General features: G+C 48.7%; 1 protein-coding gene, 3 long non-coding RNA genes and 1 pseudogene across 8 annotated transcripts; 3 read left to right on the top strand and 2 right to left on the bottom strand.

The window, feature by feature from the left end:
* Positions 1-276: 276 nt before the first annotated feature.
* On the top strand, positions 277-861 carry LOC113916769 (annotated as a pseudogene).
* Positions 862-2,683: 1,822 nt separating this feature from the next.
* LOC113916770 lies at positions 2,684-29,206 on the bottom strand. Of its 2 annotated transcripts, none has more exons than XR_003518024.1 (4): positions 29,069-29,206; positions 24,950-25,179; positions 24,746-24,852; positions 2,684-3,221 (listed from the first exon to the last, which is right to left on the bottom strand). It is a non-coding gene; the product is annotated as an uncharacterized LOC113916770 (long non-coding RNA). The 2 variants fall into 2 exon arrangements; XR_003518025.1 differs by having other exon boundaries at positions 25,060-25,179.
* A 6,366-nt stretch (positions 29,207-35,572) lies between these two features.
* On the bottom strand, positions 35,573-39,147 carry LOC113918039. The gene is made up of 3 exons (XR_003518431.2): positions 38,953-39,147; positions 38,033-38,184; positions 35,573-37,645 (listed from the first exon to the last, which is right to left on the bottom strand). It is a non-coding gene; the product is annotated as an uncharacterized LOC113918039 (long non-coding RNA).
* A 139-nt stretch (positions 39,148-39,286) lies between these two features.
* On the top strand, positions 39,287-50,393 carry LOC113918040. The gene is made up of 3 exons (XR_003518432.1): positions 39,287-39,377; positions 47,993-48,179; positions 50,007-50,393. It is a non-coding gene; the product is annotated as an uncharacterized LOC113918040 (long non-coding RNA).
* Positions 50,394-63,983: 13,590 nt separating this feature from the next.
* Positions 63,984-81,976, top strand: AMOTL2 (angiomotin like 2). Of its 4 annotated transcripts, none has more exons than XM_027585649.2 (10): positions 63,984-64,176; positions 66,610-67,383; positions 70,183-70,489; positions 71,495-71,639; positions 72,032-72,124; positions 76,195-76,490; positions 77,321-77,628; positions 78,361-78,578; positions 79,148-79,327; positions 80,138-81,976. In XM_027585649.2, the coding sequence occupies exons 2-10, from the start codon at positions 66,656-66,658 to the stop codon at positions 80,194-80,196; spliced, it is 2,334 nt and encodes a 777-aa protein (XP_027441450.1). In that variant the 5' UTR covers positions 63,984-64,176; positions 66,610-66,655; the 3' UTR covers positions 80,197-81,976. The 4 variants fall into 4 exon arrangements, with proteins under 4 accessions (XP_027441450.1, XP_027441448.1, XP_027441451.1 ...); XM_027585647.1 differs by lacking the exon at positions 63,984-64,176 and adding an exon at positions 65,579-65,685; XM_027585648.1 differs by lacking the exon at positions 63,984-64,176 and adding an exon at positions 65,580-65,685 and having other exon boundaries at positions 79,151-79,327.
* The last annotated feature ends 19,523 nt before the right edge of the window (positions 81,977-101,499 follow it).

Below are 101,499 nucleotides of genomic sequence, written 5' to 3'. Positions count from 1 at the left end.
CCTCACACTCTTTGTCAAATGACCCTGTTACATCAGGCTGCTGCGGCAAAGAGCCATCCTCTATAAATGTTTAAAAGTGCCTCCTGAGGGCGCCTGGGTGGCTCAGTTGGTTAAGCGACTGCCTTCAGCTCAGGTCATGATCCCTGAGTCCCGGCATCGAGTCCCACATCGGGCTCCCTGCTCAGCAGGGAGTCTGCTTCTCCCTCTGACCCTCTTCCCTCTCATGCTCTCTCTCTCTCATTCTCTCTCTCTCTCAAATAAATAAATAAAATCTTTAAAAAAAAAAAAGTGCCTCCTGAGATTAACCAGGTCACCCAGACCTTGGGCCGCCAAACAGCTACTCAGCTGCTTAAGCTGACCCACAAACACAGACCAGAGTCAAAGCAAGAGAAGAAGCAGAGATTGTTGTTCCCAGCTGCGAAGAAAGCTGCCAGCAAAGGGGATGTGCCCACTAAGAGACCACCTGTCCTTCGAGCAGGAGTTAATACTGTCACCACCTTGGTGGAAAACAAGAAAGCTCAGATGGTACTGATTGCCCATGACGTGGATCCCACTGAGCTGGGTGTCCTCCTGCCTGCCCTGTGTTGTAAGATGCGGGTTCCCTACCGCATTATCGGGGGGAAGGCCAGGCTGGGGCATCTGTCCACAGGAAGACCTGCACCACTGTCCCCCTCACACAAGGTAACTCGGAAGACGGGAGCTCTGGCTAAGCAGGTGGAAGCTGTCAGGACCAATGACAATGACAAATACGATGAGATCCACCATCACTGGGGAAGCAACATCCTGAGTCCAAAGTCGGTGGCTCACATTGCCAAGTTGGAAAAGGCAAAGGCTAAAAAACTGGCCACCAAATTGGGCTAAGTGTACACTGTTTAGTTTTCTGTACATAAAAGTAATTAAAAGCTCTCTTTCAAAAAAAAAAAAAAGAAGTGAGTGTGTATAGAGCATAGTGATGGGAGAAGCCAATGCACCTCCAAATTGTCATTCCTTTAGCTCTTGAAAACATTACTCTTTAATGGGAAACCAAGGGTTGCTGTTTGTTCTTTCAGTAATTACACTATTTTTTTTAATTTCAGTGATTTCTAAAAACCATTTTAAACCTTTTTAAAAATCACTTTAATGCTTTTATTTAAACAAACCCTCTTATCCTTTTATAAAATCTTTATTTAAAAACCTTTATTAAAAATGAAATCTTGGGGTGCCTGCGTGGCTCAGCCGTTAAGCATCTGCCTTCGGCTCAGGTCATGATCCCAGGGTCCTGGGATGGAGCCCCACATAGGGCTCCCTGCTCAGCGGGAAGCATGCTTCTCCCTCCCCCACTCCCCCTGCTTGTGTTCCCTCTCTCGCTGTGTCTCTCTCTGTCAAATAAATAAAATCTTTTAAAAAAAATGAAATCTTGCCATTTGCAATGACGTGGATGGAACTAGAGGGTATTATGCTAAGCGAAATAAGTCAATCAGAGAAAGACAATTATCATATGATCTCACTGATATGTGGCATTTGAGAAACAAGACAGAGGATCAGAGGGGAAGGGAGGGAAAAATGAAACAAGATGAAACTGGAGAGGGAGACAAACCATAAAAGACTCTTAATCTCAGGAAACAAACTGAGGGTTGCTGGAGTGGAGGGGGGTGGGAGGGATGGGGTGGCTGGGTGATGGACATTGGGGAGGGTATGTGCTATGGTGAGTGCTGTGAGTTGTGTAAGACTGATGAATCACAGACCTGTACCCCTGAAACAAATAATACATTATATGTTAATTTTAAAAATAAATAAATTAATTAAAAATAAATAAAAACCTTTATTATTCAGGTGCTCATTACTTCAGGGATTATTACACTGAGAGAAAGGACCCCTTGCTGTTGGCATGGGGGTCTCCACACCATTACATCATGCAGTGCTAGCCTGAGTTGAAAAGGCCTTCGAGGAGATCATCTCAGCCCAGGTGCCCAAAGGTTTGTCATGAGAAAGTGCTCTCCAAGGCAAGGTGTCCCTTTCTGACCAACTGCAGATCGTGCCCACTGGATGAGCAGAAACCTACATACTGGATGTGCTCTGAGTGAGGAGCACCCTAAAGACCCCTTCCTGCCCCATCCCTGGCCTGTCCCCTTGGCTTGCTTCTTGCCTTCATGGGAAGAAGAAACCAGAAACATTGGAGCTATTACTCAAATATTCTATATTGTGTGAAATTGATGAGGATCACTGCTGTTTTTGCCAAAATGCCTAGGTGAAGCTGGATTTTTCAACAATAATTCCAATGAGAACTATGAGCCAGAAAATGTTGAAGTCCAGTTTGTATTGTGCTGTCAAATAGTGAAGCCCAACAAGCAAACCTGTATCCAGGTAATATCCTGTATCCAACAAAGAAATCTGCAATTTCGTTGTATCATTTAGGATGCTTTGGGTTACAGGTAAAATGGAACGGAACTAGCAGAAGCTTAAGCAACAAGGGAATTTATTATTTCATATAACCAACCAAGATCCAGGGCTGATTAATTCCACAACTAAATGATATCATCCAGAACCCAGGTTCTTATCCATCTTTAAGGCTCATGTGTCCTCCTCAGCTGTCAGCTTGCTCCCTTCATAGTCACAAGATGGTGGCCACAACTCTGGGCAACACATCCTCACATCAGAAGCAGAAAGTGATTATCTTTTCCCACTGGTTCCAGGATGGGCAGATGGTAGAATCAGAGCCTCTGAGAGCTTAGTTGTGAACGTGGAGCAGAGGTGAGTATCACAGACACAGACACACACGCACTCTGGATAGATACAGCCGTGTGGGAAGCCATCTGGTAACTAACTGTGTAGTGAGTGCATATCGGAGAATCACCTGAATATTCAGAGGAGAAAAGAACCAAGCCAAGAGACAGGTGAAACTGGATACAAATGTCATTTTGAAGCCACATATGCCCTTGGCCTTTTTAGTTCATGAGCCAATTTCCTGTTTGACAGGACAATTCCGGGTGAGTTTTCTCTCACTCACAACACACAGACCTCATTCATACACCTTACTTGTGTAATTTTTCCAATCCTAATCTTCCTATTTTGTTTTGCTTTTTTAAAAATATTACTACTGGAGACATTCTATAGTATATGTGGCCAGTATTGTTTAAAAGTGACAAGGTCATGATCAACAAAGACTGAGGAAATGGTCACAGATTGGAGGAGTCTAAGGAAACATGAAAATTAAATGCAGTGTCTTATCCTGGATTGGATACCTGAAACAGAAAAAGGATATTAGTGGAAAAATGAAGGAAATACAAAGAAAGTCTGTAGCTTAGTGCATAGTATTATACCAATTTCCATTTCTTAGTTTGGACACATGTGCTGTGGTTATGTAAGGGGTTAACATCAGAGCTGGGTAAAAGGTATATGGCAACTCTCTGTACTATCTTTGCAACTTCTTAGTGGATCTAAAATTATTCCAAAATAAAAACTTTAAATAAATATGTAAGTGATCACTAATATTCCAAGGTCTAGTGAACACTGAACTAGACTGACTTTTTCAAGTCACAGATGAGAAGGTTAAGTTACAAAGAGATTGGGAATTGCCTGTAGCACCTGGAGATTCATGTCAGGGCTGAGCCTGGAACTCAGGTTGCATCATCCAGGCGTACAACCACCCTGCAGCCTGGGGACCCGGGACTTCTCAAAGGAATTAGTTTCCATGGAAACAGCTCTTCCCTAAGCACACTAAATTCCCTTGCAGCTCTCCATATTAGCTCTGGACTATTACATTTCAAAGTCCATTTTTCACATTAATAAATTGCACAGTTATAGCCGTCCAGGAATGAGCTATAACACCATGCAAAAGGAATTTGTACCAGAAATTTAAACTACCATATGGTCAATGGATTAACATTAACCATAAATAGAAACCATCACATCCTGTGGTGCCTGCCAATCGCATTTGTTTGAATTGAGTATTTTCTGAAAGGCAATACACAAAAAATGTTAACCCAAGCCACAACATTTCCAAAGACAGATCCTGAAGGGGCTGTCTCTCAAATAACTTAGGTGAGAGTGAACATGGCATTCTGGAAGAATCCATATTACATGACTCAAAAAGTGATTCTTGCGATGGCAGACACTGATGTCAAAGATGCATTTGTAAAGATTGGATAGAATGTGTCTCATAAAATGTAAAGGAAAAAGCAGAATAAGCCCCAGCCCTCCAAGAATGATCTCCTCCACCATGGTGAATTCCTCCCTGCAGAGTTTAGTGACACAACCTCAGGATGAGACACTTTGAGAAAAAGGGAAATACCCCTAATCCACCTGCTTTCCTCCAAAACCATAGCAATCTCATCCTCCAGGCTCGCCCTCCCATAATGTTTCTGTCATCCACACCCCAGTACTCAGAGCTGGGTCCAGAGTTGGTCACCAATGTTAGTTCCCTTCTCTCCTTGTTTTCCCCACCCAATAATTATCCCTCTTCCATCCTGTGAGCACTGGCCCTTGGGCAGAGCCCAGGCATCCGCTGGAATGCTGATCCCAGGATGTCAGAACCCAAGGGATCCCTGAGAAACATGGACCAAAGTATTCTAATTAACACCCTTCCCTATAATTGCTGGTGACTATTGGAATTATCTGATAAAAGTTATGACAGTATTTCCCCCTTCATGGGCACAGAGATGACTTAGGAGGCACATCATGATAGAGGAAAGCCACAATTTCTGATGTTGGCTACAGTGTCCCCCATTAGCTAATGGTTATATGACAGAAGATAAAAAATGATCTCGACAGGCAGGAATAATGGGCCCCAAATTACAAAATGTAATTTAGAAAGAATGTAGGCAGTGCCCTACAGTTAGGTTCCAAAAAGTGCCTTGCAGAGGCCCAGGAGGCAGCGTGTGACGCCAGCAAGAGCGGAGGCCAGGGTCTGGGAGGGCCCGGTCCCAACCGAGCCTCTGACCAGCTGGCCACGCTTGGACAAATTGCTGGCTTCAAGGAATGCAGCTTTCTCAGCTGGAAAATAAGAAACTCAAATGAAATGATCTTTCGTATACTTCCCAGACTTGAAGCAATTCTTTGCCAACCATAGGAAGATGACTCAGTGAATTGTGGTGCATCCCCATGATAGAGTATCATGCAGCTGTTATAGGGCCCGTGTTTCCCGAGAATATTTGATAACATGAGAAAGTGCTTGTGACATGAGGAAAAATAAATAAATATGGGTTGTGGTTCTTATTTTGCAAAAAGAAATAGAGATGCCTCAGAGGAAGAAAAAAAAGACTAGAAGAGAGTAGAAAAAGTATTAAAAGTGCTTGCCATGGGTGGTTTAGTTTTTATTATTCAGAGCTCTTAAAACTGTATTTATCATCACAAAGGTAGTAAATGCTTGATAAAAAAAAAATACTCCAACAATACACAAATATATACAGGAAAAATTAAAGTTTCCCCTCTTTTTTCCTCCCGCTGACATTCCCTAGGTGTAACCTATATTAACATTGTGAAATAAATCAGACTTCATGTGTTTAAAGTAAAATTTGTTAGAAGCATCCTTTGTTCCAAGCAGTCTACAAAGAGAAAGCTAGGAACATTGGTGGTTTTTATTTTCTTCACTAGAAACCTTAGGAAGAGAGCTTCCAAGAAATATTAGAATAAAAGTAAGAATGAGGATAAGAATAGAAATAATAAATAAATCCAGGTACTAGTACTTTTATAAATGGTTTTAATAAAAGTCTAATAATCAGTTTTATAATGACTGCAATATTTGGAGTGCTTTTATTTCTTAAAGTATTTGAAGCATTTAAGAAAGTCTGATATAATGGATTTGTTTTAGAATACAATTTAGAATATGATAAATGTTCAGAAAATTAAGTCATCAGTGGGAAAATGACTGGAGAAATTTAATTTGTGAGTCAATGAGTTTTGACTTATAATTGTGTAAGTGTTGTGTGGATATGTAGAGAAATATAGAACATTTAAAGTTGATGGAATGTTAGTCATTTGAGAAATTTGGAACATTGATAAATGAACCATTAAACGAAGTATAGGAGTACTAATTCTTTTCCATCTTCGAAAGCCCTCAAACATTAAAAATTGTGTATGTACATGCTTGGAACCCAGACCATACTTTGTTGAGGACCCTGTTGGCTGAGCCTATGGCCCAGGGCATGGGAAGGGAGTGACGTAGGAAGTCAGCCTCCTTCCCAACCTGAGGACCCTGCCTCTGCCCGAGCGGCACCTGAATAGGAGACTCAGTCCCAGTGGCCCCAGATTTCCACCTGTGACCAGTACGGTGACACTCTCTGTAGTAAGGGCCATAGCGGCAGCAGAACAGAAGTCTCTAGGGACCTCAGAGGCTTCAGCTGTGATGCCTGATTTCCACGCCTGGAATAGGTCCGAGTTCCACTCCCACCCTGAGGCAGGATGACACACAAGTAAACACAAATTAAAAACTGGGACACTTCTCTGTTTATCCTGGAAGGGTAGGCCCCAGGAGGAGAGAAAAGATGAGTTGAGATTGGAGGCTTGAGGTCTTTAACTAGAATACTGCAAAACCAGATATGACCTTAATTGTACCTGAAGCGGATAAAGTGGGACATATTGGTTACTTTTAAATCTGTGGTTCAGTTGGAGTCCTATTGTTCTGCCCCCAAGCATCTATTCATTTTTTTCTCTAGGTAGCTGTACTGCACTTCCTTTCTGGGGGAACACCTCTCCTCATTCTCAAGTACATTTGTTCTAGTGCCACGGACCCATATATCCCCTGCGTTTCCAGTGGGAATGTGATCAGGACCAGCCAACCAGGGCATCACTTGTAAACTGCTGTGAACCTGGAGTTCCAAGGGCTACTCCTTGGAGCACTAGAATGACCCCAACACAAAGGAAAGCTGAGCCTGTGGTCTAGACAGGCAGAAAACAGACGCTGGACCAAGACAGTCCTAGAGCTTTTCTTGGATTTTTCAGTTACATGAGCCAACAAATTATCTTCTCAGCTTAAATCAATTTGATGTGAATTTGCAGTCATTTGTTACCAAAGAGTCCTAACTGATACAAGTAGATATGAGAACTTAGAACAATCTAGAAACTTCATCGGGGAAAGAGGTGAGGAATTGATTATGTAATTCTGAGACGAGAAGACTCTAAGACTACAGGATAACTCTCTTCCAATATCCCCTACATAAATGTTACCAGAAGATAAATTTCCACTCAATAGGTAGATGAAATTTCGAGTAACTAATGTTGCCCAACAAAGTGACCAACTCTGACCAACTTTTCAGACGGAGGTGAACTCTCCATTAGAGGAACAATCCAGTCAAGGGTGGATGAATGCCCGAAAAGGATGGCGCTGAGATTCCTTCACTGGGTGGGAAGTGTGAATCTCAAATGACTCTTCTGACTCTAATAGCCAACAGAAATTAGGAGTCGGAACAATCACTAGGGAAAGTGAGTGGAGGTGCTGTTAAACTCTGCAGAGCCCTGGCTTGATCAGTGAGAAGCTCTGGTGCTAATACTTTGGATTTGATCTGTAGCCCAATGTTGCATAGCAAAAGAATTAATGCGGAAGTCAGAGAAAGTACCAGAAAGCACTGAGAACTGAACACTTCCCTCTCATAAAACATGAATTGTTTAAATAAGAATTCTGTAGTTGGTTTGGAATGCTGAGTGTGCAAAGCCACCTCTGTTGATTTGGCTAAGATAAGAGTTAAACAGGAAGAGGCCATCCAGAAGTTTGGTGGGAATGAGGGATTCTGGATATGCCTGGGTATATGTGTGACTGTGGAAGTGACTGAAGTCAGCTCAGGTCCCACATTCTATGACCAATCCATGATCCCTGCACCAACACACACTTAGTGTCAGGTGCCCAGAGATTGAAATGGGCACAGACTGCTCAAGTTTTCGTTAGTGTGGCAGACTGGTTATTTTCACCACATAGCCTACTTCTCTGACCTCTACCTCTTCCTTCAGTATATTACACTTCAGCCACTTGAACTTTCTTTTTGATTCCTCAAACACACCTAGCTCATCCCATCTTAGGACCTTGGCTCTTGTTCTTCTATCTACCCAGAAAGCTCTACCTCTAGGCTCATTTCTTGGGGTTATTCACGTATTAGCTCAAACTCCTTGGTGAGTTCTTTCCTGACCACTAATCCAAATTAGCAACCCTATCCCTAACACACATCCCTACCCAAAGAGAACCCATCCTCTGTATCACATCATCTCTTTCATTGTCTTCCTGGAACTTATTACTATTGGAAATTGTCTTTCTTATTGATTTGCAGCTTGTTTATAGTCTTTCCTCTCCATTAAAGCAAAAACTGTGAGAGCAGGGATCTTGTCTGTTTTGTTCATCGACACATGCTCAACTCTTAGAATTATTCCAAGCACATGGTTCATACGTCATGAAAGTTTGCTGAAGGAATAAATGGTTGAGTAAACCTACTCTTTGCCACCTTGATCTTGGAAATATTTCCTTCTATATAATATATTTTCTGGAAGATAGAACAAGTGAGTGACTGGGGTAGAAAGAGACTCTTTTGTTGAAAGGACTTGTCCCTGGTATGGCAACTTGCCTTTTAATTGGCTTAGTGTCCTGAGGTGACCAAGGAGGAAAGGAACACAGGACTTTATCCAGAGCCCAACCTCCTTCATGAGCACATCTAATATACTCTGTAAGAGTGAGCTGACCTTATTTTTTAAAGGAGCCACTGCACAGCAACAACCAGCCATTGGGACTTACTGCCTTTTCAATCCATTGTCTCTCCTTTGGTCCTTGGTAAGAGTCCTCCCTCCTCCACTCTGTGAAAGCCAGTGAATCTTCAGTCAAACTCAACTCTTGAGTGTGGCTATTGTTTTTCCCCTTGGTATAGACAAATAATTATTTGCTAGTGTGTCCAGCGCCTGAGATGATTGATAGAGGATGGCTCTAAAAGTCTGAGCGCACATCAGCGAAGCCAGGCTTGGATCACCTTCCGAAGGACTTTGCCCTACGGAGAACTTCTTTCAGGAGGAAGAGACTTGTAATTATTTAAATGAAAGAAGATGGGAGGAGTACTCTTTGGAATGTCATCTCACAAGCTTTCCTGAGTTGGGAGCAATTGCAGGACACCCTAAACATATTGGCCAACACAGGCTTTAACATACTGGGAAACTCTGGATACAGGGGTGGGGAAATAGACCTCCTAAAAGGAATTTTTTTACAAAGCATCTGGAATATAGAAATGGCATCTCCAGCACTGGGGCCACTATTTGGGAGAGAGGGATTGCTCAGTGATGGAGTGAGGGAATGAGTAGATACACCCCAGGGACCATATCTATTAGAAAGGTAGCCATTGGAGGTCTAATTTTTGGCTAGAATACTAAATGTTGAGACGCCTTTTATTTCTTGCTTTGCTTTTTTAGCTGCTGGAAGCACAAGAATATGATCCACCCTCTATTCATTCACTCATGTATTCATTAACCAATATTACTGAGTAGCTGTTATGTTTCAGACACTGTTTTTGGTTTTAGGAAATCAATACTGAAAATGGGATAGACAGGGTCCCTTTGCTCACAGGACTTACATTCTAGAGAGGAAGACAGGCACTTAAGAGATATTTGCACAAGTAATTAACAACAGATATAAATTTATATGTAGGAAAATTGGCCAAATGAAAAGAGGGCCTCAATGCCAGTTTCTTCCCTGTTGCATCCTACCTGTTGAAAGCCCTTGCAGGGTGGGGAGGATGGCAAAGGAAGGAGGTGAGCATCAGACCTGGATCCCAAACTTCCTATACTCTGTACAGAAAAGAGGCTAGATCCAGGAAAGCACAGAAACCAAAGGGTCAATAACTTTGCTCCATTTCACTTTGTGCTCAAGCCATGCTCTTTTAGGCAAGTGGCTATGGGAAGGCCACTGTTGGCTCACCCTACCGCAAACAATTTTTCACCCTCCCTGCCAACAGCTGAAAAGCCACATAGAGTTTTTCTTAACACAGACTTTCTCACAAGTTATGTCAGTTCAGGTCCTCCAGGAAGCAGATGGCAAGATGGAGTTAACAGTGCAAGAGATTACTTGGGGAGATGATTATGAAGGAGGACAGGGGGAATGAGTGGGAGTTGGCAGGGAGAGCCTTCAGACCACAGTGCACTTCTGAAAGAGGTAGAAGGAGAATTAAATAGGAAGAGCCTCAGAGCTGTTCAGCCCCAAGAGAATCTTGGCCAACCCAACTGAGAGCTCTAGAACAAAGATTGGCTATTAAAGGAGTCCTGCACTGGGCAGAAATTGTCAGGCCCTAATGCCCCTGTTGGACACAGTCATTGGTTGTTGCTGCCTGGGAGAGTGTGGCCATGGCTCAAACACAGACACAGATCCTAAGGGCACTGCAGCTGGAGGCTCCTATCGACTGGTTCCCTCCTGAAGGGAAGGTGAGCTCACACCCCCATAGCTGCCACCCAAGTCCAGCTTGTGGTAGTGCTCTCACTCACAGGGACATTCTCTACTACTTTGATTGACAGCCATGGGAGAGTTTCCACAAGCAGAGCCTTGGCCTCTAGGAAAGACAGTAGGGATGAGATTGGGAAGGAGAGCACGCAAGGCACAGGCAGGCCGCTAGGGCAGTTTGAGGAGACACCAGAAACCTTGTCAAGGCTTGAATAGTGCCAGCTACAGTGGCTGAATGGACAGCTGGGGGCAAGAAATACAGGGATTGGAAGGCCTGAGAGTGCTGGCCAGAGAGACAAGAAGAGGCTGACTGCCAGGCTAGCCACAATGGATAAGCCAGTGATGGAGATGCAGGATGAGCTGCACCACAGGCTCCTTACACATAGGCAGCCCAACCCACAAGTCTGGCATCTTTTCCTTAGTTCCCTATATTCTCCCCATGGGGACCTAGATACCTACCTCTATAAACACTTATCTACATCCAACGGTATTGATCCTTCTGATCCTCAATCACTTATTATTTGATATTAAAGAAAAAACCTGAAACTTGTTTTGATAAAAAAAATATGAGTTAAACTGAATCTCTCTTAAACTAATTTTAAGTTGGATTTCTCTAAATAGATGCATACCATCATATAGCTTAATTTGATAGTTCTCTGAAAAACTAACCCTGAATTTCACATTCAGTGTTAAGAGGCCCTTGGATACACAAAAAGTTATGTTGTATCATGAAATGAGGAGTTTGATGAACTAAAATCTCTGTATCTAAGGTCCAAAATAAAATAATGCTCACCCAACAAGGGGACTCCATGCTTTCAGGTGCCCCACACATTACAAACACAAAACCTAAATATCCACCACCTTGATGAGCATCACTGAGAGCCCAATAAAACCAGTTACAAACCTTTTGCTCTGTAGCCTCAAAACAAAGGTGATTGCTGATGGCTATGAAGGTGAGGCACAGGAGGTAGGCAGTGTGCTTAGATCAAGAAAGACTATGGACTTACCCAATCCTTCCTCTCACAGAGCATAAATACAATAGATTCTTGCATAACAGAATATAATTTCCCAGTCGTGCTGAGCATCCACTTTCTTGCTTCTCTTTGTGTTCCAGTGTGTGCTTCCAGGTGCTGCCATTAATTAGTGCTGCATTCACAGTAGTTGAATATGTATGGTGGCCAAGGAGCATTTTGCAATATTAAATAATTCACATGGCTATGACATTTGGTTGTTAGCTGAATTTATAATGTTTAAGTAGGTAGGCCTCCTTTTGCACTCTTGGCCTGGGCCCCACAAACATAAAGGACAGGCCTGGACAATGGTACCCTAGTTACCAAGCAGAGGTCAACAGAAGGATCCATGTAAATTGGGCCACAGTTCTTGAAAACATTCCCATGATGGATCACTAGCAATGATTGTAATCACAGCAGCAGTTCTGTAAATATACAAGAGGCACTAGTCCTGTACATTTTGCTCTCATAATCAGCTCTTTGCCATGTTCTGTGAAGTATCTCTGTGTGCTACAGAGCAAGCGCTATGAGGAGCAGTCCTCATGTCTCCAGTCTTACAGCCCTCTAGTTGTAAAGGAAGGACCACTTCTTGTTCTACCCCAGCCCTTGTCCTCTCAATGCAGGAAATCTGTTCTCTCTGAAGGGCTGCTCCCTATGAACATCAGAGTGCTATCTTTTGTGGGCTCTGGAGCCAGGCCTGAGACAAGCTTCTAGAAAGCCTCCTCACTCATCCTCGGTCACAGCAGTGCTGCCCCTTCTGCCCAATGTCCTTGTGAGGGCATCTCTCTGCTGGTAGCTGGGATGAGCCCTGACAGAGCCCTGCTTCAGGGCCCCTCACCTGAAGACCTGGCTCTCCCATTGGCCCTTTATTCCATGAACAGGATCTCTCCTCCACTCCTGTTCCATGCATCTCCTCGGAGAGCTCCCAGGCTCTGCCCTTCTGTAGAGTCCCTAGTAATGCTGATTTCTCCTGATTCCCAGATATTCTCCAAGGATAGTGTCCTCTTGTGGCATTCTCCATCTGGCTGTCCTCAATCACCTGACCCAATTCCCAGAATTCTCCATAGCACACAACACCCTCACTCCAGAGAGAGCAGGTCATTCTCTTCCCACACCACCAGTGGGAGCACTGAGTGGTCTCTTTCAAAATAGACATTTAGTCTGCCCCTAACATAACTCTTTCAAAATAGCCATTTCTCCCAGTTTTAAAGGAAAAGAAAGAAAAGGCCATGCTAATGTCTATTTCCACTGCATACTTTGTTACACATCTAACAAGTCACCTGACATCTTTTCAGCACCAAAGTTCTCCATTTCCAACCTGTCCCTCACAGTTGGGTATACTCACAGTAGGGGAGGTCAGAGGCAAGACCCACCAGACATCACACATCTCTGAGGGGAAGTCTTAGAGCCTAGTTCTGAAGTCTTCTCAAAGGAATGCAAGGCTGCCTTCACTTGTCCAGACTGTCAGAAATAGAGGACCATGCAGCTTGGTTCCGTAATTTTACAGGTGGGAAAATTGGGTGCATACAAGAGAAGCAACTGACCCAGGTCACTCTGAGAGTTGGTGGCAGGAAAGAGCTCTGACCCATGGCACTTTTCATCACAGAAAGTCTGTGGATTCTATTCCCAGGAGACAAGCCCATGCTTCCTCCATAAATAGGAAGGGACTCTCAGGGTCTTTTCATCACCCAGAAGGAGGATGGTGGACAGGAATTATCAGCAGAAGACCTTGAACAGTCGCCAGCTGAGATTCTGAGCAGAACAAGGATAAGGTGAGAAGATGCTCAGGAAAATAAAAGAAGGTGTTGATAAGTAGGTGAGATACACATCTGATACAGTGGCACAGTGAGAGCACTTAATACAGCTCCCCAAGAAGAAAGATCTACAGCCCCCAGTCTGGCTGTGCAGCACATCAGAGCAGTGGTTTTCAACAGTGGCAACACACTGGAATTACCTAAGGAGCTTTAAAAAATACAGATGCCTGGGCCCACTCTGGAGACTGACTTTTTCAGTACAGCCCAAGCATCAGGATTTGTAAAAGCTCTCTTGATATTCTAACATGTAACCAAGATTGAGATCCAGTTCTTAGAAGAAAAGGCCCTGGTCCACCTCATATTGGGTTCCCTGCTTCAGAAAGAAGCAAATAATGTTTAAATAGAAAATACTCAGATTCTTTCCCCATCCTATTCTCAGATTATACAGCAGAAATCATAATTGTTCTAGCCTGAACTGTCAGATTTTCTGCTAAGATCTCTTTCCTGGCATCTGGCTTTCACTTCCATAACCACTGTCAAATCACCACACTTCAGACTCTACAAAGTCCTTTCCAATTCCCAAAGTCCCTTGGTATGTGGCTCTCTGAAAAATATTTAAAGTCACTACTGCTGAGAATGTAATCTTTAAAAAAAGAAAAATCTTTCTCTTCTAGTCATGATAGAGTAACCAGTACCAGACTTGTCTTCCCACTATTAAAAAAAAATGAGAAAATTGGACAAAATATATGAAACAGCTGTTTCTAAATAGTGGACAACAAGCAAGGCAGGACTATGATTAAGCCTTACAGTTGCCCTGGCTTTCTGCCAGGAGCCACTTTTCCAGACAGTGGTGTAGAAGAAAAAACACAAGCATAGCATTAAAATTTTGCCAAGTTAAGCCAAGATCAGAGTTCAGGGAGGCAGAAGCAGCTGGAATCTATGGGACAGAGTACTGGATAGGAAAGAACTATGCAGAGAAAGAATTCCAGAAATCCACATACGGGTCTCCTTGAGTCTATTGTTGTCAAATTCTGTGGATGCTCAGGGTAAAACTCCAAGAGGCTATGCAAAGAAGCACTGGGAATCTGTGCAGAACAACCTCCGAAGCCTACACATGGCTGCAAGATAGCCGAGATCCAGCCAGAGAGGAGGGGTTTCATTGAACAGCTGGGGCACTTAGTAAACTAGAAGGGTTATATCTTAGTAGTAGGGCTAAAATATATAGCAGGGCTGCCTTAACAAGGTCTGCCTTAACAAAATTTAAAAGCAAACTCTTCAAAAAACTGAGCTGATCCCAAGTTCCTTAGTATCCTAAGTTGCAGAACAAAGTACAATATTCTTTAAAGAGAAAACAAAATCATTCACTCAAAAAGGTAACTGTGACCATGCCTAGAACCCAATAAAAAATTACTAGACATACAAAGATGCAGGAAAACATGACCCATAACTAGGAAAAAAAAATCAGTCAAATAGAAACATAGCCAGAAATGACAGAGATTTTGAAATAAGCAAATAGGTGCCTTAAAGCAGTATTATAAATATGTTAATATAAATAGAAATACAGAGAAAAGAAATATAAGATATAAAAGAAAACGGAAGCTCTAGGGATAAAAAATACAATATCTGAAATGAAAAGTTTAGTGGATGGAATTACCAGCAGAAAAAACACAGCAGAAGAAAAGGCAAATGAATTTGAAGATATAACAACAGAAATTCTCTAAATTGACACGTAGAGAAAAAAAACTGAAAAAAATAATAGAACCTGGAATCATGAAACCATGAGTGAACCATGGAAACATGTTAAGTAGCTGAGCGTATACATACGGGCATGGGGAGCAGAAAAATACTTGGAGAAATAATGTCTGAAATGTTTCCAAATTTGATAAAATTTTCAAGCCATATATCTAATAAACTCAACCTAATCCCAAGAAGGGTATACACAAATAAAACTACATGAGGGCACATTGCTGAAAACCAAGGACAAGGAGAAAAACTTAAAGGCAAACAGAAAAAAAGAGACACAACACAAAGGAAACAAAATGAGAATTACCATAGATTTATCATCAGGAAAAATGTAAGTAAGAGCACAATGCAGTGGCATCTTTAAAATGCTGAAAGGAGGGGCACCTGGGTGGCTCAGTTAAGCCTCTGACTCTTGATTTTGGCTCAGGTCATGATCTCAGGGTTGTGAGACTGAGCCATGAGTAGGGTTCCACACTCAGCGGGGAGTCTGCTTCTCTCTCCCTCCCCTGTCCCCTCCCCCCACTCTCTCTCTCTTTCAAACAAATAAATAAATCTTTAATAATAATATAAAATTCTGAAAGAAAAAACAAATTAATCTAGACTTCCATAAGAAATGAAAATATGCTTCAAAACTGAAAATGAAGTAAAGATGTTTTCAGACAACAAAAGCTGAAAGGATTCATTATAAACAGACCTGTTCTACAAAATAATGTTTCTTACAAATACAAATGGAAAAATTTTATAAATATAAATAGAACTTTTTCAGGCTGAAAAAAAAATACTCTGATGGAATCTTGTACTTACATAAGGGAATGAAATGTGCTAGAAACAGTAAATAAGTGAATAAATACGTAAGATTTTTTCCTTAAAAAATTTATTTAAAAGATAACTGTTGGGCGCCTGGGTGGCTCAGTTGGCTAAGCGACTGCCTTCGGCTCAGGTCATGATCCTGGAGTCCCGGGATCGAGTCCCGCATCAGGATCCCTGCTCAGCGAGGAGCCTGCTTCTCCCTCTAACCCTCCCCCCTCTCATGTACTCTCTCTCTCATTCTCACTATCTCAAAATAAATAAATAAATCTTTTAAAAAAAAGATAACTGTTGAAAGAAGAAATAACAACATATTAGGGGATTTATAACAGAAGTAAAATGTATGATAACAATAGAACAAAGGATTACTTGTTGTTGTAAAGTTCTATCTTATATCTGAAGTGATATAATATTATTCAAATGTATACATACATTTTAAACCTATTGTTCCTTTACTAAAAAATAAAACAAAGACATACAGCTAAAAACTAAAAGTGGATATAAATCAAAGTATAGCTCAATGAAAATAACAAACAGACCCAACTATATGCTGTTTTTAAGGATCCCACTTTCCTCATAAAGACACAGGAAAGATAAAAGTAAAAAGATCTTTTATAGAAAATTATATACCATGTGAACACTAATTATAAGAAGGTTAACACAGTTATACTAATATTAGATGAAGTAGACTTTCATTAAAAGAATATTACCAAAGATAAAGATGAATATTTCATAATGATAAAAGAGTCAATTCACCAAGAGGACATAACAATCCCAGACATTTATATACCTAACAATAAAACTTCAAAATGCATGAAACATTAAACAACTGAAATGGAAAGAGAAATAGATTTTATCCACAATTATAGTTGGATATTTCAATACTCCTCTATTTATAGTAGACAGAAAACCAGCTAGTATATATATTTGAACAATAATCAACTAACATGATCTTATGAACATTTATAGAACACTCCACAAAGAACAGCAGAACACATATTCTTTTCAAATGCAGATGGAACATTGACCAAGATAGACCATATTCTGAGCCATAAAACAAGTATCAATATACAAAAATATTGAATTATATGGTCTCTGCCCACTCAAAATTAAATTAGAAGATATCTAGAAAAAACTCCCCAAATATTTGAAAATTAAAGAAAAAATTTAATAATCTATGGGACAAGGAAGAAATCATGACAATATTTTTTTTAATTTTTTTTAAAGATTTATTTATTTGAGAGAGTGAGAATGAGAGAGAGAGAGAGTACATAAGAGGGGAGAGGGTCAGAGGGAGAAGCAGGCTCCTCCCGAGCAGGGAGCCCGATGTGGGACTCGATCCTGGGACTCCAGGATCATGACCTGAGCCGAAGGCAGTCACTTAACCAACTGAGCCACCCAGGCGCCCTCATGACAATATTTTGAAGTGGATGAAAATGAATACACAACATATCAAAATTTGTGCAATGCAGCTAGAGCAGTACTTAGAGAGAAATTAATAGCTTTATATGCTTATATTAGAAAATAAGAAAGGTCTAGGGGCAGCTGGGTGGCTCAGTCAGTTAAGCATCTGACTCTCTTGATCTCAGGGTTGTGAGTTCAAGCCCCACATTGGGCTCCATGGCATGGAGCCTACTTTAAAAAAAAAAAAAGAAGAAAAGAAGAAACACCTAAAATCAATTATCCAAGCTTCTCCTTTTAAAAACTAACAAAATGAAGATCAAATTAAACCCAAAGTAAAAAGAGTGAAAATCAGTCAAAATGGACAACAATAACATCAATTTTTTTAAAAACCTCTAGGTTTTTAAAAGATCAATAAAAGTGATGAACTGTTAGCTAGACTGATCAGCTAGACTGATAAAGAAGAAAAGAGAGAAGACACAAATTGCCAATATCAGGAGTACAAGAGAGCACATCATTACAGACACTATAGATAGTAAAAGGGCAAAAGGGAATATCATGAAAAACTCTACGCCAATAAATTTGAGAACTTAAATGAAATGGACAAATTATTTGAAAAATACAATTGACCAAAACTGAAACAGAAGAAATAAAACATCTGAATAGCCATATGCTTACTAAAAAGATTGAATTTGTAAATAAACTTCTTCCATAAAGGAAACTCCAGTCCTCAATGGCATCACTGATGAATTCTTTTGAACATCTTAGGAAGAGATGATACTAGTACTACATAAATTCTTTCATAAAAGAGACAAAAGAACATTTCCCAACTTGTTTTATGAGAGCAGTGTTACCTTGTTACCAAAACCTGGCAAAGATACAAGATTATAAGAAAATTACAGACCAATATCTGTCATAAATAGAGACACAAAAATCTCTAAGAAAATGGTAGCAAAAAGTTCAGCAATATTTAAAAGGGATAATGAACTATGAATAAGTAGAGTTTCTCCCAGGAATGGAAAGTTGACGTTTGAAAATCAACCAGGGACGCCTGGGTGGCTCCATCAGTTAGACATCTGCTTTCAGCTCGGGTCATGATCCCAGGGTCCTGGGATGGAGCCCTGCATTGGAGAGGAGCCCGCTTCTCCCTCTCCCTCTGCCTGACACTCCCCCTGCTTGTGCTCTCTCTCTGTCAAGTAAATAAAATCTTTAAAAAATTTTTTAATAAAAATAAAAAAGAAAAGAAAATCAACCAATACAGGGGTGCCTGGGTGGCACAGTTGGTTGACCATCCGACTCTTGGTTTCAGCTCAGGTCATGGTCTTAGGGTCCTGAGATTGAGCCCCTTGTTGGGCTCCACACTCAGCGGGGAGTCTGCTCGAGATTCTTTCCCCCTATCCCCACTCCCTCTTCCTCTGCCCCTCCCCCCCAAAATCAACCAATACAATTCACCACTTTAAAAGCATAAAAGAGAAAAATTATATGATCATCTCAGGAAATGAAAAAATGGACCAAAAAAGCAAACAAAAACATTTGACAAAACTCCACATGTATTTGTGGTAGAAGCACTCAACGAACTAGGAACAGAGAGGAGTTCCTCAACTTATAAATGGCATCGATGAAAAACCTACAGCTAACTCCATATGTAGTGGTAAAAGAGGGACTGCTTCCTACCTAAGATCAGGGACAAGGCAAAAATGTCAGCTCTCACCATTTCTTCCAGCATTGTACAGGAGGTCCTAGCCAGTGACAAAACAAATAAAAGGCAGACAGATTGGAAAGTAAGAAGGAAAACTATATTCTTTGATGCACATAGAGTTTCAGTTGAGCAAGACAGAAAAGTTCTGGAGATGGTTGCACAACAATGTGAATGTACTTAATGCCATAGAAATGCACACTTAATAATGACTAAAATGGTAAATTTTATGTTATATATATTTTATCACAACACAAAATTCATAAAAATTTTTTAAAAGTAAAACTGCATTTATTCTCTGATGACATGATTGTGAGTCTACAAATTGCTCCTAGAAGAAGTTCTACATCATACAATTCAAAGTCTATATACAAAAATCAAATGTATTTCTATATAGTTGTAATAAACAATTAGACAAAAATTTTATAATACCATTTACAGTACCATCAAAAAAGCATTATCTACTTAAGGGGATAAATTTAGCCCCCAAAATGTACAAGATTTGTGCACTGAGAACTACAAAACATTACTGACAAAAATTAAAGAAGATAAATAAATGGAGAGGGAGCACATGAATTGGAAGACCTGTGTCTTATTAAGAAATCAATTCTCCCCAGATTGATCTATAGAGTCAGTGTGATTCTATAATTTATATGGGACTGCAAAGGACCTGAAATAATTAAGACAATTTTTATAAACAACAAATGTGGAGTACTTATGTTACCTGGTTTCCAAGACTTACTAAATACTATAATTTATCAAGACAAGGTGGTATTAGCATAAGGATAGAACATATAAACAGTGGGACAAAAGAGAGAATCCAGAAATGGATGCACACATATGAGGCCACTGTTTTTTGACAGAAGTGAAAAGGTAGTTCAATGGTGGAAAAGTTTTTTGGAAAAATGGTGATGGAAAAACTGGATATGATAGGGAAAGAGAGAGAGAGGAAGGAAGGAAGGAAGGAAGGAAGGAAGGAAGGAAGGAAGGAAGGAAGGAAGGAAGGAAGGAAGGAAGAAGGAAGGAAGGAAGGAGGGGGGGGAAGGAGAGGAAGAAGGAGGGAGGGAGGGAGGAAGGAGGGGAGGGAAGAGGGAGGGTGGGCAAAAGAACCTTTACCCTTATCTCATATGATACACAAAAACTGACTCAAAATGTATCATGGGCCTAAAGATAAAGAATAACTACAAAACTTCTAAAAGAAAACTTAAGAGTAAATTGTTGTAAACTTGGGGTAGGCAAAATTTCTTAGACAGGATACCAAAAGCACAAACCATAAAAAATAAAGATATTAAATTAGACTTCATCAAAGTTAAAAATACTTCTATTTTTTAGAGACACTATTAAGCAAAGGACAAGGCAATCCACAGAATGCGAGAAAATATATCTGATTAATACACACACATATCTGACAAAGGACTTACATCCAGAATATATTTTAACACTCAATAATAAGGAAACAAACAAATATGGGCAAACATTTGGATAGAAACCACAAAAGAAGATATACAAATGGTTAAAAGCCATGAAATGAGGCTCAACCTCATTATACCCAGGAAATGCAGAGTAAAACCATAATAAGACCTACAGCCTACCCTTTCGAATGGTTCACATTAAGAAGATGGACAATACAAGACACTAACAAAAATGTGGAGCATCTGGGACTCACACATCGCTGGTAGGAATGTTCAATGGTACGAGCACTCTAGAAAACAATTTGAGAGTTTCTGAAAGTTAGCCATACACTTATCCGATAACCCAGCCATCCCATCCCCAGGTATCTGCCCAAGAGAAAAGAAAATCTGTGTCCACACAAAGACTTGTACAGACAAGTTTATAACACCTTTGTTCACAACAAATACTGTAAACAACCTGTCCATCAACTGATGAATGGAAAACTTATGTGGTATGTCCACACAATAAAATACTACTTGATAATAAAAAAGGGACAAACTACTGCTAACCACACACACACACACACACACACACACACACACACACACACACACACACACGCACTGAATCTCAAGAGCATTATTCTAAAATAAATCACACTTGAAGGAGTACATACTTTACAAGTCCATTTTATATGAAACTCTAAAAAAGACAAATTTAACCTACAGCAACAAAGCAGATCAGTGGTTGCCTAGGGTTGGGATGGTCAAAAGGAGAACCAGCAGAACAGGCTACATAATTTGCAGGGCCCAGTGCAAAATGCAAACAGGGAGCCCCTTGTTCAAACAGTAAGAATTACAAGGCAGTGGCAACAAAAGGGTCAAGCAAGTGTGGGGCCCCTGTGAGCACGAGCCCCCGTGTGAGTGCACTGCTTGCACACCCATGAAACCAACCCCGACTTTTTGTGGTGATGAAAATGTTCTGTATCGTGATTTTGGTGGTGGTTACACATTTGTGTACATTTGTCAAAACGCATCAAACTGGGGTTAAAATGGCAGGAATTGGGGCGCCTGGGTGGCTCAGTTGGTTAAGCGACTGCCTTCGGCTCAGGTCATGATCCCGGGGTCCTGGGATCGAGCCCCGCATCGGGCTCCCTGCTCCACGGGAAACCTGCTTCTCCCTCTCCCACTCCCCCTGCTTGTGTTCCTGCTTTCACTGTCTCTCTCTCCGTCAAATAAATAAATAAAATCTTTAAAAAAAATAAAAATAAAAATAAAAATAAAACGGCAGGAATTCCCAAGGCCACTGAGGAGAACAAAACTGCAGACTAACCAGCCAATAATTCCCTGTGATTTTCTGTCTCCATTAAGCTACTAAAAAGAGCCCTTTAGTGTTCAGATTTCAGCCGTGCCCTCTCTAGAAACTTCCCAGAACTTCCTCACCTTCGGCCATTGCTTATTCATCGAATCTCTGCTTATGGGCATTACACAAGGAGCTGGAGATAGAAAGATTTTTAAAAATACAGTTATCACTCTCAAAGAATAGTCTAGTGCTGTGCTGGATAATATAGTGGACTTTAGCTACACGTGGCTAAATTACATCAGTAAAGATTAAATATAATAAAGAATTCAGTTCCTTATTCACACTAGCCACATGGCAAGTGCTTAATAGCCACCTGTGTGTGACTCATGGCTATCATATTGGACAACACAGAACATTTCCATCATTGCAGAAAATTCTGTTGGATTGTGCTGGGCATGGCGACAGGCAGGGAGAGATTAAGACATAAATGACATAGTTCCACATTCCTCCTGGTTTTAAATACTGGCTGACAGCACAATCTTTTGTATTCTATCACCTACAAATCAGAAGTAGCCCTGTAATCAGATGAGGTGGTTTCATGAGGTTTGGGGGTCCTGCTTGCAAGGAGAAGAACAGCCACCTTGGAAGGTCCCCTTTTTGCAAATGTGAGCTCAGCTTGCGTTTCTGGGCTGAAACCCTCCTAGAGCTCTGGGTCAATATTTCTCTAGGCCATTACAGTTACCCAGGGATTTGTTGTTGCTCCCAGTACCCCAGGTGGGAGCATCAGTCCAGAGGTCCTTAACCTGTCCTCCCCAAGAGTGGGAGGCACATGCTTACCCAGTGGCTTCAGCTACACTGGGTCTGAGATTTGGGGGAGGGACAGAGCAGTGGCTCCAGAAGACAAGAGGAATTTTCTGCCCCCTCCACCCTCAGATTTGGAATCCCCCTCCTCCTCCTTTCCTGATGAGAATAACTTGTCTGTTTTGATCCCCCATCTGCTGCATTAGCCCCCTCTGCAGCATGCCTGTCAAGGAGTGCCACCCTCTGTTGAAGCCCCTCCAGGGGGGAGGAGCGCATTATTCCCCCCCAACCACCATAGCCCATTCTATCATTAGGTGGCATTCTTTCTTCAATGAAGTCAGACGGAAGGTGACTATGGGGACTCCGCCTATTGCTCCCAGTTCCCTGATTCCTTCTCCTTTTAGAAGTTCTTCATATCTGTGGAGAGGACTCCAGGTCTCTCACCCAGTCTTAGCCTCTCCTCCCTAACAGGTGCTGCCCTACGTGGGAGACTGGGCATGGCCGGCTTCTGCATTCTCTGTTATAGGAAGTGCTTGTAAATGAATGCTCAAGGTGGCCCCCACAGAATCCCCTGATCAGGAGCCTCACTGAAGGTCTTCTATTGTTGGTGACATCAACAAAAAATCACTAAAATCCACCTCTGTTTTCGGGGCAAAACCATTATTAAAGATGCAAGTCACTTAAGGTTCTCTGCATAAACTCCACATGAGCTATCTTCTTTTTTTTTTTTTTTTTACGATTTTATTTATTTATTTGACAGAAAGAGTGAGAGAGTACAAGTAGGGGGAGCAGTAGAGGGAGAGGGAGAAGCAGACTCCCCACCGAGCAGGGGAGCCTGACTCCGGGCTTGATCCCAGGACACTGGGATCATGACCTGAGCCGAAGGCAGATGCTTAACCACCTGAGCCACCCAGGTGCCCCAAGCCATCTCTTTTAAAATGAAAACAGCTTGTTTTTAAAAATTGCCCCAGAAATGTGTGCTCCTTTATTATGAGAACTCTGTGGGCATGTGTCTGTGTATTGGCTTACTTAGCCTAGCCCACCAGGCTGCTCTGAGGCTCTGAGCCAACAGGGCCCTTGACTTTGCCCCTCCTCTGCAGAGGCCCCTTCTCTTACTGATGCCCGGTCCTGAGCGACACCAACACTTCCGTGTGCGGCTGCTTGTCTAGGGAAGCTCCCAGTGCCTCAGGGACAATGGGGACCGAGGAACCTCCTTCCGTCCATCCTCCCAGCTCCGGCTATGTTTCCTCCCACCTCAGCCCTCCTCTTCCTTGCTCTCCCACAACGGAGCCTGCAGGGGCTATGGGACCGGGACTGCCTGATGGAGACAAGAAAAGTGAGTCAACTGACAGCAAAGTCACACCCCAGGTTTCTGAAATGTGTTTTGAAAAGAGGGGGAGTGGCTATGCAGGTGGCCCTAATTGAATGGGTCCTTTACAAAGATAGCCATCAAAAATGTTTTCCTTATTGGCTCTATTACAAAGTATCATTTCATCCAGGAGAATGGCTTTTCTAAGAGCTTCTCTCCCTCTTAGTTCATTTCACATCCTAAGTCCAGTGGAACCAGCCTAGACATGTACTCCCCCCTCTCCCTCCCCAGGCGTACCCCAGCTACCCCTCCCCAGGCATACCCCAGGCCCCCTTCCCAGGCATATCCCAGCCTCCCCCTACCCAGGCATACCCCAGCCCCCCCTCCCCAGGCATACCCTAGCCTCCCCTTGCCCAGGCAAACCCCAGCCTCCCCCTGCCCAGGCAAACCCCAGCCTCCCCTGTCCAGGCATATCCCAGCTCCCCCATCCCCAGGCCTACCCTAGCCCCCCTCCCCAGGCATACCCCAGCACCCCTTCCCAGGCCTACCCCAGTCCCCCCTCCCCAGACATACTCCAGCCTCCCCCTGCCCAGGCATACCCCAGCGCCCCCCACCCCAGGTGTACCCATACAAAGAGCTGCAGCTTTCCCTTGGAGCCTCTCTGGCTCTCTTACTTGCACTTAGGCAGCACAGGCAGACTCACCACCTGGCAGCCTTCCGAACATTCATTCTCAGTTGTCTCTGGAGGTGGGCAGGACCCATCCATAAACCCCGGGGGCCCAATGTGTTTCAGAATCCAAAACTCTTTGGATTTTAGGTAGGTAATCAAGTGCACATTACCCACGTTGTATAAAGCCCAGTGGAGTCTGGAGGCAGTACTCAATAGTCAAATGCATCAGTATTTCTGCACCAAAACATTTCCACTACGTGGGACAAAGATGACAAAGAGCTTCAGGTCAACAAGGTCAGGTTTTGCTGCCACATGAGTTTTTTAAAAACTTAAAGCTTTCAGGGGTGGCTGGTTGGATCAATTGGTAAAGCGTGCAACTATTGATTTCAGGGTTTTAAGTTCAAGCCCCACACTGGGTACAGAGATTACTTAAAAATAAGTTCATAAAAAAAAAAAAAACTTAAAAGTTTTCAGCGCTTTTTTACCTTTTGGAATTGCAGGTAAGGGATGATAGATCTGCAGAGCCTCTCCTTTCTCTTCTTTCTATTGCTTGAGATATTTTCCAAACTAATCCGCCATAAAGAGATTCCAACTGTGTTTGTGGGCAAAGTTTGAAAGGCAGTTAATAAATAGTGATGAAATCCTTCTGCTCAGCTCAAATTTAAAGAGAAAAAAAAAATCTGTTTCACCTGGACAAACCCCTTTCACAACGACCCAACATCTGCCTATCTGTCATCACGTGGGTTCCCTAATCTGTCTTCAGAGGACCAAACCATCTGCCACCTTGCAGCCCAGCTACCTTGCACCTGCACCATCCAGATGGCCACCTTTTCTTCAAAAGCAATCGATCTCCTCCTTAAATTCCCCTGTGGTTCAGAGTCCTTGTGTGTCAATCACAGTGTTAAGAGGTAGCTTCCTCCTTGAAAGAAAGATGATAAGGACTAATCATCCGAGAGCCACTCACAGACTCCTCTTAAATATAATCAGTGTGTGGTCACAGGAAATCTCTTGATGAACTGCAGAGAAAGTTCCTAGAGGACTTCCCTCACGATATACCCCACACTGCCTTCAATGTGACCACAACACAGCTTTTGCTCTGCCCCACACCCACTTTTCACTGAGCCTTCCCTTACTAAACCCACACAATTCCCACATCCCTCCCTCCAGCCTCCCTCAGCAGGTGGGGATATTGTTTTAAAGAGAGCTAGACATAAGTGCTCATATTTCCGCTGCTTATTATCCAGAAGTTGGCCACCTGGAGGGTCCTGTACCCCCAGCCATTGTAATGGCTCCAACACCCATTTTATGATGGTATCTTCCAGTGGCCTCGGATCGCTTCCCTCTCTCTCTCCTGGTCTGCTGGCTCTAATTCCTGCTCTCACTGAATTCCACCTCTGTTTTCTCTTGCCTCTGAGTGTGGCCAGTGGTGCCTTAACTCAGCTGTGGGACACAACCCCCTTTCTTTGATCATCTCCAAATACCTGTCATGTCTGGTGCTGCTAGCAAAACACCTTCCACTGAAGAGTCAGAGGTGGGTGCGGTCTACACTGCAGGTCCAGCCATAAGACAGCTTAAAAGACACTATCTGCCCTCTTTAGAAGAGGCTTTGACCTCTCAGGTCCAGTTTCCTCCCTCTCCGCACACCCTCCCTCCATGCTCCATCTCAAAACCCTGCTCGTTTGAATGTACAGAGCAATTTCATTCCCTTGGCTGCAGTGAGGCTGAAATTGATCAGGCCTAACTCAGCCAAGGCCAAACCATGTGAGCCCTACTACACTGGCCACCAGTGGGCTTCCCTAAGATGGGCACCTGCACGTTCTGTCTGTGGGCAGAAGTGAGGTACGTGTGCACCTGAGATCTGATCCTGCTAGGTCTGGGCATATTTGTGTCCCCATATCTGTCTGTCTGTGTCCTGGGAGGATTTCCAGCTGTAATAAATCATAGCTAGCAAAAACTGAGTGCTCACTCTGGGTCAGGCAGTGTTCCACATACCTTATGTATAATCGTGACAATCTGACATTACCCTTTTATTATCATCCTTGTTCACAGATAAGAGACCGAATGGAAAAATTAAACAACATTACAGGGGTGCCTGGGTGGCTCAGTTGGTTAAACTGCTGCCTTCAGCTCAGGTCATGATCCCAGGGTCCTGGGATTGAGCCCCACATCAGGCTCCCTGCTCATGCCTGCTTCTCCCTCTGCCTGCCGCTCCCCCTGCTTGTGCTCTCTCCCTCTCTCTCTCTCTCGCTATCTCTCTCTGTGTGTCAAATAAATAAATAAAATCTAAAAAAAATAAATAAAAAATAAACAACATTATATGCGCTCAAGTATCTGGGTATCTCTGGGCTTGGGGTCACCTTATGCATCTGTGTATGTGTGTTACATAATTATGTGTTATATCCGTGTGTGTGTGTGTGTGTGTGCATGCACACGCACGCATGTGTGTGTGTGTGTGTGTGTGTGTGTGTGTGTGTAGCCCAAGAAACCAGGTTGGTCTCTCCTGCCCTGGTCCTGGGAAGGGTTCATGCCTGCTGTGATAGGCCTTGGTGTGTGGCCCAGGAACAGGGATGGAGAAAGGGACAACTGTGCCTGTGTGTGACAATTTAGCTCAGGCAGCTGACCTGTTGTTTCAGCAAGACCAGTGTTGCATGTCCCCTGTGATCTCTTTCATGGGAACTAGGGGTGAGGTCAAATAAGTGGCTAGGGGTCTGGGTACTTCTCTCTCTGCCCTGATACTGCCAGTCTCAGCTTCAGGCAGAACAAAGGAGATGGGGTCCAGTTGCCATGCAGAGAGACAAAAGGTAGGATGTCTTCGCAGTGACAGCTTGACTCACAAAGGACTGTTATTGAGCAGTGATGGCAAATGAGGCTTCTCCTTTTTCAAAATACAAGTGAAAAGCCACCTCTCTAGGAAGGTTTAAACATTTCCTACCTCAGCCAAATACTGAAAGGCGACTTCCGCTGTGCTGAACATCTTACACCATCAGTAATCCTTATACAACAGGATGAGGGTAGCTTGTTGCAGTAGTCCCCTAGTTACAGATGAGCACATGAGGCTCAGAGAGGCTAAGTGATTTGTCCAAGGGCACATGACTAGTGGCAGATCCAGAATGCACGTCCAAGTCTTCCTGCTTCCAAAGCTTGGACTCCTTCCACTATATCAAAGTATCTGTGAACTTCTTGATTCTCCCTTGGGATTTTCCCATTCCTAGCATAAGGTGCCACCTCACAACAAACAGGCTGCTATGTTACTGTGACCCCAGGGTTTTCTGGCTTGGAAGGGGACAGTCAGCAGCCTCCCTCTGGGCCTGGACTATCCATTTATAAAAGCAAAAGGCTCCCCAGCAGCCACTACTATTGTTCCTCCTTAGAAACAGTGAGGGGAACAGAAAGCACTTGCCCACAGTCACCCATGGTGGGTCTGGGCAGGATGACACCTAGAAGCCAACCTCCTAGAGCAGGACGTGTGGTCCTGAGCCTCTCCGTGGCCTTATGTGGTGTGACTGATAGTGGGAGGATCAGAACACTCCATGAGCAGAATCTCACAACTCCCCTGCAGGACCCATGGGGACCAGTCCTCCACCCATCTCTGCCTAAGAAGGGCTCTGAGGATAGTGCTCCGGATCCTCAACACAGCCTCCCAGGTCCTGGCTGACCTGAATCCTGCCTCAGCCCTTCACTCCCTACCCCCTCCCCCGCTCAGGCCACACTTACTACCCTGTTTCTCAAAGTCCTCGAGCTCTCCACTTCCTCCATCCCCTCCGATTGGAATGTTCTTCCCTGGTGAACTTCCCATCCTACTGTCTCATCCTAACTGCACTGTCCTCAGGGAAGCCCTCCCTGGCCCTCCACGTCCTGCCAAGACCTCTGTTAGGTGCATTCAGAGGCCCTGGACTAGGTTCAAATTGCAGGGAATCACTTGTGATTGTTTGGTATCCTTCTGCCACCCTAGACCACAGAATGTACGACAGCGGAGACATCTATGTCTCATTCACCACTGTGTCCCCAGTCCACACTGCTTGGCACATAGCAGTTGTCCAGTGAATATTTGTGAAATGAATATAGACATGCTGGGAGGAAGGCAGGAGGGAAGGAAAGAAGGACGGACAGAAAGAAGGATGGACAGAAAGAAGAAAGGAGGGAGGGAGGAAAGAAGGAAAGAAGGAAGGAAGGAAGGAAGGAAGGAAGGAAGGAAGGAAGGAAGGAAGGAAGGAAGGAAGGAGAGACAGAAAGGGAAGGAGGGAAAAAGAGAAGGGCCATCAGCCTCTTCAGAGTTTCCACCCTCTGGAGCTCTGAGACACACTAGCTCATTTTGCCATAGAGACGTCAATTGCAAAGCTATCATTCCTTTGAGGTCACTCGGGGGAGAAAACCCATCAGAACCAGGCAGTAAGAGGAAGCCTTCCCCGGGAATGCAGAGACCTCTATTCTGTGGCTCCCTGATTCACCTTCCAGACACGGCAGTGACGTTGTCTTTCGTCAAGGTGCTCATCACTCACAGGCGTGACTACCCTGGACTCAGCCGTGCTGAGATGACTCAGTCTACACTCCAGCCAGACTTCCCGCCGTCTCCTGCTGGCCGTGCCAGCTGGGCTCCCAGGCCCTGACAGCACACATGCTCAGGCTGAGGTCACTGTCCCTCCCTGACTGACCTTCACCACCACTGTCTCAGTCACGGGGAGCTTGGTGCGCTGTCCTTTCTCTCCTTCACCAAGGAGGGTTCATTTGTCATCTCTTTCTGGAAGGAGGAAACCGTAGACTAGAGGGGAACCGGAAGGAGAAGGAAGGGAACCAAAGACTCACGCTACCTGCTCCCATAGTCCTGCCCCTCTTCCAGTTCTGGAAGCCGGAAGATGTCTTTGCCAGTGACCCTGACAGGGCCCCGCCCCGGGCGAGGCCGACCCGCCCCTCCGTAGTATAGTCTGAGCTTCAGCCCTGAGTCCCGCTTGCCCCGGGGGATTCTGGGGAAACTGGGAGAGGGAGTGAGAAAGGCCCGGATGAGGCAGCGTGTGTGAGGTCCCGGGCAGTGGAACGCCTGCTTGCTCACGGCTGCGGCCGGACCGGCAGTGGCTGTGCACCCAGACGCGTCTGCCCACTTAACCACCGGCCCGCAGAGAAGTCAGCTGGAGCCGCTCCGTGGGGGCGGGAGGCGACCACAGGCCACAAGGTCCGCAGGGGTGCTAAGACCCTCACATCCCCAGGATGGTGTTCTCATAGCCCAGGCCTCTCTGATGGGAAAGACCTTTAGAAGCCCACAGCTGGCTCTTCCCAGAAAGCTTCCTGACAGAACCCAGCAGTGAGGGGCCCTGGGTCCCAGCCAGGGCAGGTGGCCTGGGCCGGGGGCAACACAGCGCCGCTCACCTTCTCGCGCATCCCACCCCCCTGCAGGCCTTCTCCCATTGCTCCTAGAGTCATCAGCAGTTGGCAAACTTACTGGGCTTACCATTGTCCCCAGAGCTGTACGCGCATAACGTTTGGGGGAATGCTGATCTGTGCCAGCCCCCTCAGTTTACAAACGGAGAAACCGAGGTCTGGGTCATCCTGGTGGGAAAAGGCTGAAGTGGACCTGACAGTAGAGCTTCTGGTTGCAAGGTCTCCCTGCGAACTGCCTGTCTCTCATCCCTACATGACCTCCAGAGCCAGCTCCCAGCCTTGCTCAGAGATAGAACGTAGGTGCCTGCCCCAGAGAGGGGCGTGATATTTGAGTTCTAGGAGGGAAAAAAAAAAAGGCAAAAAGGAGGCTTTGCCATAGAAGGGAGGTTGGTTTAGACTCTCCTCCTCCACCAAAAGTAAGCTGTCCCTCTGAAACCCCAAGCAGAACTCATCAAGGACATTCCCCACCTTGAACTCTAAACAGACTAGACAAGCAACTCACACCTGGAGCTATTCATAATTAAGTGACAGAGTACAATGAAACAGAGTACATAATTACAAGTGAAAAAAATATAATTTTCTTTCCCTGCTATTTTTTTTAAGATTTTATTTATTTATTTGACAGAGAGCGAGAATACAAGCAGGGGGAGCGGCAGTTTTTTGGTGCTGTATAATTCACCAAGTGCTTTCCTTCAGTCTCCCTCCCCCCCTCTCATTTTTTATAGCCCTATCGCTTCTGAATATTAGCTTATATGTGTACCTATTGATTTGCTTATTAACTGTCTCCCCCAGGAGAACATAAGTCCCATGATGACAGATTCTAGATTTCTTATTTATTCATTGCTGTTTTCCTAGCATCTAGAACAGAGCTTGGCAAATAGTAGTTCATAATTTAATAAATGTTTGTTCAGTGAATCAATGAATAAAATTATCAGGGTTACAACTGTTTCTGACAGGGATTATAATCCCCATTTTTACGGATCAGTATGCTGAGGTTATGGAGGCTAAAATGGCTTTGCTCAAGGTCGGACAACCACCGGTGGTGTGAGTGCCCCAGACAGGGTCCCGTGCTAGCAGCCTGGCCAGCCCAGATGGGGCTGGGAGAAGCGCTGCAATGTTAGGCGAGCACACACTGCTGGAACGTGAAGATCTGGGGGAGACCCTGAGCCTCAACCTTCTTGTCTGTAAAATGAAGGCTTCAAGGGGTGCCTGGGTGGCTAAGTTGGTTAAGCGTCCAACTCTTGGTTTCAGCTCAGGTCATGATCTCAGGGTCATGAGACCAAGCCCCGCGTTGGGCTCCGTGCTCAGCGAGGAGTCTGCTTGAGATGCTCTCTCTCTCCCTCTCCCTCTGCCCCTCCCCCTGCTCACTCTGTAAATAAATAAATAAATAAATAAATAAATAAATAAATAAAATCTTAAAAAAAAAGGGAAGGTTTCAAGTAGATGATGGCTCGGATCTCTTCTAGTTCTGTGGTGCTAAAACAGTGTCTCCTTCACAACAGCTGGACTTTATCCGGAGGACGTGGGCACCAAATTCTATCTTCCCCCATTGTCCGCATGTAGTGGCAGGAATGTTCTGGTCCAAAGTCCAGCTCATCAGGCCCTTTGTCACATGGGGCCCTGTGGGCTTGGATAGGCTAAGTTAGGGGCTGAGAGTCATAATAGCTAAGCAATGGAAACAACCTAAATATCCACTGACTGATGAGTGGATAAAGAAAATGTGGCGTATACATACAATGGAATATTATTTGGCCTTAAAAGAAAAAAAAGAAGGAAATCCTGCCATTTGCAACAACATGTATGGATGTGATGGTTACTTTTATGCATCCACTTGACTGGGTTAAGGGATGCCCAGATGGCTGGGCAAACATTATTTCTGGATATGCCTGTGAGAGTGTTTCCAGAAGGGATTAGCATTTGATTCAGTAGACTCGGTAAAGAGGTCAACCCTCACCCACATGGGGTGGGCATCATTCAATCCATCGAATCGAGGGCCCAGTTGGAACAAAAAGGTGAAGGAAGGGCCAGTAGGCTCTCTCTTCTTGAGCTGAGACACGCATCTTCTCCTGCCCTCAGACCTGGGAGCCCCTTGGTTCTCTGGACCTACACCAGTGGTCCCCTGGTTCTCAGCCCTTTAGACTTGAACTGAATTATGCCACCAGCTTTCCCGGTTTCTGCTTTGCAGATGGCAGATTGTGGGACTTCTCAGCCTCCCTAACAGTGGGAGTCAGTTCCTATAATAAATGTCCTCTTATCTCTCTCTCCATATATATATCATGTTGGTATATATAGATAGATATTTATATATCATGTTGGTTCTGTTTCTCCGAAGAACCCTGACTAATACAATGAACTTTGAGGTTATTATAACTGAAATAAACCAAACACAGGAAGACAAATACTGCATGATCTCACTTCTACGTAGAATCTAAAATAGTCAAACTCATAGAAGCAGAAAATAAAATGGTGGTTGCCAGGGATTGAGGGGGCAGAAGTAATGGGGAGGAGATGGTCAAAGGCTACAAAGTGTCAGGTGTGCAAGATAAGTAAGTTTTGGAGATGTGCTGTACAGCATAGGGCCTATAGCTAACAATACTGTATTGCGGGGGCGCCTGGGGGCTCAGTCGTTTAGTGTCTGCCTTCAGCTCAGGTCATGGTGCCAGGGTCCTGGGATCGAGCCCTGCATCGGGCTCCCTGCTCAGCCTAGAGTCTGCTTCTCCCTCTCCCACTCCCCCTGCTTGCATTCCCCCTCTCGCTGTGTCACTCTCTGTCAAATAAATGAATAAAATCTTTAAAAATATACTGTATTGCTTAAAATTAAGCGGCAGATCTAATGTTAAGTGTTCTGACCTCACACATAACAGTAACAACAACAACAATAATAGTGATAATAAAGGGGCAAGAGGAAACTTTGGAAGGTGATTGACATGTCTATGGCTTTGGTGGTGATGGTTTCATAGGTGTAAACTTAGCCCCAGACTCACTGAGTTGTAAATGTTAAATATGTATAGCCTTTACATGTCGATTACACCTCACTGAAGTGTTCCAAAGAAAATCACGGACTGAGGGGTGGGACCACAGCGGGGGCAAGGCTGAATGCCGAGGTAAGAGCACTTAGGGGTATGGCAGGAAGGAAGGGGCTGCAGACAGGAGAGCAGAGCCATGGCCAGAGGCGTTTTGGGTGGCCCAGGAGTGGCCTGCTGTCCTCTCTCAGGCTCTCTCCATGTCCCTGCAGGGAGCTCTCCCCCATGGTGCAATGCCTTCTTACTTAGGTACCTTCCGGGAGGTGAATGAGGGATGAGCGGTGATACACGAGGCTGGCGCCCTGCTGAGTACCGTCAGGAACGGTCCAGCAAGGGTCAAGAGTGGCTTTTTCATACTGTGGGTCACCATTCCCTCGGTGTTCATCAAATCAACTGAAAGCAGAATTTTCAAGCATTTTTAAAAAGGAAATAGAGAACAAAATAGTCTAGAATAGAAAACAGCGAAGTGCTTTGCACATAACGAATATGTTTTATGTCATTAAATTTTTGTATCTGGTGTGCGAGGGTGTGTGTCTAATTATACTACACTGGGTTGCGATATAGAATGCTTTTTTTTAGTATAGATTGCAGTCAACGAGTTTGAAGAAACCGAACCGACGGTCTAGAAATCTTTCTTCATTCATTGTCTTTGCTTTTCAGAAATGTGGGAAAGTCCCCTCTGAACTTAGCACATTTTATTCTATTAGTCGTGAGCACGCACCGAGCAGCTGTTCCTGCCGGAGACTCAGAAGAAGGGGTGCCTGCCCCTCAGGAGGTTATGCTGGGGCTGGGCCAAAAACCAACGTAGAAGGCACTGTGACAAAAGGGGCACCACGTTGGGGGACAAGCGTGGGGCTAGATGAGAAGCTGGATGTTTTAATGTGGCCACTCTGACGCCACCTTCTTGACACTTTTCAAAATCATCAGTTTGCAGAACAGAATCTTACCACGCCTACTCCATTCCCGATCCTCACCCCAGCCAAGGAGGCTCAGGACTGGGATAGGAAGGTCTGTGTGCTTGGTCTTCTTTTTTTTTTTTTTTTTTTAGCCTAAAGTTTAATAGCTGGGTTTCAGACTGAGTCAAAATGTCCCCGCATCAAGACAACTGTGTGCAACAGCTGCTGTTGTTACAGTCAAGATGCTGCAGGAAAGTTCCATGGACCTTCCCTGTGGGCCCCCCTCACACAAACTCTCGTTTCTCCACTTTGCCAATTTGAGGTCAGTATGCCTTAAAAAGGGTGGCATTTGTGTCAGCCAGTCCTGGCCTCCTGGGTGAGGGCTAAGTAAACAGGAGTCCTGGGGAAAGACCATTTCTTCATGAGGGCCCACGGTGGATTTTTCCAGGGGAATGAAAGGTTGCCTTTGTACAGAGGAGAGGGGAAACAGAATCTGCTGTTTCATGGCTGCCCATTCTCCATGACCTCATCAGTGTTGACTTTCTCGCCATTTCATCTCTCTTGGAGCCACAGAGAAGGCAGGGAGGAGCCTGGCGAACAGTGCCACCTTCACTAGAGAGAGCGGTCAGGGGAAGGGGAGAAGTCACTGACAGCTGCCCCTCACGCCGGGTGGCACGGGCTGAAGGAAGGAGGGGGGAAGCCGGGAGTCCCTGAAACAAAGCTGCCTTGCCTTGGACAAGGTGTGTGCAGGTTTCAGACGCCTACCAGCCAGACGTCGATTTTTTGGCTTGCCTTATTTTTCTCAGGAGGAAGCAACATGGAAATGACACCTGCCCTGTAATTTAGGCCCTTCCTGGAAAACCATAATTACCCATCCTATTATAATTACCCGCCACTGCTCTCTTCCATTTGGAACCCTTGTTTCCGTGAGTTCTATTCTTAAATTCCTTCCCCGCCCTGGGAAACAAGACAAAGCATTTGAAATGGTTTCTTGGTGAATATTTTTCTCCTCCTAGGACCTTTATATATTCCCAGCTACCCCTTGAACATCTATTTTAATTTTCATATAAATGAGATTATTTTTCTAAGTGACTGAAAGGAAAAGAACAAGGGGTTATTTTCCACGACCAGCAAAGAATAGAACTGAACGTCATCTCCTGATTTTGTTTCTTCTTTAAAACGTCTAAAGAGAATCCTGCTTCTTCAGGCAGAGCCAGCCCGGTGCCTCAGTAGGGACACACTACCACCCAGCTGTTTGACCTTGCACGAGGCACCCATCTTTCCAGGGGTTGGCTTTCCAATGAGAGAAAGGAGGTTTAGATTAAATCTGCATTTTTCAAGGGCTGGAGTTCCAACACCAGGGATTTTAGGTGACAAAAGAGCAGCGCATCAAAGGACATGGAAGCCGGCACTGAAAGAGCGCTCTCCTTTGCAGTGACCTTTTGTTTCTTTAATCCTGTAGAAGAGAAGGTCTCCGTTTGGTGCCAGCGGGCCTTTAACACTTCTCTAATGACTTTGATCTTCCTTTACAACAGATGAGCAGGTCTTAGGTCCAAGCCACCTGCTGGCAATAGCAGCTGGAATGTAGTAACTTCATTTTGATTTTATGATTTTTATTTTTTTCTGCCATTTTATTTTATTTTAACTTATTTTAACTATATCTAATTTTCTATTTATGGTGAAAATACAGCGTCTTTTTAGTTTTTATTTTCTGGTTGAAAAGGGGCTTCCCATTTTAACATGGGCGGGAAAAGCAGGGCTTGAGGCAGGGAAGCACTTTAAGTAAACCTGTCAGGGTTAACCTCTCCAAATATTAGACAAGACCAAGGAAAAATATACAAAGAGGTTTTTTTTTAAAGATTTTATTTATTTATTTGAGAGAGAGACAGAGAGCATGAATGTGGGGAAGGGTAGAGGAGAGAATCTCAAGCAGACTCTCCAATGAGCGCAGAGCCCATGCAGGGCTCAATCCCACGACCCATGAGATCAGAACCTGAGCTGAAACCCAGAGTCAGGCGCTCAAGCAACTAAGCCACCCAGGCACCCCACAAAGAGTTTTTATATAGCCCTTGTCTCCCTACACACACAGCCTCCCCTACTACCAACATCCGGCACGAGAGTGCCATGTTGATTACAAGTGATGTACTTACACTGACACATCATTGTCACCCAAAGTCCATAGTTTACATTGGGGTTCACTCTGGGTGTTGTACGTTCTATGGGTTTGGACAAATGTATAATAACATGTATCCACCATTACAGTATCATACAGAGTTGTTTCACAGCCCTAAAAATGCTCTGTGCTCCACCTACTCATTCCTCCCTCTCAACCCCTAGAAACTACTGATCTTTTACTATTTCCCATAGTTTGCCTTTTCCAGAGTGTCATCTAATTGGAATCATACAGTGTGTAGCCTTTTCGGATTGGCTTCTTTCACTTAGTAATATGCTTTAAGGTTCCTCCATATCTTTTCATGGCTTGACAATTCATTTCTTTTTAGCACTGAGTATTTATTGTCTTCATGTACTTCAGTTTATTTTATCCATTCATCCACTAAAGGACATTGTGGTTGCTTCCAAGTTTTGGTAATTACAAGTAAACATCCATGTGCAGCTTTTATGTGGACATAAATTTTCAGCTTGTTTGGGTAAATACTAAGGCGTTCAATTAAGATCATACAGTAAGAGTATGCTTAGTTTGTAAGAAACTCCCTGTCTTCCAAAGTGGGTGTACATCTGGTATGCCCTATACATATTGCATTTTGTGATATTGGTTTTAGGGTTACAAAGAAAGTTTAGCAAGTAGGTGCATTTGCAAACATGGAATCCTAGAATAATGAAAATAGACTAATTATTTTCTTCCCTCTTTTGCCTTTTCTTATTTTTGCTGGTTTCCATTTTTCCCTTTGTTAATTTGAAAGTTCTATCTACTTTTCCGTTCCATTCTCTCCTGGGTAATTTATGTGTGGAGAGCATCTTTTCTAGAATATTTTCAGCAAATGGGGTTAGCCTTAGATATATTTCTTTTTCCTTAACAGATGAATCACTTCAAAAGGCACAGTCCTATGGAGTCTATTTCATTAGCTTGTAGCTTCTAGTACTAGATGGGATGTGTAATGCCAACCTGATTCTTTTCTCTTTTCAGATAAGTTGAGGTAATTGCCTGGACCCTATAACATTTTCCTCTTTTATCCTTTACGGTTCAGAAATAGGCAGGTACTTTCTTGTCCTTTCAGCCTGAAATTCAGAAAATCCTCTCAGTCTTGCAGATTCAAGTCTTCCTTCTGCTCAGGGCAATATTTTTCTATGACATTTATTATTTCTTTCATCTATTCCCTTTTCTCCTTCTGGAAGTCCTGTTATTCTTATGTTAGGTCGTTAGATCTGCCCTCCAAGACCAATTTTCCCCCTGATTTCCATCTCTATAATTTTGTTCTGTACTTGAAGCTATTTGCTGACCTTGATTTTCCAGGCTGCTTATCTGAATCTCAGTGGTGGTCATTTTCTCCTTCAACTCTTCACTTGAACTGTTTAGTTGGAAAATCACATTTTCAGCTCCACAGTCTCTTTTTACTGTCTTTAAATATCGGCAGGGCTTATTATTTTCTTAAATTCGTGTTACCATCTGCCTCTTGCAGCAGTTCTAGTTCATTGGGTGTACCTTCTGTTTGTCCTCCCTCTCCCTGCCAGCTCACTGAGGCTCAGGTCCAAGTGCTGGAACACCCTGAGGGATGGGCATTCTGTCGGTGGAAAAAGGGGAAAGGATGCTATCCTCATCAAGGCAGCTTAGATGTGGGCACACCGCCCATCTCCTGCGGAAGCATCTAGAAAATGCTTCCCTAGTCTGGGTTCCATGGAGTCTCCAACCTCAGGAACAAGGAAACTTAACCCTTACTGGTTTAACAACTTCTTAGCTGCTGAGATGAGGCACAGGGGACAAGATGTCTCTGCCTGGCCCAGTGTCAGCCTTCCCCTGAGGGGCCACAGATCAGGGTCCAAGTTCCTCAGGCTCCACCTCTTCTCAAACCTTATTTCATGTACAAACCGATGGGGTAGAACAACGATCTCTCATTCTTGCCACTGGTCCCTACAACTGTTTAGTAAAGGAGAGAGAGAGAAATTAATTATGAAGTGGATGGAAAGGGAACCACAATCAGGTAACCGTGTCCCCAGAATCACCTCTAAAATATCCCTTAAAAAGTTTTAAAAGATTTATTTATTTATTTTAGAGGTGGGGAGTGGAGGGGGGGGAGAGAGAGAGAGAGAGAGAGAGAATCCTCCAGCAGACTCCTTGTTGAACGCAGAGGCCTACACTGGCTCCATCTCAAGACCCTGAGATCATGACCTAAGCTGAAACCAAGAGTCTGCGGCCCAACCGACTGCACCATCCAGTCGCCCCTCCCTTAAAAATGAATTTAAGGTAAAAAAGCAAGAGGATTTACAGAAACATATCAAGTAAATAGTATAGTACATGTAGTACCTGATATGACAACAGTCACAAAGGTGGTGTGTGAATGACAAAGCCTGAGAAATACTGCACCAGAAAAATGTTGACTTTCCCTTCCAACTCTGGTGTGTTATCACTCTATATAGCAGAATCACCCAATATTCTTCCAACAGTGTTGTGTACCCCTTTAAAGGAAAAAAAAAAGGAGAGATCACAATCAAGATAACTAGTGAAATGACTTCTCCATGGTCAGGTGAGCCATATATACATATACACACACACAACACACACACATATATACACATACATATGCATATATATTTTTATAAGTATACCATGTATGCATGATGCATATGTATCATATGCATATACAGATCTCAGAATGGAGGCAGGTAATTAAAGAAAGCAAGGAGGCAGGGATTATAATGTTTTATATATAATCCAGTTGAGTGACAGCAGCAAGGACACAGAACACTGGCCCTATTAGAGTAGAGCAGGACCGGAGTTGTGGCCATCCTAAAGGACTTCCTCTCACAGAGCATCCTCTCCATTTACCGCAGCGGAAGAATCTCGTTCAAACTCAGAGCCTCCGTGTCTCCTTTGTTGTATGGTGTTCCTTGTTACTCTTCCAGGCAGTGTGGGTAAGAGGGGGAGGGAAGGTCAATGCGGCACCTCTTAGAAGCCCTGAGGGCACACATACGCCCCTCAAAGCCACAGACACACACGCAAGCCTTAAACATTCCAACATCCACAACCCCAGGTCACCCGGCTGCCTTTAGCTCCTCAACAACAAAAGGGGCCTGGCTCCATTTGCAACGGACTCGCCCAATTTGTTCAACTTCCCTGAGGACTGAACACTCCACCAAGCTCACCAAAGTGCCTCCCTGACTTCAGGAAAACTTCAGGCCCGAGGGGATGGACAGAAAGGGCTGCGGTCGAGTCGCCTGCCTTACCCGCTTCCGGTTGACTTTGTTTAAGGAGCGCGAAGCACGGGGAGGGGACCCAGCCTGTAACGGCGGTGCGCAGGCCTGCGGGCTAGTGGCGCGAAATGAGCGCTTTTGAAGGGGTCCTCGGCGGCGGGCGCACCCACTTGCCACCAACAAGTGGCAGAGCCAGGGCCAGGCTGCAGCCCTCCCAACTCCGTCCGATCCAGGGCTTGTTGTGTCACTGCCCTGGCTGAGACCCGCCCCCGCCCCCGCCCCCCCCAGCCCCCTTGGCTTATGATAGGGAGTTTGTCGCTCCAAAGCAAACTCCCCTTCGTTCCGAAGTCGGCCTCTGTGCCAGCAAAGAAAGCCACTGCGCCCTCGGCGCGGGGCTCGCCACACCTGTGACCTATTCAAGGCTTCCCTGGCCCCGAGCCCCGCGTGAGCGGAAGCACGTAAGTGTGCGTGTGTGCGTGCGTGCCCGAGCGCACACGCGGCTCTGGCTCGGCGCACTGGCCCAGCCCCGGGGCTCCGGCGCACGGGGACCGGCAAGCCTGGCCTGCGCCGCACACAGGTCGGCTGGCCCGGCTGGCGCGTGGCCCAGCCCCGCGGGGGGTGCGGGGGGTTAGGAGAAGTCGGTCATTGTTCGCGGGGCCGGGCGGCCTCCGCTGCAGCCGGCGGGCCGCAAGCCATTCAGCCGACAGACAGCGTCTCGCGCTGCGGCGGCGCGTCTCCCGCGCGCACCTGCCCGCGCCCCTCCCCTCCCCGCCCGCCATCTGTCGTCTGCGAGCCATTGTCAGCAGCCGTGGCCGGCGTCCAGGACGACACCCAAGGGGACCCGGAGCTTAGGCCGGGCGAGAGGCAAACAAGGAGAGTTTATTCCCAGGCGCATTTGGAGGTGACCTTAAGCAAAATAGCCAAGCCCGGGTGTGTGTGTGGGGGGGGGGCATCCGCCCACTCTCCCACCCTCCAGCTTTCGGCGCAGGGTTTCTTTTGGGGTCCCTCCTGGACCCGGACGCCCATGGGCTGTGATCAGAGCGGGAGCCTCCTGCTTGAGTTTTCTGAGATGTTCTCTGGGACTGGAGGAACCCGTCAGCTGGCAGATCCCGCCGCTAGCTTCCCTGAAGAGCCCCTGGGAGCCCGTTTCAAATGCAGATGCTGGTTTTGTCTGCAAGTCTGATCCTCCAAGTCTACCCCAATTGTCCAGGCCTCTTGGGATACTGGATTGAAAGAAGAGTTTTTCTTTTCTGCAACTGCAAATGCAGCCTTTTCAAGCCAGCCTGCTGTCCTGGCAGTCTTTTCTTCACCCACATTTGTTTAATATCTCACATCTATCTTTCTTTAATGTCACTGGAAGTTTCAAATGCTTTGATGTATCCCGACCAAAAAGAAAACAAACATACCAAAACAAAACAGCTATGCTCATTGTGGTCATTGTGAGCTTGCCTTTTCAGAGTAGGACTTTTGTCCCCCAAAGATTCTAATCCTCCCTCCCTCCTAGGTACTGCCCCAGCCCCAGCCTGAGGAGCTCACCCTCTGCTCACCCAACCCCACCCCACCATCCTCGTCCCCCCTCCCCTCCCATCACCTCTTTCCACAGATGGGAAACCAAAGGCAGAGAGACAGGAGATGCTGTGGATAGATGTGGACTTTCACTCTCTGGATTTACAACAAAAAGTACCCGCACTCAATCGGGACTACTCTTTCTAGCAGGCGCTTCCATGCAAAGAGGGGTGTCAGAGCTTAAGGGGGTTAGATGTAGGGCTTCTCCATGTCAGTAGATGTCTGTCTCTCGACGCTGCTGCCAGGAAAAGGGAGCACCCAGAGGTTTCTGACCCCCTGGAAGCATGCTCACCACACCAGGCAGAGCAGGATCCCATACGGAGGCTCTCCTCCGCTAGAACTTTGAGTGCCTCCAATTCGTAATTCCCCATCCAAATGAGGGCCTGGTAGGGAGAAATCAGAATTAGGAATGGAGAAGCCTTGCTGGGATAATGCACCTCAGGCCTCCTCCCTTGGACAGAACTAGAAACAGAAAAAAATGTACTTCTGTGAATCCCCTTTCCCATACCCTTCAACTCACAGGTGGATTCTTTAAGTGTGTTAATATTACTCATGATTCCTGGGCTGTGTGTGTGTGTGTGTGTGTGTGTGTGTAGGTAATACATGCACGTGGTACAAAATTCAAAAGGAACAAATGGTTATTCGGTGAAAAACAATTTTCCCTTCCACCCTGTACCCAGAATGCCAGTGTTTGGTTTTCTGTTTCTGTTTGGCCCCAAGAAGACTAGACTTCCCTCTGGGCCTCTCGGCTCCCAACTTTCCTCCAGCTGTGGGATCTGGTACAAGACTCTCCTTCTCCCTGACCCTCTGCTGCCTCCCGAGTACAAGGGTAAGAACACTCACCACATGAGGTCCTTAGGACCAATGAGAACGTGTGAAATGTGTTCTAGGCCTGCTGAAGCCTTGTCAGTTATCACTGTTAGAAACAAAGCACAGTTCTCACACCCCTCCCCTGGTCTAGCAAAATCCAAGAGAATAGGATTTGAAGGTGTTGGATAAGAAGAGGAAAGCTTTGGGGAAGGCTGGGTGACTCAGTCAGTTAAGCATCTGCCTTCGGCTCAGGTCACAGTCCCAGGGTCATGGGATCAAGTCTCGTGTCGGGTCCTTACTCAGCAGGGAGCCTGCTTCTCCCTCTGCCTGCTGCTCCCCCTGCTTGTGCTCTCTCTCTCTCTCTCTAACAAATAAATAAATGAAATCTTAAAAAAAAAAGAAGAAGAAGAGGAAAGCTTTGGCAGCTGGGAGACTCTAGGCTGTTACAATGTGAAGGACAGCTGGAGTTATGAAAAAATGGGAAAAGAGGCTGAAGAGAGGTGTGTCAGGTTATGCCGCATAACAACCAACCACAAACTATATATGATAAGAATTTGATTCTTGCTTAGCATCTGTGGGCCACCTGTAGCTCTGCTTGAGGTCGTGGACTTGTGTGGTAGCTGGAGTGGTTCCATTCCATGTGTCTTATTCAGGGGCTAGATTGAGGGGTCTGGCTCCCTAGGGGATATTCTTCCAGCAATGACAGAAGCATGAGGCACAAAGCCAGACCACACAAGCATAATATCTGCTGACATCTTATTGGCCAAACTAAGTCACATGGCTAATCCAAAGTCAAGGGACTAAGGTTCACTCTACCCAGCGTGAAACAGTGGCAAAGGTATGTATTGCCATGGAGCCAAGAATTGGGAGCAATCTTTCAATTCCTTCTCTCTACATTCCTGGCCTAGATAACAGCTATCCCCGGTAGCCTTAATACCACGCATTCGCTAAGGATTCCCTAACTTACATTCCAGTCCCACAGCTGTCCTCTAAGTTGTAAACAACCCCCCATCTCCACTTGCAGATATCACACACTTCTCCAAGTGAAACTCTCGGTTCTCTGTCCCTACCCCAAACTGACTCCAGCAGTGGTCCCTCCTTCTACCCTCCTGCTCAAAGAAGACGCAAAGGATCACTTTTCACCCGCTCTCTCCCTTAGCCCCACCACCAAACTCAGCTCATCAGCATGATGCTGCCTCCACAGCATGCCTCGCCCTGGTCCAAAGCCCCAGCAGCTCTCATCTGGATGACTGTCGTAGCTTCATAACTGCTCTCCCTGCTCTTCTTTTGCCCCTTAACACATGACCAGAGAGATACGCAGAAGCTCTAGATCTTCTGCTCCTTACCCCGGTGGTTCCCATCTCAGAGAAAAGCAAAGTCCTTATAGTGCTACACAAAGCACTATATAACCTGCCCTCACTCCTCCACCTCTCTAGTACTCTGGCCTTCACACTTCCTGCTCCAGCCACACCACCCTCCTTACTGCTCTGCAGACACCATCAGGCATGCACTGGCCTCAGAGCTTTTGCATTTGCTGTTCCTTCTACCTGGAAAACTCTTCCTCCCAACTTCAACACTGCTAGTCCCTTGCTTCACCTCCCCCGGAAAACTTCCCCAGGCCACCCTATCCAAAACTTCACCCTTTACCCAAACTTTCAGGTCCCTTTCCTTACCACTATTGAACCAATTATATAATTTACTTATTAGTTTTGTTTATTTTCTATCTCTAGTGGGGGATAATGTATGCTCCATGGATGATGACCATCCCAGTTTGGCCAGGTCTGTCCTCATTCTAGCACTGAAATTACTGTGTCCCAGGAAATCCTTGGAAAACTGGGGTGTAGGTCACCTACAGGGCAGTGGTTTTTCTCTATTTTGTTCACTACTCCTTTATCTGGTGCCTGGCACATTGCCTGGCACTCAATAAATAGTGGTTGAATGAATGAATAAACAGCCACATTGATCATCTGAAAACTTTAATCAGATCACATCTCTGCAAGGCTGAAAATTTTTCAATGGTTCCACACTGCACTTAAAATCTAAACGGCTTACCATGGCTATAAACCCGGCCTATGCTCGCACTCACCTGCAGCATCTTGTACCTTCTCTTCCAACACTCTCCCTGAGCTCGGGGCAGTCTAACCCCCTTCCCACCTCCTCAGGTACACCAACCCTTCCATACCTCTAGATCTTCGCCTGTTTTCTTGGACTGGAATGCACTTCCCTTGGAGGCTCCTGCTCATTCTTCAGTTTAGATGGGGTCCTCAGAGAAGTTTTCCTAGGCTGTGCTATCTAAGAGCATCCTCCCAGGCCTCCAGCTCTCCACCCTGTTTATTTCCTGCACACCACTCATCACTAACTGTAATCACTCCTGTTTATTTGTCTGTTTATGACCTGCTGCCCATGAGGGCAAGAGCTGTATCTGTCTCATTCTCTGCAACAGCACCACTGTCTAGAACACACTGAATGCTCTTAAATGTCTGCTGCAGCCATGCTCTGTGGTCAGGAAAGGAGTCGGCAAGACTTCATGCCCAGAGAAAGGAGTTAATTTCACTGGAGACCAAATGGGCTTTTTGGGCAATGAAGGAATTCTTTGGACCTTGCCAAGGAAGATACTAAATGTAATAAAAACAATATATACCATTGATTCAGCACTTAACATGGGCCAGGCACAGTGGTAAGCACCTTATATGCATCACCTCATTTAACCCCACAATGACCTCATTATTATCTCCACTCTCAGGTAAGAGAACTAAGTGTAAAAGACACTGTCCGTTGTCTGCCTAATACCAATTCTCCACATCTTCTTTGCTCATAGAACCTTTGTGTGGGGTGAGAATGTGTCCAGGCCTGGGTGACAGATCACAAAGAGTCTATTCCCTGCATTCCTAGGCTCCGTTGCAGCTAGGGCTGGCCATGCGAGCCTATTCTGGACAGCATGAAATAAGCAGGAGTCTACTGGGGGAAGAAGTATTCTGAGAAAACTTCTATTCCAATCCTTCTTTCTGCCTTAAAGTGATATGTTGTCTGGAGCCCTGGCAGCTATCTTGTGGCCATGAGAAAATGAGCCCAAGAATGAAAGCTATAAGGCTAAGCATGGCAGATCAGAAAAGGAAGACTCTGGTACTCTGGTAAATCATCTGAACCAACACAAACAACTGCCTACCTCCCGTCTTTGTTTTATGTGAGTGAAATAAACCCCTATTTGTTTAAGCCACCATTAGCCAAATTCACTGTGACTTGCAAAAATGCATTTTTAACCAATAGACTGGAAGTCAGATAACTGTGGAGAGAATCAAACCTAGAGAGCAAGAGTCCAGTTGGGAGGTTGACTGTGGAAGTCTAGCAGTGTAATGACTGGAACTTGAGCCCAGATTTTGTTGTGGTGATTGAAAGTAAACAGATCCTGAAGACATTGATTTTGAGGCCACTTAAACAGAAGGCCAGGGCACTCGAGTGGCGCAGTCAGTGGGGCGTCCAACTCTTGGTTTTGGCTCAGGTCGTGATCTCAGGGTCATGAGCTGGAGCCCTGCAATGGGCTCCTCGGTCAGTGCTGAGTCTGCTTAAGACTCTTCCTCTCCCTCTGCCCCTCCTCCCCATGCTCTCTCTCTCTCTCAAATAAATAAATAAACCTTAAAAAAAAAAAAAAGGTGGCCAAAAAAAGGAGGTATGGGGTGTCACGTATATTGCTGACCAGGATGTCATGGTGAAATTTCCAAAAATGACAGAGGGACATCTACAGGGAAGGTTAGGGATCAAAGATGAAAGGACAGGGTGTAAAAGGACTACCAACTTTTAGTTTCTATTATGCTCCAGGCACTGTGTCAGAAGTTTTACAGTACCGGTTAGTACTTGGATGGGAGAAGTTTTACAGTACCAGACCATATGGACCTCCCAATTGCCTTGCAATGCAGGAATCATCTCCACGTTAAAGAAGAAGAAATTGAAGCTCAGGGAGGAAGTAAAGTACCTAAGAGCTATAAATTCAAAGTAATCCCAATCAAAATCTTGACAGGCCTTGTTAAAATATAATTGACAAGCTGATCCTAAAATTCATATGGAAATACAAATGATCTAAAATACCCAAAACAACTCTGTGGAAAAGGTTAAAAGTGGAGGATCAACATCTGATTTCAGAAGTTATTATAAAGCTGTAGTAATAAAAACAACATAGTATTAAATAAAAAGCTTCTGCACAGTGAAGGGAACAATCAACAAAACCAAAAATCAATGTACTGAAAGGGCAAACATATTTGCAAATGACATAACTGATAAAGGGTTAGTATCCAAACTATATAAAGAACTTACACAATCAACACCCAAAAAACAATCCAATTAAAATATGGGCAAAAGACATGAACAGACATTTCTCCAAAGAAGAAATCCAGATGCCCAACTGACACATGAAAAGATGCTCAACATCACTCATCATCAGGGAAATGCAAGTCAAAACTACGGTGAGATGTCACCTCATACCTGTCAGAATGACTAAAATCAACAACACGGGAAACAAGTGTTGACAAGGATGTGGAGAAAAAGGAACCCTTTGCACTGTTGGTGGGAATGTAAAGTGATATGGCCATTGTGGAGACCAGTATCGAGTTTCCTCAAAAAGTTAAAAATAGAACTACCCTACAATCCAGTAATTGTACCACTGGATATTTACCCAAAAAATACAAAAACACAAATTCAAAGGGATACATGCACCTCTAGCAGGATTATTTACAATAACCAAATTATGGAAGCAGCCCAAGTGTCCATTGATTGATGAATGGATAAAGAATATATATATATATATATATATATATATATATATATATATATATATAGTGGAATATTACTCAGCCATCAAAAAGAATGAAATCTTGCCATTTGCAACAATATGGATGGAGCTAGAGAGTATAATGCCAAGTGAAATAAGTCAGTCAGAGAAAGACAGATATCATATGATTTCCCTCATATGTGGAATTTTTAAAAAAGATTTTACTAATTTATTTATTTTAAAGAGCGATAGAAAGAAAAAGAGGGTTCGAGCAGGGGGAGGGGCAGAGAAAGAAGAAAAGGGAATCTCACGCAGGCTCCATGCACCAAGCCTGACTCGGGTCTTGATCCTATGACCCTGAGATTATGACCCGAGCTGAAATCGAGAGTTGGATGCTCAACTGACTGAGCCATCCAGGTACCCCTCATATGTGAAATTTAAGAAATATATCAGCAAAGGGAAAAAAGAGAGAGAGACAAATGAAGAAACAGATTCTTAATTATAGAGTACAAGCTGATGGTTACCAGAGGGGAGGTGAGTGGGGGGATGGGTGAAATAAGGGATAGGGAGTAAGGAGTGCACTTGTCGTGATGAGCACCGGGTGATGTATGGGAGTGTTGAATCACTGTATGGTACACCTGAAACTAATATTACACTGTATGTTAACTAACTGGAATTTAAATAAAAACTTTGAAAAAAATAAGGTCCATCTTGTCATAAGGTAGAAAGAAAAGAAAGAAAGAAAGAAAGAAAGAAAGAAAGAAAAAAAAAAGAAAGAAAGAAAAAGAAGAAGGAAGGAAGGAAGGGAGGGAGGGAGGGAGGGAGGAAGGAACGAAGGAAGGAAGGAAGGAAGGAAGGAAGGAAGGAAAGAAAGAAAGAAAGAAAGAAAGAAAGAAAGAAAGAAAGAAAGAAAGAAAGAAAGAAAGAAAGAAAGAAAGAAAGAAAGAAAGAAAGAAAGAGAAAGAAAGAAAGAAAGAAAGAAAGAAAGAAAGAAAGAAAGAAAGAAAGAAAGAAAGAAAGAAAGAAAGAAGGAAAGAAAGAAAGAAAGAAAGAAAGAAAGAGTAAAGATAAATAAATCAATAGAATAGAATAGAGAATCCAGAAAACATCTTAGAAAACATAGGAGTAAATCTTCATGATGTCGTGTTAGTCATTATTCTTAGCAGCTTTGTTTATAATAGCCAAAACCTGGGCAAAAAGAGCAAAGGTCCTTCAAAAGATGAATAGATTAACAAACTACAGTAGAACCATACAATGCAATACTACCTAGAATCAAAGAAAGTGAACTACTGAGACAGACAACAGCATGGATGAATCTCAAGGAAACTATGCTGAGTGAGAGAAGCCAGATAAAAAGAGTACCTATTGGATGATTCCATTTCTGTAAAAGTTTAGAAAAGGCAAATTCATATATAGGAACAGAAAGCAGATCAGTGGTTACCTGGGGAGGGGAGGGGTGAAGGGAGGGGCTATAAAGGGGCACAGGAAACTTTGGGGGTGATGGAGATCTTCATTACCTTGATTATGGTGACAATTTCATGGGTGTGTATATTAAGCCCAAACTTAGCCCATTGTTCAGTGTAGTTTATTGTATGTCAATGATACCTCAATAGGACTGTTTTTAAAAAATATCCAAAAGCATGTAGGGGCTCAGCAAAGAAGCCCTTGCCAGATCGCTAGAGCTCAAGAGTAGAGCTCACCCCACCGCCACAGGCTGCCCCCAGATGGCCAAAGTCTGTTGGCAGGAGCTGTGTGTGTGAAAACTATGGCTGGAATGGCTGGAATTCTTCATATAAATTCCAGGAAATCCAGGGACTTCTGGACACCATATGAAAACATTAGAGGGAAAAAATGGCTCATTTTCTGAGAAAAATGAAGCATATTTTATGGGTTCATGGAGCCTCTGAAATACCACCAACAAACCCTTCTTCTTAGTGCTTGTTGGGCTGAGAATGGGTGAGGAGAAGAGAAGACCCCAGTTCCGCCTGCCCTTTCCAGCCAGGCTCTCACGCAGACACCGGCCGAACGCAGAGATGAAACTCCCACAGGCATCTGGGGAGGTAGAGGCAGAGGCTGCTGCAGAAGCCCCGAACTCAGAGACAGGAGAAGTTGAGCCGTTCAGGTGAGTCAAAGCAGGGGCATCTGTGGGACCCCGAGGGAGGCTGCGTCCCCTGCGGTTTCCCTTTTGTCCAGACGGAGGTGGAGGCTCTTCCCAGCAAGGGCAAGCTCTTCTCTGCAGGTAGAGGTGCGCACATACACGGGTGCAGTGGCCCTGGCCATGGGCAAGGCAGCAAATCGAGGACCCCGTCTTCCTAACCAGATCAGACTCCTTATTAGCACCATTTATCACCTTGTAACAGGCAGGGCCTCTTCCGTTCCACAGATACTGAGTGTTTTCCTATGCGAGGCACTCATCCGGAAATCCCGGCCCTCGTGGAGCTTATATTGCAGTGGGAAAAACAGACCACATGCAAAACAGATAAGTAAACACACACAAGTGTCAGGTAGTGGTAAATACAGTGCCGGAAAGTAAAGCAGAGACAGGAGGTGAGGAGCAAGGGAGGGGGTGTGGGTACAGCTAGGAGAGGAAAGGGGGGGTCACTAGAAGTTCTAGTGGGACCCTGTCTTTTGTCTCTGTGGGGGGGTTTTCTCTTAGAGCAGACCACGAAGAATCCAGGTGAACTTTGTTGTTCCCCTGAGAGCTATTACAAAGACCCACTTGTATTCCTCAGCAGCTTCTGACAGGAAGAAGACAGTGTGGCGCCCCCACCCACTGCCCCACCACAGATTGTTCCTGGGGGCTATTCAGCCCTGGGCCCAGAGATGAGCTAACTACCCTCCAAAATTTAGTATTCTCCTCATTTCCCTTCCAAGACTAGTCTCACTAATCCCACCGTCTAAACTCAGGAAGGTCCTGCCCCTCAGAGTCTCCTTACTTTGAGTTGTGACCACGTACATACCTTCCGTTTATTCAGGCCTATTTGTCTGCCCATGGTCATACTGCACCAATCCCCATTTCTGGGCCATTCTCCTATGCTGCTCCTTGCATAGAATGCCCTCCAATTCAAACACTGTTCATACTCAAAAGGGAAGCTCCAACCCACCTATTTCCAGAACCTCTCCCTGCTATGTCAGCGCTATGAATCCTCTCTTCTTGATCTCCAGTGGCACACCACATTGAGGCAGTGTTGTCCCCATGCCTCCCTGTTATCCCCCTAATGCTAGCCTGGTCCCTGCAGCCAACTTGGGCGTCCCTCCTGCATCTTCATTTCTTCTATATCCCTGAGATGCAAGCTCGTGCTTGAGCACACAAAAGGTACGCCACAGATATAATTCATTTCTCCCTCAAAAACAAGACTTTGCTTTGTCCAAATTTCCTTCTCTCCATCTGAGAAATGGAAATGGTTTGGAAAATTCCAGCAGGGGAGTGTTCAGCCTTATTTGAGTTGTGCAAGTGGGAAAAAATGTGCTTTTTCCCGAATTAACAAATTCCCCAGCCTTTCCTCTGAAAGCAACTCACAAACCTCTGAGCCCAGTATGTAAGCTTGCCAGGGTCTTCACCTCTCTGAAGAATGAACTGTCCTCCTGTCTGTATGTCTTATGTGGGTGAAGGAGGAGCTGGAATCAGAGTAGAAGTTAACTGATCTTGAAAATGAAGCATGTGACAAGTGGAAAGAGGCAAGCCCTTTGATGCCCATGTCCCCTGGCTTTCCAGTGTACTAAGGAAACAATTTCTTAGCGGCAGCATGCCCCTACCTATCTCTATTCTCCCTCCGTATGTGTCCAAATTCACTCATCCATCCATTCAACAAACACTAATTGAAAGTCAAATGTGGTTGGCAGTTTCTAAAATGGCTCCCGGTGATCCCGTTTCCTGGTCCTTGTGTTCTTGTGTAATCCCCTCCCCTTGAGTGTGCCCTGGGCCTAATTACTTGCCTCTAATGACTAGAATACAGTCAAAGTGATGGGAAATCAAATTCAACATTAGTTTACAAAAGACAGCAGCTTCCATCTTGCTCACGCTCTCTCCGAGGTTCTTCTTATTTACTCACCCTGATGAGGTCAGCCGCCACGTTGTGAGACGCTCTGAGGAGAAGCCCAAGTGCCGGGAAATGGAGGGCAGATTCTGGCCAACAGCCTGGTGAGGATCTGAGGTCCTCAGTCAGCAGATTGCAAGACAGCGAATGTTGCCAACAGCCCTGTGAGCTGGAAGCCGGTCCTCCCCACTTGAGTCTTCAGAGGATAGCACAACCACGGCAGCCCTTGTGAGAGAGGCTGAGTGGGGGACCCAGCCCCCCGCATCCATGTTCCTGACCCACAGATAATAAATGCTGTTGTCTCAAGCCTCTACATTTTGGAGTACTTTGTTATGAGGCAATATAGAATTCATACACCAACCATGTGCCAAGCACTCTTTTTGGCCCTGACACACAGCAGAGGACAAAACATATGTCTTTGCCCTCATGTAGCTGACAGTCTAGTAAGAGGAGGTAGATGATAAATAAAGACAGAAAAGAATCAAGCAGGGAAGGGGAATGGGAAATTGCCAGGGTTTCGGTGGCTCGTGAGGTGGGGAGTAGGGGGCACAAGGACAGTGGTTGTAGCTTTTTAAATGGGGAGTTTGGAGAGGACTGAGAAGGTGCCATTTGAGCAGAACCCTGCAGGGAGAGCATGCGCCATGGGCATCCGGGAGGAAAAGTGTTCCAGACAGAGGAACAATCTAGAATGAGTTTTCATTTTGCTCAGCAAAATAAAACTTCACAAAGGAAAGACTTTTAGCTTCCCTTTTTAGCCTGTAGAAAAATAACTAAACATAAGCAGCCCACCAGAAATGCATTCCAACTTTCTTCCGGCTCCAGAGAGAGCTCAGAGTCCAGATAGAGGTAAGCTGTGTTTCTATTTTGTTTGTTTCCTGTGTCCTTGATAGAGGCAGTTACTCAGCTCCGCAGGTGGGGCTTTGTGATTTTGAGGGGAGGAAGGAGCCTGTCGGATGCCTCCCTGCCTGGCCAGCTTTCCTGCTTGTTGTGGGTATAGGATGTGGGGGCTGGGCTGCTGAGATCCCAGCCCAGAGGGATACCACCTGGAGAAGAATTGAACCACCTGATTCACTCTGGGATCCTCGGGGCCACCAGTTCGCTTTGGGTCGGGGTCTAAGAATTCCAGCCAGAACCACCCTGGCTGCCCAGCGTTGGTTGGAGCCAGGGACACTAAAGACCACTCACTTGTATCTGCACAGGCCTTAGCCTGATACGGGGAATTCATGGGAAGAGCAGTTTACAAAATATTTTTTTGAGTTCCCTATGAAGAAAGTAGGCCTGATAAAGTTCTTCTGTTGTGTGGGCAAGTGATTCTCCTTCCCACACCACCTGCCCACAGGGAGGCTGGACGCTGAGTCCCTGACGCCCGGGCTGCCCGATGGACAATGCTGATTTGTCACAGGGGCTGCCAAGAGCAGCTCTCCTTCCAAAATCTGACTAGAGCCAGATCTGATCCCCTGGACCCAGTCCGAATTGAATGACTGCCTCTGACTTCTGTCAAACACTGGCTTTACTCGATGCCTCTCACACCCAAGATACAGGGTGTGAACTTTCCAGGAAGGCAGTCTGGCTCTACGGGGGCCTTCCCTTGTTGGCTATCCAGACATAGAGGAAGGAGGAAATAAAGACATTTCCAACTAATAAAAACGGGGAGCGTTGCCACCGGCAAACCCTCATTCAGGGAACACTTACAGAGCAAAAGGAAAATGACCCCTCGTGGGAGCATGGAGATGAAAAAAAGAATGGAGAGCGATGACAAGGGTAAATAGGTGGGTACAACGAAATGAATATTGATGATATGTAAGAAAATCATAATAATGTCTTGTGAGGCTTAAAATACATGGAATGATGGGGCGCCTGGGTGGGTCGGTCGGTTGAGTTCCTGACTCTTGGTTTCAGCTCAGGTCATGATCTCAGGGTCGTGGGATTGAGCCTGGTGTTGGGCTTGGTGCTCAGCACAGAATCTGCTTGAGATTCTCTCTGCCCTTCCCCCTGCATCAAATAAATAAAATCTTTAAAAAATATATACGTGGAATTAAAATTCATGACACAACGACGGGAGGGCAGTCATGGCGTTAACGTGTTCTGAAATCTTTGCATTGTCCTGGAAGTGGTAAAACTAGTAACTTATATTAAACTTTAAGAAGTCAAGGGGACATATTGTATGAACCCTGAAAACAACAATAAAAGATTATATAACCAATAAGCCAAATGGAATGGAATAATAAAAAGTACTTATAAGGCAAGAAAGGAAGACAAAGGGACATAAAACAAGTGAAACAAATAAAACACAAACAGTAACATGGTGATTTTAAACCCAAATATGTTAGTAATTCCATTAAATATAAATAGGCTAAATGTTCCAATTAAAATAAAAGGTGGTAGGCCTGGATTTTCTTTGAAGATTTTATTTATTTATTTGACAGAGAGAGACACAGTGAGAGAGGGAACACAAGCAGGGGGAGTGGGAGAGGGAGAAGCAGGCTTCCCGCGGAGCAGGGAGCCCGATGCGGGGCTCGATCCCAGGACCCCGGGATCATGATCTGAGCTGAAGGCAGACGCTTAACGACTGGGCCACCCAGGCGCCCCCAGCCTGGATTTTCTTAAAGGAAGATTGACTCAGGGGGCATGCACCCTCTTGCCTGACTCCTCTTAGCCTTAACCCTCTTAATATTTGGGAGGCTGACTTGATAGCTAGAGCTGCATCTTGCAACCATGCGGCTCACTCTAGAAGCTGTGGGCAAAAGATGAAGGAGCAGAAAGAGAAAAGGAGCCTGGGACACCAAAGATGCTGAGAGCTACCATAACAGCCCTAGGTGACCCACCTCCAGATTTCATGTTTTGTGAGAGAAAAGTAAATCCCTAACTTCTCCCACTCAGTGGGTTGCCTCTTCATTTTGTTGATGGTTTTCCTTTGCTGTGCAAACCTCCTTATTTGGGTGTAATCCCAATAGTTTATTTTTGTTCTTGTTTCCCTTGCCTGAGGAGACATCCCTAAGAAAATGTTGCTAATGCCAATGTCCAGGAGATTATTAGGTATGTTTTCTTCTAGTTTTATGGTTTCAGGTCTCATATATAGGGATTTAATCAATTTTGAGTTTATTTTTGTGTACGGTATAAGAAGTGGTCCAGTTTCATTCTTTTGCATGTGGCTGTCCAGTTTTCCCAACACCATTTGTTGAAGAGACTGTCTTTTCCCCATTGTATATTCTTGCCTCCTTTGTCATAGATTAATTGACCATATATGGATGGGCTTATTTCTGGGGTCTCCATTCTGTTCAATTGGTCTATGTGTTTTTGTGCCAGGAGACAAGGGAACCCTCATGCACTCTTCGTTGGTCTGAATGTAAATTGGCACAGTCACTGTGGAAAACAGTATGGAGGTTCCACAAAAATTAAAAATACCATGTGATCCAGGAATTTCACCACTGGGTATTTACCCAAAGAAAACGAAAACACTAATTCAAAAAGATATATGCACCCCTGTGTTTATTGCGGCATTTTTTTTAAGATTTTTAAAATTTATTTATTTGAGAGTGAGAGAGCATTGCACACCTATGCATGCATGAGTGGTGGGGGAGCAGGGGGGCAGAGGGAGAAGCAGACTCATGGAGCAAGGAGCCCGATGCAGGGCTCAATCCCAGGACCCTGGGATCATGACCTGAGCTGAAAGCAGACGCTTAACTGACTGAGCCACCCAGGTGCCCCACGGCATTTTCTTTTACAATAGCCAAGTTATGGAAGCAACCCAAGTGTCCATCCATAGATGAATGGATAAAGAAGATGTGATAAACACACACACACACACACACACACACACACACACACAACACACACACACACAGGAATATTATTCAGCCATAAAAAAGAATGAAATCTTGCCATTGTGACAACATCGATGGACCTAGAGGGTGTTATGCTAAGTGAAATAAGTCAGATAGAGAAAGAAAAAAACGATATGATTTCACTTATATGTGGAATCTAAACAAACAAACAAAAAACAGAAACAGAATCATAAAACAGAGGATAAACTGGTCATTGCCAGAGGGGAAGGGATTAGGGGAATGGCTGAAATATGTGAAAGAAATTAAGAGGTACAAATCTCCAGTTATAAAATAAATAATTCAAGAGGATGAAAAGTAGGGCATAGGGAATATAATCAAAGATACTGTAATAAAGTTGTATGGTGATAGATGGTGAGCATAGGGCACTGTATAGAATTGTCAAATCACTGTGAAGTTTGTACACCTGAACCAATATGACATTGTATTTCAACTATACTTCAATAAAAATAAAATAAAATAAATCCCTAACTTGTTTAAGCCACTCTTGTGTGGTGTCTAATATTCACACCCAAGCATAATCCTTGATACACAAGGTTTAGGACATTACGTCTGCAAAACTCACTCAACATCAGATACTAACCTTAAACAAATTAAACCCACTGGGTTGTGTACTGTGTAAAGCCTCTAACGAGCCCAGTGTGATCTCACTTTAAGAGCAGAGGCCACTTAGACCAATTAAACCTCAGGGGAGTTTAATGGATTGAGACCAGTCACACAAATACCCCATAAGTGCCCATCTTACAACCAAAGGGATGTTACTATAGTGCTTTATAAGCAACTTAAATGAGTTGGGGGGGTGCGAATTCTTGTAGGCAGCCAACAATTATAAAACAATATGGATCTTGCCTTGGCAAGAACAAATGTCCATGAGTTTATTCCCTTCATTCAACAGTAGTTACACAGCACCAACTATGTGCCAAACATTTCTCTAGCCATCAGGGATACAGCGATGAACAAAACACAAAACTCTCCAACATAGCATAGTTTACATTCTAGTAAGGGAGACAAACAATAAGCAAATACATACGTGAGATTAATTGCATGTAGAAAGGCAAAAAGTTGATGGAGGAAAAAGTGGAAAGAAGAGAACAGGGAAAGGGGTAGGTTGCAATATAAATAATGATTATTCAGTACGATCAGGGAAAGGTCATACTGGAAGATGATATTTGATAAAAGATCTGACGGGAGTGAGTAGGGGACAAATGACAAGGTAAAATGTTTCAATCAGCTTCTGCCAAAGCAAGAGGAAAGATTCGGGAGGGATAAAACTTGTCCTCATGAATGGCTTTGGCCAAGCCTGTTGCTTGCTGCAGAACTGCCCTTGAGTCTTAGCGAGGGGGAAGGTGACATGTGTGAGGTCCCACTGCTAACTTCCGTGAGGTGAGAATCTAGACAACTGCTCTGTGGAGAGGGTATTATTCCGTGCACATCCTGGATGCCATTAGAAAGAATGTTCCATTTCATGCTCCCAACAACCCCCTGTCTGAGGTAGGTTCTGGTATGATGCTGGTTTTACAGAAGAGGAGAGGCAGGCTTGTCTTTCTCCCCCAAGTACAGGGGGAGGCTCCCTGAATTGCTGCCGTCAGCACCTCACAGGCCCACCCCTCCATCTCCAGGAAATGCCCATCAGGGTGACATGAAGGAAAAGCAGGAGCTGAAGGCAGCATGGAAGGAAAGGAAAGGGAAAGGAGCCCCAGAAGACTTGCCTCCCCCTCCCATCTTGGAAGGCCTGGGCTGAGCCTTGTCCCTTGTCTCCTGACTATGGCATTGACAGGGGTTTTGGGGGCCCTGGGGGCAGTGGCAGCAGAGGTGCAAGGGACAGCTGGCCCCATCTCAGCATTAAGGACTTCCCAGCTGCAGAGACTAGGGGCTCTGCCCTCAGCTCTGCCATACCCCACCCCTCCACCCCACACCTCCATCCCTACCAGTACCCTGGACCTTCCTCCCTTGGCCAGTTGCTCCTCACTGAGATGAGATGGCTTTCTTGGCAGCACCTTTATAGGACACTGACCCAAAAGGAGAGGTCTGGAATATACAGCGGACATTAGCCCTCCAAGGAGAACTTATGGGAGGTCTCTGCCTCTCTACCTTACTGCCTCCTCCTTCCTGCAGCCAATATGCCTGTGTTCCTCTGACCTCAGAGGAAACTCCTTGTGCCTCTCCAGGGTTACTCCTGTGTCCCAGTACTGGTTTTCATGCCTCCTCCACCAGCAGCCACTTTGGATCTGGGATGGAGTTAGAGAAGCGTTTGCCAAAAGGATATGAAGAAGCAGGCCAGGCAGCCAAGACCCACTGGGCTTCCAACAGAGTTTAAGCAAGGACTAACCTAAATGTGGGCTGCGTTGTCCCTGTCTCCAGCTCTGGAGCTCTTTTCTTTTCCACCAGGATGATAGACTCTACACTCTGATTTTTTTTTTAATTTTATTTTTTTTAAAGATTTTTTATTTATTTATTTGACAGAGAGAGACACAGCAAGAGAGGGAACACAAGCAGGGGGAGTGGGAGAGGGAGAAGCAGGCTTCCCGCCGAGCAGGGAGCCCGATGCGGGGCTCGATCCCAGGACTCTGGGATCACGATCTGAGCCGCAGGCAGACACTTAACGACTAAGCCACCCAGGCACCCCTCTATACTCTGATTTGCCTACACCTGATACCTCCCAAGATCAGTCTAATTTCTTTTAGCCTGTCCTTGCTTGTGTGGGTGCCTTAAACAAAATATATGGTTGCTTTTCTACAGGGATTTTTAGACACTTCCTATAGATTGATGCCATTGTGAATCTCTAAGAGAAGAACACTGTTTATGGAATCTCTCTAGCACATCCGACCGCAGGTTTTGGGGAGCACCACACAGAGCCAACACCTACACAGCACACCACAAGAGCCTCTGCACAAAAGAAGCCAGACACTATGATCCCTTCCCAGTGACTCCAGAGCCCTGCCCAGTCAAACAACAGAACTGTTCAATGGGGCTGAAATGCTAGAGACTCTGCCCTCAGGAGACCGTCAAGGTGGGCCTGGGAGAGGCAGTGTTCTGCCGGTCACCCTCTCCTGTGAATGCACCAAGATGAAGGGGGCAAGAGTGGAAGCGAGCCTTGTCCTTGTTCTGGATACCCAGCTCTGGTGAAGGTAAGGTGGCATCGAAAGGGGGTACCACATGCCTCCTGGAACCACAGCTCAGCCCCTGGACCTCAATTTCCCCTCAAACTGAAAAAGCCTCAAGTCTACTTTGCAAGGTCTTGGTGGCAGCCCTGCGGTACTGAGGGAGCAGAGTACCATATGTCATCCAAAGGACAGCCGTCACAGAAGCATCCTGACCCCAGGCTTATCCTGGGCAGCTGTTTGGGAACCCAGCTCACAGCAGGGAAAGCAAGCCCTGAAGTCAGTCGTAGAACCAGTTGAACAACTGTGCGCTTGCCAGCTTCCTGCCCCGAGTGCCCACACCAGTCCTGACAAGGTCTGGAACAAGCCACCTCAGTGGGAAAAATCAAGAGGAGGCTGAGTCCAACCAAATGGGGAGGAGAGAGTGCGCCTTCACCCTGGCTCTGCTCCAAACCTGCCAACTGGGCAGGAATGAGAGGAAAGGAGAAGCCTGACCCCTCAGCAAAAGAAATCAGGAGAGGAGAGAGAGCAGGAGAAGATGTCAACAAAATTCTGGAAAATGGAATGCAGACAGATGAGGGTTTAGCTTTCTCCCCACAGCTGAGGGTCTGGGAAGAGGAAGAAGCAGGCTCAGCAGAGCCTCGAACAATCTTAGCAAATGGAGCCACTGAACACCTCCAAGACAGGGGCAAGTGTGAGGCTGAAACCAGGCGGGCTGGTTGAAAGCTTTAGGAAGAGGAGGACCCCTCCCTTGCCACATTAGAAGATCGGCACCATATTCTGTACCACTCTCCTCCCTCCACCTCTGCTGCTAAACTGGAGAGACTGAAGGTGGTGTGTTGGGGCGGGGGGAGTCTGGCATAGCCCACTCCCCCCAACCCCCTTCTGCTTCCCTTCCCTGTTCTGTTCTCAAAACACTGACTGCCAGGCTTTCAGCCTCCAGGTAGGAGATTCGGAGGGTCCTTCACTGGGAAACTGACTGGCCCAAGGGAAATGACGTATATATTCTTATGTGGGGGGTCCCCATCATCAAAGCCAGAACCTTATCCCATCCTTTTTTTGTGAGACCCTCCAAGAAACCAGCTCTGCATCCACATGGGACTTCCATCAGCCATTAAATGCCTCCTTCTTAAATAGGACCAGACAGCCAAGAATCAAAGTCATTTGAGGGAAGCCTTAACTACGAGAAACAGAGACCAAAACAAACAAACGGAAGAAAATGAACTCCAAGGAAACCGAGATAATGTGAAGATTGGAATAAGAAAACAATTTTCATTATAATTACCACTCCTGGAGAGATATGAGAAGATAATTAATTCATGAAACAAGATGATATTATAGAAAGGAACGCTGGATTAAAAACAGCTCTTGAAACTTAAAAATGATAGCAAAAATATAGAAGGGTTGAAATTTCCCAGAAAAATAAAAGACAACGGGGGAAAAAAATCACTTAGAATTTAGAGAATTGTTTTGGGAGTTCTAACATCCAAATAACTGGAGTTCCAAAAAAGAGAACAGTTACATTGGAGAAGAGTAACAACAAAATCATGCAGGAAACTACTCAGCACTTAAGGACACAAGGTGCCAGACTGCAGGGCCCACAAAGGGCCCAGAACAAAGGAAAAAAACATGGAATGGAATTTTAGGATTCTGTCTGTCCATTTGGGCACAAGTTAATGCTAAATATGCAGCACAACAAGAAAATGAAGAATGAGGCAGATATTTAACTCCAATAGAAACAAAAGGTGGGTAAGAAACATGGCACAGCATGTGGTTCAGCTATTAATACTATTTAAATAGTCACAGTCATATAAACACTGAATAGTAATTTAACCAAAACGTGGCATGTGCCCGCATCAAGAGAATGGAGGAAGAGGGGCACCTGGCTGGCTAAGTCAGTGAAGCGGTGAAGCGTGTGACTCTTGATCTTAGGGTTGTGAGTTTGAGCCCCATGTTGGGTGTAGAGATTACTGAAAAATTAAATCTTTAAAAAAATTATTTTTAAAAAGAGAGTATGGAGGAAGAGAAGTGTGCCTGTGTGTGTGTGTGTGTGTGTGTGTGTGTGTGTGTGTGTGTGTGTGTGGTGTGTGGTGTGTAAGAGAGCTATATACTAATCTTCCATAGTAGGAAATAGTAGATAATACCTAAAACAGAAACACCATGAAATAAAAAAGTCTATTTTTTTAAATTTAGGTTTAAATGATAGAACACATAAGACCTAAAAGTGGTTGTCTCTTGGGAATGGAACTTGAAGAAAGAATGGAACAGGGCACTGCTTTTTACAGTATAGTACTCTTTGACTTTTAAAATTTTTTTCTTTTTTATTGAGGTATAGTTGCAATAATAAACAACACCTGTTTAAAGTACACAATTTGATGTTTTGGCATGTATACAGCACAAAGTGTCCCTTTGTAATCCCTCCTTCCCAGGATTACTCCTGGAGAAGGACATATGGGTGGCTGGAACTCTGGCTCAACATTTCCTGCTTCTGTTTTAGTGAACCAGGGAGTCTGTGCACTAGAAAGTGCAAGTTGCCCATATGCCAGCCTGGGAAAGACACTTCACAGTACATCTTGGCCTTCAGCTCAAGCACCTCCTCCAGGAAGCCTGCCGTCACACCCTCCCTGCGTGCATAGTATCTTCTTTCAAGGTGGAACTCTCCACTCTCTAGTGTACTACCCTCCTTCTCCCCTGCACCCAATGACCCGTGCATCAGCAAGGAGGGAGACCTCCTTCCATTCATAGGGCCTGGCTCAGAGCAGGTCCTCAGGAAATTGTAGAATGAATACGTGAGATACAGAAAAGAAATGCATGGAAAGGTGAATAGGTGAGCAAATGCAAGGTATTTTCCCATTGGCAATGACTTAAGGTTGTTGGTGTTAAAGATGGATGCTATTTCTTTAAGGACCATGCAAAAGCCCAGGAGAGGCTGAAATAGGGGGAAAGCTCAGAAACACAACTAGAGCTATTCATCCATTCTTGGAGGAGCCTGGGAGGCACCTGTCCCCTGTATGAAACCCTGTTCCGAACAACCCTCCCTCGACCCTTCTCAGGTACCCAAGACTCCCCTTGGGAGCTCTGGGAGGAGCTAACTGAAGCAGCTGGAGATGAGGTTCACTAGGGGGCACCCTTTCATCACACTGGCCCTGCCCCCAAAGCCACAGAAACCTGCCCTGGGCTCTTTTCTACAAGGACCCTGAACCCCCCGGGGTGGGGGTAGGGGGCTCTTTACATGCCCTGCAGCCTCTTGCCCAATAACAGAGAGGGTCTTTCCAAGTAGCAGCGGCACGTCCACCAAACCGGTACCCACTCAGTACGAGGTTAGCTTTGTAGAAAAGGCAGGTATTTGGGGTCACATCAATGTTTCAGAATGATCTTCCCTTCTTTACTGTCTTGAATGTGTCAGTTCTTAGATCCCCAGCCCCAGCATGATGGCTGCTCAGGTAGGAATAAGCTGAGGGGCTACACTCCTGTGGTTTATCTGCTTATTCACAGGACTGAGGACTGTGGAGTTTTGGGGCTGTTACAGTCCCCAGAGCAGGCGGAGGAGATGGGCCCAGTGTTCATAGCTCCCTCCCCAGTGTGGGACCATACCACCTGCAGGAATCATCCCAGCCTTGGGCCTGCAGGAACATCAGAAGCCAAGGGGCACAGAGGAAGCCTAGGGGCTCAAGTGATATGTGCAGTTTGGAAAGTCAGGTCTCCTCCATTTTTTTAGGACAGCACTCTCCTCAACCATTGTGAGGCTTAATTTCAAGGATGCTCTGAGTCTGGAGGAATTAATCACCCAAACACACAGACTCTGTGAGGCTACCCATGCCTGGTGGAGATTCTGGGCCTTAATACCTGGAATGGAAGGAAGGAGAGTGGTAGGAGAAGACTGGGGGAAAACCCGGATGAGGGAGGGCACAGGGAAGGGGGGACGCAGAAGAACAAAGAGCAGAAGGCTCTTAGCCTGGCTCTTGGAACTGGAGCACTGGAACTCCCGTGCCAATGTCTGGGTTCTTCCTGTGAATTTGCTGCCTGCTCCAGATTCTGGTGGGCTTCCCGTTTCCCATAACCTGCCAAAGGAAGTGTCCAGGGGAGACTGGCAGAGAGAATTCCCAACTAGCAGAGTCTTCCTTTGATGTTGCCACCTTGGCCCTGGAGCCTCTCCTCCACCGATCAACCATTTGGGAAATGAAGAGACCATTCTCTTCCCAGTTTCATGGCTGCTGCAGCCCAGCTCAAACCCTGCCTATGAAGGTTTTGACCTACCTGTTTGGTAGGTCAGGACACAACGCCAGACTGAGGCCATGTCACAGGCACAGACCCAAGCCGGAGCCCGGTCTAGGCCAAGGAGAATCCCTCGCTAAGCCCTGCGCATACCCATGATGCAGCCACGCCCCTCGGAGCCGAACTCTCCAGAGCAAAGGCATCAAGACTGGCTTACTCTGAGAGCTGGGTCTACATCTCTCCTGAGCGGGATTCCAGACCCAGCCAGCCACCCTGTCCTCTGGAAAGAATCATTACCTGCAGGGGGAGGGCTGTCAGAGAGAAGGGGACAAGACAGGTGGGGAGGCACAAAGCTGGGAGGAAGAAAGTACTGGCTCACTAGGCGAGCCTCTCTTCCCCTCCTGTAAGCGAAGCCGTACGTGCTAGCCAGGTGGCCAACCCAGTGCCCGCCTGTGCACACCTGCCTCTGGCACTTCCGAGCTGTGCTGACCCTTTCGCCCAACCACCTTGCACAGCCAGTGTGGCAACCAGCTCAGGCAAGCTTCCCTGAGGCCCCCGGCTCTACCCTGCCTGGAAGGCCCTGCCCTCCATCCTTCTTGCAGAGAGGAGGAGAAAGGAAGGCAAAGGGGATGAGGAGGAAAAGGAAGAAGGAGGAGAAGGAGAGGAGGAGGAGGAAGAGGGAGACGAAATGTATGTAAATTTCCCACCCAGCTTTGGGGATTCCTCCCTGCTCCTGTCGCTCTGGGACACAGAGGTGAGTACTCATGGAGGCCCATTTAGGTCTGCCGCAGGCCTACCCACTCCAAGAGGTACTTCCTTGACTCCAGCTGCCTTGAGCAGCCCCTTTCTGCAACCATCTCAAGAATGTTTGTCAAGGGGCGCCTGGGTGGCTCAGTGGGTTAAGCGTCTGCCTTCGGCTCAGGTCATGATCCCAGGGTCCTGGGATCGAGCCCCGCATCAGGCTCCCTGCTCTGTGGGGAGCCTGCTTCTCCCTCTGCTTCTCTCTCTCTCTCTCTCTCTGTCTCTTATGAATAAATAAAATCTTTTAAAAAAAATGTTTGTCAAGCATTTTGTCAGGTGCCCCCCCAAATGTCCCTGAAAGACCAGACTGTACCATATGACCTTTCTCCTGATCTTGCAACCCCAGGGTGCACATGTCCCCGCCTACTCTCATACCTCCACCAACTGTCTCCAAGAAGAATGCTGTCCGCAGGGTAAGGCCATCTGGGGACCTCTTCTTCTTTCTTCCTTTTCATTTCTAAAATTTCTACCGAGTGTATCTAGTTGGGACAGAGGCATATTGGCCTTAGCTTCTCTTTGTGAGATGGTCCTTGGATGGCCAAATATCCCTTAGCTTGGCACAAATGACTATTTTCTCCTTTGTCTCAGAGCCAATCACCAACTTCATGGTGAGGGAAGGAGGAGAGGACCCTGCTGGGGGGTAGGACTCAGCCTTGACTCTCCCAGTGGACAGGGGCCTGAGTCCCCCACATGCAGATGTTGGGAGGCCCAGTGTGGTCAGGGCTCAGGAATGGCACCCTGAACTGTGGGCATAGAGGAGAAAGGCAGGTGGGGAGGGTGGGTCTGAAGAGGTGTGCACCAGCACAGATGGACCAGCCGAGTGGATAGTGGGGGAGTAAGGGTCCGAAAGGCAGAGGAAAGCACTTCATCCAGATAAAGAATATCAGTCAGGGAAGGTCCCCGACTGGCAGGGGTACAGGGGGAAATAAAGAAGAGACTGGAATGGAGAGAGGAGGGTTCCCAGGGTCTGTCCTGACCCTATAGGGAGCCTGGATCCTGGTGGCAACAGAAGGGTTTTGAGAATGAAAAACTGAGCAGCCTGTGGTTACCTGGCTTCATCAACTTCTGCTCTGTGTGACCCTGGGGCAAGCTAATCAACACCCCTGAGCCTTGGTTTCCTCGTGTATAACAGGGATGGTAACAGAACTCCCTGGCAGGATGATTTGGGAGGGCTGACAGGCAGGACGAGGCGAAAAGCGGGTGGTGGCACACCGTGCGCTCTGCGTGAAATTTGGGGGTGCCGATTAGTACCTTTTTCCGGAAGAGCTGGACAGAGCGCCTGGCGGCGGGTGATTCAGTGGGTTAGGTGGATCAAATTAAACGGAAGATTTTCAACCCAGATTCACACTTCCTGTGGAGATAGGCCCTAAAGGAGCTGGCGAAGGTGTTGGTAAACAATAACAGGGCAATTCAAAGGTTGCCGCTGGCGGTGAAAGCAGTGCGGGGGTTAGGGAGCGGCTGGAGCTGGAAGCAGTCTTCTCTCCGCCGGGGCTGGGGTCCAAGTCAGGCAGGCAGGTACGGACATCTTTGCAGTCTTCCTCCCCTTGCGTACACACACACACACACACACACACACACACAACTGTCCATCGTCGGGGGTCGTTCCGCGGACAGGGATGAAGGAGTGGAAGGCGGGGACGGGTTTGGGGGACGGTAATGGCCGAGCGGATTAATTCGTCCCCAGCAGCCCCGGAGGCAAAGCGCGGCGGTGGGGTGGGGGAGGCGGGAGAGGCGCAGGGCGTCCTGGAGGGCCCTGGGCCGCCCGGGAACGGAGCTCAGGGGCCGGGCGCCGGGTCCGCAGCGCCGCCTCCCGGGAGGAAGGCGGGGGCCGGGGGGAGGGAGCGGGAGGAGGCGGAGGGCGGCGGAGGGCGGAGGAGGGCGGCGCGCTGAGAGGTTATTTGTGGTTCGCTTTGATCCCGAGGGGGAACCTGAAACTCTCACATTCCTGGCATAGCAGCCGCCTCCGGCGCGGGCCGACCCTGGGGCTGCGCGCTGGGGCCCGAGCGGCCAGAGCGTCGGCGCCACCGCCGAGTGCACACCTCCGCCGCCGAGCTGAGCCGGGCCGGGCCGGGCCGGGCCGGGCCGTCGGGTCTGACTACGCCGAGCACCCTCAGGCCGCAGCGGTAAGGAAGGCGGCTTGGGCCCTTCGGGGAGCGCGCGGACGCGGAGAGGGGCGTCCAGCCCGAGCCAGAGCCCCCACGCAGCCCACCTTTTTCCGGGAGCGGGAGCCCGACGCACCAAGCGTCCTCAGCGTGAAGTGCGCCCTTTCGAGGAAGCCGCAAAGGCGGCCCGGGGCCGTTCCTCGCTGCGGGCGCCCGGCTGTGCGCCTGGGTCGGGGGCTCTCGCTGGCGCGCCGGTCCCCTGGGGCTGGGGGAGCCGGCAGCCTTTGGGGAGAAGGGGGCCCTATGTTTTGGGTCGTGGGCTGGGGAGAGGGGCGCGGAACAGGGCAGGAGGCGCCGCTTCGCGTTCAAGTTGCAGGGCCCTGGGGTTGAACTGGTTAGGTGGGGGTTACAGGTGTCTTTGCCCCCAACTAGTCCAAGAACTCCTCTTTGTCTTCCTTGGAAAATCCTCTCTGGAGCCACGGAATGGCTCTCACTTAGAAAGAATGCAGCCGGCCGTCCAGCCCGGTGACGTCAGCGTTGGAGCATTTGGAAAACAAAGAGGGCTCGGGAGGCCGGGAGGGAGGAGGACCCGCGACGCTTAAAGAACTCCGTGGGCTACCGGTTACCCTCGCCTGCTCGCTCTGGGCGCACCGGCGGCCTCCGGGTGTTCGTGGTCGGCTTGGAGTCCGGGTAGAGCGGGATCCCTGGCTGGGATGCAATCTGACTTAGAGACCCTCGTTTGGGTTCCTTAGGCGAGCGTGAGCCCCGGCAAGAGCCGGAGTTGCGTGCTTACTTAGGAAGGGTGGGGGGGATGGTTGCAGTGAGCCGGGTGCGCTGGTGCAGCAAAGGTGCATGGCTGGCGTCGTGGTCCCAGATTTTAGTAACGGCTGTGCATCTGAGGGGTCTGACGGGGGCAGACTCGGCTGAGAGGTCCCGGAGGTGTTCCCCGCTCCCAGGCACATTGCTGCGGGGAGGAGACCAGGAATCTGTCCAGAAAACTCTGCATTCCCTACACCTTCCTACCCCCGCCCGGTCGTTCTCAGCGGGAGTCAGCCCAGACTGATTACTTTAGGAAATGCCCCGCGGATGAAACTCTAGGGCGAATTGATTCCAGTTTGTTTTGCCTCTGGTAACTCTGGAGTCTTGCATCTCCATACCTACTGTGTGTAAGGAGAGGGGTCGGCATGATTGGGTGCCAAGAAGGATGGGGACAGAGATGCCTTCCAGACTCATCTCCCTCTCCTCATTTCTGGGCAGCCAGGAAGGAAGCCGGGGGGGGGGGGGGGGGGGGGAGCAGCCTTCCAGGACTTGAGCCACTGAGAGCCCAAGTTCAGAATGGAATACCTTCCTCAGGAGATAACTCCCTGCACATTAGGCTTCCAGCCCCCAGCCTCAGGTCCCTGCAACCAAGAGCCTCTTTCTTGCTCCCTTACTCCTCCAGTTGGCTCAGATGGGTGTTACTGATGTCAAGATGCTGAGTGCCCCACTCCCATGTGGCAGAGGACCATGGGGGTCTTTTCCAAGTAGCAGGTGTGTGTGTGTGTGTGTGTGTGTGTGTGTGTGTGTGGGAGGGACAGTCATCAAATCAAAGACATGGTGCCATACTTTGTTTTTCCTGGAGCACCCATGCAATTGCTGTCAACACAAAGACTATGTGACTGACCCATAAACCTTGATGGGTGGCCTCTTTGTGCTTAATTTCACAAAACCATGGTCCTGTGGTAGCCTCTCTGCTCTCATCCCTTATTCACCAAACCAGATGCATTTTTTCCTTCTTCCTGTTCACCTTGCAGAGTCACTGCCAAGGTCATCCCATGACAAGGGAGGGTTCAGCATGGTAAAGGGGGTGGACGGTGGTGAGTTAACTGTGTCAAGGCTAGGGCTCAGGCATGCTACATTCTAAAGGGAGTTAAGGGCTGTTTGCCCAGGGCTTCTCCTAGGCTGGACTCATTCTTTATCACCTGCCAATAAACTGGGGCCCTGTCTACCCCTGGACTGGCCTGCTCAGTGGTTATAGCTGAGCTACCCCTGCCCTGGAGTCTCTCGTCAGCCTTTTCAGTGGGAAGCTGGCTGCAGGAGGCTGTGGTTCCTGGATGATTGATTACCTTCGAGGTTACCGGTGTCTTTCTTTAGGCCTAGTAAGTCTCCGTGAATATGACTGTAATGGCAGTCCTCTGCCAAGGATTTACAGTGCACCAGGAGCTCGGCAGCCATTGCCTTACTGAATTTTCAACTCCATGAGGCAAGCATTAGTCTTTACATTTTTCTGATGGAGAAACTGAGTCTCAAAGGTTAGGTAACTTGCCTTAATCAGTAGGTGGCAGCGTTGGCAACTGAGCCTTGTGTGACCCTCCACTCTTTCACACTATGCTTGGGACCATGCTGTCATGGAAAGTACCCCGTGCCCTCTTTCCCACGTGCTCCCCCTCATTGCTCTTCTTTCTCTCTTCCCAGGTGCCCCCGGCCATTGTCCAGGCGGGTGTGTGCCAGCCAAGGAAGCATGAGGACGCTGGAAGACTCCTCCGGGACAGTCCTGCACCGCCTCATCCAGGAGCAGCTACGCTATGGCAACCTGACTGAGACGCGCACGCTGCTGGCCATCCAACAGCAGGCCCTGCGGGGTGGGGCTGGGGGCACAGGGAGCCCCCAAGCCTCCGTGGAGATCTTGGCACCCGAGGACACTCAGGTGCTGCAGCAAGCCACAAGGCAGGAACCCCAGGGCCAGGAGCACCAGGGCAGTGAGACCCACCTGGCAGAGAACACCCTCTACCGGCTGTGCCCACAGCCCAGCAAGGGTGAAGAGCTGCCCACCTATGAAGAGGCAAAAGCCCACTCACAGTACTATGCGGCCCAGCAGGTGGGGCCCCGGCCACATGTGGGGGACCGGGATCCCCGAGGGGCCCCAGGAGGCCATCGGAGTCAGGATGAGGCCCTGCGGGAGCTGCGCCATGGGCATGTGCGCTCCCTGAGTGAACGGCTTCTGCAGCTGTCCCTGGAGAGGAACGGTGCCCGGGCCCCCAGCCACATGAGCTCCTCCCACAGCTTCCCGCAGCTGGCCCGCAATCAACAGGGCCCCGCATCCAGGGGCCCCCCCGCCGAGGGCCCAGAGCCCCGTGGACCTCCGCCTCAGTACCCACACGTTATGCTAGCTCATGAGACTGCCACCGCTGTCACCGACCCACGCTACCGCACCCGCGGGAGCCCACACTTCCAGCATGCCGAAGTCAGGTAACTGCCCACCCTGGTCTTTCAAGCTCTTGACTTTCTTCCAGCAGTTTCTGCCCCCCCCCCCCGGGGTGGAGAGCCTCGAGAAAACACCTTGTGCCATGGCTGGCAAGCGCCAGAGGAAGGCCGTTGGCTACCCCTCTCCTTCCCAAGGAGGAGGGGCTGATGCCTGGAGGAGAGCAGGACTTAGCCCAGGTCACAGGAGAACTTAGTGGTGTCTTTTGCTTTCATTTGGAGATGGATGCCATTGTGTAATTAGCTGTAGCAGTCAAGTAACTAGGGCTCTTGGGGGGTACCAGTTACAGCAGAGGGTTAAAGGTTAGGTTTTTGAAACAACTTGCTAAAGACAAGGGTTGGGAATCATTGCCAAACTGTTTCCAAGCTAAGTGGGGAGAAGGTGGGACCTCCTCCTCTGGAGATTAAGACCAAGTGGACAGTCGGCTTTCTGGGGTTAGTGGCAGGCACGGCTAACTGGAGGCAGGAAGGACCAGATGGCCTCCTTAGAGACCTCTCCCTGTCCTACACCAGGGCAGGAGCCGCCCTCTTGCTACTTTGCGTTTCCTTTCCTGTGCTCCAGGTGGCTGGAGCCCTTAGGGAAGAGGACTTGAGGTCCAGGCGAGCCCCTTCCTGGGGAGCTTGGAAAAGGTGCTGGGGAATGTAGAGTTTGATTCTGAGTGTGAAGGGAAGCCTTTAGGGGATACAATTTGGCTTACCTCTTTAAAAAGGTCCTTTGGGCTGCAGGTAGAGAGAGTGGATTCTGAGGGGCAAGAATGGAAGCAGGAGATCAGGAGGAGGCAGAAAGCCCGGAGGGTTTGCAGAAATACTGGTTCCTGGAAATGCGGCTCTGCCCCAGGCTTCTCCCTTGGCCTGGCCCCTCCTGAGAAGCGGACACACACTGCTCAATTCACACACCCCATCTCCCCACGTGCTGGTCCCGGAAACCCCATCAGAGGGGCCTGAGGATTTGCAGCCTCCTTTCCTCTGGAAGGCTCAAGGTCGAAGTCTGGTTCTCTTCATGCTTGCTGAGTCTTCATTTAGTCACCCGCTTTCCCACCGTTCGGCCTTTTCCTGGGATAGATGCCTTTCCTTGCTCTCGAGAAACAAGTGACGCCATGGTGTTGGTATGGGGGAACCAGAGGAGGGAGCCTTGTGGGTTTTCTCCAACGTCCACCTCTCCTGCTCCCCTCCCCCACCTTAGCTCCTTTCTCAGAGCTTGGTCAGGGAGAGTTTCGGAAGCTGAGTCGCGGGTTTCTTCTTTTGGAGCAGCCTTATTGAACCCTGTCAGGAAAAGATAATATCGTGGAAAGGAAGTAGACCACAGGAGAACAAAAAAGGGAGGGTGGGGAGGGGCAGAACAGGGGAAGGGAGAGCAAATGTGAAGGGAAAGGAAAGCTCTATTCTTTCTCAGAGCTAAGTCATCCCCAAAGAATGCCAGTTGTGTCTGCCTGGCCCAGTGCAGGGGGTTGAGAAAGTTGGTGAAGCAACCCCGGGAATGCCACATTTAGCAGTGCAGGAGAGTGCGCATTCCAGTGGGGACCCTCTGCTCAGCTCTCGCTGGAAGCTCCACCTTAGGCGGTGAGAGAAATAGAGATCACAAAAGGATTGTTCATTGGGAACCTGGGGGAGGGACTTTTCTTATAGCCTAGGGTCCTCAGGGGAGCAGGGGAGAGGAGGCTATGGGGGGAGGGAGGGCATGAGTGCTGAGGTGATGGACCCGCGAGTGGAATTCAATTCTCATGGAGCATCTGGGACTTGGAAAATTCCTGGTGAGACGGAGGCAGTCTGTTCTTCTGCACTTGGGAGCCCCAAGGCCCCTGAAAGGCTCTGTGACCAACCTCCACCCCCATGCCTCTTGCTCTTTGCTCTTTCCCTTAATGGGGCTCTGAGGGTGACATTACAGCATTGCTAGAGGCCAGTGGAACATTGACCCTAAACTCGGGCTGTTGCGGTGGTTCAGCGGGGGCCCCTGTGCCTAAGAAGATCCAGTGTGCGGGTCCCATTTGCTCTTTAAACAGACAGTATGCTGCAGTCACCACTGGGAGAGGTAGAGAATGGGCCACCATGGTGGGAGCACGTGCTATAGGCCCAGCATCCTGCCAGGCTTTGTGTAGGCCTGGCCAGCCCCTTGAGGCTGGAAATGCTGACCCTCATGATGTAGCAGAGGCATGCCAGCACCCCGGGGATTTGAATGCCGATTTTGTCAGACTTTGGAGCTCAGGCTCTTCCCCCCGCCCTCCCCCCCAACATCTTTCTCACCCCTCTGCCCTTAGCCACAGTATTTAAAAAATGTTTCTGTGACGGGTGAGGGGACCCAAAATAGGAGGGAGAAAAACGTGGGTGTGCTGCACTGGCAGGTGCTAGTGTGAGAGGCTTAGAACAGCCACCAAGTGGCCCAGGGGCCTGGGTGGCTGTGTGCTCAGTCATGATTGATGTGGCCTCCAGACCCAAAAAGAACCTTCTGTGGATTAGAAAGGTCAAGTGCGCATTGCTTAAGATGCCTTATTTAAGTACTGGTTGCTCATAAGGTCCAGGACTACTCAGGCTGATCCCCAGGGCCTTGGCCACAGTGCTACGAGGTGTGAAACAAGCATCCTGATGTTAACCCCCGCTAGCCCCGCTCCCTTGGCCCTTGAGGGTCTTGGGTAGACGTCGTGTGAAAAAGGCCTTCCCCACTGGTCACTGCCTGGTGTTGTGTGGAGACTGCCCAGTGTGCCAGGAGGGCTGGGCCCAGGCAGGGCTGCTCAGGGCTGGGAGCCATGGGGGTCTGGGCAGCCTCTGAACACCGTCTCTCCTGTTCGCCAGGATCCTGCAGGCCCAGGTGCCCCCTGTGTTCCTCCAGCAGCAACAGCAGTACCAGTACTTACAGCCGCCCCAGGAGCAGCCCCTGCCGCCGCACCCAGCTGCTCTCAGCCACGGCCCCCTAGGCTCCCTCAGTGCACCTGAGGGGGAGGGGCCAGTGAGCACCCCGGCCGCCGCCACCACCTCGGGCAGTGCCCACCTGGCCCAGGTGGAGACTGTGCTGAGGGAGAATGCCAGGCTGCAGAGGGACAACGAGAGGCTACAGAGGGAGCTGGAGAGTTCAGCAGAGAAGGCCGGCCGCATGGAGAAGGTAGGCCCCGCTGGGGCCCCAGAGGGGCGGGGTGGGGGAAGAGCTGCTGCCCACCCCCTCGTCCTTCCCATGCCCTCCCTCACTGACTCTGGACAGCTGGGGAGCAGCCTCGAGGCCAGCAGAGCAGGCCTGGGGTGTGAGCAGTTGCTAGCTGGTGGTGATTAGAAAGAGCCCATTCACCAGCTCCCTGCACACACCCCCTCCTGTGGACACCTCCCACAGAGAGCCCTTTGTGTCCCCCACACAACAGCCAGTCTGTTCTAGGCCAGCCCTGGCCCAAGCGAAAGCCCCTCCTCTTGGAAAAAATGGGCTACTTATTGGAATCCCAGGCCAGCTCGGAGCACGTGCGGAACCTGCCAGCCGCCAAGTGGGAGGGGCAGCTGGGGCCAGGCTGGCCTTCTGCAGTGGACGGTGATGGCCAGAGAAGGAAATACTCCAGCCAGAGGCAGCTCAGGCTGGGGGCTGGTGCCCCTGTTCTTTCGTGAAGGTTTACCAGCTGTGTGCATTCAGCTTTGACAGGTGGCCTCCGGCCTCCTGTTGCTGTCCCGTGGTGTCCCAGATAGCGCACACACACACACACACCCAGATCATGGCTGGAGTCTTTTTGTGCCCACTCCTGGATGACAGGCTCAGATTCTCAGTAGAACCTGGACAAAAGCAAAATGCTTCCTTCTGGATGTCGGGCACAGGAAGGCTGTCCTGAGTCACTCTGAGGCAGCCACTTCCAGAGTACTTGGCCCTGGTTCACTCAGCATCGGGACCTTGGCACAACTGAGGGGACCCTTGCTTGCTGGTTCTAGTACCTGATTCGTATCTGGAGGCCACAAGCTTCTGACCATCCCACTATAGCCACCTGGATTGTTTTGCTGTTGCCTTTGATCCTCTCCTCTCGCACCCTTTCTGCTGGAGAGAGCAGAGCAGCCCGGGCCTGTGGATGGGACGCTGATGCCACACACACTCTGGGCTCTCTCCCCTTCCTTCAGCTCTCCTGTCTGCCTCTTGCAGCTGGAAAGTGAAATCCAGAGGCTCTCTGAGGCCCACGAGAGCCTGACAAGAGCCTCTTCTAAGCGGGAGGCCCTGGAGAAGACCATGCGGAACAAAATGGACAGTGAAATGAGGAGGCTGCAGGACTTCAACAGGGATCTTAGAGGTGAGAGAGGGCAGCCAGGGTGAGGGGGTGGCGAGCATCTGTGGAGGCCTTGATTCCTCTGGTCTAGGGAGGAATTCAGAATCTCTGCCCTCTGCAAAAATAAGTGTAAGTTGGCTCAGAGGGGGCCAGTTGGAAACTCCTTGGGAGCCACCTTGACAGGGGGACGCTTGTGTCTGTCCTATGCCTTGGAGCCTCCTGTGGAACCCTCACTGGTGTGGCCCAGAGTCTCCCTCCTCGTTAGGCCCTGAGCACACCCAGGGCTTCCCTATCAACCCATCCCTGGTTTGGAGGGTGCAGCCCCATAGACGGGACCCCAGGGGACACCCGGGCAGGCAGCTTCACCTGATACTCGAACATCTTTCCTTAAAACATTTTTCCTTCGTTTGAAACAGAGAGATTGGAATCTGCCAACCGCCGTCTGGCAACCAAGACCCAGGAGGCCCAGGCAGGAAGTCAGGACATGGTGGCCAAGCTGCTTGCTCAGAGTGAGTAGGGCTCCCGCTCAGACGCCCGGACAGATAAGTGGGTGGTGAGACCGTGGCAGTGACAGTGGACACAGGAGGATTGGCCCTCCCTGCTGTCAAAGCAATGCTTCGAGCACAGGATTACTGAATGCCTGCTGTGCATGCAGCCCTGAAGTGTCCTGCCTGGGAGGGGTGGCTTCCAAAGAATAAGATCTGGTTCTGCATTTATTGGAGAGATGAGTGGGTACCAGAGGGGACCGCTGGGGCGCAGTGATTTGCTGGGCTGCGGTGCCATGTCAGTAGAGCATCCTTCAGAACTCAAGGTGCACTGGGCAGTGGGGGAGGCCCGATAGCCCTGGAGGCAAGTGGGAGCAGAGAGAAGGAATGCTGAGTTCCCCAGGGCATTCCAGGCAGCGGGAAGGTTAGGGGGGCCCAGTTAGAATGTGAGAAGCTGGGGAGCATGATGCAACTGGGCCATAACAAGCTGGCCAAGTGGGGGTCTCCACAGACAAACCGAAAGCGGGTTTCTGGAGCTTAACCAGCAGGTGCAGTCTGAAGAAGGGGTTTAGGAAGCTTCTCTAACAGGGGTGGTGGAAGGCTTCTGGAAGACAGTGGATGAGTTCCTTATTGACTAGTCTGTTCAATCAGTCATTTGTTCATTAGCAGCACCATGCTAAGCCCCTGTCAGGAATTGGGCAGAGGGTGGGTGCAGGCGCTGGAAGGTACCAGGGCAGGGAGGTTGAGTGAGAGGGGTTGAGCTTGAGAAAGAAGCGGGGTCTTCTCACCACAGATTCAGGGGAACAGAGGTGTCCCTGGCCTTGGAGACTAGTGACTGGGAAGTCCCCACTGGCCTGAGAGAGAGGATCTGTGGGGATGGCAGGGGCGGTGATGGCCAGAGGAGGAAATACTCCAGCCAGGGGCAGCTCAGGCTGGGGGCTGGTGCGGTGGGATGGCTCAGGTTGAGGTGCATGGAGTGGGACTAAAGGAAACCCTGAGCTCAGCAGCAGGAGGAAGGCAGGAAGAAGCTCTAGCAGTCAGAAGAGGCAGAGAGGCAGTAAGTTCCTACTGTGCTGTAGTGGTGTTTGGGCCTTTGCAGAGAAATGGAATGGGGGTGGCTGGTGTCCTGGTGAGGGTGGCTTTGAGGAAGCCTAGTATGTGTGAGGGGCCTGGATAGTATGGGGCGTCCAGAAGTCGGGGAGCAGCTTGAGGACTGAGCTCTGGCTGGCAGCACCTCTTCCTTCCTCAAGGAGGGCTCAGAGCCCAGAGCCCTGGACAGAGCTGCCCAGGACAGCAAATGGGGGGGCACGACACTGAAGGGATTGGGGGGGGTGGGGGTTGAGCAGGAGGTAGGCTGGGCCGGGAAGAGCCAAGCAAGGTGGCAATGACTTAGGGTCCCTGGGAGAGAGGTGAAGGACAGGGATGGGGCAGCCCTCAGTGTAGTAGCCCTTGGGAGTCTGGGGGGATGGGTTCCTGGCAAGAGGCAGAATGGGGGTGTCCTGTAGGAGAGGGTGGGCTTTGAGGGTGCGACGCTGCCACAGAAAGGAAGTCGCTAGGCAGGTGTCTGGGAGCCGGCAGCGGAGGGGCGAAGGTGGGTGGGGGGAGGCCGGACTGGAGGCGTTTCCGCTCCCCAGGGAGCGAGAAGCGCCAGGCTGTTCTTGGCTCCTAACTGGAGCCATTAATCTGGACGCCACGGGTGACCTGGATGCCTGGCATTCCTGGGCCATGGGGCTGTTCCGCTCCGGCCTGCCCCCCGCCGCTTCCTCCCGCATGGCCCAGAGCGACTGGGACAAAGGGGCAGGGCTGGCGGGCCAGAGTGGGTGGCTTTCTCCAAGGCGGAAGGCGTATCCCCCTTCTTCCTGCACGGCTCAACCTTCCTGCCTGCCCTTGGCCCCCTCCCCGGCCCAGGAGCTCTCCCAGCAGATAAGACACGCCCGTGGTTTCATCCCAGTAGCTGGGGATGGCCGAGGCTGAGGCCTCCCAGCCCCTGCCAGGGCCTTAGAGATTGTGCAAGGCAGCAGGAAGCTGCAGGAAACATAAGGCTGGGTCCGCCCCCCCACCACCACCCCTCGCCAAGGGCTGAGGAAAGCCAAGCAGCTCTTCCTTGTTCCTTAATACCCATGGAGAAGACACAAAGCTCCCAGGGAAAAAGTCTCGGGTTGACCTCACTTTTTCTGGGGTCAGTCAACAGTAGTAGGAAAGTGTGGTCATTGTCCCCAGTGCCTGCTTTTGGTACAGACCCCCAGCTTTGGCTGCTCTGGTCTGGCCCTGCCCTCCCCTCCCTGGGGATATGGACTTGAGTCCAAAGGCCTAGCTCTCTCAGCTCTCTCCCGTTGGGCATTTCCTTCTGGCCGGAGCCTCAGGCTCTGGGACTAGAAGATGGGGCAGTCATGGTAAGACTGGGATGCGAGGCTGCTGCCTGTTAAATTCTGTTAAGCTGTGGGCTCTTGGAGCACATATGGGAAGGGGTCATTGCTCCTAGGCCCAAATCCGCAATCTACTCTCTCTGACCGTCCCTCCACCACACCCCTTAGACGCTAATTCAGCCCCTTTTGGATGCCTCAATTTCAGTATTATTGAGCTTCCTCATCTTTTCCCTCCACACCAAAGAGTAAAGCCAGCCTGGGCCTGGCCTTGAAAAAATCCAGATGGAACCGGAGCTGACCTGGGTTGCCTGTGTCCTTCTCCTGCCCCGGGGCCCTGAGTAAATGAATCCTCCCTTCGCCTACCCAGGTCCCAAGCCTTCACTCTTCTATTCCAGAACCTGTCCCATGTGATAGGTACTCAGCTACCTGTGGTCCAAAGATTAAAATTAAATAAAATGAAAAATTCGGTTCTTTCCTCACACTAGCTATATTGCAAGTGCTCAGTAGCCACAAGGCTCTCATGGCCCTCGGGCACAGGTTGGCACAGTACAAAACAATTTTATTACAGCAGAAAATTCCACTGTACTATGAGAGCGCTGCTTCAGTGACAGTGCCTTTGAGTTCCTCGGGCAGGCCCTAGAGCCCACCCCCTTCTACCCTCCGGTAAGGCGGGCCCCCCGCCCCCGACACCCTCTGTGGGGGGCCGGGCTGGATTCCCAAAGGGCAGGTGCATGGGAGGTGGATTTACACCTAGAGCATCAGCCGGAGGACTGCATGGTCTGGCTTGGGTCTTGCTTGGCCCCACAGTGTGATGTGGGACCCCGAGCAGAGTTCTCCTGGCAAGCACAAAAGGTGATTTTAAACGTTGGGATAGCTAGGATCTTAGACACAAATCTTTGGACTGTAGTCATTTTCATTATGCTGCAAAGTTTGCATTTCTTTATGAGCCCGGTTGCCTACATCTCGGTGGTTCCCCCAGACCAAGAAAGGAAATGTAGCAGTATTCTGGGGGCCCCTGGGTCTACAGAATGAGTCCTGAAGCCCACTTTGAGAGGCCTCTGGGTATGGGGGCCTCCCACCACAGCCAGAAGCAGCCTGGTCCTTTGGAGGCCAGGCTGACTTGGGTCCGCACTTTAGCAGCACCAGTTACCTGTGTTTCTTCCCCACTATGTTGGAGGTCACATACCCTACCTCGAGGGGCTTCAGGGGAATGAGATGTGTACGTGCCTGGCTCGTGGTGCAGCCAATGGAGCTTCTTCTCTTCCCTGTTCCTTCATTCTCTCACTGGCACGATGGTCCTGTCGCAGTCCACCTGCGCCTTCTCATCTGTCATGGGTTCCTATCACAGTTCCTATCAGGCCAGACTCTAGTGTCATCATGAGCCTCAAGGAACATTATGAATGTGTTTTGGAAATGGTGACACCTGGCACAAGTAGACAGTGTTTGGGGCTGTCCATGTCCCAGCAGAGAGGCAGTGTGGCCCAGTTACTACTGCAAGGGCCCGGGGCCAGTGCTGCCATTTATTTGTGACGTAACCTGTCCCTCCCGCATGTCCTGGCGGTGGTGATGACAATGCCTACCTCCTAGGGTTGTGGAGAGGATAAGAGGCGGGCATGCTTGTCCAGCCCTCGGTGCAGAGCCCAGCATGCGCTAGGCGCTTGGTGGGACTGCCGTGGGGTTGCTGTCTCTGACCGAGCACCGCCCTCCCCCCCCCCCCGCCCGCCGCAGGCTACGAGCAACAGCAGGAGCAGGAGAAGCTGGAGCGGGAGACGGCCCTGCTGCGCGGTGCCATCGAGGACCAGCGGAGGCGAGCCGAGCTGCTGGAGCAGGCTCTGAGCAATGCGCAGGGCCGGGCTGCTCGAGCCGAGGGGGAGCTGCGCAAGAAGCAGGCCTATGTGGAGAAGGTGGAGCGGCTGCAGCAGGCCCTGGGGCAGCTGCAGGCGGCCTGTGAGAAGCGGGAGCTGCTGGAGCTCCGTCTGCGGACACGCCTAGAGCAGGAACTCAAGGCCCTGCGTGCACAGCAGGTGAGCTCGGAGATGCGGGGAGCTGGCAGGGGGAGGGCGCGCAGGAGGACGGCGGCAGCGAGCTGGCAGGGGGAGTGCGGCATCTGAGGAGGCCAGTTCCAAAGTCCTGGGGGGTCCCTACTGAGATCCAGGTGGAGGCGCCCTTGGAAAGCCGGGCTGATCCGTGTTCCAGCCTTGCCCCCAGACCCCCGCAGCCACCAGCCTTAGAAGAGGCTTCACCTCTTGGCCAGGTGCCAGCCTTGGGGACTCAAGACCTGGGCTTCGGTCCTCAGCAGCAGCAGGGCTTAGCATCCTTGGTCTCGAGAGAGGGTAGCCCAGGAGCCTTGATGCAGAGGACTAGCCAGCTCTTAGGTGTCTCCCCAACATGGTGAGGGCAGATGGTAACCCAGATCCTGAGTCCCCATCCTCCCTTTGGGCTGTGTTAGTAACTCTGGTGTTTACACGCCAGATAGAGTTCTGTCACCCTTCCCCACTTTACCCTGCCCACGGAGGTAAAGTGACCACAAGCCCTGGACTGCCCACGTGGGTCCTGGTCTACACCAGTTGTCACAGTGTAATTATTAAAGAGTACCCCTTTCCCAATGTGGAGGATACTTTCTTGGGTCCCCTATGCAGAGGCAGGCCTGATCTTTCCTGCGCCCTTGTCCACGGGGGTGTGGGGAACCACGGCACCTGCTTCATCTTTGGTAGCCGCGGGGCGCAGGGGCAGGTCTGCCGGGAAGGGCAGAGGACGCCCCTGTGCATCAGTGAGAGCCCTCATGCAAGGGTGAGGACCCGTGGCTACCGCACCCCAACCTCTGCCCTTGATCACAGTGCTCCCTTCTCCACAGAGACAGGCAGGCCCGCCTACCGGTGCCAGTGGCGGTGGTGGATCCCCGGAGCTCAGTGCCCTGCGGCTGTCAGAGCAACTGCGGGAGAAGGAGGAGCAGATCCTGGCACTAGAGGCGGATATGACCAAGTGGGAGCAGAAGTATTTGGAGGAGCGTGCCATGAGGCAGTTTGCCATGGACGCAGCCGCCACGGCCGCGGCCCAGCGCGACACCACCCTCATCCGCCACTCCCCCCAGCCTTCGCCCAGCAGCAGCTTCAACGAGGGCCTGCTCACTGGCGGCCACAGGCATCAGGAGATGGAAAGCAGGTTGGGCATTGGCATTGCCCCCCTGAGGTGGGGGTGGGGGTGCACTGCCCAGTCCCTGCCATGCCCTTAATCCCTGATAAACGCCCTTCTGGCCACGAGACTCAGCAGTCCCTCACGCTTCTGGGTCGATCCCGCATGTCTGGCACACCAGGCATCACGCACGTGTTCTTTCCCAGAGATACCAACCGACTCCTTGGTCTGCCCAGGGGACCTTGGCTGTGGAGGTGTCAGATGCCATCCAAGGCTCTGGCTTCTACCTGCTCCCCCACCCCCACCCCCAGTCAGTCAGAGAGTAAGACTTTCCAGCTGAGTTCACACCATGTGCCCACCCCAGAAGGAAGGTGGACTAGGTCCCTGGCTTCGGATAGCTAGTATTTTCTCTCCAAAAACAACCTCAGAGGCCCCACAAGATTTCTGTTTGACCTATGTCCAACTCAAAAGCACAAGCACATCAGCTGAGCCCATTGGATGGGCAGCAGCTCTGGGGTATTGCCCCACCGGGCAAGGGTCGTGCCATTGCTGTCATCCGATGAATCCAACCTACCCCTTGATCTGCCTTTGCTGCCATAAGAAGGGCCCAGTGCCTCACACACTGGTAGTTTTCAGGGCTTCGGATTTCAGAACTCTGATGACATTTCTGAAGGCTCCCTCCAGCTTTTCATGAGGTGGGGAGGGTAAGAGGCCACTGAATTTGCGGGTCTGACCATGTGAGCATGGCCTGTCTCCCCTCAGGTTGAAGGTGCTCCATGCCCAGATCCTAGAGAAGGATGCAGTGATCAAGGTCCTTCAGCAGCGCTCCAGGAAAGAGCCGGGCAAGGCCACGCAGGGCTCCCTGAGGCCCGCCAAGTCTGTGCCGTCTGTCTTCGTGGCTGCTGCGGCAGGGACCCAAGGCTGGCAAGGTCTTTCCTCTAGTGAGCGACAAGTGGATGCCCCTGCCCGGCTGGCTACAGGTGAGAGGAGGCGGGTGGGAGGCAGCAGTAGAGGGCTCGGTTGCTGTCAGGCCTTTGCTCCCAGAACTGAGGCTCAGAGGTGTTGGGGCTTCCTGACCCCTTGTCCGAGGGAGCCAGCTTCCGCGCTGGCTGCGGTGACCCTCCAGCCCACAGCTATCCTGGTGTGAGGGGGCATGCTCTACTCCCCATCTCCGTAAATTCCAGCACCCTGGATCCCAGCCACTTGCCATCTCAGCAAAAATAGAGCTTCCTGGGCAGATGTACCTTGCAGGCAAGCTCCTCTGCTCCTCCATCTGAGCAGATGCCACAGAAATTTCAAGAGTCCCCACTGGTTCTAAGATTCAACGCGCTAAGAAGGGTTCTGCCACTTAAGAGGTTTGGAAACCAGTCCAACCTGATAGTTATTCCTATTTGGAAACAGGAGTACTGAATCTTAATCAGAGTTCGTGCAAATCAAGAGCAACCCGTACCACCTCGCACCCCCAGTTGGTACAGTTAATTTGAGGTGTTCTTCATGGGGCTACCACTGCCTTCATGAGGCAGTCACTGTCGGCCTCCTGCCTTTCCAGCAGACCGGGCCCCCGAGGAGGAGCCAGTGGTCACAGCTCCCCTCCCTGCTCATGCCAAACACGGGAGCAGAGACGGGAGCACCCAGACCGACAGTCCCCCGGACAGCGCGGCAGCTTGCCTGGGACTGGATCCCGACAGCCTCCTGGGGTACAGTGGGGGCCAGAGGACAGCCTCGCTGGGTAAGTGCCCCTCCCCGGGACTTCTGTGCTGCACAGGGCTGCGGGTGCGCCGGGGTGTGAGCTGGAGCACCAGGCTCTTTGTTCCCAGACCCCGTGGCTTACTGCACTCCACGGGGAGCCGTGTACAGTGCCGGTGAGCAGGCTGCGCGGGACACCTCTGTGTGGACGTGAGGGCTGGTTGGATGCATGGATGGGAGGAACTGAAAGGCCTGATCACAGACAGATCCCGAGTTCAGAGGGAGCGCGCCGGCGTGGGAGGTGCTTCTTCTCCTCTTTCATAGCCTGCCTTATTTCATTGCCAATCTAAGCATCTAAGATCATGCAGCTTGGCGAGTGACCTGATGGCAATCTCCAGTTAGAAGAGTTTGTTTAAAAAAGAGTCCAAGACAGAGAAATTTGAGAAGATGGCCTTTTAAATGTTTTCTTCCCTTTCACATTAGCCCTCGGGTGTGGGCCTGCGCCTCACTGTCCCAGAAAACCACAGGCTCGGGAAGAATGCTGCAGCCTCCCTCAGTCCCTCAGGGCTCCCCCTCCGTCCGAGCCTCCAGCCAGTTGAAAGTTACAAATAAATGTGTCTTCCACATTGGACGTTGACGATCTGGGTGGAGAGCTGGGGGGCGCAGAGCTTGGTGCTCGGTTGGCCAAGCCGGGGGGCTGGGGGGAGGGGGCAGGGGAGGGAACCCAGGCACCTGGGCAGCTGAGGAAGGCCACGTTGGTAAAGGGAGATCCTATCTTAAAAATGTGCCAGGATTTAAAAGGGCAATCTTGTAACGCTCGCTGGCGTTTGCCTGTGCTCTTGTCTCTCTCCAGACTCTGTTGCTACATCCAGAGTCCAGGACTTGTCAGACATGGTGGAGATACTGATCTGAAGGAGGTAGTGCTCGGGGACTCCGAACCATACCCTGTCTCCTCTGCCGTCTGCTACTCTCGGCCATTCCAGCGGCCTCTCCATCTGCTGCTGCCCCGCTTTCCCCACCCAGGCATTCACTCCCATTGACCATCTGGTGCCCCGGGGCTTACGGATGCTGCAGGGGTGAGGGGGAGCCATGAGAACGCCTGCATGCAGAAGACCCCGCTTCTCAGCCCCACATCCCTCCTGAGCCCATGCGGAATGAGGATCCCCAGGCTTACTGTTGGGGTAGCAACTGGAAACCCAGAAGGGAGCTCTGCCTTCTCGGGACCCCCAGTTGGCACTCAGGCAGGGAGGGAGGGCATATATTGGTTTGGGAGAGTGATTTCCCAAGATGGCTGCCTACGGACACCAGGTGGGCTGGTTCGGTACAGAGCCGGCCGTGCTGTTCCCCTGTGGCTAAGTGTGGTCCCAGCCCACCTCATCTGCTCCTCAGCTCCTCGCTGCGTCCTTGAGATCGCTGAGACTTGCATCTTCAGGGGACTATTGAGGGTGTTAGTCCTGCAGAAGCCACAGCCTCGCCCCCTCCCTTGAAGTGGGCAGGGGCCATTTATCAAGTGGACTGGGATAAGCTGTGCAGTTTGTACATAGCCCACTTTCTTACGGAACAGAAGACGGAAGCATGCCGCTTCAGATCTGTGCCCTCTCTGTTCCCCTGTCCTTGCCACCACGGTTCCTGTAACTGCTGACTAGCCTCCCAGCTCTCTGCCCTTCTCAAGTTCTTGGCCCACGGATTTTGATACTGGTTGATCCACGTGACATTGGCTGTCTTTTCCTCTACCTTGAGCCTTGTTTTAAAATGCCCACGGGACCCCTATCACCAGCCTCTTGACATGGCTTCACAGCTCCTGTCCCTGGGACATTCTGTCGGTTTGGTTATGAACCCTGAGCCAGATGAAATGAGCCGCCACACACAGACATCTGCCATGGGGGGCTTCCCAGCACCAATTCTCTTGAAGGAAACTGGATAAGTTGCCTTGTTCTCGTCAGAGTCTTTGTTCCCACCTGGAGGGATTGGGAGAGGGAGCTTTCCCAGCTGGTGAAAGACTGGTCAATGAGCTACAGGATGTGACTCAAATCGTCTCTCAATGGAGCCCCCATCACAAAATGGCGCCCGTGAGGCTGGCTCCTCAAGCTACCGGTGAGCAGCACCCTGAAAGGGGGCCAGTGCTTTGGAATCAGACCTGCCAGCAGCAGTGGCTTCAACTTCTGGTCCTAGAGAGTCCCCCAGCTCAGCCCCAGGACCGATGGGTGGGTTTTAGTAGTTTGTCTTGACTGTTTTTAGTTCTCCTTGAATCCTCGTTTTCTCCTTTACTGTTTTTGAGTTCGGTATGTGTTCTTTTATTCCCATGATTCCTCAAGTTTCCTTTTTAAACATTTGCATTTGCTGGACAATTGCATATTTTTTTAAATCCCTCTACCCTTCTTTAAAGCTGAAAAATACATTTGGTTCATGTGCATTGTTTACAAAGCAAGAAGAAAAAAAAAGGCAAAAAAATATCGTGAAAGAAAAAAAACAACTTAATATATTTTGGATTAATATTTGGTATTTCTTTTAAAGTATTTTTTGTGCTGTGAACGTTTTCTGCCAAAGACCATGATGTGTGTCTGTATGTTTAAGTTATCATAAATATTTAAAATGTAAACATGGCTGTTTTGTTATGCCACCCTGTACCAGGACTGCTGCTGCATTCCACTGGGTATAACAGTATTTTAATAAAAAAAAATAATAATTAAAATCGGTGTCTTTGCCCAAGTGAGAGACTACACTGGGACAGAAAGGGGGAAAGGAAAGGGTAGAGGAGTTGGCGTGTCACCCACGTATATCGTCCCTGAGCACTCTTGCCTCTGAACCCCCTCACTCCGCCACCTCACGCTCCCGAGTGCCTTGGTCCTTAAAAATTGGCCAGACCATACCCATGAGTGGCAGCTCAGGGTCACTACTGTTTCTTGAACATAATGTTTTTCTGTCTGGGAGGGTCTGACAGATGGGCAGCCTCCCATGCGTAGCTTTGTCCTAGCTGGTTTTGTTTGACCACGTGCTGTGGTTAACTCCACGGTAGGATTGGGTGTCCAAAGGCGGCTTTATCCTTCCCCCCGCAGCCCCGCCCAGCAGAAGGAGTCCCAGAGCCGTGCAAAAGCGTGGGCACCATGCTTGCCCTCTGCCTGGACACGAGCAGAGGGCGTTCGTGTGTGTGGCACATTCTAGGGCCCTGCCTCGTGACCTTGCTGTGGTATCACCACTCTTGCCCTGTGCCCAAGAAAACATGTCACTCTGATCCATAAAAGAGAAAACCATTCTCAGTCTCAGATGTTACAGTAGAAACAAAGTATCTGTCTCCATGGGCCAGTCAGGACAATCCCAGGTCCCCGGTCAGGATGTGGGCTAGCAGTCAGGCTGACCACGAGGCAGCAGGCAGCCCTACAGGTTGTGGGCACTTGAGGGGAACAGTTAGCCCCCATGGCTGTGGGCAAAGTATTTTCAGGGCAAGTGTAGGGACTCGGCAGCAATGTTGATGAGCAACCCAATAGGATCCTAAAGAACATGTCTTCCTGAGCCAGCCTACCTGTCCACATGAAAGGGAATCCAACAAGTGGAAGAATTGGGAATATTCAAGGACTTTTCCCAGCAACTTTGCATCCCTGACTTGATGGGCCCCAGCAGATAGGGAGCTCTCCACGTAGGATCCCCACCCAACACAATGCCAATGTAACAATCCCCACCCAGTGGCCACACCCAACAGCCTAGCCCTCTCCAGCCTGCCTCCCACCGCCCAGGCAGCCTCAATGCCTGTCTCCCTGTTAATCAGGCCCTGACTTAGGGTTTGCTGGGTGGACGGTTTGCTCTCTCAGGATGCACGCCACGGAGCTCCTGTTCCCACAGATCTTTCCTCAACCACATCAGCCCACAGCTGCATTTGCTAAGATATGGTGTCCCAACAAGATGGCGGGGCCCGTAAAGAATGCCCTTGGCAAAGACCTTCCTGTTCACCTCCACCTGCCCCCAAAAGAGCTCTGGAAGGGCAGCCCACACCTGGTTACAATAAGCCCTGACAAGACTGCCATCCCATCCCCAGGACCTTTGGCCAGGGACTCTCAAAGCATCTGTGCCTTGTGTAGGAGCTAGACTGGTAAGAGTCATTTTAGTATTTCCTTGGCACAGACCAAGAGGGACCAAGAAACCATCCCGTATGCCCAGCACAGTGCATGCATGTGTATTTGTTTATGTGCCCGGGCACGTGTGTGCCTGAGCCTGTTTACAGAGAAAGATGTGAAGGACACCAGTATCTCCTGGCTGGCGCCCTTGTAGGGCAGTGGGGCCCTCTAGCCACAGGGCCACCAGTGCGTCTGAGGAGCCATTTCTTCTCAGAAAAGGGGTTGAGTAGCCATCTCAGTCAATTAGAAATTCAGCCTAACAAAGTTCTGGAACTGGCGGGACTGTAGGCTGTGGTGGGGCTGGGCAGGCCTCTGGGGACAGGAGTGTTTGCCCGTGTGCCCAGGCATCTGTGATAAGGGAGCCCGGGTCCCACGGGTGGCTCTGCTGGGCCCTTTGGAGGCCAAGTTCCTCTGCGAGGGACAGCCCTGCCCTGCCTGCCCTACCCTCACCCAGCGTCTCTGCTAACAGGGCTGGGGGTGTGGCTCAGAGGGGCCCCACACTACCTGCCCTAGAGGGCTGGAAGGCCACCTGTCCCAGCCATCTCTCTCTCTCACCTCCCAGTTAATCGTTAACTCTTCCCCTGGCCCGGGCATGTGTCAGACTCAGAGGGCTTGGCAAAATGTGCCAATCTAGGGGCAGTAAATTGGGGCCCAGCCACCCAGAAATGGCGGGAGCCACTTCACTGCTCCCAGGGACCTCAGCTGGACAGGAAACTTGTTCGCAGTGCCACCGTCTTCTTTCCTACTCAGTGGGGACGCAGCCAGGACCCGGGGGTCCCTGACAGCCCTTGCTGTGTGGCTGACGCCTCAAGAGGCAGCCCAGAAACCTGGCACCAAGCAGTGCCTTCCTGCACCCACCCTGCCCGGATCCAACGGAAGAGAAAAGCACCACGGCAACCAGGCTCTCTGCATCCCTTTGGTGGTTTTTTGTTGTTTGTTTGCTTGTTTGTTTTTGAGATATAAATCATAAAACCCACCCTTCCAAAGTCTACAATTCAGTAGTATTTTATATCACAGCATTCATTTTAAACCAGCAGTCAAACATGGGTCGTCAGTGAATGCCCCACCAGTGGGCCCGATGGACAGAATTAGAAGTGCTATTTGATCTGGCACATTCACACTCGTCGCCTCTGATTTCTCAGGATGACACTTTGACCTTTCTATAGCCAACAGTCTCCTTCCACCTGGCCCAGCTCAGCAGCTCCAGCTCACCCCTTACCCTGGGCCGCAGAGAGGACACGGGCTCCCCTGCACCAGAGCCTTCCACCATCGTCCCACCCCACCCCCAACCCCCAGCTGCAAGAGCAGAGGTCCTGGCCAGAGATTTGGGAAGGAGACCTGTGAGTCCTGTGAGCCCTGACCCCACTAGCAGGATGGGTTCAGTTTTATAAGTTCAGTTTTATAAGCCTGAAGCTTATATAATTTGGGGAACTTTTTAAGAAAAAGAATGCAGAATGGGCAAATACAAAATTCGGCCTAAGGTCTTGGAAGGGGCCTTTTCAAGCAAGCATCTGGAAGCATAAGCTCCATTAACCTCACAGTACATCTGCATCCAGGCATGGGCATCGTGTCCCAAAGGAAAGATTCTCTGGGAGGTACCACCCATGACTCCGGCTCAACCTCGTCCCTCCCTGATGAGGCTCGGGGCTGAGGATCAATGAAGCTCCAGTTTTTCCCCACCCAGGACAGATAGAGTGGTGCTTCCAGGTACCCACCTTAACCTAACCCTCTCCCCAAGGGACAGCGGTGCCCACACAAGGGGACCTGGAGTCCAGCAGGGAGATATCACCACGGAGCCTGAACAATAGGGCTGACTAGCTTGCCAAGGACCAGAGCCGTGGCTGGCCCATGTCTGCGCCCTGTTCTCACCTGCCAAGCAATCTCTAGCCCCTAGCCAGAGTTTGGCAGAGGGGGAGACCTCTGCCAGTTAGCTCCTTAGGCGCCTGGGGAGCCATGCCACTCCGTGGTGGCCCTGACATTCTCTACACATTCTTTACTCCTTCTCTACACATTCTTTACTCCGAGGACCTGTCAGCTTTCGATTCTGACCTGCCACATGTCACAGAATGTCCTCAGATAAATGCCTCTTGCAAATCCAAAGGCTCCTACCTGGAGCCACATTCCAGATGATTGGGCAACAATGTGGACACCTCCCTGCACAGGTTTGCCTCTTCTTGCATGAATTTGGTTGCTTGTCCAGCTCCGGGAGGCCCTGCCCAGTCTCTGCTCTGCAGCCTTTACTTGCTTAACACAGTGCGCTGTGGAAATCATCACAGCATGTTGCGTCAGTGGCAAGAATGCCAAAATCTCAACCGGAGAGTGACTAACAGCACAAGCCACAGCTACGGTTTGCCCTGAAAACTACAGCAACCTTCTTTAATTTCAAAGAAGAAAAACAGCCCTCCTTCCCAGAGGCTTTTCTGTAAGGTTTGGGTTCTCTGCCTCAGCAAGAGTGACTTCTCTTTACCCCATCCTATTACTCTGTAAGTGGGTGCCATCGCTTCACTGACTCCCTCCCTCCCTCTCTCCTTCACTCATTGCCGGCACAGATGGCTGCTGAGCGCCCACCGTGTTCCCAGCACTGTGGCAGGCACTGAGGGCGCAGCGATGAATAAAGCAGCCTATGTGTCCAAACATCTTTATGTTCCTACCATCTGTTTTATCTTTATACCTCGTGCTGAGGCCGGCACAGGGGTGCTCCTAAGTGTTGGCTAGAAGAGCGGTCTTGACAAGAAGTGGCCCGCGTCTACGTTTCTGGCACCGGATGCCATCACCTTCCTGTGCACACCCGGCCACATGGACGCCAGGAAAATGGCCCCGATTGCCCCGTCGTCTCTCTGACCGCCAGGCCTTTGCACGTGATATCCCTTTTCTCTGGAAAGCCCTCCTCATCTCTCGTCTCCGTCTCTTGGCCTGTTTAATTTAAAAACTCATCCATCAAAATCCAGCTCGAGCATCACGTCCTCCTGGCCGCTTCCCCTGTCAAATTCCCTGATGTTCCCCGGGGCCATGAGAGGGACGTACAGGGGAGACCTGCAGACTGAGCAGACATTAGTCCGTGGCTCTGCTGGCTTAACAGGGAGCAGCTGAGAAGATATAACCGGTCTTTTTGATTAGACCCCGTGTCGGGGTCACAAGTGGCCCTGAACTCTGCCCGGACGGGAGCCCCTTAGTATGTCTTGGCTAGAGGGCCCACTCCTCTCCTTGTCAGCAAACCCCCCCCTCCCCATTCATTGGAGGTAGGGGAGGATGAAAGGGACTCTGTGGGTGGAGTCTTGGGGTCAGAGAAGGAGAAGCGGAGCCTGAGGGCTGGGGCCAAGGTGGAAAGGAGGGGCTGGGCAGGCAGCTGTGGGTGTGTGAGCCCAGAACCGGCCCTGCAGGATGGCTGGCCCATGAGACAGGCCCCAGCACTGCCAACCACGTGGGGCCCGGGCAGCCCCAGCCGTGGGAACAGCTGGTGAGCCAAACTCCCTCCACCTCCAAGGGAGCCGCTCCTGCCTGGCTCTGCCAGCCCTGGGCTCCCTCCGGGAACAGGCCAGGGGCAGAGGTAGAGGCAGAGAGGAACGCTTTTTATCAGGACGATGTTTCCAGCCATGCCCTATGGTACTTGAGTCCCAGGAAGGACTCACAGGGCTCAGACCCAGAGCACCGTGCTCACAGCCCGGTAAGGATGGGGGACAGGGAGCATTTGCTGCTTTCCCACCCCACGTCCAGCTGATGCCGCTCACCTTCTCAGACCACCCCTTCCACATTCGCTCATTCAGCAGATATCCACTAAGCACCCACTGTGCGCCTGACACTGTTCTAGGTGCTAAGGAGATCATAAGGCAGACAAAATCCGTGCCCTTTGGAACTTGCCTTCGAGCAGGGGTGGGGTGGGGAAGACAAGCAGGAAACCCAATACCTTTTGCAGACTGTGTTAGGACAATGTTTCTTAAACCCATGGTGGCAAAACGACAGTTTTGGGTTTTTTTTTTTCCTAACCTACATCTGGGTTTCTGGGCAATGCAGTTTGCTATAAATTCTATAGTATCTACAGATGCCACAGTACAGAAGTTCCTAAATGCTCACTCCCCATTTCTGTGCTCACGACCTCGTGCGGTGCTGGTGCACACTGTGCCTGAAGGTGGTGAGAGCCTCGGGGGAAAGCAGAGGAGGGCAGGAGAGACCAGGTGGCAGGGGGAGAGCTGCAATTTGAAAGGTGACATCTGAGCAAAGAGCTGAAGGAAGTGAGGGAGAACGCCACACATGAGTCTGAAGAAGGTACATTCAAGGGGTTTAGTAAAAAGTAGTTTTACAAATGTGGATCTTGACTGGTTGAGGCCTTATTGCTAGGCGAGGGGCAGAGGGCAGGGAGCACTGTGAGGGGAGATGAAATGGGGATCCCTGGGCAGGGGAGGGCCCAAGGACAACACCCCTGAATCCTGCAGAGGCTGAAGCTCCCTGAGGTGGCTTCTGTGCCCGGGGTGGGCCTGGAGGGTTCCATAAACCCTCAGTATTCCGCGTGCCTCTCAAGCCCGGGCAGGGCCTCCCTGGAGCCACTGTGATCCTGAATGGGCACACGGTTTCCCTGAACCTGGTCTCCCTCCTTTCTGAACCTTCTTTCCTCGTGAGCCAGCTCTCAGTGCCTGATAAGAGGGTCACCCAGAACACCAGACACAGGCCATTCTCTTGTTTGAAAGACATTTTTTGCCATGCTCAGTGCATCGACCTCCAGCTTTTAGCCCAGGAGGTGGCTTGAGCCCTGTTCCTGTGTCCACAGAGGAACAGGGCCATGACCGTAGAGAAAGTTCCATCCATCTGATTCGTTTCTGCATCTCATCCCAGCGAATGTGGCAAACTGGACACGTGGAGATTCCTTTCTCTTGTTGAACACACTTTCACACCCACAAATGCATACACAGTCATATACACACATTTCCACACCAAACACACACCCAGACTCAAAATATACTCACAGGCTTGGCCACACGACATCTCGCCACAAACATGCATCATGAATTTTCGGGTACACTAAAGCGGCCGTGCACACTTACACACACACACGTGTACACGCTCTTGTGGACCCACACCCAAACCCACACCCAGCAAACACATACCCTCCAGAAACGCGCCCATGCTCCCTGCACATGGAGACTCCCCACCCAAGAGAGTTTCTATCTGGAGCAAACACACAGCATCCATGGTGAGTCGCAGATGGATGGGACAAAGTTCACGTATGTGTCCAGGTGTCTCCACCAACACAGCCACAAGGAACAAACAGCAGGCTCGGCCCCTTCCCAAGGGCAAGGCTTGGGTGGGGTCAGATTTGGGCAGGAGTACGGCAGAGCTCCTGGCTGCTGACTCAAGGCCCAGAGCAGAATGCCTTGTGCATTCCCGACAAGTAGGGCACCGTGACGAGAAGTGCTGGCCCACATGTCGGACCTAAGGTCAGTTGGAAAAGACTTGGGGAAAACCCAACCCTCATGGGGCAGCAGGTGTTCAATAGGTGCTGCCTTTCATTCCAGCCCTTCCGTTAGGTCTACGCAGCCCTGGGAAGCAGGTGTCAGGGGAAAGCACCCTTGCTGGGTGCAGTGTATATAGAGGGGAAGTGGGCAATGACTTCAGAGGGGCTGCAATAGGGGATGCATGGGGGAGGCAGGTGGACATATCCCTAATATTGTTCGTATGGACCGCAACTGTGTGTTAAGCACTGTGTGGGTGTTCCCATGTACGACCTTGCAGGATACAGTTGCGCACATCAGAGATTATTGCCCCCGTTTCACAGATGAGGAAGCTAGGTCTCAGAGGGCTTAACTAAATGACTCCAGATCCCCAACTAATAAGGGGCAGAAGGAGGATTGGAGTCCAGGTCTGTCTGGCTCCAGAGCTCAGACTCTTTCTACATGCCCATGTGGAAGCTAAGACTTGCATTTTAAACTTCCACAAGCAAGAGGAGTCTAAGGAGATATGACAACTAAATGTACTATGGTATCTTATATGGGATCTTGCAACAATAAAAGGACATTAGGGAAAAACTGAGGCTATCTGAATAAAGTATGGACTTTAGTTAATGATAACGTAAGAATATTGGTTCATCCATTGTAATAGACATACCCTACTAGTTAAGATGTTAAAAATAGAGAAAACTGGGTACAAGAACACAGGAATTCTTCATATTATCTTTATAATAACTGCAAATCTAAAAGTGTCCTAAAATAAAAAGCTGATTAAAAAAGAAAAAAAAAATTTATTTGCCAGAAGCAGGAGGCCACAGGTAACTTACATTCCAAGGTGCAGCCTGTGCCCAAGGCCTAAAGAGGCAGGGCCTCTGCAAAATGTCTCACCCCCTTGTCTCAAAATAAAAGGCCATTTTGGATTTTGTACCACTGAGTTCCCATCCCTTGTACCACCTGAAATACAGACATTCACTGCAGGGCTACTATATCCAAGGCCACCAGAATCCCCTTCCTCAACGGGACAAAGGGGCACTGAAGGCAGGCAGAGCCAGGCAGGAGGGCACAGAGCTCTGGGGCTCTGCAAACTGGCATGAATTGCTGGGGCCCAGCGGGGAGGTCTTGCCAGGTCCGCCTGCTCCCTCCTTGCAGTATGGCCTGGCCAAGCTGATGTTCCCATTGGAATGTAGCTTCCGAGGTAAAAGCCTTGCACTTCTGTTAAATGTATTTCTAGGCATTTTATCCTTTTTTGATACTATTATAAATGTAATTGTTTTCTTGATTTTATTTTAGGGCTGTTTATTGTTCGTGTACAGAAGTAAAACTGATTTTTGAATGTCGATTTTGTGTCTTGCCACCTTGCCGAACTTGCTTATTAGTCCTAATCGTTTTTTAGTGGATTCCTTAGGATTTTTTTTAAAGATTTTTTTTTTATGTATTTGAGAAAGAGAGAGCATGAGCAGGGGGAAAGCAGGTGAGGAGGGGCGGAGAGAGAGAAACAGACTCCCTGCTGAGCAGGGAGCCCCTCGTGGGGCTTGGCCTCGATCCCAGGACCCTGAGATCATGACCTGAGCCAAAGGCAGATGCTTAACTAACTGAGCCACCCAGGCGCCCCCTTAGGATTTTCTATATATGAGATTTTGCCATCTACAAGTATAGTTTTCCTTCTTCCTTTCCATTCTGGATGCCTTATATTTAATTTTCTTGCCTAATTGCTCTGACTACAACTCAACTACATATGTAGAATAGAAGTGGTAAGAGCAGATTTCCTCGTCTTGTTCCTGATCTTAGGGGGAAGGCATCCAGTTTTTCATCACTAAGTATGATGTTAGCTGTGGGGTTTTTGTAGAAGCCCTTTATCAAGTTGAGGAAGTTCCCTTCTATTCTTGGTTTGTTGGTTATTTTCATCATGAAAGAGTGTTGGATTTTGTCAAATGCTTTTTTTTGTGACTGTCAAAATGATTGTGTGTTTTTGTCATTAAATTTATTAAAATGGAGGATTACATTGATTTGGAGGTGCTAAAACAACTTTGCATTCCTAGGACGGATCCCACTTGGTCATAGGATATAACTGTATATGGATTCATTCTGCTAGTATTTCACTGAAGGTTTTCCCACAGGAATATAAGCCTAGGAAGGCTGGGGTCTTGTCTGCACTGCTCACTGCATGATTCTTAGTCTCTGTAGCAGTGCCAGGTGCAGCGAGTACTCAGTGAGCCCTAACAAACAAATGGAAAAATGAATCTGCAAAACGCAGGCTCTCAACAGCTTCCAAAGAGCTCACGTTAAAAATAGTGACCATTACATTATCACAAATGTCTGAGTGTGCTGATCCTTGTAAACCACAGAGGCAGGGGAGATTATGAAAAATCCAAGCTTAGAATATGAAGCCCTTTCCCAGGTGAGGGGAATTGTGCAGCTTGGTCCCCCAGTCCAGGGTATACCACCTGGGGCCCAGACTCCAGATAGAGAGGCTTATGGGGACTTGGAGCCTTCCCTCCACATGCAGATCCCCCCAGGCTGGGGGAACATGGCAAGGTCTCAGGGTGGTGACATGTGCTCTAGGGATCCTGAGAGCAAACAAAAGACAGATAAGTGCAGGTGTTAGAGACAGCAGGGTCTTGACCACTGTGTGGTCCAGGGCAGGGGAGGGGGGTGCCGGGTTCTGGATACTGCATCAGCCAAGCCCGTCCCCACTGATAGGCCTGGCCTTAGTACAACTTCTAAGCAGGTTTTTAAGCTCACCCTGAAACCAGGGCTCTTAATTTGAACCCACGGGAGGTGGCATGAGGGTTAAATGAGAAATGAATGAAGAGCCCTTAACATGATGCCTGGAATAGAATAAATGTGCAGTAAATCACTTTTTATCATCATTAATTTTATGCGTATCATTTTTATGTTTATTTTTATTATTTTAAAAATTGTTCTAGGACTGGCTCAGTCAGTAGAGCATGCAAGTCTCTATCTCGGGGTTGTGAGCTCGAGCCCTACATTGGGTGTAGGGAGTATTTAAAAAAAATAGTATGTAAAATTATTCTAGGAGGAAGTCCACTGACAGCCAGATTCTCTTGTAGCTTCATTTTATTCATAACTTCAGAAATCCCCCAGGAGGTGCCACTTGGACAAATCCAAGACCCAGAGAACATGAGGTAGCTGCCACCCCGACCACATAGGTCCCACCTTCGCCTCCTCCCGGGACACAGGTGAAGCCTTCTTCAGGAGAAGCAGAAACATTTCGCCTTGTCTCCTTGAGTAGGAACTTCAGGGGCAAGGAAAGCTGCCCTTCCTCTTGCCCCCTCCCCCGCCCCCACCACCATGCATCAGACTGGCGTTTGACTCCTAGGGTCAGAACGATCCAGTCACAACACAAAGGCAGTGGCACAAGAGGGCACCATTGGAAGAAAGCTGGGCCTGGCCAGAGAGCGGGGGCAATGCGTCTGCCTGCCCGCTCTAAGAGTGGATCCCAGCTTCTTACTTCCCCACGTGTTGGGAATTCCTCTCTGGATTCTGGCATCAGGCCTGAGCTCCTTATCTCCTCCACACTAGCCTTATCTGAGCAATCCAGCGAATCCACCAAGAATATATGTGCTGCCCTTCCAGCAAGCAGGGTGTTTGCAGAGCTGGCCTTGGGCCCTTCGTTTCCAGGAAGCAGACCCAGCCGAGTGAGCTGGGCTAGGGCTCTGGCTGAAATAGCCCCCAAGACCAGGACCAGCTGGGGCCCCTCCACCTAGGTGAGAGCAGCTGAGCACCTTCTATGGAACCACATTCCAGACCACCTCACAGGCTCTACCAGTGGTATGGATTGCAGTGTGGTTTCGGCCACAGTTCACTGATTGATACCTTGAAGGAAATGGAAAAAAAAAACAGGAACAACAGAGGGAGAACCGAGGCATCAGGGGACATGAGGCATGAAGGGTGATGGAGAGTGGGGCCTGGCAGTGAGGAGGCCATGAATGACTATTTGCAAATTTTCATGGCTAGGGAAGGTGTCAAAGTTGTCTGTACCAGGATGTTCTTTACTGCAGTGTTTCTAACAGTGAATACTTGAAAATAAGTTCAAGGTCCAGCCACAGGAGAGAGATAACTAAATTATGATTCAGCCATGCACAGGTAAAATCTGACGGCGGTGTGGGGGGGGGGGGGTGGTGAGAGAGAAGGGAGGAGGGGAGGGATGTGTTGGCAGAATACATAGGATGTTTAGGGCAGCGAAACTATAGTGGTGGATACACATCAATACCATTTGTCAAAACGCATAGAGTATACACCACGAAGACTGAACTCTGATGTAAACTATGGACTTAGTGTGTTTATGTGTTCATAGACGTTCATCAGTTGTAATAAATGTACCCCTGTGGAGGGGGATGTTAACAAGGACGAGGTCATGCATGGGGTGGGGCCAGGAGGCATCTGGGAAGTCTCTGCAATTTCTTCTCAATTTTGCTGTGAACCTAAAACTGCTCTAAAATAATAAAGTCTTGGAAAAAAAAAATACCCGAAACCTCACAGGTTTTGTTTGGCTTTAAAGGAGAATGGGATTATTTGCTAACGTTAAAAAGATTGAGAGAGGGGCGCCTGGGTGGCTCAGTCGTTAAGCGTCTGCCTTCGGCTCAGGTCATGATCCCAGGGTCCCGGGATCAAGCCCTGCATCGGGCTCCCTGCTCCACGGGAAGCCTGCTTCTCCCTCTCCCACTCCCCTTGCTTGTGTTCCCTCTCTCACTGTCTCTGTCAAATAGATAAATAAAATCTTAAAAAAAAAAAAAAGATTGAGAGATTTTATGGAAAAAAATATCCAGATGTCCAGCTTCTCTTGAACACCAGAAACTCCAGCAATTCTAGGCCCCCACGTCCACTTGGTAAAACTCTGGCCAGAGTAAGAAGGAGCTGCCTGCTCCCTTTAAATGAAGAAGCCCTACAGGTGACTAAGGTTTCTACCTGGCCAAAGCCAACCACGCAGTTTCACACAGTGTCTCTCAGATTTGGGTGTAGATCTCTTGGTCACACTATTCTCTTACCTGAAATATTCTCCCCTTTACCCCCAACCCTCGGCCAGGCTAATTCATTTTGATCCTGTAGGAATTATGTTAAATGTCACTTCTTCTGGGAAGACTTCCCTGACTACTGCAGAGCAGGTTAGGGCACTCTGTTTTATGTTCTCATTGCATCCTTGTACAACTCTTCACTGCTGTCACGGAAATATTTGTGACAGCTCTCCCTTACTGAAGAATCCCCTTCATAAATTTAGAAGAAATGAGGAAATACAAAATGACCATTAGAATACCAGATCTCTGCAGACAAGAGCCACCCATGGATATTAAACTTAGTGGACAGAATGGCTAAAATTAACAAGTCAGGAAACAACAGATGTTGGCAAGGATGCGGAGAAAGGGAAACCCTCTTACACTGTTGGTGGGAATGCAAGCTGGTGCAGCCACTCTGGAAAACGGTATGGAGGTTCCTCAAAAAGTTGAAAATAGAGCTACCCTACAACTCAGCAATTGCACTACTGAGCATCTACCCCAAAGATACAAATGTAGGGATCTGAAGGGGCACCTGCACCCCAATGTTTATAGCAGCAATGTCCACAATAGCCAAACTATGGAAAGAGCCAAGATGTCCATCAACAGATGAATGGATAAAGAAGTCATGGTATACACACACACACACACACACACACACACACACACACACACACACACACACACACTGGAATATTACTCAGCCTTCAAAAAGAATGAAATCTTGCCATTTGTGATGATGTGGATGGAACTAGGGGGGATTATGCTAAGCTAAATAAGTCAGTCAGAGAAAGACAAATACATTATGATTTCACTCCTATGTGGAATATAAGAAACAAAACAGATGAACATAGGGGAAGGGAAGGAAAAATAAAATAAGAGGAAAACAGAGAGGGAGGCAAACCATAAGAGAATCTCTTTTTTTAAGATTTTATTTATTTATTTGAGAGAGAGCGCACAAACGGGGTGAGGAGCAGAGGGAGAAGCAGACTCCCTGCTGAGCAGGGAGCCCGATGTGGGACTCGATCCCGGGACTCTAGGATCATGACCTGAGCCGAAGGCAGACATTTAACCGACTGAGCCACCCAGATGCCCACCATTAAAGACTCTTAACTATAGGAAGCAAACTGAGGGTTGCTGGAGGAGGGGTGATTTTCTATTTTGCGACCATTTTCATCTTACTGAGGAACTGCAAGCATGATGCAGAGTTCTCATATATCCTTCACCCAGCTTCCCCGGACATTAACATCTTCCACAACCGTATTCCAATTCTGAAAACCAAGAAATCAACATTGGTGCAATACTACTCAGTATGGACTTCCTTTTCCACTTGCATATTTTCTCCTGCTCCAGGATCTAATCCAGGGTCTCATGTTACATTTAGTTGTCATGTAATAACTGGGTGATGGGCATTAAGGAGGACACTTGATGAAATGAGCACTGGGTGTTATATGCAACTGAGGAATCACTAAATTCTACCCCTGAAACTAATAATACACTGTATGTTAATTAATTGATTTTAAAGAAAAGAGAAGAAAAAGAAAAAAATAAACTTAGTGGGCAAAATTTTACGAGGGAACATGATATTTGCATAGTCTCAAAGTATTCTCCCCCAAACGAATTTTTTATTAAGGACAAAAAGGAAAATAGTAACTTCAGAGTGGAGAAACCTGGTAGATTTCGTCTTAGGCTAAGTCACCAAGATAACATCTCCAGTAGTAAGACATATTGACATCATGTGCCTCCTGATATCATGCACTAAGAAGGGCACGCCACTTCTGGGGCATCCTTTCTGATAATGCATAACCTCAATCTAATCATGAAAAAAAACATCAGACAAACCCAAATTAGGGGATCTTCTACAAAGTAACTGACCAGTACTCTTAAAAAGTCTCAAGGTCACGAAAGACTGAAGAATCATCAGAAATTGGAGACCGGTAGGGAAACATGACAACTAAATGTAACATGAGACCCTGGATTAGATCCTGGAGCAGGAGAAAATATGCAATTGGAAAAGGAAGTCCATACTGAGTAGTATTGCACCAATGTTGATTTCTTGGTTTTCAGAATTGGAATACGGTTGTGGAAGATGTTAATGTCCAGGGAAGCTGGGTGAAGGATATATGAGAACTCTGCATCATGCTTGCAGTTCCTCAGTAAGATGAAAATGGTCGCAAAATAGAAAATCAAAAAAGTGTTTGTGTTAATTATTTGCTCGATGCCTGTGTCCCCTGCTAGGCTCTAAACTTCACAAGGACAGAGACTGTGACTACACTGTCTTTTCATCATTGCATCCTGGGGTTCCTTAAAATGTCTGACATGTAGTGAATATTCAACAAATATGTGCGGAGTAAATACACTCATGGCTACTGACATAGAAAGAGTCCATGGCATAATTATTAAGTGGGAGACACAGGGCACAAAACAGCACATATAGGATGTCAATATTCATATAAATTAAGAGGCTGATGATTTACAAGTTAATGTTGACTGTAGTTGTCTCTGGAAGATCAAGTTATGGGTAATTTTTCTTTCTTCTTTTTACTTTATTATATTTTCTAAGCATATTTATAGGTTCACAAACTGCTCTTAGGGGCAGGAAACAAAGTATGTGTGCACACATACATACAATCACATCTGCATTTCAGAGAAAGCCAGGAGCATCCTGCCTGACAGCTGGGGAGCCAGATCTCCAGAGCTGGGGAGAAGTTGCGCATATCTGAGCCCTGGGCAGTGGTGACAGCTGCAGGCGCCAGGAGAAGTGCCAACAAGGTGGGCTACCTCCCCTGTGCTTCTCAGCAACTCCATTCCTCCAGCCAGCATTCTCTGAGCAAAGCTTTTGAACGAATGTATTCATTTCCTAGGGCTGCTGTAACGATTTGCCACAAACCAGGTGGCGTCCAACCACAGAAATTTATTCTCTCACTCTTCTGGAGGCTAGAAGTCCGCAATCACGGTGTCGGCAGGGCCATGCTCCCTCCAGAGGCAGTAGGCGACTATCCTTTTGCTTCTTCTTAGCTCCTCGTGGCTGCTGGCAATCCTTGCCATTCCTCGGTGTATAGCTGTAGTGCTCCCCTCCCCCAATCTCTGCCCCTGTGGTCACATGGCCTTCTTCCCTGTGTCCCCTCTGTGCCTCTGTATCCAGATCTCCCTCTTCCTTCTCTTATTAAGACATCAGCCACTGGTTTTAGGGCTCACTCTAACTCAGTGACCTCATCTTAACTTGATTATATCAGCAAAGACCCTATTTCCAAATAAGGTCACATTCACAGCTGCTGGGGGTTAAGACTTGAACTGATCTTTTTGGGACACACAATTCAACCCACGACAACTAGGAACTGCCCTGTGCCCATTATCTGTTACTATGCAACCCACCACCTCAAAATTCAGCTGCTTAAAACAGCAACCATTTTACCCGCTCACAGTCCTGAGAGTCAGCAATTTGGGCTGGGCTCAGCTGGGAGATTCTTCTGCTAGTCTCACCCGAGTCATTAATGTGGCTACAGTCTTCTAGTGGCTCTGCTGGGGCTGGCAGGTCCAAGAAGACCTTATTCATGGCTGGCTCTTGGCGCTGGCAGTAGTCAGGCTAGTGGACCCCAAGAAGGATGACACGTATCTCTTCACGTGGTCTCTCGTGCTCCAGCAGGCTAGCCCAAGCATGTTCCCACGCAGCTTGGCAGATTCTGAGAGGACAAGAGCAAAGGCTGCAGGGCCTCTTGAGGTCTAGGCTGCTGCATCCTAGCAGTCAAAGCAGGTCACAGGCAAGCCCAGATTCAGGGGTGGGGCAGTAGACTCTAGCCCTTCATGGAAGCAGCAGCAGAGTCACACTGTAAGGGGCATACACATAGGGATGGGAGGAGTTACTGAACCTATTTTGCAAAGAGCCTACCACAGGCCCCAAGTTCTGGGAGAAAAAGACGAATAGGTGCAGGCCTTGCCCTTAAGAAACAAGTGTAACTCCGCCAACAATGCCCTGGAGAAAGTCCCTGTGTTAGAACAAAGGCAGTGCTTCCCCTGGTGCATGTGCGGGGAGGGAGTAGGAGGTGATAACTGAGCAGCCCCCTGGCCCACCAAATCCCAGGTCAAGGGCCTTCTCACCTTTATCTGCTTCTGAACAGTGACCCCCATGCCCTGGGCCCTTGTGGCTCACCGCAAGCTCAGATAACCATTGCCGGGAATCATGGTCTAACCCCACATCAAGGATGGCATGATCTCAAATCCCCAAAGAAGCAGCTATGCCCTTATGGGCAAAGCTGACGGATGCAAGAGAAGACTATCCAGCAAGATGGTTGGTATAGAAATGAGCTTGGAGCTGAGCCTTGGCAGAGTCCCCTCTTCCCTCCCTCACAGGCCAACACTTGTCCTTTTCTCCAGACTGACCACGAGAGGTCTAGCTGCCCACATCTAAGTAGGAGGAGAGCCTCCGTGGACACACATATCATACGCCATAGGGAGGTGGAATCCTGGCTGCTTTTATTTACGGAGGGACTTTGAGCTGCTTTCCTCATCTGTGAAATGTAGGGCGATAAATGTTTGGTAAGAGTTAATGGGAATGATTTGCAAACACCTCAGAAGCTGTACCATTGTCTACAAGGACATATGCTGCTCTTGGTTCATTCATTCAGTCAGTCAGTCAGTCACGCAATGTTTAACTTTGTTTTGTCTGCCCAGAGCGGCACCCTCCTCCTAGGATCTGCTCTTGACTTTTCTCCAACCATGTGCTCTGAATGGGAACTGCTGTCTTCCTAGTTGCCCTCCTCCTAGTGGCTGGTTCAAGGATGGGTGACTGGCTCAAGCTGGGCCAATTGGTGTTCTTCCCTGGGGGCTTTTTAATGTGAGAATGTGGAGGTGGCCTAGTTCCCCCAAAAGCTTGGAGCCAGAAAGCTCTGGAGTCATTGGTGGGCATGTCCTTCACCACAGGGAAGAAGTAGAAGAGGGACAGGAAGTGCAAGTGAATCCTGGAGCTGTGTCCATTGTTGGTTCCAGCTCCCTCTGAGACCCACCTACACCCTCCTCTTCCTGCAGTTATGAGACTTCTCCCCAAAGGATTTCTTTTTTGTCTAAATGTGTAACCAAAAGAATCTTGGCTAAGTTGATTTGTTCAATGTTTATTGAGCAATTCCCTTTGTCAAACCCTGGAGATACAACAGAAAAGACCTGGATCCTCTCCTCTGGGAGATCATAGTCTGATGGAGGGGGTGACATACAGGAGACAACAGGCAGTGTTATGGGGGCTGCCAATGCTCTACTTTGCTTGGGGGAGATGCCTACCCTGGGCCTTAGGCCTGTCGGTGAGTCTCTCTGATGATGGAGGAGGGTGAGGAGAAGATGGGGGACATTTTAGACAAAGCCTTAATAGAGTGTATAAAGACACAGGACGTGGATCAATACAGCCCCTCTGGGAAATAGAGGTTGTTCCCTGGGGCTGGGGCTCAGGTGGAGAAAAAGGCAGGGTCAGATCAGAAGGGTGTGAGGGCCTGGTGGACCAGGCTGTAGAGCATGACTGGAGGGGGCAGTTGCTAAGAAGCAGGGTGCCTCCAGGTTCATCCTTAGCTGGTGCGAGATGCACCAGATGAAGCCAAGGGCTGGCAGGACCATTCACAAGGTGTTAGGGTGGTTATTCAGTTTCCACTTAGAGCCTCCACCCTGCAGCTTGGCACATATATCTGGAGGTGGCCAGAAAGTGGCAATGGAGTTCAACCATACAAAGAAGCTCAGCCTCCTCCAGCCACCCTCATGCCTGGGCCCTGTTATCAGGACAATGGGGGCCAGTCCTTCTGTACATTCTGACCCCACACAGCAGCAGGCACTGGCCAGCAGTCACATCAAGGTGGGCTGGATTTGCTGTAGGTACCGTGCCTTCTGCTTCCACCAAAGCCTAGAGCAGACCGCCCTGGCAACAAACACATCTGCTCACAACTTCAACAACGATAAGTGAGTCCTTTGCTTCACATGGAAAGGAGGCAGAGAACGCAAAGGGGAGGACCTCTCTGGAGGACCCTCAGCTGCATAGGACCAGAGGGGTGGTCTTCTTCTGGGGACCAGAGCCTTTCCTTGCAACTCAGCACACCAAGCAAAAAGGTCTTCACTCCAGGGGCAACCAAGAGGTCAACCCAAGGGGACCCCATGATGGGGTCACAAGAACAGGTGGTCAGCTCAAGGCAATGGAACCATCTGGACACATAGACCCAAAGTTACGATCAGGGATCAATAAACATCACTGGGAGGAGACAGTATGAGCAGGTGGAGGGCATAGGTCAAGCGACCAGAGTCTGTGAGGGCTCAAATACGTCCTCTGGACCCTCTGCCCCACAGAACCCCATTTGCCCACCTAGCTCCCACAGCACTCCAATCAACCTCCTGTGGTAACAGGTATGTCTGATGCTGTATGTTGTTTGTCCACTGGGCTGTGAGAGCCCCGAAAAGAGGGCCTGCTTTTCACATTGCAGCCCTGGCTCTAGCCTAGGCTTGGCATGGGGCAGAGGCTGGGAGTGGGAGTTCTCAGTGAATAATGGACACTTCAGAAGCTCTCACAAGAAACTTAGGAGAACTAGCAGCAGGTGCAGGGCCAGCACAGCCCCAGAGACTGGAGGGCAGAGTCTCAGACAGGAGAGACAGGACATGCGGTGGATTCAGACCCAGAGAGGTTAATGGAGACTAGCTCTGGGAGGAGAGGGACGAGCGAGGCCAGGCTGCCCCCCAGCAGTGTCCCAGCAGAAGACACCCAGAGCAGGGAGGACAGAGATGCAGGGAGATGATCCTGCGGGAGGGAGCCCTGCAGGGGCAGAGGGAATCCACAGGTGAGGGGGCTCAAGGCAGAAAATAGGGACCCAGGGGCCTGGGCCCCCATAGAAGAGCCCTAATGGGACCACATGACAGATGTCGGTCCTGGCCAGGACATCTCCCTAACACCCATGACGATCAAGGCCCCACATCCAGGCTCAGTGAACCCCAGGCGCAGGGGTGGCTGGAACCCATACTTAGGGAAGCTGGGGAAGCTGGCTCCCGGTAGAGCCAGGTGGCCCTTGTGCTCAGACAGGTGAGCACACTGCAGGAGCCTACAGGCTGAGAAGGGAGTTACTGGGAGGGCCGGGGGCTGGGGGGCCTGTTACCGTGGGATCCTCAGTGACCTGGTTAAGTGTGACATCTGAGCCCATTCAGCAGTGCACTGAGCTGGTGGGGGGCGGGGAGGCAGGAGCTGTGGGGCTGCAGGAAGGAACTGAATGGGGTCACAAGCCCCTCTGCTCCCAAAGCAGCAAGTGAAGGACGAGCAGGACTTACTGGGTGCTGGGTGGCCTCTGAGTCCCAAGCACTGGAGCAGAGAGAAACAGAAAGTGATTTGCCAGCGGGGAAGAGTAAGAGGGAGGCTGGAGAAGGGGGATTGGGACCACATCCCACAGAACCTCCCCAGGCTGAGACCAATGCTGTTCTGCTTGCCCAGAGGGCACCAGGGAAGGACTGGAAGCAGGCAGTGGTGAGGGCAGTTTTGCATTTTAGGAGCCGCTGGAGACTCACCCTATCAGCCCCCACCATCCCCACCCCCAGGCCAACAGCACTAGGCACCATGGTATTTCTTAGGCACTCTGGCCTCAAGCTCCCAGCAGTGACCTAGGGGAGGGCTAGGGGAGGTAGCCACGGCCTGGGCACGCAAGTTGC

The sequence above is a fragment of the Zalophus californianus genome, chromosome 1 (genome assembly GCF_009762305.2).
Source record: "Zalophus californianus isolate mZalCal1 chromosome 1, mZalCal1.pri.v2, whole genome shotgun sequence".
NCBI lineage: Eukaryota > Metazoa > Chordata > Mammalia > Carnivora > Otariidae > Zalophus > Zalophus californianus.
Note: the sequence above shows the minus strand (reverse complement) of the source record. Positions and strands in the feature narration are given on the sequence as shown.

Coding starts and splice junctions, on each gene's coding strand:
- AMOTL2 (XM_027585647.1), top strand. CDS start 65,606: ATGGGTGTTACTGATGTCAAGATGCTGAGTGCCCCACTCCCATGTGGC. Junction 70,490..71,494: donor AGGCCGGCCGCATGGAGAAG/GTAGGCCCCGCT, acceptor TGCCTCTTGCAG/CTGGAAAGTGAAATCCAGAG. Junction 76,491..77,320: donor AGGCCCTGCGTGCACAGCAG/GTGAGCTCGGAG, acceptor CCTTCTCCACAG/AGACAGGCAGGCCCGCCTAC.